The sequence below is a fragment of the Salmo salar genome, chromosome 21 (assembly GCF_965601325.2).
Source record: "Salmo salar chromosome 21, fSalSal1, whole genome shotgun sequence".
Taxonomy (NCBI): Eukaryota; Metazoa; Chordata; class Actinopteri; order Salmoniformes; family Salmonidae; genus Salmo; species Salmo salar.
In genome coordinates, this window is record NC_138311.1 from 49,450,934 (window position 1) to 49,595,112 (window position 144,179).

The 144,179-nt window shown below is 43.4% G+C and overlaps 2 protein-coding genes and 1 pseudogene across 3 annotated transcripts; all 3 read right to left on the reverse strand.

The window, feature by feature from the left end:
- Window positions 1-685: 685 nt before the first annotated feature.
- Window positions 686-5,516, reverse strand: LOC106582441 (L-dopachrome tautomerase). The gene is made up of 8 exons (XM_014165555.3): window positions 4,998-5,516; window positions 4,349-4,648; window positions 3,980-4,080; window positions 3,722-3,888; window positions 2,257-2,442; window positions 1,981-2,122; window positions 1,364-1,565; window positions 686-1,226 (listed from the first exon to the last, which is right to left on the reverse strand). Exons 1-8 carry the CDS (start codon window positions 5,314-5,316, stop codon window positions 1,054-1,056), a joined length of 1,590 nt encoding a protein of 529 aa, XP_014021030.3. The 5' UTR covers window positions 5,317-5,516; the 3' UTR covers window positions 686-1,053.
- Window positions 5,517-6,878: 1,362 nt separating this feature from the next.
- LOC106582423 (L-dopachrome tautomerase-like) lies at window positions 6,879-16,451 on the reverse strand (annotated as a pseudogene).
- Window positions 16,452-50,804: 34,353 nt separating this feature from the next.
- Window positions 50,805-53,902, reverse strand: LOC106582442 (transcription factor Sox-21-B). 2 transcript variants are annotated; one of them, XM_014165557.3, is made up of 2 exons: window positions 53,657-53,902; window positions 50,805-53,424 (listed from the first exon to the last, which is right to left on the reverse strand). In XM_014165557.3, the coding sequence occupies exon 2, from the start codon at window positions 53,400-53,402 to the stop codon at window positions 52,677-52,679; it is 726 nt and encodes a 241-aa protein (XP_014021032.1). In that variant the 5' UTR covers window positions 53,403-53,424; window positions 53,657-53,902; the 3' UTR covers window positions 50,805-52,676. The 2 variants fall into 2 exon arrangements, with proteins under 2 accessions (XP_014021032.1, XP_014021031.1); XM_014165556.3 differs by having other exon boundaries at window positions 53,632-53,890.
- Window positions 53,903-144,179: the final 90,277 nt, after the last annotated feature.

The following is a 144,179-nucleotide window of genomic DNA, read 5'->3' on the forward strand; positions in this document are numbered from 1 at the left end:
ATCTGTACACAATTCCTGGAAGCTGAAAATGTCACCGTTCTTCCATGGCCTGCATACTCAGACTTGTCACCCATTGAGCATGTTTGGGATGCTCAGGATTGACATGTACGACAGTGTGTTCCAGTTCCTACCAATATCCAGAAACTTCGCACAGCCATTGAAGAGGAGTGGGCCAACATTCCACAGGCCACAATCAACAGCCTGATCAACTCTATGTGAAGGAGACGTGTCGTGCTGCATGAGGCAAATGGTGGTCACACCAGATACTGACTGGTTTGCTGCTCCACATACCTACCTTTTTTAAGGTATCTGTGACCAACAGATGCATATCTGTATTCCCAGTCATGTGTAATGCATAGATTTTGGCCTAATGCATTTATTTAAATTGAGTGAGTTACTTTATATGAACTGTAACTCAGTAAAATCTTTTAAGTTGTTACATGTAGCATTTATGTAGCATTTATGGCTTAGACTTTTAAGGGTGAAAAAAAGTGATTTTGAGAGCGAAAACCTGAAAAAAATGGGAACAGAGAACTGTAAAAACAAAACCTTTAATTTATTTTTCTAGATAATGTGGACTATTTACTTAATTTGTCTGTTTTAATAAAATATATAATTTGAAGAACAAACATTGTGGCAATTCATATCTTGCGGCAAAACTATAAATAAGACTTTAATCTCAAGAGAATGTTAAAAAAAGGTTTAATGTTCTCTGACATAGACAGACAATATCCAAAACAACTAACAATACAATGAATTCATACATTTTCAGCAATACAAATTGTAAAGTCTTTCTACACAATACCACAAATCATTTTTCCAACTTGGAGGTAAACTCTATAAAGTATTCAATCATTTCACTGTGTATTTCAGATGGAGTCAAGTCATTAGAATGTACCAAAATAGAGCTCTTTCTGGAAAAAAAAATGTAGTCCAGGGGAGCAAGCACCGCCGGACCCCCCTGGCTTGGGGACGCCTGGTTGGCTACGTTTTCTAGTTGGCTGCCTACTCTATGTAGCTGTGCAAAACACTGCCAAAATGTACCTACAGTCTCTAGGCTTCCTCTGTGTACTTTTTGTTGGTGAACTCTGCTTTGATAAGGGGTTCAAAGCTGTGTTTCCTACACTGTTGCAAGTAGAGCACCAGGACAAGTAGAAGAACCAGGGCACCCAGGAAAACACCACCTAGACTGGAGCCCAGCACAAACACGATTCCACCGTCTGTAGCTGAGGAAGGGATAGAAGAAGATAATTAATGCAACAAGATATTTATCAAAGTGTTCTTATTTCATTGACCTGCATTTAAAACAAGCGGCAGTTGATGACGATTATTTAATTGCAAAGTTATCTGTGAAATCACCAACCATCGAGTTCAATGGCATAAGAATATCCCAGTTGATCAGAAGCCACGTAAATCTCCTCGTTGGTCACAGGAGGGAAGAATGGCACCATGTTATAATGTCTGTTGTGACCAATGGGAGCCATCTCATCTGGGAAGCTGGAGTTTGTTGGAACAGACTTCCTCATCCACTCATCAAAAATGGCGTCAGTGAAAGCATGGATCACCTATAGAGAGAGAGATAGTTATGTAACTGTAAAACATTGTTGCATCGTCTGCACAGAAATCTGACCAACTACCAATTCTTTACATTATCTCACATGACAGTCAAATACATGGACTCATAGGCAACCACACCATAACTCTACCTACATGTATATATTACCTCAATTACATCGACTAACCGGTGTCCCCACACATTGACTCTGTACCGGTACCCCCTGTATATAGCCTCGATATTGTTATTTTACTGCTGCTCTTTAATTATTTGTTAGTTTTATTTCTTATTTTTCTTGAGGTATTTTTCTTAACTGTATTGTTGGTTAAGGGCTTGTAATTAAGCATTTCACTGTAAAGTCTACACCTGTTGTATTCGGCGCATGTGACAAATACAATTTCATTTGATTTGAACTAGATAATTACCAGAAAGATGGGGTCATTGGCTGCAGAGTGAGACCGAGCGCTGGTTCCACTGAGGAAGGAGTGGACCAGGTTGTGCAGGTTGTTCACTGTGGAGTCAAGCTCTGCCTCGCCATCTGGCTTGTCATAGCCTTCAAGAGCATTCCTGTATAGAAGACAAAGTATATTTGGAAGTCAGAAACAATGCAATTTAGAGAGTTCATTCGACTTGACTTCATTGAATAACAGCCTGTAGGTGAATGTGTAAGGTCCCAGGTCAATGTGAACAGTTTCGGTTGCCTGAAGCTGAAGGTAGAGTTAGTATAGTAGGGAGCGTTGTCAAAGTCTCTGAGGTTTAGACAGCTTCTGACATCATTCATGGTCGGCAGACTCATGTTGGTTCTCGCGCCTCCCATCTGACCTCTCCTTATATGTCCCTCACTGGTCCCATTACACAGAGTGACCAGGCGGTTATATTCATCCAAGCTGGGGAGGGGAAAAGATTCAAGCAACATTTAAGGACAATGAGTCTGGTACAAAATACATGATGAACATGTACCCAGTAGTATAACAACCAGCATAGTGCACAAAGCATAAACAGCACAGATATATTATATACACTACCGTTCAACAGTTTGGGCTCACTTAGAAATGTCCTTGTTTTTGAAAGAAAATAACATTTTTTGTCCATTAAAATAACATCAAATTGATCAGAAATACAGTGTAGACATTGTTAATGTTGTTAATGCCTTCTTTAGGCTAGTTGAGTATCTGGAGCATCAGCATTTGTGGGTTTGATTACAGGCTCAAAATGGCCAGAAACAAAGGACTTTCTTCTGAAATTCGTCAGACAATACTTGTTCTGAAAAATGAAGGCTATTCCATGCGAGAAATTGCCAAGAACCTGAAAACGTTGAGACTGGTGTTTTGCGGGTACTATTTAATGAAGCTGAAAGTTGAGGACTTGTGAGGTGTCTGTTTCTCAAAATAGACACTCTAATGTACTTGTCCTCTTGCTCAGTTGTGCACCAGGGCCTCCCACTCCTCTTTCTATTCTGCTTAGAGACAGTTTGCGCTGTTCTGTGAAGGGAGTTGTATACAGCGTTGTATGAGATCTTCAGTTTCTTGGCAATTTTTCACCTGGAATAGTCATCATTTCTCAGAACAAGAATAGACTGACGAGTTTCAGAAGGTCTTTGTTTCTGGCCATTTTGAGCCTGTAATCGAATCCACAAATTCTCCAGATACTCAACTAGTCTAAAGAAGGACAGTTTTATTGCTTCTTTAATCAGTACAACAGTTTTCAGCTGTGCTAACATAATTGCAAAAGGGTTTTCTAATGATCAATTAGCCTTTTAAAATGCTAAACTTGGATTAGCTAACACAACGTGCCATTGGAACACAAGAGTGATGGTTGCTGATAATGGGCCTCTGTATGCCTATGTAGATATTCCATAAAAAATCTGCCGTTTCCAGCTACAATAGTCATTTACAACATTAACAATGTCTACACTGTATTTCTGATCAATTTTATGTTATTTTAATGGACAGAATTTGCTTTTCTTTGAAAAACAAGGACATTTCTAAGTGACCCCAAACTTTTGAACGGTAGTGTGCATACAGGGCTGGTTTCCTAGACATGAATTACGCCTGATTTAAAAAGCACTTTCAATGGAAATCCTTCAGGAAACATGCATTTTATTCCAGGACTAGGCTTAATCTGTTTCCTACAATGTTTTAAACACATTTCTGTCCAACAGCGCACCTGTCACACACCACCCCCCAATGGGAGAACCTGGACTGGTTACTGATGAGGGAGGAGTCATCTGGGTTGTGCCCCCCCAGGAGATCGTCTGTACAGACGTCACACTCAGTCTGCCCTGTGGCGAAGTTCCAGTATGGAACAGCAAAGTTCTCATTGCCAGTCAGTCTCTGCAGCAGAGAGGATCGTTTTGCTTTTATTTTCATCAATGTTTGAAGCTATTTTGTTCTTCATGTCCTCAGCATTCAAATCCACTCTTACCTGCAGGTCTCTCTCCAGACTAAGGAGGTGGTATCTGTGCCAGGTGACGAACGCTGGTCCTTTGTGGGAGAAGTCAATGGCCTTGAAGGGACGACCTGGACCTACAGAAGAAACAAATAAGGTGGTTTATGAGCAACTTTTGAATGTTCTCTTCTGCTAGATTTCCAGTACATAGAGAGTCATATAACTCAGAACAAGTAAGTAAGTAACGTAGCAAGTGAGTCATTTATAACATTTGTCTTTCATTTTCATTCATTTTCAACCAAAAAGAAATTAGTTTGAAGGTTGAATATAATTTCATAATTTGTTGATATTATTTATTGAATCTATAAGCTTATGACTTCAGAAAACAATAAATTGGTGTTTTACCTAAAAGTGTGTCTCTGACAGAGTAGTAGTGCTGCCATGCAAAGAAGTCATAAATGGAGATGTTGGAGAACTGGGGCTGGGTTCCATTTGGCCCCAACAGGGCCAGCCAGTGCTGTGTGGCAATGACATAGTCTGGGTGGGTGGTGTTCTTGGCCAGGTCCAACACATCCAGGAACTCCCGGAGCTCAGCTGGAGTCAGAGAGTGGATGTTCTTCCTCACCACTGGGGATTTATGCACGTCACAGTTTGGTCCTGTCCAGCCAAACTTACACTGGCCACAGTCAAAGCCACCAAAGTTACCTAGACACAGGGATGGAATATAAACAAAATATAAACCAAACCAAGTCAAGACTATGGGAATGGCCAAGAAATTTGGTTTCTGTAAATTAATCTTATTGGAATACATTTTAGAAACTAATACATTAATATGATACATTGATTTGATGATATGTTATTGTCAAATACCTGCAGTTCAGCCACCAATTTTAGGTTAACTAAATGGTCTCAAAGTTCACCCAACAGTCTTGAAATATTTTACATACGTCTTCCTAATAATCATAATTTAACAATGACTAAACATATTTTATGAAATTTTAAACACTGATTTGCTATTAACACTTAAATGTAACACTATTAACATGTTACTTACCTGAGCACCTGCATGTCTGATTGAAGAATTTGGTCGGCCACCTTTCTCGATCATCAACATTTCTCAACTTATATGGTCCACCCCAGGGTTTGGTACTGACTCTGATGTCGGAGCAGTTTCCTCGTCCAGATAAAAGTCCACACACGTTAGCAGGATCAGACCCGAGGGCAGAGCAGCACTGCTTTGAGACGATCCCTTCCACCGTGCTACACACTCGAGGAAACTGAGCCTCTGTAGAATCAGGCCATGTCACATAACAGACCAACCCTAGAACAAGAGCCCTCATTGTCTTCAACACCTCTGGTCCTCTTCTGTCCATGTCTGTCCACTAACAAATCAGTTTGTATACCAGTTCACATCAATGCTTAATTAGTTAATTCCTCCAAAAGCGCATGGAATTAAATATGTAATGCTCCAAAGTTGTGTATTCAACATTTGGCTACAGTCATAAATGTTAACTAAGAGCCAGCCTGAGAGTAGACTGTGTTCCAGTCGGTCTCATCAACTTTAACAAAGCCTCCAATTCATGTGCTCTCTTTAAGTCTGGGCAGAACGGATTAAGGTCTCGTGGTAATCACCTGACAACTATGAGCTTGGCTCCTACCAGAGAAATGCCTCAGGCCAAAATGCATGGGGTTGTCGGTTAGACCATCAGTTATCTACAGGTCAATTTTTACATTCTAGTCATTTAGCAGACACTCTTATCTAGAGCAACTAGGATTAAGTGCCTTGCTCAAGGGCACATCAACATATTTTTCACCTAGTCAACTTGGGATTTGAACCAGTGACCTTTCGATGACTGGTAAAACGCTCTTAACCCCTAGGCTACCTGCCGCCCATCTAATATGAAGTTTACAACGTTAGACCCATGAATAATATTTTTTGGAAGTATTTGAGAGTAATTTCTCATTTATGAGGTTGTTTTTGCCAGAAATGAAATCCACAGTAGACTGATTGATAGTACATTTGCATAATTACAGATAGGATTTTTGGTTTCTTGTTGGCTTCCCTCTATCACATGACATATCATACATATAATCCTAAATCATTTAAATCATGATAGCCTAATCATATCGTGTGTCTATACTGGATTACTACTAATCATATCGTGTGTCTATACTGTATTACTATAATTTTTCTCATACTCCACTGAGAAAAAGTCATCAACTGATTGTTGAATTCCTCTGAGAAACAAGCATTCTTTGTTCTGTGGGAGGAGCACCAAACACATCAATGAAGACATATGATTTTTGGTACGTCAGTGCAGAAATAGCTGATATGCTTGTGTCATTAGCTAGACTTTCCCTACCCCCTGTTACCTATGATCTGGCAAGTGACTGTTGAATGGTGAGTGAAAAGTTACATTGCCAATCACACCATAGCTACACACATAAGGGAATGAGATTTTTTTTTAAATCTAAAACTGAATTAAAAATAAATATCCTAAATCGAAAAATTACATATAATTCAATGTAAGCTAGTAGAAACAATGTGCTGGTATTGTAACACCTTTAATTATTGTCATAAAGAAATATACTATAATATACTATAGAATGAAAGGATGTCGAATTCACTTTTATTCTCAAACAGACTACATTTTTGTCCGAAATCATTCATGGAACAGGCACTGAAAATAACAGGCACTAGCTTTAGTAATGATTCAGTATGTATTCATTATTCTGTATAGGTTCATGCCTAAGTTATTATTATTAGCTGAATAGACATAATGACTGTGCTCAAACATTCTACCCTCAGGAATCTATGTTGAAGAAATAGGTACTTTCCTGAGTTATGTTTCAATTGATCTTCTCAGTTGGACCATTTATTACAATAACATGAAAATTGCATAGAGGCATAATCAGATAAACTGTAGGCTTACTGTTAGTTCCTGTTAGGCTTTAGTTCAAGAGTTGTCTGTGTACTTTCCATTGTATTGAAGTAAGGGTTCAAAGCCATGCTGTCTTCGCTGGTGCAGCATGTTGGTCCTCCTATTTGACCTTCCCTTATACATCCCTCACTGGTTCCATTACACAGAGTGACCAGGCGGTTATAGTCATCCATGCTGGGAGAAAAGACATGGTGGTTAATTATAATAAAAAATAACAGTAATTTGATTTGTGGATGCTGATTGGCTGAAATAGCATTTCCTCTGTGTGTATATCAGACAATATACCACGGTATGAAAAATACAAAATTACTGTTCTATTTATCTTGGTAACCAGTTTATAATAGCAATAAGGGACCTCAGGAGTTTGTGGTATATAGCCCATTAATCTCAGAACTAAAGTCTTGCGTAATTGGTCAGATGCTTTATTCGGAACCGGAATGAAGAGCTCCACTCTCTCTTTGCAAGTTAAGGGCAAGTCTATGGGCCAAATGTCCCCTCCCTTTCCAAAATTCTAAAGATGCTAACACCTGAGATATCGGGATTTTTCCAATGCACTGGAACTAATGCTGTTCGTTATCTCACACATCCTGTTGTATCATGACATATCTATGGTATCATTTATGTTTACATAGTCTGTCCACGAGAAATTAATTAAGCAAGAAGGCCTGAGGGTGTGTGGTATATTGGCCAATATACTACGGCTAAAGGCTGTTCTTAAGCATGACGCAATGCGATAATACAGCCTGGATACAGATGTGGTATATTGTCCATGTAACACGAACTACTGAGGTGCCTTATAGCTATTATAAACTAGTTACCGACATAAATAGAACAGTAAACAACTATTTTTGCATCATTCCGTGGTACAGTATATTGTCTGATAGACACACGGATGAAATGCTTTTTCAGTCAATCAGCATCCAGGACCTAAACTACCCAGTTTATAACAGGAAATATACCACAGCTAAGGGCTGTTCTGATGCATCACGTGGCGTAAGCATCGGCCTCTGGGGCCAAAAGTTGCATGTTCGAATCCAGCGATATAGTTTTTTGAGATTTTAGTTTTAAGCCTATCCCAAGCCTTAACCCTTACCTTAACCATTTTGAGTTAATGCCTTACCTTAAGATTATTGAGTTAATTACTAAACTTAACCCTAAACTAAAAATTTGGAGTTAATGGCTAAATTTAACCTTAAACACCAGGAAATTTGACATTTGAGAAAAATTGGATGAACATCTAATTCTAACATGAGACTGTTACACACGCTTGTTACACACACACACACACACACACACACACACACACACACACACACACACACACACACACACACACACACACACACACACACACACACACACACACACACGGTAAGGCAGAGTCAAAGAAACTAACTTTCATCAACACACCCACACACCATAATAGGAAAGTTACTGTAGATTAAGAAACAATCACAATCAAATACAAATTTTTAACCCTTCTCCTACAATTTCGTAAATCAAATTATTCTATTTAAAAAAATATAGAAAAAAATTTTTGTAAATGTTTTGTATTTTAATTTAATGATTTTTTAAATTTATTTATTTTGATTAAAAAAAAATATATAATTATTTATAGATTTTTTTGTGCCCCTTTTACTCCCCAATTTTGTGGTATCCAATTGATAGTTAGTCTTTTCCCATCGCTGCAACTCCCGTACGGACTCGGGAGAGGAGAAGGTCGAGAGCCGTGCGTCCTTCGAAACATAACCCAGCCAAGCTGCACTGCTTCTTGACACAACGCCTGCTTAACCCGGAAGCCAGCCGCACCAATGTGTCAGCGTAAACACCGTAACCTGGCGACCATGTCAGCGTGCATTGCACCCGGCCTGCCACAGGAGTCGCTAGTGCACGATGGGATAAGAACATCCCTGCCGGCCAAACCCTCCCCTAACCCGGTCAACGCTGGGCCAATTGTGTGCTGCCCCATGGGTCTCCTGGTTGCGGCTGGCTGAGACAGAGCCTTGTCTCGAACCAGGATCTCTAGTGGCACAGTTAGCATTGCAGTGCCTTAGACCACTGTGCCATTCCGGAGGCCCTGGAAATCGAATTAATGTAATAAATAAATCCCCATCAAAATCCATCTGTATAAGCTAGAGATACTTGTGTATATATAGTGTATGTGAACACCCCTTCAAATTAGTGGATTTGGCTATTTCAGCCACACCCGTTGCTGACAGGTGTATAAAATCGAGCACACACCATGCAATCTCCATAGACAAACATTGGCAGTAGAATGGCCTTACGGAAGAGCTCAGTGGCACTGTCATTTTTTTTTTGTCTGTCCTCAGTTGCAACACTCACTACTGAGTTTCAACCTGCCTCCGGAAGCAATGTCAGCACAGAACTGTTTGTCTGTTTTCGCATCTGAGGTGAACGGTAGCGCTAGAGCGGTGTTTGTCAGAACATGAGACATCCTGAAAATTGGCCTTTTCACAAAAAAAACTTTGAAAGCATCTGAACAGTTTGGCCTACAAAGCTATTATGCACAGGAGGCTGCTGAGCGGAGGACGGCTCATAATAATGGCTGGAATGGAGTGAATGGAATGGTATCAAACATATGAAAACCATGTGTTTGATGTGTTCGATACCATTTCATATTTTCCGTTCCAGCCATTACTATGAGCACGTCCTCCCCGTTTAAGGTGCCACCAGACCCCTCTGTGGAAAGATGAGACTCTACACAGGACTGATCTGAAGTCGGTACAGACTCTTCTGCCAACTTCTGTCTGTAGCGTCCGAACAGTTTTGGGCTACACACCTCTGTGGAATGGTGTCTCTCACGAACACATACTGTATATGTCCGTACTGTATATGTCAGTACAAGTAAGATGGTGCCGACAGACATGGCAGCTCTACTTCTAGCTCCTAAGCAACTTTTCCTTCTTTTTTTTGTGTGTTACTTCTTACATTATTAGCCCAGAATGTTTTTTTTTTGTTATTACAAAGTAAAGAACTTTTGGATATGTATTTTTTATTTTATTTCACCTTTATTTAACCAGGTAGGCCAGTTGAGAACAAGTTCTGATTTGCAACTGCGACCTGGCCAAGATAAAGCATAGCAATTTGACACATACAACAACACAGACTTACACATGGAATAAACAAAACATACAGTCAATAATACAGTAGAACAAAAGAAAACAAAAAGTCTATATACAGTGAGTGCAAATGAGGTAAGATAAGGGAGGTAAGGCAATAAATAGGCCATGGTGGCGAAGTAATTACAATATAGCAATTAAACACTGGAATGGTAGATGTGCAGAAGATGAATGCGCAAGTAGAGATACTGGGGTGCAAAGGAGCAAGATAAATAAATAAATACAGTATGGGGATGAGATAGGTAGATAGCCCATCTGTAAACAGCCCATCTATGTACAGGTGCAGTGATCTGTGAGCTGCTCTGACAGCTGGTGCTTAAAGCTAGTGAGGGAGATATGAGTCTCCAGCTTCAGAGATTTTTGCAGTTCGTTCCAGTCATTGGCAGCAGAGAACTGGAAGGAAAGACGACCAAAGGAGGAATTGGTTTTGGGGGTGACCAGTGAGATATACCTGCTGGAGCACGTGTTACGAGTGGGTGCTGCTATGGTGACCAGTGAGCTGAGATAAGGCGGGGCTTTACCTAGCAGCGACTTGTAGATAACCTGTAGCAAGTGGGTTTGGCGACGAGTATGACGCGATGGCCAGCCAACGAGAGCGTACAGGTCGCAGTGGTAGGTAGTGTATGGGGCTTTGGTGACAAAACGGATGGCACTGTGATAGACTGCATCCAATTTGTTGAGTAGAGTGTTGGAGGCTATTTTATAGATGACATCACCGAAGTCAAGGATCGGTAGTATGGTCAGTTTTACGAGGGTATGTTTGGCAGCATGAGTGAAGGATGCTTTGTTGCGCTATAGGAATCCGATTCTAGATTTAATTTTGGATTGGAGATGCTTAATCTAAGCCTGGAAGGAGAGTTTACAGTCTAACCAGACACCTAGGTATTTGTAGTTGTCCACGTATTCTAAGTCAGAGCCGTCCAGAGTAGTGATGCTGGACGGGCGAGCAGGTGCGGGCAGTCATCGATTGAATAGCATGCATTTAGTTTTACTTGCATTTAAGAGCAGTTGGAGGCCACGGAAGGAGAGATGTATGGCATTGAAGCTCGTCTGGAGGTTAGTTAACACTGTGTCCAAAGAAGGGCCAGCAGTATACAGAATGGTGTCGTCTGCGTAGAAGTGGATCAGAGAATCACCAGCAGCAAGAGCGACATCATTGATGTATACAGAGAAAAGAGTCGGCCCGAGAGTTGAACCCTGTGGCACCCCCATAGAGACTGACAGAGGTCCGGACAACAGGCCCTCCGATTTGACACACTGAACTCTATCAGATAAGTAGTTGGTAAACCAGGCGAGGCAATCATTTGAGAAACCAAGGATGTCGAGTCTGCCAATAAGAATGTGGTGATTGACAGAGTCGAAAGCCTTGGCCAGGTCGATGAATACGGCTGCACAGTAATGTCTCTTATCGATGGCGGTTATGATGTCGTTTAGGACCTTGAGCGTGGCTGAGGTGCACCCATGACCAGCTCGGAAACCAGATTGCATAGCAGAGAAGGTACGGTGGGATTCGAAATGGTCGGTGATCTGTTTGTTAACTTGGCTTTCGAAGACCTTAGAAAGACAGGGTAGGATAGATATAGGACTGTAGCAGTTTGGATCTAGAGTGTCACCCCCTTTGAAGAGGGGGATGACCGTGGCAGCTTTCCAATCTTTGGGAATCTCAGACGATACGAAAGAGAGGTTGAACAGGCTAGTATTAGAGGTTGCAACAATTTCGGCAGATAGTTTTAGAAAGAGAGGGTCCAGATTGTCTAGCCCGGCTTATTTGTAGGGGTCCAGATTTTGCAGCTCTTTCAGAACATCAGCTATCTGGATTTGGGTGAAGGAGAAATGGTGGGGGCTTTGGCGGGTTGCTGGGGAGGGTGCCGTGCAGTTGACTGGGGTAGGGGTAGCCAGGTGGGAAGCATGGCCAGCCGTAGAGAAATGCTTATTGAAATTCTCAATTGTAGTGGATTTATCAGTGGTAACAGTGTTTCCTAGCCTCAGAGCAGTGGGCAGCTGGGAGGAGGTGCTCTTATTCTCCATGGACTTTACAGTGTCCCAGAACTTTTTTGAGTTAGTACTACAGGATGCAAATTTATGTTTGAAAAAGCTAGCCTTAGCTTTCCTAACTGCCTGTGTATATTTGTTCCTAACTTCCCTGAAAAGTTGCATATCATGGGGGCTATTCGATGCTAATGCAGAACTCCACAGGATGTTTTTGTGCTGGTCAAGGTCAGTCAGGTCTGGAGTGAACCAGGGACTATATCTATTCCTAGTTTTTTTTTAAATTGAATGGGGCATGCTTATTTAAGATGGTGAGGAAGGCACTTTTAAAGAATAGCCAGGCATCATCTACTGATGGGATGAGGTCAATAGCGACGGTAACTCACCAGCATTAAGACTAGGAATACGACTTTCCCAAATGTAATCCTTTGAACATTACTCGCTAATGTTCAGTCTCTGGACAATAAAGTAGACAAGCTCAGGGCGAGGATCTCCTTCCAGAGAGACATCAGGGACTGTAACATACTCTGTTTCACAGAATCATGGCTCTCTCGGGATACACTGTCCCCGTCCATACAGCCAGCTGGGTTCTCAGTACATCGCATAGACAGGAATAAAGAACTCTCCGGGAAGAAGGGTGGTGGTTTACGTTATATGATTAACTAGTCATGGTGTGATTGTGGTAACATACAGAAACTCAAGTCCTTTTGTTCACCCCCCCTAGAATACCTCCCAATCAAATGCCGACCGTATTACCTCACAAGAGAATGACTGTTATAGTCACAGCTGTGTATATTCCCCCTCAAGCCGATACCACTATGGCCCTCAAGGAACTTTTACATTTTTTTTACCTTTATTTAACTAGGCAAGTCAGTTAAGAACAAACTCTTATTTTCAATGACAGCCTAGGAACAGTGGGTTAAGTGCCTTGTTCAGGGGCAGAACGACAGATTGTTACCTTGTCAGCTCAGGGATTCAACCTTGCAACCTTTCGGTTAATAGTCCAATGCTCTAACCACTAGGCTACCTACACTTGACTTTATGCAAACTGGAAACCAGATATCCTGAGGCCGCATTTATTGTAGCTGGGGATTTTAACAAAGCAAATTAGAGAAAAATGCTACCGAAGTTCTATCAACACATTGACTGTAGTACTCACTCTGATAAAACACTCAACCACTGCTACTCCCCCATTTGAAATGCCTACAAGGCCCTCCCTCGCCCTCCCTTCGACAAATCAGAGCACGACTCCATTTTGCTCCATCCTTTCTATAGGCAGAAAATCAAACAGGAAGTACCCTTGCAAAGGTCTATTCAACACTGGTCTGACCAATCGGAATCCATTCTTCAAGATTGTTTTGATCACGCGGAGTGGGATATGTTCCGGGTAGCTTCTGAGAACAACATTGACTTATACACGGACACGGTGACTGAGTTCATCAGGAAGTGTACAGGGGATGTTGTTCCCACTGTGACTATTAAAACCCACCCAAACCAGAAACCGTGGATAGATGGCAGCGTTCGTGCAAAACTGAAGCGCAAACCACCACATTTAACCATGGCAAGGTGACTGGGAATATGGTTGAATACAAACAGTGTAGTTATTCCCTCCGTAAGGCAATCAAACAGTCAGTATAGAGACAAAGTGGAGTCACAATTCAACGGCTCAGACACGAGACGTATGTGGCAAGGTCTACAGACAATCACAGATTACAAAGGGAAAACCAGCCACGTCGCGGACACTGACGTCTTGCTCCCGGACAAGCTAAACACCTTCTTCGCCCGCTTTGAGGATAACACGGTGCCACCGATGCGGCCCTCTCCTAAGGACTTTGGACTCTCGTCCTCTGTGGCCGACCAGAGTAAGACATTTAAGCGTGGCTTCCGGACCAGACGGCATCCCTAGCCGCGTCATCAGAGCATGCGTAGACCAGCTGGCTGTAGTGTTTACGGTCATATTCAATCTCTCCCGATCCCAGTCTGCTGTCCCCACTCAAGATGTCCACCATTGTTCCTGTACCCAAGAAAGCTAACGTAACTGAACTAAATGTCTATCGCCCCATAGCACTCACTTCTGTCATCATGAAATGCTTTGAAAGGCTAGTTAAGGATCATATAAACTCTACCTTACCTGACACCTTCGACCCACTTCAATTTACTTACCGCCCCAATAGATCCACAGATGATGGCATCGCACTGCACACTGCCCTATCCCATTTGGACAAGAGTAATACTTACAGTAAGAATGCTGCTCTAAACAAGCATTTCCCTACACCCGCAATAACATCTGCTAAAAATGTCTGTGACAAATAACATTTGATTTGATTGTGCTTTTGATTTGTTTTGCTCTAGGACACCCACAAGCCTCACAACACTTGTCTGATGGTCCCCTGTTACCCGTTTAAAGAAAATGAATAGAAGTATATATGGAGATAGTTTAGTGCCTACAAAAGGGGTTAAATACATTTACAAAAATGTGTTTCCTGATCTTTCTTATATCTCTCAGATAAACTGTAGGACAAACACTTCAGAACAAACTTCCTTAACGTTTTTGGAAGGATTATCTGTTGTTCCATATAGTGAATCTGTTATTCAATGCATTTCTATGGGCTAATAGCAGTAATGCCAAATTCAGCGTTTCATCAAATATTTTTTTTTACATATTTTTTTGATACCTTAACGGGTCTTAAAATTCAAAATCAAATAGCTAAATGATCCTTGGTATGACCATCTTAAAACAATTCCTTATGTTAGCTTAGACTCTAGAGCAGCATTTCCCAAACTCGGTCCTGGGGACACCCAGGGATGCACGTAGATATTTATTTTTTGCCCTAACACTGAACACCATATTCATATAATCTAATCTTGATTATTTGAATCAGTTGTGTAGTTCTGGGGCAAAAAAACTAAACGTTGCACCCCTTGGGGTCCCGAGCACCGAGTTTTGGGAAATCCTGCTCAAGAGTCTACGCTAACATAAGGAATTGTTTTAAGATGGTCATACCAAGGATCATTTAGCTATTTGATTTTGAATTTTAAGACCCATTAAGGTATCAAAAAAGATGCAAAAAAAATATTTGATGAAACGCTGAATTTGGCATTACTGGGTTAAGAAACAGTACCCATCAAAATACACATTTATTTATGTAATCAGCTTAGCTGCATGCATTCAATATTGTGACACAAATTGCTCCAGACCTGTCACACACCACCCCCCAATTGGAGAACCTGGACTGGTTACTGATGAGGGAGGAGTCATCTGGGTTGTGCCCCCCAGGAGAGCATCTGTACAGACGTCACACTCAGTCTGCCCTGTGGCGAAATTCCGGAATGGAACAGCAAAGTTCTCATTGCCAGTCAGTCTCTGCAGAGGACAAATTATTCAGATTCAAATACACGCATTCAAGGAAGCTGACATTTTCCCAAGTACATATTCATATTGTGTAAGACAAATACAACAATTAATTTACCTTTACACTCTTACCTGCAGGTCTCTCTCCAGACTGAGTATGTGGTATCTGTGCCAAGTTATGAAGGCAGGTCCTTTACGGGAGAATCAATGTGCTTGAATGGACATCCAGATGAAACATTCTAGTCTTAGAAGTGAAATCATATCCATAGAAGTTAAATTGTTCAACATTGTACACATGTAAATTATTATCTTTATAATATATTGTTTGTGTTTGCTTGTTTGTTTTTGTGTAATGGATCACATTCCCCAAGGAGTGTCTCTGACAGAGTAGTAGTGCTGCCATGTAAAGAAGTCTTAGATGGAGATGTTGGAGAACTGGGGCTGGGTTCCATTGGGCCCCAACAGGGCCAGCCAGTGCTGTGTGACAATGACTCTGGGTGGGTGGTGTTCTTGGCCCGGTCCAACACATCCAGGAACTCCTGGAGCTCAGCTGGAGTCAGAGTGGATGTTCTTCCTCACCACAGTTTGGTCCTGTCCAGCCAAACTTACACTGGCCACAGTCAACGCCACTAAAGTTACCTAGACACAGGGATAAAATATAGATCATAGTTTATAGCTATACTGCAAAACATACTAATACACTTTTTACATTGAATTTTAACTTGAAGTTAGACATTTCTTGCGTGGGTAAGAAATTTTATAAAATGCAGATATCTTAGAAGTGTACAGTTTAACATTTTCAACATTATAATTTCATTAGTTACTGAAGCACCTGCAAGTTTGATTAAAACATGTAGTTGGCCACCTTTCACGGTCATCTCGGTTTCTCATTCGAATTGGTCCACCCCAGGGTTTGGTGTCCTCATCCAGATAAAAGTCCACACACGTTAGCAGGATCAGACCCGAGGGCAGGGCAGCACTGCTTTGAGACGATCCCTTCCACCGTGCTACACACTCGGATACTGAGCCTCTGTAGAATCAGGCCATGTCACATAACAGACCAACCCTAGCACAAGAGCCCTCATTGTCTTTTTCACACTGCTGTAATCTTCTACTTTCACCCTAAAAAATGTATTTGTACACCAGTTCCCAGCAATGATGTGGTCAATAAGTTCCAATAAGACACAGAGATGGAACTAATTCGATTTTATGGTCTTCGTCTTTCCCATTTTCCAGAAAATAAAACTTCAAGGTTCACTTTGGAATTTCCAATCCATTCCGCATGATGACAGATAGCATTGACAGTGGGCTGCAGGCCTACAAGAAATTAAACCGCTCTTTCCAGGAATAATTATCCAACTAAGATTTCTGTGGACAAGCGATACAAATACCCAGACAGTGTCTTTTAAGAGCCCAGATAACAATGTTGTCAGTATGTATGCACAATGCTCGCCCTCAAATAAAGATCACGTGGTAGCAGATGAGATGCACAGTAAGAGATAAATTTAAAAGTATTGGCCCTCCAAGACAATTTGCGATTTTTTTCTCAAATCATTAATTTGATACCCATTCTCATCCACAGAGATACCCCAGTAGCGAGCTATATTACACCATTCACACCACGCTCAACTCTACCACTGCTTTCTAAAACTGCCCTCTGGCAGTAGGTATAAACTTCAACCTCAACTTTGGTGCCTTTACTGCAAAAAGGCATAGTTCAGTAGGAATTTCATCATAAACAATTTGAACATTTGAAATAACTTTTATCATCCGAGTCTACCTTTCTCTGTTTACTGTTATCTGGTCTTCACTGTTTAACATATAGAACTGTACATGTACATATCTGAGGAAGGGTTTGTTTGTTTTTACAATTGACATCATCCAATGGATGACTAACCTTTAATGTACTGTACTCTACAACGGTATGGTACGAGTCACACTGGAATCCTCTCATAGATCCCTAAGGAGCTCTTTTGAAATCATGTGTTCAACTGAATGTTTCCCAAACCACCATGAGTATGCACTTTTTAACAAAACAACTTTAGACTGTGTGCATATGTTTCTCATTATGTATCTTTTCATACAGAATACACATTATATCCTGTTTAGAAATGCATTACCAATTTCCTTACATCTAGAAGTACAGTTTCAAGATATATCTCTCCACAAACAATCACATTTTCTTGGCCCAAAAAATAAATAAATCCTGCTGGTTTAACATTCCTTTCAATAGATCTTCGGAGCACTTTGAATTAATTACGTTATATCTTTCACTGAAGCTTTTGCATGTCGTGAAATGGGAACTTTGTGTCACATAGACCCCCGAAGCCTCCATTGGAACACATGGGGGTGCTAGAGAGCCATCTTTGAGGCAGAATCAGCTCCCTGAAACACTATGGCGGCAAGTGTTCTTGAAAATAGTATTTGTGGGTATGTACAGCGGTATAAGTGAATTCTTATGTGCCGCTTGTCACTGTAGTCCAGCACTCCATTGTTACAAGGTAATATGATACCATTTTGTCCTGCGATAGCTTTAGAAAGTAGCAGTATATGCAGGTAAATGGGTTCTATTCAAACTTAAAATGTATACGTTGTTTTCCTGAGATTTGGCACCTACCGAGACCTAAACTGTCCCTGATGTCCTGAAGTTACACAAAATTCTAAGAAAACACAGGAAATATTCAGAAAGTGTTTTTAGGACCTATTATGAGCACAAGAATGATGATGATTCCTAGAAATGGATTGATCAGTTCTTGAAAATCATGCCTTGTGTCTTTCATTAGTTTTTTTTGTGGCAGAAATGTAGCAGAAGGAGGTGCAATTGAAACATTATCTGCCATATGAAAAGGAAGATTCCATAAGCATTTGGATAGAGAAAACCCAGTATGGCCCTTATATTGGTCTCCCTCTGCTTTCGCTCTTGTTTTTGGATACATATACTCTATTCTATCAAAAAGTATGCTTCTATTGTGTATATGTAAATCCCCTCTAAAATTGTAGATAAGGAAGTATGGGTTTTATCCTTTCCATTTGTTCAACCTAATTCCCAGTATTAATTTAATATTACCCTTTGATTTTGCACTGAGTGATTGGACATTGTATGAGAACAATTTGAGCGCTGTTGATTTTTCGAGTTGCCATTTGCACCGGCGTGGAATATGCATGCAGTGTATTGTCGTCTTTTGTTTGGGAGACAATGTTGCCCGGTTGTGTCGAGAGTCCTCTGTATCAGCCCCAATGGAAGTGGCACTATTCTAAAATGGAAAGTTCCAAATGAAAGGCCAGCGTTGCGTGAAGGGAAAGTGCTGCTCAACCTTTGAAGTGCTGCAAATTGACATTCTCCTTTAATAATATTTCAAAAGACATCACAGGAGGTAATGTGTTTAATTTGTAAAATGATCTACTCATTACCATGTTGATGGCAAAATGCACCCATTTCCTTAATGGCTATGCGAATATTATGTCCAGTGTGTTGTGCTCTGCACACATTTGAAGGAATATAATGTGTTGGTTGGGAGAAAGAGGGTCTTTTCTAATGGTAATGGAGAGCACGGTTTCATTCACTGAAAACAGAGCTCAGTTGTCTGAAAACGGGAAGAACTGATTGGAGGAGCAGCTGAATCACCTGATTTAAACCAGTACTCTGAACAGAGAGGAAGAAGCGAGACGAGAGATAACTGTGGCCAAAATCTGTCTTCTCCAGCAGATGGCGCTCTTCATTTTTTTTCTTTCACCAAGAGAGGAGTTTTTGTATGGAGGTCAATGTGAGAGTGTCGAATTTGGTTGACAAAATATTTAAGGGCTTATTTGCTACATCTGGCTTATTTGATCGAATAGAAGTTTCGTAGTGATAAGATTGTTACAAGAGTACTGATATAAGAAGGACACGTGACAATCTGGCATCTTTGAAAAAAACAACAACTTTATATCAGAGTTGTGCCTGGTCATCACAAGTTACCACAATCACAAAGGCATAAACCTCGCCTATTTCTACAATTTATTTCTGAATATTTGATTTTAAACCTAATCCTTACCTTCACCACACTGCTAACCGTATGCCTCCATAACCTTACATTAAGACCAAAAAGCACATTTTTGTTTTCATACATTTTCACAATTTAGACAGTTTTGACTTTGTGGCTATAGTAATTAGTGGAAACTTAGGCAATGATTTTTTCATTGGCAAGATTAGAAAACTTAGCCATGACATGCCAGCAACAAACTCTGACACTACACATCCAAGTATATCTGACCAACTTATGAAAGACAAGCATTGTAATATTGAATTCCGTAAAGTGAGTGTGGAAGAGGTGAAAAAAATATTGTTGTCTATCAACAATGATAAGCCACTGTGTTCTGACAATTTGGATGAGAGATTACTGAGGATAATAGTGGATGATATTGCCACCCCTATTGCCACCCCAAAAGTCATTCCGCTACCTAAGAATAGTAAAGCCCCCTTTACTGGCTCAAATAGCAGACCAATCAGCCTGTTACCAACTCTTAGTAAACTTTTTGAACAACATTGTATTTGACCATATACAATTCTATTTTACAGTAAAAAATTTGACAACAAACTTTCAGCATGCTTATAGGGAAGGACATTCAACAAGCACTTACACACATGACTGATGATTGGCTGAGAGAAATTGATAGAAATATTGTGGGGGCTGTTTTGTTAGACTTCAGTGCGGCTTTTGACATTATCGATCATAGTCTGCTGCTGGAAGAACATATGTGTTATGGCTTTACACCCCCTGCTATATTTTGTGGATAAGATTTACTTGTCAAACAGAACACAGAGGGTGTTATTTAATGGAAGCCTCAAACATAATACAGGTAGAATCAGGAATTCCCCAGGGCAGCTGTCTAGGCCCCTTACTATTTTCAATTTTTACTAATGACATGCCACTGGCTTTGAGTAATGCCAGTGTGTCTACAGTGAGGGAAAAAAGTATTTGATCCCCTGCTGATTTTGTAGGTTTGCCCACTGACAAAGAAATGACCAGTCTATAATATTAATGGTAGGTTTATTTGAACAGTGAGAGACAGAATAACAACAAAAAAATCCAGAAAAACGCATGTCAAAAATGTTATAAATTGATTTGCATTTTAATGAGGGAAATAAGTATTTGACCCCCTCTCAATCAGAAAGATTTCTGGCTCCCAGGTGTCTTTTATACAGGTAACGAGCTGAGATTAGGAGCACACTCTTAAACTTCTTATGGCTGGAATCCCGTTAGCGGGATCGATATGACAACAGCCAGTGAAAGTGCAGGGCGCCAAATTCAAAACAACAAAAATCTCATAATTAAAATTCCTCAAACATACAAGTATTATACACCATTTTAAAGTTTTACTTCTTGTTAATCCAGCCACAGTGTCTGATTTCAAAAAGGCTTTACGGTGAAAGCAAACCATATGATTATGTTAGGTCAGCGCCTATACACAAAACAACACAGCCATTTTCCAGCCAAAGAGAGGAGTCACAAAAAGCAGAAATAGAGATAAAATGAATCACTAACCTTTGATGATCTTCATCAGATGACACTCATAGGACTTCATGTTACACAATACATGTATGTTTTGTTCGATAAAGTTCATATTTATATCCAAAAATCTCAGTTTACATTGGCGCGTTATGTTCAGTAATGTTTTGCCTCTAAAACATCCGGTGATTTTGCAGAGAGCCACATCAATTTACAGAAATACTCATCATAAATGTTGATGAAAATACAAGTGTTATGCATGGAACTTTAGATAAACTTCTCCTTAATGCAACCGCTGTGTCAGATTTCAAAAAAGCTTTACCGAAAAAGCACACCATGCAATAATCTGAGTACGGCGCTCAGACACAAAACATGCCATACAACATATCCGCCATGTTGGAGTCAACAATAGTCAGAAATAGCATTATAAATATTCACTTACCTTTGATGATCTTAATCAGAATGCACTCCCAGGAATCCCAGTTCAACAATAAATGTTTGTTTTGTTCGATAAAGTCCATCCTTTATGTCCAAATACCTCCTTTTTGTTCGTGCCTTCAGTTCACAAATCCAAATTCACGACGCGCAGGTCAGACAAAAACTTTTTAAAAATCCATTACAATTCGTAGAAACATGTCAAACGATGTATAGAACCAATCTTTAGGATGTTTTTATCATAAATCTGCAATAAAGTTTCAACCGGAGAAATCCTTTGTCTTCGGAAATGCAATAGAACTGAGCTACCTCTCACGTGAGCGCGCATGGCTGAGGCTCATGCCCTACTGGCAGTCCTCTCACTCAATGAGCTGTTATTCTCCCCCACTTCACAGTAGAAGCCTCAAACAAGGTTCTAAAGACTGTTGACATCTAGTGGAAGCCTTAGGAAGTGCAAATGACTATAGTTTGGATAGGCAATCACTTGAAAAACTACAAACCACTTCCTGTTTGGATTTTTTCTCAGGTTTTTGCCTGCCATATGAGTTCTGTTATACTCACAGACATCATTCAAACAGTTTAAGAAACTTCAGAGTGTTTTCTATCCAAATCTACTAATAATATGCATATCCTAGCTACTGGGCCTGAGTAGCAGGCCTGTGCATGCGGCTGGCACAGGTGGCGCCAGACTGGTAACACGCACCTCAGGGTGAGTGCGGGGAGCAGGAACAGGACACCCCGGACTGTGCAGGCGCACTGGAGGCCTGATGATTGGGGCTGGCACAGGTGGCGCCAGACTGGTAACACGCACTTCAGGGTGAGTGTGAGGAGCCGGGACAGGATATACTGGACCGTGGAGGCGCACCGGAGGTCTGAAGCGTATGGCTGGCACAACCCGTCCTGGCTGGATGCTCAGTGCGGGGCGCTGGCACAGGACGAACTGGGCTGTGAAGACGTACTGACGACACAGTGCTAGAGTTGGCGCAGGATATCTTGGACCGAGGAGGCGTACTGGAGACCAGGAGCGCTGAGTCGGCACACTCCGTCCTGGCTGAATGCCCACTCTAGCACGGCAAATGCGGGGCGCAGGCACAGATCGCACCGGGCTATGAATGCGCACTGGTGATATAGTGCTCATCACAGCATAACTCGATGCCTGACTGGTCACATGCTCCCTACGGTAAGCACGGGGAGTTGGCTCAGGTCTACAACCTGACTCCGTCAATCTCCCCGTGTGCCCCCCCCAAATTTTTGGGGGGAGCTGTCTCTCGGGCTTCCGTCGTTGCCGTGCTAGTTCCTCGTATTGTCGCCGTTCCTCTCTCGCTATCTCCGCCTGCTTCCATGGCAGGGTCTTGCCCCCTGCCATTACCTCCTCCCAGGTCCAGGATATCCTCCACTCTCTTCTCTCCCGAGCCCAGGATCCCTGCTCCTCCTGGGCACGCTGCTTGGTCCTTTGGTGGTGGGAGATTCTGTCACGTCGTTTGTCGGAAGGAGCGGACCAAAGTGCAGCGTGTGTATCGTTCCACATATTTTTTTGAACTGTGAAACTATGCAAGATACACAAATAAACTAAAGAACAAAAACAACAAACAGTGACGAAGAGGTGCAACATACACTAACTCAAAAACAATCTCCCACAAACCCAGGTGGGAAAAACAACTACTTAAGTATGATCTCCAATTAGAGACAACGATGACCAGCTGCCTCTAATTGGAGATCATCCCAAAAAAAGCCCAACATAGAAATACAAAAACTAGAACATAACAACATAGAAAATCTAAACTAGAAAAATAACCTATCACGCCCTGATCTACTCTACCATAGAAAATAACAGCTGTCTATGGTCAGGACGTGACAAAGGCAGGTCTTACAAGCCCTAGTTTTTTCGCACCTGGACTACTGTTCAGTCGTGTGGTCAGGTGCCACAAAAAGGGACTTGCAATTAGCTCAGAACAGGGCAGCATGGCTGGGCCTTGGATGTACACAGAGAGCTAATATTATTAATATGCATGTCAATCTCTCCTGGCTCAAAGTGGAGGAGAGATTGACTTCACTACTTGTATGCACGAGCTGTCTGTTACAACTAATGGCGCACAGCTCGGACACCCATGCATACCCCACAAGACATGCCACAAGAGGTCTCTTGACAGTTCCCAAGTCCAAAACAGACTATGGGAGGCGCACAGTACTACATAGAGCCATGACTACATGGAACTCTATTCCACATCAGGTAACTGATGCAAGCAGTAAAATTATATTTAAAAAACAGATAAAAATACAACATATAGAACAGTGGGGACTGTTAAGCAACACAAACATAGGCACAGACACATGCATACACACACACTATAACATACACATTATACACATACACGTACACATGGATTTTGTACTGTAGATAAGTGGTAATGGTGGAGTAGGGCCTGAGGGCGCACAGTGTGTTGTGAATGTATTGTAATGTCTAAAATGTTTTTAAAACATGTATAAACTGCCTTAATATTGCTGGACCCCAGGGAGAGCTGCTGCCTTGGAAGCAGTTAATGGGGATCAATAATAAATACAGCACCTACAGTCTATATGGAGGAGCAGCTGTGTCCTTTGATTTGAACCAGCCCTCTAATGGGCTGGTTGCAGTACGTCTAATTGACTTCAGGGGGCAGTATTGTGTTTCTGGTCTTTGTTCAGAGGCATGATCGACCAAGCCACCTAAGTTGCCTTCATGATGCTTTCCTAAACACACCATGAAATAACCTGGGTATGGAAAGCTTTGTACTTGAACTGACACATTTTTCAAATTCCAACCATGCCAGGCAATGACTTACTGTATATTGCCTATACATTGAACTGGGTGGCGTAGCCTATAGATATAGGGGCCCAATATAACGTCTTAATCCTTAAATGTGATATTTCTTTTTTTTGTTCTTTTTTTTTGCAAGAAATTCTAAAAACCTGTTTTTGCTTTGTCATGATGGGGTATAGTGTGTAGATTAATGAGAGAAAAAAATATTGAATCAATTTTAGAATAAGGACGTAAGGTAAAAAAAAAATTGAATAAGGGAAGGGGTCTGAATACTTTCTGAATGCTCTGTATATGGGAACTACAGTAGCATACATGCTCATTACATGCATTCAAAGGGCCTAATTAGTAATCAGCCCCTTTGTACTGTTAGAGATGGAAATTAGAAATACAAAAAGACTTTGGGCACTTTTCAATCAGAATACATTAAAGTTGCATTATAGAGGGATAAAAAGATTGTTGAGTGGTTAAAGTGCTTGGCTGTTAATGCTCTTCTCACAAGCCTTGTCAAAAGCCTGTAACGCATGATCCTCTTTAAGTAAGCATTTAACCTCTGTTCCTCTGTACCAGGTCTCAGGATCTTCCAAGCGCAGACAGAATTGTTCAACAATTACAGTATAACAAGGGAATAAAATATGGTATATTGTTTTGGAATTGACTGCTGAAAACAAAATGACTATTTTTCACTATGCCAAAATCGGAATATTGGCTAGACCATTCAGTGATTCTTTCTCCGGTGCTTCCCGCCCACCTGCTTCCCGCAGCTTACTGATTCCCATTTGAGCATAATGCAGGCATTAGAGGAGGCACAAGGCGGCCCTGATAAGTTACAAAGCGCTCCAGGGGTAAACCTCGTAAGAAGAGGTTTTGGAGTTATTTACAGTTATTTAAAAATGCATGGCTGGGGGAAGAGATTGGTTTTGCAGTTGATGCTTTGTACATAAAGCGAACACTACACATGTGGAGGGTGTTTAAGCTGTAAATGACCAGATGACAGTGTATGCTAATCGACTGATCACATGACCCGGGTGGAGACTATGACACAACAAAGGACAACCAGCCTACTGTCGGATGTTACCTACAAGACACAGGAGGCTGCTCAGGGGAGAACGGCTCATAATAATGGCCGGAACGGAGCAAATGGAATGGCATCAAACACCTGCAAACTATGTGTTTGATGTATTTGTTACCATTCCACTTATTGCACTCCACGAGCCCGTTCTCCCCAATTAAGGTGCCACCAACCTCCTGTGCTACAAGAAACACAGGCTCTGCTTTTAAAATAGAGGGGAAATAAGAGACTAAAATGATCATTTATTTTAAACATTTACATTTGAAATGAATAATTCTTTAAGTTGTGTGGAATTTTCTCTACAAATATATGTTTTTAATTGTGCAATTCATATAATAAAATATTTGCCCCAAAATGCAAAACCTTAACAAAGGAGGTTAAAAGCAATGGATTTCCATCTCACCATAATAGCTTTCTGTACAGCTGTTCAATTTGAAATGCATTTAATTGCCAATCGAAAAGAAGAGAAAGCCAACAATGCGAAGGCTGCAGCATTCTCTCAGCAACAATGCGAAGGCTCTAAAGCATTCTCTCAGCAACAATGTGAAACTGAAGCATTCTCTCAGCTGCACAGAGTGAGAGTATTCAAATGTAAGGGGCCAGATGATGAATGAGAAGAACCATGCTCTGCATACCCTTCTCTGTCCCCCTTTCACTCCTAGGCAAATCCAAGGCCTCTTCCTTACCCAGAGGGGCAGGCTTTCCTCTCTCAGATCAAACTTCCCCATCGCAACACTGTAGAATAAACACAGCCGTCTGACAGCCTGGCTATATTTGACATGTATCTAGGCACTATTGAATGTTTCACTTTGCTAGCATTGAAACTGTTATAGAGTACATCTGTTATTGCACTTGATAGTATTTTTTGTGACACTATTCATGCCAATGCGTAAGACCATGTTGCTGCAGTGTGGTCTGTTCAGTGGATGCCTTGAGATGGATCATCATGCTGCTGTACGGCCAGTCCTTACCAATCTGAGCCAGACCATCTCTCCTCTCTGTCTCAACATTGAGGGGGGGACTACTGGGATCTCCCGGGGCACAAAGCGGTCCATGCCTGTGTCTTTGTGGGGCTAAGCTCATTGTGTCTGCCGTAGGTTTACTGGAGGTAGCAGGGGGACAAGTGGAGGGAAGATGTTGCACCTTTCAAAAAGTTTCCACTACAGCTGGGAATTCAATTTTTTCCTCAACGGGGATTTATACATATTTAAACAAGCCCAAATGCTGATAGGAATGTGGTATAACAAATATTTGAATTGCAGAGGTAAACTATGTGTAAATGACATAATGTAATAGACTTGTAGTGCAAATCACACCATTTATCTTTCATTTTGCTTTCCCCTCCCCCATCCTCTTTCCTCTGGCTTAAAGGTGTATCAGAGATATGCATTTAAGCATATTCAGAACACGGGGCGTGAAATTAAATGTGTGGCAGAGTGAGAAAAATATACAGCAGCTGGAGATGCCTTAAAAATAGTCCTTTATGCAGATAGAGAGGAGTGAAATAATTTGCAATGGGATGACCCTCTCTCTCTCTCTCTCTCTCTCTCCAAGCATTTCTCCCCTCACTGTTCTTCCCTTATCTTGCACTGTATCTTCATTTTTTTCATTGAACTCGCCAGTTTGCTGCTAAGCAGCCTTGTAGATAAGGCAAAGTGGTACCAGGAGAGGACAGAAGGAGCTCAGTGGGCACATATCTATTGTACTTTCACCCAAGGCAATGGGCAGAATTGAACGGATTCCTTCCAACATATGTTTTTGCCAGATAAGTAAACAGTGTGTGTCGGAAATGAAAAAAAAAAAAAAATGGAGAAAAAAAAAAAGCATTTGCAATTTAATGACATTACAGCTCCCAGCTTAGCCCGCCGTGCTGCGAGGCGAAGAGCAGAGAAAGGCGAGAGCGGAAGAATGGAACCGGGTGTCATCAATGTTTTTTCTTCTTCTCTTTTCCCTTGAAGAAGCAGCACTGAATTCTCCTTATTCTTTTCGTAGCACGTCACTTCTCCATACCTTCCTGCTTTTTTCTCCTCTTTCCCATAGTTTCCTCTCTTTGTCAAAATGAAATGATCAATTATTTTGATTCAGAAAAAATGTCTTGCCACCAGACCCTCTCTTACATCAGATTTCTGGGGCTAGGAAAGATCCAGCCTGATTTGGAGACCTCCTGTCTGTCTGTCTCTCGCTTTATCTCTTCATGTCTGTTTCTGTCTGGCTTTGTTAAAGTACAGTGGCCAGCCAGCAGTCTCTGCACAATAAAACAGCAGTTTCTCTGTGTTGTCATAACTTTCACACTTAATAGCAGCACAGCAAGTGGGAAAGTAAGAGGAAAAAAATAACCTTAGCCTCTACGTTTCTGATGAACTAAAGATGGTAATCTGTAAAGACTCAGTGATTTCTTCTTTCTTTCTTATTATAGAAGGTTAATTGTGCAGGAAAGCAGATTATGAGAGTGGTAGGATGTACTCCTTGACCATGTGCTAATGTGATGACAAGTTTGGAGACCTTCTAAGTGAAAGGCATTGCATGCCAGGGCACTTTTTGGCACTGGCTTTAATCTGCCTTTGGTATGAACTCAGCAAACCGGTTTGTTTGAGTACGGATCAATCACTCGCTCATTATTTTTACAAGAAAGCTTTATATTCCAGACGCCTTACTGGTGTTGATCTCCCATTAACCATGCTATGTAAATGCACTGGCAATCCCTGTGTAAGGGATACGATGTCACCCCCGGGCCCAGGCTTGCAGAAGCACGTAACCGAGAAGAAGGTTCGCTGTCTTCGCTAAAACTTGAATTTCAGGTTTCTGCTTAAACCCCCTGCTCTGCCATTCTCCTTTAATGTATGTTTTGTTTAGTGATGTTCTGTTTGAAATGTCAGCCCTGGAGCTGTCCAGCAAGTCAGGATTCGATTTTCGATTTATTTATTAGCTGCTGAAGAAGCAGCAGCTACTCTTCCTAGGGTCCAGGCAAAACACAGAACATGACCTAATATAGAACATGACCTAATACAGAACATGACCTAATATAGAACATGACCTAATACAGAACATGACCTAATATAGAACATGACCTAATACAGAACATGACCTAATACACAACGTGACGTAACACAGACCATGACATAACACTGAACATGACATAACACAGAACATGACATAACACAGAATATGACATATTACAGAACATGACATAGCACAGAACATGACATAATACAGAACATGACACAACACTGAACATGACATAACACAGAACATGACATAACACAGAACACTGAAGGACAGGAACAGCAACACAAATCCAAACTAAGAACACCATGACTACTTGAAAAAGAAAAACGAATAAATTAAAAATACTAAGAATAATGTGTGTGTAGTGTGTGTGTATGCCTGTGTCTTTTCACAGTCTGCGTTGTTCATTGAGGTGTTTTATCTGCTTTAAAAAAAAACGATTTTATTGTTTGCCTGAGTTACCTGAGGTGGAAGAGAATTCCATGTAGTCAATGCTCCTCTATACAGTACTGTGCATCTCCCCGCGTCTGTTCTGGACTTGGAGACTGTGAACAGACCCTGATTGCGTGTCTTGTGGGCTATGTATGGGTTTTGATCTGTGTGTTAACTGGCTGAACAGACAATTCGGTACTTTCAGCACGCCAATATTTTTTCCAGGGTTGGCTAGTTTACTTTCTATATGTAATCCACTACATACCGGTCCAAAAATGTAATCAGTAATGTAACTTTTGGATTCCCCAAATTCAGTAACGTAATCTGATTACTTTCATTAACTTTTGAATTACTTTCCCTTAAGAGGCACTAGAAGAAGACAAAAAGGATCCATCAAGCACATTTGGTGTGTCATCACAATGGTCTCTGACTTGTGGACAGACTCTCATGGCAGAACAAACTACAACTTCCGCATTTTTTTCAATGCTGATTTGAATGTCACTGAGAAAACAGAAAAGTCTCATAATGTATTTTTTTTCTCTCGCAAACATCAGCTCTGAATTTACAAGTAATACAATAAGTAATCATCTGTTTTTTCAAAAGTATCTGTAATCTGATTACAATATTTTAGCTGGTAACAGAACAGATTACGTTTTTTTTTTACATCATCAGTTACTCCCCAACCCTGCTTGTTAAAGACCAGCAGTGATGCAGTCAATCTGTGCTCCACTCTTACCTGTTAGGGCTAGGGGGCAGTATTGACACGGCCGGATAAAAAACGTACCCGATTTAATCTGGTTACTACTCCTGCCCAGTAACTAGAATATGCATATAATTATTGGCTTTGGATAGAAAACACCCTAAAGTTTCTAAAACTGTTTGAATGGTGTCTGTGAGTATAACAGAACTCATATGGCAGGCAAAAACCTGAGAAGATTCCAAACAAAAAAAGCGCCCTCTCTGACAAGTTGTTGTTCATCTTGGCTCTTTTTATTGAAGACTGAGGATCTTTGCCGTAACGTGACACTCCGTTTCAGGCCAGCTGCAGCTTTTCTAGGTCATTTTTTCACAAGCACCTGACCATACAACTGGGCAATAGACAAGATGAGACAAAACCAGAGCTTGTCAGGACTAGTTTGGTTGCGTGTGATGTAAAAAAAAAAAAAAACTGCCCTAATCCAAGTGTTCATGTTACCTCTGTAATTGCTGCTGTCCTTCACTATATTTACTGTATGGTTCCAGGGGGCTGTGTGAGGAATAGGCCTTCACCTTATTTACTGTATGGTTCCAGGGGGCTGGGTGAGGAATAGGCCTTCACCTTATTTACTGTATGGTTCCAGGGGGCTGGGTGAGGAATAGGCCTTCACTATATTTACTGTATGGTTCCAGGAGGCTGGGTGAAGAATAGGCCTTCACCTTATTTACTGTATGGTTCCAGAGGGCTGGGTGAGGAATAGGCCTTCACCTTATTTACTGTATGGTTCCAGGGGGATTTTTGAGGAATAGGCCTTCACTATATTTACTGTATGGTTCCAGGGGGCTGTGAGGAATAGGCCTTCACCTTATTTACTGTATGGTTCCAGGGGGCTGGGTGAGGAATAGGCCTTCACTATATTTACTGTATGGTTCCAGAGGGCTGGGTAAGGAATAGGCCTTCACCTTATTTACTGTATGGTTCCAGGGGGCTGGGTGAGGAATAGGCCTTCACCTTATTTACTGTATGGTTCCAGGGGGCTGGGTGAGGAATAGGCCTTCACCTTATTTACTGTATGGTTCCAGGGGGCTGTGTGAGGAATAGGCCTTCACCTTATTTACTGTATGGTTCCAGAGGGCTGGGTAAGGAATAGGCCTTCACTATATTTACTGTATGGTTCCAGGGGGCTGGGTGAGGAATAGGCCTTCACCTTATTTACTGTATGGTTCCAGGGGGCTGGGTGAGGAATAGGCCTTCACTATATTTACTGTATGGTTCCAGGGGGCTGGGTGAGGAATAGGCCTTCACTATATTTACTGTATGGTTCCAGGGGGCTGTGTGAGGAATAGGCCTTCACCTTATTTACTGTATGGTTCCAGAGGGCTGGGTAAGGAATAGGCCTTCACTATATTTACTGTATGGTTCCAGGGGGCTGGGTGAGGAATAGGCCTTCACTATATTTACTATATGGTTCCAGGGGGCTGGGTGAAGAATAGGCCTTCACCTTATTTACTGTATGGTTCCAGAGGGCTGGGTAAGGAATAGGCCTTCACCTTATTTACTGTATGGTTCCAGGGGGCTGTGTGAGGAATAGGCCTTCACTATATTTACTGTATGGTTCCAGGGGGCTGTGAGGAATAGGCCTTCACCTTATTTACTGTATGGTTCCAGGGGGCTGGGTGAGGAATAGGCCTTCACCTTATTTACTGTATGGTTCCAGGGGGCTGTGAGGAATAGGCCTTCACCTTATTTACTGTATGGTTCCAGGGGGCTGTGAGGAATAGGCCTTCACTATATTTACTGTATGGTTCCAGGGGGCTGGGTGAAGAAGAGGTCAGATAGGGTTAGAGTTGAGTCATACAGATATGGGACTAAATAGAACATGAATGATTGGATCACTAAGTCAAAGGGTCGTCTTGATAACATAATGGGATGACTACTACCCATTTTGTAGGCTACGTTGTTCAGGGGGAAATGAAACTGCATGAAAAACTGATTGTGCTAAGAATCAATCTACCTGAAATACCCAAGCAGTCAAGATGAATTGTACATCAAATTAGAGAGACATATTCCAACATGTCTACATGCTGCACACCAACAAACAAACAAACATGTACAGTTGAAGCCGGATGTTTACATACACTTAGGTTGGAGTCACTAAAACTCATTTTTCAACCACTCCACAAATTTCTTGTTAACAAACTATACTTTTGGCAAGTCGGTTAGGACATCTACTTTGTGCATGACACAAGTAACTTTTCCAACAATTGTTTACAGACAGATTATTTCACTTATCATTCACTGTGTCACAATTCCAGTGGGTCAGAAGTTTACATACACTAAGTTGACTGTGCCTTTAAACAGCTTGGAAAATTCCAGAAAATGATGTCATGGCTTTAGAAGCTTCTGATAGGCTAATTGACATCATTTGAGTCAATTGGAGGTGTACCTGTGGATGTATTTCAAGGCCTACCTTCAAACTCAGTGCCTCTTTGCTTGACATCATGGGAAAATCAAAAGAAATCAGCCAAGACCTCAGAAAACAAATTGTAGACCTCCACAAGTCTGGTTCATCCTTGGGAACAATTTCCAAACGCCTGAAGGTACCACGTTCATCTGTACAAACAATAGTACGCAAGTATAGACATCATTGGACCAAGCAGCCGCCATACCGCTCAGGAAGGAGACACGTTCTGTCTCCTAGAGATGAACGTACTTTGGTGCGAAAAGTGCCAATCAATCCCAGAACAACAGCAAAGGACCTTGTGAAGATGCTGGAGGAAACAGGTACAAAAGTATCTATATCCAGAGTAAAACGAGTCCTATAGCGACATAACCCGAAAGGCCGCTCAGCAAGGAAGAAGCCACTGCTCCAAAACCGCCATAATTAGTACAATAGTTTTCAGCTGTGCTAACATAATTGCAAAAGGGTTTTCTAATGATCAATTAGCCTTTTAAAATGATAAACTTGGATTAGCCAACACAATGCGCCATTGGAACACAGGAGGGATGGTTGCTGATAATCGGCCTCTGTACGCCTATGTAGATATTCCATAAAAAATCTTCCGTTTCCAGCTACAATAGTCATTTACAACATTAACAATGTCTAAACTGTATTTCTGATCAATTTGATGTTATTTTAATAAACAGAAATTAGCTTTTCTTTGAAAAACAAGGACATGTCTAACTGACCCTAAACTTTTGAGCTCTAGTGTAGATAAATCTATGTCCATTAGTGCTTTGTGGCAACTGTGTCTTTGTACACCTTCCTTCCTTAATCTTGTCAGTAAAGTCTGGAGCTGGTTTGAACTCATTCAAGTTCCTTGTGTGTCTCCCATGACACTTTCCATGGATAGCATTCAGAAGAAAATGTTATGTTGCTGGTGAAGTCGTTCAACCCGTCTTGAAATAGCAATTCAAGAAACACTTTTCCACATGACCCATTTCAGATTATAACAAACAGCTATATTTCCTATTTGCTTGAACAACTTTGTGTACAGGCAGTTTCAGACCTTTTCCACCTAGGAAAGTTGAATGTGGCCTCAGACCATAGAAGCAGTTCTGCCACTCGGTAGGCTACCATTGGCCCAAATAACTATCCTTCATATTCATGTTACTATCGGTGTCACGTCCTGACCAATATTTAGGTATTATTTCTATTATATTTGGTCAGGACGTGGCAGAGGTATATTTGTTTTGTATTATGGGGTTTTGTGTGTGGTGTAGTGGGGTGTATTAGTTTGGTATAGGTTCTAGGTTTGTTTTTCTATGTGTAGTTTTGGGTGCTGGACTCTCAATTGGAGGCAGGTGTTTCTAGTTGCCTCTGATTGGGAGTCCCATAAGTAGGTGTGTGTTTGTTTGGTTTTCGTGGGTAGTTGTTTTTGCACTGCGTGTTGTGTGCCTGCAAAACTGTTCCTGTCGTGTATATTGTTTTCCAGTGGATGCGTTACTCCTTTTTTGAATTAAAACATGAGCATCCATATTCCCGCTGCAGTTTGGTCTATTCAACACGGCTCTTTTTGTACAGAACCACCCACCAAAGGACCAAGCAGCAGAAGAGGAGGAAGCCACAGGAGAAGAAAATGGAGGAATGGACCTGGCAGGACGAAAGAAAATTCTGGGCGGACAAGTTAAGGGAGCTAAGGGAACCCGAGAGGCAGCCCCAAGATTTTTTTTGGGGGGGGCACACGGGTAGTTTGGCCAGGCCAGGGAAGAGCCGTAAGCCAGCTACCCGTGACTACAGGGAGGTGCGTACGAGGTGGAGGGCGCCATGTTACGCTGAGGTGCGCACCATCTCGCCTATACGGACGCACAGCCCAGTTCGCCCAGTACCAGCGCCCCGCAGGTGCCAGGGCAAGGGGAGCATCGAGCCGGAAGGGGTGATGCCAACCCTGCACTCAAGACCGCCAGTGCGCCCTTTCGGTCCGGTGTTTCCCGCCAGACGCACTAGCATGGAGGTGCGTGTCTCCAGGCTGGCACGTCCTATACCAGCCCCACGCATCAGGAGTCTAGTGTGTCAACCCAGCCTCGCCAGTCAACAGTCACCAGAGCTGCCCGCCAGTCAACAGTCGTCAGTGCTGCCCGCCAGTCAACCATCACCAGAGCTGCCCGCCAGTCAACAGTCGTCAGAGCTGCCCGCCAGTCAACAGTCGTCAGAGCTGCCCGCCAGTCAACAGTCGTCAGAGCTGCCCGCCAGTCAACAGTCGTCAGAGCTGCCCGCCAGTCAACAGTCATCAGAGCTGCCCGCCAGTCAACAGTCGTCAGAGCTGCCCGCCAGTCAACAGTTGCCAGAGAGGTCAGACTGCCCTGAACTGCCGGAGTGGCCGGACTGCCCTGAACTGCCGGAGTGGCCGGACTGCCCTGAACTGCCGGAGTGGCCGGACTGCCCTGTTCTGCCGGAGTGGCCGGACTGCCCTGTTCTGCCAGAGTGGCCGGACTGCCCTGTTCTGCCAGAGTGGCCGGACTGCCCTGTTCTGCCAGAGTGGCCGGACTGCCCTGTTCTGCCAGAGTGGCCGGACTGCCCTGTTCTGCCAGAGTGGCCGGACTGCCCTGTTCTGCCAGAGTGGCCGGACTGCCCTGTTCTGCCAGAGTGGCCGGACTGCCCTGTTCTGCCAGAGTGGCCGGACTGCCCTGTTCTGCCAGAGTGGCCGGACTGCCCTGATCTGCCAGAGGTGCCCGCCTGCCCTGATCTGCCAGAGGTGCCCGCCTGCCCTGATCTGCCAGAGGTGCCCGCCTGCCCTGATCTGCCCGAGTGGTCCTCCTGCCCTCCGGTCCAGCCCGAGTGGCCCGCATGCCCTCCGGCCCAGCCCGAGTGGCCCGCATGCCTTCCGGCCCAGCCCGAGTGGCCCGCATGCCTTCCGGCCCAGCCCGAGTGGCCCGCATGCCTTCCGGCCCAGCCCGAGTGGTCCGCCTGCCCTGATCTGCCAGGGTGCCCGGCCTGTCAGAATCAGCCCGAGTGGCCCTCCTGCCCTCCGGCCCAGCCCGAGGGGCCCTCCTGCCCTCCGGCCCAGCCCCAGGGGCCCTCCTGCCCTCCGGCCCAGCCCGAGGGGCCCTCCTGCTCTCCGGCCCAGCCCGAGTGGCCCTCCTGTCCTCCGGCCCGGCCCGAGTGGCCCTCCTGTCCTCCGGCCCGGCCCGAGTGGCCCTCCTGTCCTCCGGCCCGGCCCGAGTGGCCCTCCTGTCCTCCGGCCCGGCCCGAGTGGCCCTCCTGTCCTCCGGCCCTGCCCGAGTGGCCCTCCTGTCCTCCGGCCCGGCCCGAGTGGCCCTCCTGCTCTCCGGCCCGGCCCGAGGGGCCCTCCTGCTCTCCGGCCCAGCCCGAGGGGCCCTCCTGCTCTCCGGCCCAGCCCGAGGGGCCCTCCTGCTCTCCGGCCCAGCCCGAGGGGCCCTCCTGCTCTCCGGCCCAGCCCGAGGGGCCCTCCTGTCCCCCGGCCCAGCCCGAGGGGCCCTCCTGTCCCCCGGCCCAGCCCGAGGGGCCCTCCTGTCCCCCGGCCCAGCCCGAGGGGCCCTCCTGTCCTCCGGCCCAGCCCGAGGGGTCCGTCTGCCTGGCGCAGCTATCGGCTCCACCGAAGTGGGCGACGCCGAGGGTGGAGCAGGGTCCACGTCCTGCACCGGAGCCACCTCCAGGATAGGTGGGTTGGGGAGGGAGGGTGTAGCACAGTGCCGTCGTTGACGGCAGCCACCCTCCCTTCCCTCCCTTATTGTTTAGGGGGTATTGCTTTTTGGTTTTGTTGGGGTAATGGAGATTTTTTGTGTTTTCTTTTAAGGTGCATTCCGGGGTCTGCACCTTTAGGGGGGGGTAATGTCACGTCCTGACCAATATTTAGGTATTATTTCTATTATATTTGGTCAGGACGTGGCAGAGGTATATTTGTTTTGTATTATGGGGTTTTGTGTGTGGTGTAGTGGGGTGTATTAGTTTGGTATAGGTTCTAGGTTTGTTTTTCTATGTGTAGTTTTGGGTGCTGGACTCTCAATTGGAGGCAGGTGTTTCTAGTTGCCTCTGATTGGGAGTCCCATAAGTAGGTGTGTGTTTGTTTGGTTTTCGTGGGTAGTTGTTTTTGCACTGCGTGTTGTGTGCCTGCAAAACTGTTCCTGTCGTGTATATTGTTTTCCAGTGGATGCGTTACTCCTTTTTTGAATTAAAACATGAGCATCCATATTCCCGCTGCAGTTTGGTCTATTCAACACGGCTCTTTTTGTGACAATCGGCAGCTTTACATAGGAGCTATTTCATACTCACTTTAAGGCCCCACCTGGGCAGAATGAGACCAAGTAGCTAAGTTATGTAAAAAAATCATTAACATTATTCAACACACTCTAACAAATGAAGGGCCTCTCACTGACTGAGGAGTGAACAAGAAATGTCCACAGGTCCTCTAACATGTCAAGCCTTGTGATGTTGTTGTTAGTCGAGTCATCACAATGAGACGAGGGCAGATGGACAGACCTCTGATTTGTCCCTCTCCCTCTCTTCCTTTTTCTCTCCTACTTTATTTCGCTCCTTCTCCCTTTTTTCGATCCCTCTCTCCTCCTGACTTGTGCTGAATCAATGAACATGTTACATCCAGGATGGTTTCAAAGCACCTCAAAACAAAGCCAAACACTAATGCTTTGTTCAAGAGTCGTTACGATTCTATAAAACTGTCACGAAAAGCAACAGACATTACCACAGTTGCTCTGTGCTTGATATGTTCACACAGTAATGTGAAGTCTGAGTGGACCATTCATAATAGATTAGCTATGAAGACCTTGCCATTCTTTTCCAATTAAGGTATGAAGTCATGCTCTCAATGAGGACAACATAACGGCGTGCTTCATCCACTGACCATGTTTAAAGATTGACAATGTGCATTTGCTGCTGAATATGACATGGGTCCCATAACAGTTATGATCATCAATGCACTATGGAAGCACAGACAGAACATACAGAGCTGTAACGTTGACACAGGGAGTCAGGAAGCAGATACCGTTAGTGAGTTTAATAATAATGACCGTAGACCGATACAAAACACGCTAAACGTCTGACAAGGAAACAGAGCCAATACTGCTTGAAGAGTGATGCTGGGGAGTGCCGGATAAAGGGGAAGTAATCAGGGTAGTGATGAAGTCCAGGTGTGCCTCATGATGAGCCACAGATGTGCGTAATGAGGATTGCCAGGTGTGTGTAAGGATTGGTTGCCAGGACCGGTGGTAAATAGACCGGCGACGTTGAGCGCCGGAGAGGGGGAGCGAGAGTAGAGCCTTCAGAAAGTATTCACACACCTTGACTTTTTCCACATTTTGTTTTGTTACAGCCTGAATTTGAAATTGATTAAATTGAGATTTTGTGTCACTGATCTACACACAATACTGCATCATGTCAAAGTGGAATTTTGTTTATAGAACATTTTAGAAATTCATAAATTTAAATCTGCAAATAATGTCTTGAGTCAATAAATATTCAACCTCTTTGTTGTGTCAAGCCAAAGGTTCAGGAGTAAAAATGTATTTAACCAATCACATAATAAGTTGCATGGACTGTTCAATAATGTTAAATAATAGTCATTAACATGATTTTTGAATGACTAACCCGTCTCTGTACCTCACACATCTGTAAGGTCCTTCAATCGAGTAGTGAATTTCAAGCGCAGATTCAACCACAAAGACCAGGGAGGTTTTTCAATGCCTCGCCAAGATGGGCACAGATTGGTAGATGTGTCAAAAAATAAAAAGCAGACAGTAAATGTCCCTTTGAGCATAGCGAAGTTATTAATTAGGCGTTGGATGGTGTAGCAATACACCCAGTCACTACAAAGATACAGGTGTCCTTCCTAACTCAGTTGCCGGAGAGGAAGGAAACCGCTCGGGGATTTCACCATGAGGCCAACGGTAATTTTAAAACAGTTAGAGTTTAATAGTTGTGACATGAGAAAACTGAGAATGGATCAACAACATTGTATTTACTTCACAATACTAACCTAAATGACAGAGGAATATATTCCAAAACATGTATTCTGTTTGCAACAAGGCACTTAAGTAATACTGCAAAAAATGTGGCAAGGAAATTAACTTTTTGTCCTGAATACAAAGCGTTATGTTTGGCACAAATCTAACACAACACATCACTGAGTACCACTCTTCATATTTTCAAGCATGCTGGTGGCTGCATCATGTTATGGGTATGCTTGTCATCTGCAAGAACTAGGGTGTTTCTTTAAGGACAAAATGAAACGAAATAGAGCTAGAGGAAAACCTGGTTCAGTCTGCTTTCCAATTGACACTGGGAGACAAATTCACCTTTCAACAGTACAATATCCTAAAACACAAAGCCAAATCTATGCTGGAGTTGCTTACCAAGACAACATTGAATCTTCCTGAGTGGACTAGTTACAGTTTTGACTTAAATCTGCTTGAAAATCTATGGCAAGACTTGAAAATGGCTGTCTAGCAATGATCAACAATCAACATGATGGAGCTTGAGGAATTTTAAAAGGAATAATGTGCAAATATTGTACAATCCAGGTGTGCAAAGCACTTAGAGCTACCCAAAAACACTCACAGCTGTAATCGCTGCCAAAGGTGCTTCTACAGAGTATTGACTCTGGGGTGTGAATATTTAAGTAAATTAGATACTCTATTTCTGTATTTCATTTTCAATAAATTTGGAAAAATGTCTGAAAACATGTTTTCACTTTGTCATTATGGGGTATTGTGTGTAAATGAGGGAGAGAAAAAATTATATTTAATCCATTTTGAATTGAGGCTGTAACACAACAAAATGTGGAATAAGTCAATGGGTACAAATACTTTCTGAAGGCACTGTACAAAGGTATCTGTATACAATTTTAAGTATTATAATAAATAAATAATGATAACCTCCATTTAGATTTTACTTTACATATTAGATATGTGACTAGTCTGTACTATCTACAGAGACAGCGTAAAGGCAGAAAACAGTTTAAAGTGTTTCTGTTACAGTAGACATGGGGTTGTTGTTGATGATGCCATGAGCGATTCAAGATAATAACAACATAAACAGCCATCAGGAAATCGGGATTAAATTCACCTTTTGCTTTTTAGAATCCAATCTTGACGGAAGCTCTTCTGCAGAGGAGCTATATAAACCAGGTGGTGCACCTCATTCCACTGATAAAGCCAACGTTGTCATCCACTAAAGTGGGGGCTGAGGATTCTAACATTTCAGTACATGGAGATTAGTAATGGAACAACGTATCATTTGGCAATGATCTATTTTGCTGCGGTTGTTAATTAAAGCAAGTATGCAGAATGTGTGTGCAAAGCCATGATATCACAATGCACCAAGTGAATCCCAAATCAAGCTTTGCATATTATAATCCTGTTCAAATGTGAATAAATAAAACCTATGCATTAATGTGGGCAAGATTTCATTTTAATAAGTGAAGGGAGAAATGGAGAAAAAAAATGGCATTACATCTCACTTCAACTTGTTGTGGAGAGTGTGGGAAGGAATCGTTCCTTCTCATTAAAGGTGCAATCAGGAGCCCCCCAGATCTCCAATGTAATAACCAGTGAAAATAATCTGTTTTATTGATAGGCACATGCAGCAGAGTGTGTGCCAACTGCCTGTGTCTTATAGGAGGATATAATTCTTTGTGACTGCTCCTCAGGGCATCAGCTCTTCAAGTTCATCGTTTCTCTTTCTGATAGATATAGTTTGCCCTAAAAACCTGAGATTTTAATATGAGAGCTAACAATCTCTGCCAGCGGACATTTGGAAATGGAACAAAAAATGTCATGTCAGTTGACAGAATATTTTTTAAAGCTGTACACCTTCCATCTTATTTTAATTTATTGATGGATTCAAAAAGTAATCCTACACACGCCAGACACTTTGTTTTTTTTAAAGGGGAGAGTGGATGCTCTTGGTGCACACTGAGCTCTATTAGAATGGAATATTTCAACAAAGTCTAACTTTGTCAATTGATTGACTGTGCCTCACAATAGGTTTGTGTCTACATAAATACATGTTTGGCTCCAGAGTGGTGCAGCGGTCTAAGGCACTGCATCTCAGTGCTAGAGGCATCAATACAGACCCTGGTTTGATTCCAGGCTGTATCACAACCGGCCGTGATTGGGAGTCCCTTAGGGCGGCGCACAATTGGCCCAGCGTTGTCTGGGTTTGGCCGAGGTAAGCCGTCATTGTAGATAAGAACTTGTTCTTAACTGACTTGCCTAGGTATATAAAAGTTATATCTTTTTTTTTTTTAAATGGCTCATGAGAGGGATCTTATTTCTTTTTTTAACACAACGTTTGTACTTATCGGTCATGTCTCCGTCAGTCAGATCATAGGTAATCTCATCACATCACAAGAAAATACGTCATATTTCATCATCATCTTTAATCCAATCCAAATCACACTGCTTATTTGACTATAGAGGTCTTAAGGTGAAAGACCACATAATGTAAAAAACTGACCTCTCCATAGATGTTTCTAAATTCTTTCTGTATATTACTGAACCATGTATAGATCTTGAACACATTAGAGTTATTATATTATACTTATCATGTTAGAGTTATCATTCAACTGGGTGGCAGGTATCACATATGTCAACATTCAACTGGGCGGCAGATAGCCTAGTGGTTAGAGAATCCCCGAGCTGACAAGGTGAGAATCTGTCATTCTGTCCCTGAACAATGTAGTTAACCCACTGTTCCTAGGCTGTCATTGTAAATAAGAATTTGTTCTTAACTGACTTGCCTAGTTAAATAAAGATAAATACAATTGGAGTTATTATACCTATCATATTAGAGTTATCATATTAGAGTTATCATATTATACTTATCATATTAGAGTTATCATATACTTATCGTATTATACTTATCATATTAGAGTTATCTTATTATACTTATCGTATTATACTTATCATATTAGAGTTATCTTATTATACTTATCGTATTATACTTATCATATTATACCTATCATATTAGAGTTATCATATACTTATCGTATTATACTTATCATATTAGAGTTAGCATATTATACTTATCGTATTATACTTATCTTAATAGATTTATCATATTAGAGTTATTTTACATTTGAATTGACAATTCCCAGTAATCCTAGACATTGACTAATGGATCAGTAATTCCTACAGTGAACCAGTACAGTGAGTAGTCACTTAGTAGGAGTCACATTGTGTCAGTGGGAGGCTGTCATACTGTACCATGGACCCAAGCACTAGGATTCGTCAACTTAAATGAGGCCAGGTACCACAGGCTGAAATGACATTTTTGTATCTACTTATAAATGTTGAGATGTTTTGGTAGTTTGGTCCTTTATTATGACTATTTTTAAAATGTAAACATGAAATTGTCAAAAACGTAATGTAAATGTATATTTTCTTTAGTTTGTCATACTAGTGTTATCAACATTTCATGCTTTTTAACTACTTTTAAATGGATATATATCCATTATTTAAAAGTTCAATACATTGAATCACATATAATTTTAAAGCCCATTTCATAGAGAATGTTACAAACTGGACTATATGTAGTAACTTACTTTGAAGAGATGGCGATTGGGTCAAAATAGGCATTTAGCAATTGGTAGTCTATATTCAATGTACTTGTCTTTAACTGCCATTTCCTGAAAGTCAGACTCTTCCCACACGTCATTTTTCTCAGCTTCAGAAGCATCTGCATTCACCAGTGTTTGTGTGGTTATGTTCTTCAGACTTGATATGTTGTAAAAATAAATCTTCTAGATAATGTTTGCTTTGAAAAATGTGCCAAAGATTCATTTTACTTACATATTTATCCATAATCGGGTCTGAATAAGTCCGGTCTTGGAGTGTCTTAGCAAAATTAAACCAAAACATTTAGGCTGTCTGCATCCAGTGTCCAGAAAAAGGAATTTGATATTTAATTAAATATCACCATTTGCATATTTTGTATAATATTTCAGACAAATGTAAATACATTTTTTGTTTGTTTGTGTGTCTACATTCAACTGGTAAACGTTGATTGTGATATGATTAAGAGAAGAAAATAAAAAAACTACTCGAGTGTGGTGCCTGAACTTAAATTACACAATTTAGAACAATGGTATTCAAAGTCTTGGTAAGGGGGGAATTGCAATGGGGTTGCCAAAAATGTAATTAAAATATATTTTTTTAATGGTGTCCCCCGAATATTCTGCTGAAAATAATGGGTTCCCCACTGAAAAAGTTTGAATACCACTGATCTAGAATCATCAAGCAGCTCTGCTCCACTGTTTCTGATGGAGAGATTGTCAGTGTAGTAATTTCTTCCAGACCATAGTGGGAGCTTTAGTGTTATACAGCCTATTACAGTAAGGACATGGGAGAATCTGTGCCTCACAAAGTGTTGTTTAAGAAGGGATACAAGTGCACAGTAATGACATGAAGACAATGGAATACAGATGTAGGATCTTAATTTGAACAAGTTTGTTACAGCAGGAAAATAATCCTGCAGCAATAGGAAATGTGAATTATGATGTGGATTATAATGAATGGACCTTTTTGTAACACTTTACTTGACACCCAGTGTCATAACATGTTATGACACGGTCATAACCATGTCATAATATGTCATATCAGCTGACATAACTTGTCATAAGCTGTGATGATATGGTCATATCACATATATTTACACCTGTTGTGACATATATGGTGTTATTTTATGGCTGGTTATGACATCTACATAAGAGTGTCAAAACCCCATTTTTTTCCCTGCCAAGAAGTTTCCTTTCGTTTGAAACTTTGTTTCTTAAATCCTTTGTTGTTGTCATAATGAATTCTTTACAGTCATGGCTTTAAGTCACATTTTAAACAACTTGTAGAAAATACACTTTATGACACTGTCATGAAGCATTATGATTGTCCTTTGTCAATTTCTTGTGTCACTTTCTTGGACTAAGAAAATACACTTCATGACACTGTCAAGAAACATTGTGACCATCAGAATCATACAAGCCAGATAGGCCTATCACATACATGCCCTTATATCAGTTATCAGTCGAAAAGAGAGTCCTGCCCCTAAAATCTGCTTCTGCATTCATCCCAGTCATCAGCAACAGAGCATTGATGGTAGGTGCATGTCTGACATCAATGTGTGCACAATTACAATGATAATTTAATATGGTCAATAAGAAAGAAAAAAAATATATATATATATATATATAACATAAACATATTGTTGACATGTAAGCTATGTTGTAATGGATTGTTTTGCCTTGTGGGGTAGGTTTTGTGGGTTTTGACACTCTTAAGTAGGTGTCATAACCAGCCATAAAATAACACAATATATGTCACAACAGGTCTAAATACATTTACATTTACATTTTAGTCATTTAGCAGACGCTCTTATCCAGAGCGACTTACAGTAGTGAATGCATACATTTCATACATATTTTTCCCGTACTGGTCCCCCGTGGGAATCGAACCCACAACCCTGGCGTTGCAAACACCATGCTCTACCAACTGAGCCACATAAATATATGTGTCACGACAGTGTTATTACCATATTATAGCAGGTTATGACAAGTTATGTCAGCTGTTATGACATATTATGACATGGTTATGACAGTGTCATAATGTACTATGACGCTGGGTGTCAAGCAAAGTGGTACCGACATAGTAGGGGATGATATATTTTCAATAAGTGCAAATTACAAACTTCAGAAGGCTTTTTAAACCTCAAATACACTACAAAATTTACAATTTACATTTCCTGCATTGCAGGAAAGTTCTCCTGCAACAGGGTGATCAAATTAAGATCCTACATCTTTAGACCTAGTATCTTACAGCTCTACCTGTCAACAGCTATGGCAAGTTGATTCATGTTCAAATCCTCTTACTCCTATGAGTAATTTGTACTTGATTTTGACAGTAGACATGCTATTAATACAGTTATTACTGCTAGATAAGGGGGCTAAATAAGGTCACACAGAGGGTTTCTTGGTAGTCTTAAACAAATATATTTGAAACAAAGTATACACCTCACACACATGGTCATGGACAAAAAAAAGACACCTCTACCATGTCAGATATAGAGTTGAAATGTATTCAACTTTGAGTTTGCATTGCAATGTTACACTTAATATACATCACAGAAGACTGAAATATAACAAAACCTTCTGACATAGAAACACTGGATTTTCAGCAGGTTTTTTGAAATATTTAACCTTTATTTAACTAGGCAAGTCAGTTGAGAAAAAATTCTTATTTACAATGACGGCCTACCCCGGCCAAACCCTCCCCTACCCCGGACGACGCTGGGCCAATTGTGCACTGCCCTATGGGACTCCCAATCACGGCCAGTTGTGATACAGCCTGCGATCAAACCAGGGCCTGTAGTAACGTCTCTAACACTGCGATGCAGTGCCTTAGACCACTGCGCCACTCGGGAACCAACAATAATGATGATTAATTATGAAAAATATTAACAACATTCCATCCATGAGGCCACTAGAAGAAGATTTTGTCATTTGACTCCAGGAAAGGGCTACTAAAGACACCATTTTGAATTATACTCTATCTGTGACATACCACAACTATTCGGAAAAGGCAATGAAAACTATTTAACCTTGATACTGTCAATAAAGTCAAGTTGTTCTCTAGAAATGGTTACGATATGACCTAGCAAGCTTTGTCTGGCAGGCCACAGAACACAAGAGAAGTGACCGCTGAGACAACTGATGCCACTTTATCTACTGTAGATCATAATTTCAATCCTTTTCGTGCAAAGATCACATGGAAATCCCAGTCCTCTCCCTCATAATATCTTGTGTAACTGCTTGACTTCATTGGATGAATTCTCGGCCTGGGGGGAAAACTATGAGTAATTTGATGACCATACAAACGCAGAACAAACCTTCCCTGAGTAATTGTGTATAGTTATGCCAAAAATATTTACAGATAATCTAAGATATCCTTCCTTAGTGACTCCGAAGCATAATGTTCTACAAACACAAGAACGAGGAAGTAGTTTCACCATTTCCTCCTGCAGCAATGTACCACAGTGAGAAATGTACCACAGTGACAGTGCAGACATAAGTCAAGTTGTTGGAATTTAACCCAGTTATCTGAGTAAAAAAATGTATTATGTTGTGGTGGCCTTCAATAATATGGATTTGTAAAAGTAATATTCGGTCAAAGACCAAATATACACTTCAAATATTTCAGAGATACCCGTGGATAATGTTAGTGGAAATGTGATAAATAACATGTTCTCCACCATGCTCTCACCTGGGCAAGAGGAGACACCTTCAGCTCACCCCCCTGTTCCTAATTTCAGAATGCCTCCCTGAGCCCCAGCAGGAGTCCATATACCCATTACATGATGTACTTTTAAACAAACTTGGACCTCCTGAAAGTGAAGCTAGACTTCAGAGGATGTGGCATGTTTATGGGAATGTACTGTAAAGATTTTCTCATTTCTTCTGGTCACCTTGGGCACAGTGACATGTATGCTTTGGAGCCTTTGATATGAGACATGGAGGTTTGGTAGGAAAGGTGCAAATGAAGATATTTTGGGGGCATTTTCCCCTCCTGTGAGCATAGAGAAGTAAGAAATGGAGCCGGTCCTTCTCTGGAGATTACAGGTAATATGGGCATAGCCTTCATAAACATTCTTGACGCAACCTGATGATGGAGAGATTGCTCCAGGAAAAGACATTTTCACACTTTGATTTGCCTGAAATGAGCTGGAGAAGTCAGCGATATCTTTGAGGTTCTTAACAGAGAAACCTGCCCTTTAGCATTAGATCTCTCTTTCTCCACCCATACTATATTGAACAAAAATATAAACGCAACATGTAAGGTGTTGGTCCCATGTTGCATGAGCTGAAATAAAAGATCCCAGAAATTTTCCATACACACAAAAAGCTTATTTCTTTCCAATTTTGTGCACACATTTGTTTACATCCCTGTTAGTGAGCATTTCTCCTTTGCCAAGATAATCAATCCACCTGACAGTTGTGGCAAATCAAGAAGCTGATTGAACAGCATGATCATTACACAGGTGCACCTTGTGCTGGGGACAATAAAAGGCTGCTCTAAAATGAACAGTTTTGTCACACACAATGCCACAGATCTCTCAAGTTTTGAGGGAGTGTGCAATTGGTATGCTGACTGCAGGAATGTTCCCCAAAGCTGTTGCCAGATAATTTATTGTTCATTCCTCTACCATAAACCATTTCCAACATCATTTTAGAGAATTTGGCAGTACATCCGACCGGCCTCACAACCGCAGAACATGTGTAACCACGCCAGCCCAGGACCTCCACATCTGGCTTCTTCACCTGCAGGATCATCTGAGACCAGCCACCCGGACAGCTGATGAAACTGAGGAGTATTTATTTCTGTAATAAAGCCATTTTTGTGAGAAAAACTCATTCTGATTGGCTGGGCCTGGCTTCCCAGTGGGTGGGCCCAGTCATGTGAAATCCATAGATTAAGGCCTGATTTCCTCATATGAACTGTTACTTAGTGAAATCGTTGAAATTGTTGCATGTTGCATTTATATTTTTGTTCAGTATAGAATATACAGATCTGTTCCAAAAATGCGTCCCAAGTATATAAATTCATGAAATAAAACACAACAAAGAGCTGATGATGGTTTATTAGTATTCATCTCTGAGAAAAATGCTAAATTTGATCCAACTAAGCCATTGAAGACAGGCTTTAATCCAAGCCCTTGTGGGGTAGCCTCGAGCAAATTAGGAATGTAGAACGTCTGTATATCTATCCGAGGTCAGCATAGAGTTGACCCAGTGCTACATATGCATGTTAATTTGCCTAATCTCTCCTCTACAAATGTCTTACAGGCACATAAAAAGGTTTATGAAAATCTGAGACAGCCAAGGCTTGAAATCATGAGAGAAACCTTTACGTTGCCTCTTGATCTACTGTAACGCAGATGCATTATTTATATATATTTTTTTAAATAATGTGAAACTAGAAAAAACATTTGCATATGTTGACAATGATGAGACTAAATATGATGTGTATGATATGGGCTGGAGGTAGCCTATCGGTTTAGAGAGTTGGGCTGTAACCGAAGAATCTCTGGTTCAAATCCCTGAGCTGACAAGGTGAAAAATCTGTGTGCCTTGAGCACATCCTGTAAAGCACTCTGCATAAGCGTGCCTGCTAAATGACATACAATTACATATATATATATATATATATATTCCCAAGATGATGTATAATGGGACTAATATAAGGGTTTAATGAATTCAGAACTAAATATTGAATAAACTATAATGAATGTAATCTGTGGGAAATCATAGTGCTTTACTGCATTGATCTTATGTGACCGCCCCTCATCTGGAGAGATGTAGTTATTTCAAATACACTGTGGAAATTACGTAAATACAACTCTTCTAGCACAAGGTGATTGTGTCATTCTGAGTAACGGTGGATAATTTTACTCCACAGGTTCACCATGCAAGATGGTGACAAAAACGTTGTCCCCTGCAACAATTCCAACAGCCATTAGTTAACCACTAGGCCCAAGACAATGGCAATAGCCAGCATACTAAAACTCATATAAATAAAAAAGGATATATTATGGCTGTATCACAGGCTGTATCACAACCGGCAGTGATTGGGAGACCCCTAGGGCTGCGCACAATTGGCCCAATGTCGTCCGGGTTTGCCCGGTGTAGGCCGTCATCGAAAATAAGAATTTGTTCTTCTCTGACTTGCCTAGTTAAATAAAGGTTAAAAGTAATTATTATTTTTAAATGGCTACTGTAGCAGTAACCCACATTAAGCATGCTGAATAACACACATGTAGTGTCCATTGAGTTGGTGTGTAATAATAACCACCTCATTGAAGGTGGAAAATATGTTTTTCTCTTACAGCAGGTACCCCAGTATCTTTGAAATGTCAGTGATCCCAGACATGTGTAATGGTCTGGGTGTAGCTGGTGCAGAGGAGTCAGGCGCAGGACAGCAGAGATGAGTAATAAAAGTAACTTTACTCAAAAATCACCAAATACATGAAGATATACCAAGCCCACACAAACGGACCGAAAAACATAAAACAAACACGCACAAAAACCATGGGGAAAACAGAGGGTTAAATAAAGAACATGTAATTGGGGAATTGAAACCAGGTGTGTAAAACAAAGACAAAACAAATGGAAAATGAAAAGTGGATCGGCGATGGCTAGAAGGCCGGTGACGTCGACCGCCGAACGCTGCCTGAACAAGGAGAGGGACCGACTTCGGCGGAAGTCGTGACAACATGCCTTTAACCAGCGAAAGCTAAAAGATGCAGGGCCTTTTTCCCAGCAACTAACAAGCTACAAAACACAAACTGTCATCCCCAACCCCAAGACAGGACCATAACCATACCATAACCATACTGTAACTTGCACTCAGCTCAGACACCCATCCATACCCCACAAGACATGCTATCAGAGGTCTCTTCACAGTCCCCAAGTCCAGAACAGACTATGGGAGGTGCACAGTACTACACAGAGCCATGACTACATGGAACTCTATTCCACATCAGGTAAGTGATCCAAACAGTAAAATCAAAAAAAAAAATCTGTTGTGAAATCTATGGTAATGTTTTTACAATTGTATAACTGCCTTAATTTTGCTGGACCCCCGGAAGAGTAGACGTTGCTTTGGCATGTACTAATGGGGATCCATAATAAATAAATAAAAAATACAAAACACAGGCACCTTACTCATTTCCATAAGTATATATGTATTAAGATGTTCCAAGACATGTCTGGGCATGTGTGGGTGAAAAGGTTTATTTCAATTACTAGTATAAATATTCAGTTCCATTTCAATTTCCCTTATCTACATGGAAGTGACCATCTGCCAATTATAGCAAGACAGAAAGGTTGCCGGCTGCTTGACCACTGTAGACTCCTGTTTACTTTGAGACAAAGATATATTTCTAATTTCTATCAGAATCATGCAATTTATTCACAGAAAGGTATTACAATATTTAATTTCAGACCTGAATAGAATTATATAAATAGATGAGATTCTGGGGAAAAGTGTAAAGACATGATCAACAGCGGACAAGCTGAGACAAACTGTTTCCTTCCATACTGACCCGTTGGCCATATTCACCCCAGCAGTGTCCCAGTGGAGCGGTGTCCCAGTGGAGCGGTGTCCCAGTGGAGGGGTGTCCCAGTGGAGCGGTGTCCCAGTGGAGGGGTGTCCCAGTGCAGCGGTGTCCCAGTGGAGCGGTGTCCCAGTGCAGCGGTGTCCCAGTGGAGCGGTGTCCCAGTGGAGCGGTGTCCCAGTGGAGCGGTGTCCCAGTGGAGGGGTGTCCCAGTGCAGCGGTGTCCCAGTGGAGGGGTGTCCCAGTGGAGCGGTGTCCCAGTGGAGGGGTGTCCCAGTGGAGCGGTGTCCCAGTGGAGGGGTGTCCCAGTGGAGCGGTGTCCCAGTGGAGGGGTGTCCCAGTGCAGCGGTGTCCCAGTGTCACCCTCCATTCCCCATGGGTTTAGTGATGAGGGATGGCCATCTCAAACCCTGCTCTAACTTCACGTTTCTACATCATGCCATTTCAAACAAATATGGTCAAACCTTGATTTATACTGTATACAATGTGTTTTTGGATTGTCACACAACATACATACCACTACAGCCATTCTGGATTCTACAAGTGTGAGTCTGATAAATGGCAGATGGTGTTTTGGGGGCCATGGTTTTGGCTAGGAGGCTAAACCAATCGGAGACATTTGAGATGTGATTGAGGGATTTGACAATGATCATCATTCAGTCTCCATGCATCCAGTTTAAATAAAAAAAATATGAAAATGAAATGATCATGAAATTCAATCTTGCTTACAAGCATGATTGTTGAAAAGGTTTTAGTCATTATCAATACTGACACTGACATGGCTGTATTTCTATGACCTGCCTATCTTGGAATCAACTCTGGAAAAAACTATTCTAAGAAAAAAGTTTTCTCCCAGTTATTTGCATAGTTGCATCTCCACCTTTCCCATTGAGGCCCCTTTTCTCCCAAGGAGAAAAAAAACCATAGGCTTATCTATTCAAAAGGCATTTAGTCCATTTCTTTTCCTTTGCCGGTAAACCTATTCACCAATTGTTAAGCCTTGTAGATTGCATTCTAATGCTAATCTAGCGTGTTAAATATATTTTAGTTCCTCCGTTCACCGTTTTGTCATTCAGTTTATCCAGTTTTGGCCACCCATTTTATTTATTTATGCGCCTACCTCTATTCATGTGCTCATGTATTTTTTATTGTGTTGTTTCACTGTCATGCAGTGTCAACTCACTCTATTCAATGTGGGCTACTTGAAGGGCTTGGAGGGACAAAGCGTGTACACATTGCAGTGCTATTCACTCCGGCCAGCTGGATCGGCTGAAAAAAACCTTGTGAAAAGAAATCCTCCACAATGGACACAGAAAAACTGCACAATGCTAACAGTTTTCCAAATACCACTGATTGCTTTCATCACAATGAAGGAAAGCAGACGCTTTTGCTGAGCTCCACTTCAACAAACAACACTCTCACAAAAACCTCCCAACCCACGTTTTGTTCCCAGACAAAACCTCCTCGACCGTCTAAACGCTCCCAGTGAAGAAACAGTTCTTTCAGGTTTCTCCCCCTTTCCTTAAAAGTAAAATGTAGAATACAAGGCCACATAAAGAGAGCGATTTTTTTCACTGAGATGGTAATGCGCGCTCTTTTATTAACCTGGCGACCTTCTCAGGCGTTTCGGTCAGCCAACTGTTGACTACCCTTTAACAATATCTGCTTTACTTCCTACCAAAAACGATCAAATAAGTGATACCTTCAAGAAAACAATAATCAAAATAAATATCCGTTCCGTTTTCGATTTTTTTTTTCTTCCCATAATAGCCTAGCGTACTCTACTGATGTGTATGTAGGCTATTCTCCAACAAGGCCAAACTGCTGGTTATAAAACACTGGTGTCAGAATGGACACCAAAAGATACAGAGAAAAGTCCCCCGTGAAGCGTTGACTTCGTTTGTTTTAAAATGTGCAGAAATAATTTTGAGAGGATAAATGTTGAATTTGATATTTATTTTATTTTATACTGAATGAAACAAGGTCACTTGTGCGTTATTTCCAGGGCTAAGCAGAAAGTTCCGTTGAAAGAAGTGATCGGGGTGTTACAATAGAGAATGCAGAATGGTGAAAGGGTTTAATTAACCGTGTCGGATGATAATTATCCCTGGACAGTCCAAATTAGTTTTGCATAATCGCTCTGATCCATATGAATTAACTTCTTAATGTAATCTAGGAGGGGTAGTTTGCTTAAATATCATGTCCAATGTATTACATGTCATAATATGAGCATAAATTCAGAGATATCACCAACACACACGCACACGCGCCCACACACACGAACATACACAAACCGTGCCATAGTGACGAATGTTGAAGAAAGTATATATAACAAAAATACATTAAATACAATGCAATTAGTTGTGTTTTGTAATTGGAAGCTGACACTTAATTCAGGCCTTGTTTTAAACCTCAAAGAGATTTCTGTTCTACAGGCTTAAAGAGCTCATTTTTACTGGGAGGGCTTAAAGAAACCCACTCAGTTTTATCTTCCTTCCAATTCACGATTAAAATTGTGATAAATCAGGTTTTGGCTCTTGATTACAATGGGTTGATTTAGATTTCCGAGTAATGCTATTCACAGCGCGAACAAAAACGGCCTTTGGAGGATACATTACACTCCACCTGGGCTGACCATGTCAGGGCAATTCAGATAAAAATCTTGTTAGCAATTCAACAAGAACTACAGCGCGATTCTTTCTGTTTGTCCGCAATAGCTTTATTATAACCCTTTGTTCAACAAATGAACATAATAGCATTTACGAGTTTAAAGTACATGTAAGTGGTGTTTAAATAAAACACAAAACATACAACTTCATTAAGAGTTAGTAAAAACGAGTGCTGCTCCTTATGCACATAAATGCGAAGGTCTCAAGAAACTGAAATAATAAATGACAATTTGGTGAATTGCCAATGTTGAAAGAAAGGATACCGATTATTGTCGAATTAAAAAAAAACGTTTAGGCTCGTCATACTTGGCAGTGTGATTCCTTTAAATAAATTACATCCCATAAGCATTTAATATTTCCTGTGCAAATGTTACAGGACAAGGTATGTCCACTGTTCAATCGACTGGGTCAGCATAATGATTCCCACTAAACAATAAATATTACAGACATCTATAAAACAGTGTTTGAAAACTTAAAATATCAACTGGATTTTGAGCCAAACCACCCAGTCAGTTCCAGATCACATCTGAAATACTAGCCAAATGGCAAATTAAATATTACCATCATTTAGGCTATCTGTACACATTTACAGGCTTATGTCGTTCTGATTGAAACAGGAAAGCAACATGGGCGTAGCCAGAAGCACAAGAAATTAGCAATCCTTCTTGACCAACAATATAAATCATATAAAAGCAAGTGATTATATTTCTTAAACAATATTTAATTATCAGATAAAATATATGAAGATAAGTATGACCAGTTCATGTTTATATCTGATTTGTTGTGTGATGCAGTAAACTGTATACTTGATAACAACCCAGTAAAGCCGGTGCTTTAGCAACAGACATGGTACCTTTCAAATGAGTATTCACATTGACAAGGGCCCTTTGCTCTCTGTAGTCCTGCCATCCTTTTGTTCTGGCCCTCCGGGATTTGACAGATGATGGCTGAATATTAGTTTCGAGAGTTCTCTAAATAAGCATTAGGCCCTACCTTAGATAAAGGCATTAATCAATATACATACACATGTGATATCTGAGACGACGAGCACTTTATCACATGTACAAGTTTGTGCATGCATAATAAACTCTTGCATGAATATTTTATCACATTTAAACTTCCCCTAAGTCCAATAGGCTATCATAATGCCGCTGCATATGCAGGGTAGTCAAGTTGAGGTTTGCCCATCCCGGGGAGTAGGATGTAGGCTAACGGTGGCTGGAGACCCGCAGAGGGCCAGCCCGTACAGTTACAGGGGATCATGTAGCCTGGGTTGCCCGGGGCTGGATGAGAGTGAGTGTGGGTGTGAGTTCCACCGACACTGCCAGTTCCAGAGAAAGCCGTGCCACCAGGGTAGCCCAGAGATGGGTAAGGAAACGAGGGCGAGGATAGCTCTGACATCTTCGCTCCGAGCTCAAAAAACGAATAGGGGTTCGTGGACATGGACGGGTTGAAAAATACTCTCGCTGCTGCGGCCGCCGCTGCCGCCTTGTCAGGGTTCCCTAATAGGTGCTCGGAAAGTGCTCCATGAGATAAACCGCTAACTTTAAGCGCGTCGTGCTCCCCAAGATTGTAGGGCACTGGGAAGGCAAACTTGTCTTTTTTCATCAGAGTCTTTGGCTTCCGCCTAGGTCTGTATTTATAGTCAGGGTGTTCCTTCATGTGCATGGCTCTCAGTCGTTTAGCTTCGTCAATGAATGGCCTTTTCTCCGACTCAGTGAGAAGTTTCCACTCTGCTCCCAATCTTTTGCTGATTTCGGAGTTGTGCATTTTTGGGTTCTCCTGAGCCATTTTTCTTCTCTGCGCTCTGGACCAAACCATGAATGCATTCATCGGTCGTTTTACGTGATCCATTGGTTTAGACATGTTGGTACAAAGTACTTATGGTCTGAAAAAGGAAATATCACAGACAATATGTCAAGTCTCTTTCTAGTATTTACTGACAGTAAAGCCTCAGGTTGCCAAACAACGCAAATCAAAGTTACATAGGTCTACATATATGATACAACTAAGTAATCTAATTAAAGTATATTTAGCAGAGAAACAATAATTGTGTGAGATAAAATGCTTAAAATAGCATATTTCATTAACGTACGTAAAATCTCAGTACTTCATCACACCGTTGTAAGATATCCGTTAGGAAAAGAGCGATGCGCTGCGTCCTGATGAGAAACTCTGTAAAAGTTAAGTTTTCTGATGCATGTTGTTGTCCGACGAGAAAAATCTATATTGCATAGAAGACAGAAGGCAATATGCCTAGCGAAGTTCTTATCTTGTTTTGCTACTATCGCCAGACTGTTAACCACCACTCAGCACTTGAATCCAGCGTTTACGCAAATGGTTGATAACTCCGGGCTGCCCCATGTGAAATAAGGTTTTCAGAGGCAGGTAGTGAAAGTGGTCCAGGAGCATGCGCAGTACATCTGACACACACTGACGGATTCGAAAGAAAACGCATCACTGTATATTTGGCTATATCCCCTCATTTCATGGCATATGTCCTTCATAGTGAAATGAATAGTGTAGTTCTTTATAGCATATTATCATATGGATCATCATTACTAACCTATTATTGTCACGATATATTATTACATTAGAATATATTAATAATATTATTAGTAAGACTACCTTTATTTAAATAAACATTTCATTTTAGTCTAGACATATTCAGGCGCTAAATAACGTAATGGGCTTGTAACCAAACTGTTCCTGAGAAGTCTAGGCTTATCTTAAGAGTACGTTGAAAATACACAGCAAGTTTAAGATCACTCAGAACACTGGGTTTCCGTAAATTAAATAAAATGATTCTTTTAAAACAATTGATTGCACATGCCGCCCAATGAAAGAGGTAATGAGCGATCAATAGGCTACTCGCTCTCTTTCTTTCTCTCTCTCTCTCTCTCTCTCTCTCTCTCTCTCTCTCTCTCTCTCTCTCTCTCTCTCTCTCTCCCTCTCTCCCTCTCTCCCTCTCTCCCTCTCTCAATTCATTTAAATGTTTCAATGTAAGTGCTTTATTGGCATGGGAAACATATGTTAACATTGCCAAAGCAAGTGAAGTAGATAATAAAAAAAGTGAAATTAACAATAAAAATTAACAGTAAACATTACACTCAATAAAGTTCCAAAATAATAAAGACATGTCAAATGTCATATTATGTGCAAATAGTTAAAAGTACAAAAAGAAAAATTAATACATTTAAATATGGGTTGTATTGCCAATGGTGTCTGCTTCTTTTTCCTCTCTCTCTCTCTCTCTCTCTCTCTCTCTCTCTCTCTCTCTCTCTCTCTCTCTCTCTCTCTCTCTCTCCTCTCTCTCTCTCTCTCTCTCTCTCTCTCTCTCTCTCTCTCTCTCTCTCTCTCTCTCTCTCTCTCTCTCTCTCTCTCTCTCTCTCTCACTCTCTCTCCCAACTACCCAATTCTATCTGAGTTGACCCTTGTATTTATTGTTGCACTCTCTCTACACACTCACAGGACTCTACACACTCACACGCACACACTGTCTCTCTACACACTCACAGGACTCTACACACTCACACACACTGTCTCTCTACACACTCACAGGACTCTACACACTCACACACACTGTCTCTCTACACACTCACTGGACTCTACACACTCACACACACTGTCTCTCTACACACTCACTGGACTCTACACACTCACACACACTGTCTCTACACACTCACAGGACTCTACACACTCACACACACTGTCTCTCTACACACTCACTGGACTCTACACACTCACACACACTGTCTCTCTACACACTCACACACACTGTCTCTCTACACACTCACACACACTGTCTCTCTACACACTCACAGGACTCTACACACTCACACACACTGTCTCTCTACACACTCACATGCCTCTACATACTCACACACACTGTCTCTCTACACACTCACATGACTCTACATACTCACACACTATGTCTCTCTACACACTCACATGACTCTACATACTCACACACTATGTCTCTCTACACACTCACATCACTCTACATACTCACACACACTGTCTCTCTACACACTCACTGGACTCTACACACTCACACACACTGTCTCTCTACACACTCACAGGACTCTACACACTCACACATACTGTCTCTCTACACACTCACATGACTCTACATACTCACACACACTGTCTCTCTACACGCTCACATGACTCTACACACTCTTACTTTTTGTGTTTTTGTTCTACCATATATTATTGTTAGTGCTACATTGATATTGACTACTGCATTGTTGTGTTTGGAATTGGCAATAAAGTAATTTCACTTGCGCATGTGACATTAAAGCTTGAACTGCACACTATTTTATTTCTAAATAACTATGGTCTTTACTTTTTATTTGATCTAAATATCCTACTGTTATAGGCTACTCTGCACTGGCTCTTACATCTACAGTATAATGTCATTAATCTCTTCCTGAGTGGCGCTGCCTGTTCCTTGCTCCATGGGTGGCACTGGTATTATAGAAATGGTACATGCCTAGACGCAAGATAGCTAAGTAAAGAATGTCTTCTTTAATTTTCTGATATTGTGAAAAGCAGTTTGTCATAAATACGCCTAAATATTGACGAGGGTAGAGTGTCTCTAATCGCGTTTGGTGAAATTAATTATTTTCCTGAATTTCCCCTTTCACTTTCACTTCAAAGGACTTTCCCAAGGGCGGAGAATCGACAACCGAAATTAGGTTGTCGAATATTCAACTAAGCAATTACAGTTATCTGAAAGACTCGTTGAGTAAATCGTCTGTTTAAGTGGTTTGTTCCCGCACCTTCTCGGTTGTGCATAATTATTAAAATGAAAAAGTAAAAAAAAAGGCTGCATCAAACAATTGACATGTCGATTTGTAGTCCCTGCATTTCATTTGATATAGTGTATGAATTAATGCCAAATTGAATTAAATATAAAGTCGGCTTTCATGAATGATTTGCATTTGTACTTGAGTCGGAATTTATGACAACTCAGCTGGTAAGACAGGTAGCCTACTGAACAGTGTCAATATTGAGTCTTCCTTCCTCCCGTAATTTCTATATTATTATTATTATTATTATTATTATTATTATTACATATTAGTATGAGTATTATGATGATTATTATTATTACATATTGGTATTATTATTATTATTATTATTAGTGCATACACATACTAGGTCTTGTCCTAAAATCGTAGCCTGTCCGTAATTTCAATCAGTTCTCATGAAAACTCTCATGTTCATGCCATCTCATCAGCCATTACAGTGTTGAAATAATCAGTAATACAGGATGAGGGTTTGATGGGATACGTTGAGATATAATGCGCTATACATCATGCAGGAAAAACAATGAATGAAGAAAACAAGTTATTTGATTGAATGACATTGGAACGTTGGATGAACTCAATAGGATGCGCTAATTAGAAGGGACATACAGCTCCATTGACTCCTGTAGTTGTCCGTCCTCTTGTTGGTGTGATATACTTTTCGCAATTTGATGAGCCTAAACGAGTAACGCTAATGTTGTTTCATTGTGGCCGGGAAACAGTGGCCTTGTCACTGAAACTGCTCCATTGTCTCAATTTGGAGGCAGTCTGATCGTCAGGAGATGATGCGAGTCAAAAGGACCGGCCGCTGATTGACTAGTGCAACTTGACGTTTTCAGAGAGACAAGCTGCAGCCTCAACTGAAAGTATTCGCGTCTCTCTCAACACTATGTTGTGCTCCTATTGTGGGGCTGTCATTACTTTAGATAACTTTCCAGCAGAGAACCACGCGAATCACTGTGAAGAGCATCTCCCTTTATGACACAAACACGCAAATAGCTATGAATGATATGAATAAGTTAAGGGAAAAGTTGTTATCATCTGTAGATAGTAAGTGTACAGTCCATTGAGTACAAAAATAGATGCTTTTCATCTTCTCATAATCGTGAACCTCATAAATGTTACTCCCCACTATTGCAATTTGTTGGATAAAAAAATAAAACACATTTAATTCTGTACTCAGCAGCATTTATACTGTGTATAATAACTGTTTCATAATAGCCTGTTGCTGAAGCATGACCAGCAGATTATAGTGTGCACGCTGAGATTGACTTTCCTGATGATAAAGCCTCGCTGATTAAACCCTCAATTCAATTAGTATTTCCACACCTGAACCTCACTCCTATTTGATTTGGCAATGATTCATTCACTGCCTTTTCTATTTACTGAAATAGTAACACAATTTCCCAGTTTGGCCAACACATGTAATTAAGATCTAATAAATTGATGTAAATTAGTGTTTTTTCAGCCCCTTTCTGTTGTGTTGTGTTTCCTTCTCCCGTGGGCTAAGGTTAGAGTGGGAATAAGATGGGCATAAGAATTACCTGGTGATAAAGCCTGGGTCCATCCTCTGAGACGGAGGGAGCAGAGCCCTCCCACTTCACAGCACACTGACTGGTGATAAGGCTGACACGAAAAAGATCATGCATTTGGAAGGCAGACAGCAAAACAAGCCCACAGGGGACATTTTTATGGAGAGATCTCACACGGTTCACTCCAAAGCCCTAGCCATCATGTAGTCTGAAATGGAAGCACAAGAGGTGAGATAATTTGCAGACATAGCTGCACAAGTTGGTTGTTTTACTTGCAGTAAAAATCCCTATATCTGGGGGGCTTGAACTGATGTGGTGGTCTTTTCTATGTGCTTGCCTGATCACAGCCCTGCCTTCTGTCTTCTGCCCTATTGTTTCATCCTCCTTCCTGACAACTAGACTGAACAGGTCTTCTATAGGATGAGATTAAGGACCAGACTAAACCAGGCCTTCTATGGGAAGAGATTCAGTACCAGACTGAACCAGGCCTTCTATAGGAAGAGATTAAGGACCAAATTGAACCATGCTTTCTAAAGGAAGAGATTAAGGACCAGATTGAACCATGCCTTCTGTAAAATGAGATTAAGGACCAGAATGAACTAGGCTTTATATAGGAAGAGATTAAGGACCAGACTGAACCAGGCCTTCTATAGGAAGAGGTTAAGGACCATATTTAACCAGGTGTCTATGGGAAGAGATTAAGGACATATAAATACTGTAACTCTTTGCCAAGTAGATCACTAGGAGGAGAGTGAAACCATTATTAAACCCCAAGTAGTCAGGTTCTTTAACCAGGTAGTCAGGTTCTTTAACCAGGTAGTCAAGTTCTTTAACCCATTTCAAACCATCCCTATTGTTCCAATTTGTATAGCCGCTTATCTTTGTGCCACATGCATGTGCACATCATGATTCGTTTATTTTAATTAAACAATTGTGTTTTGCATCGTTCAGATGGTTTTGAGATATTTTGAGATATTAAAGCGCATATGGCTGAAGAAAAACAGGCTCGATATTTTCTTCTCCATGAACACACGAGAGCTCAGTCAGCTTTCCTCACATAGGCAATTCTGTGGTTTAAGCATTGAGCAATACTGTGTATTGAGAATTACGGGACAATGACAAAAAACATCTATTAGAAATGATGATGAAATTCTTTACATTTGAAAATAAAAAATGACAGAGCAGTGAAAGCTGTTCAGTTTCAATTTAATCCAATTAAACATAGTGGATGTTCTCTGCATGATCTCCTGAGCCAGACGCTATTGAAAGAAGTACATTTTTCATCCATTGAATACCATTTGCTTCAGTTTCTTATCTTAATACATAGATAGAGCTAATGACTTGAACAGTTCAGTCGTGTGTAAAATCCAATTGATTACTATTTAAAGATGTTTGTTGTTGTATTGAGATTAGAAGTCATTTGGTCCCATGTCTTCTGTGTTTGTACAATGCCTGGTAGACGTTCCCAAGTGTCAAGATACATAATGACAGGTTCAGCAAATCAACAATAAGGTCTCCTGCATTACATGTAAACAGTCATATCAAGCTTGGAATAAATACATAATTGATGTGAGCAAAGTTAATATTTTGTCGTGGGTTTAAAAATGTAATGTGACCTGTTTTGCATGATGTGTTCTTAAAACATATTCAATAAGTGCCAAATTACTTCTCCAGTTGTGTAATTATTTGAATTATACAGTCTGTATTGCTCCCCATGGCAGACTTGAGTGTCTTTCTTCCACTGTGAATTACTTTTGTAAAGGAGCAACACATTTACTCCAACAAAACCTAAGTAGTATGAATTTAAAAACGATTTAATGAATTCAAATAATCCTCTCGTAAAGCGGAGCATTAACCAGAGAAGCAGTAAACAAAGTAGAAGTCAAGATGGTGAATTCTAGACAGCGTCTGTCGAGCAGCTCACCTGCCTCACTCAGCACGGGGGGGGGGGGGGGGGGGGGGGGGGGGTGCTTGTCAATTCAAGCCCTGAGGACCTGAGAACTGGCAGAAACAACACAAAATGGCTAAAGTTTGAAAGCACATTATGGGGCAAGACAGGGTTTTTTCCTATTTTGTTGCATTACATCCTGTAATTTAAATGGATTTTTATTTGGATTTCATGTAATGGACATACACAAAATAGTCCAAATTGATGAAGTGAAATGTAAAAAATAACTTGTTTAAATAAATAAAAAAGAAAAAAATGGTAAAGTGGTGCATGCATATGTATTCACCCCCTTTGCTATGAAGCCCCTAAATAAGATCTGGTGCAACCAATTACCTTCAAAAGTCCCATAATTAGTTAAATAAAATCTACCTGTGTGCAATCAAAGTGTCACATGATCTGTCACATTATCTCAGTATATATACACCTGTTCTGAAAGGCCCCAGAGTCTGCAACACCACTAAGCAAGGGGCACCATGAAGACCAATGAGCTCTCCAAACAGGTCAGGAACAAAGTTGTGGAGAAGTACAGATCGGGGGTGGGTTCTAAAAAAATATCCGAAACTTTGCACATCTCACAGAGCACCATTAAATCCATTATAAAAAATTGAGAGATTATGGCACCAAAATAAACCTGCCAAGAGAGGTCCACCCACCAAAACTCACAAGGAGGGCATTAATCAGAGAGGCAACAAAGAGACCTAAGATAACCCTGAAGGAATTCCAAAGCTCCACAGCAGAGATTGGAGTATCTGTCCATAGGACCATTTTAAGCCGTACACTCCACAGAGCTGGGCTTTACAGAAGAGTGGCCAGAAAAAAAGCCATTGCTTAAAAAAAAATAAGCAAACACGTTTTGTGTTTGCCAAAAGGCATGTGGGAGACTCCCCAAACATATGGAATTAGGTACTCTGGTCAGATATGACTAAAATTGAGCTTTTTGGCCATCAAGTAAAACGCTATGTCTGGCGCAAACCCAACACCTCTCATCACCCCGAGAACACCATCCCCACAGTGAAGCATGGTGGTGGCAGCATCATGCTGTGGGGATTGTTTTTCATCGGCAGGGACTGGGAAACTGGTCAGAATTGAAGGAATGATAGATGGTGCTAAATACAGGGAAATTCTTGAGGGAAGCCTGTTTGTCTTCCAGAGATTTGAGACTGGGACGGAGGTTCACCTTCCAGCAGGACAATGACCCTTAGCATACTGCTAAAGCAACACTCGAGTGGTTTAAGGTGAATTGTTTAAATGTCTTGGAATGGCCTAGTCAAAGCCAAGACCTCAATCCAATTGAGAATCTGTGGTATGAGTTAGCAGAACCCAGCAGAACCCAACCAACTTGAAGGAGCTGGAGCAGTTTTGCCTTGAAGAATGGGCAAAAATCCCAGTGGCTAGATGTGCCAAGCTTATAGAGACATACCCATACCCTTGTGTAAATATACTTCTGTAAATCTATTTTAATTCCAGGTTGTAAGGAATGCCAATTGGGGTGAATACTTTCGCAAGCCCCTGTAGGACAAGGAAATCACAAGGTTGATAAGACCTCCAAGTCTTGTCACGAGGTTGATAAGACCTCTGAGGTTGATAAGTCTTGTCAGTGCTTTACATATAATCATCCATTGAAGGATATCTCCACACCTTTAGGCAAAACCAAATAACAGCGGTGGCTAAATAGACTTCCTGAATCATTATAGAGCAACATTTAGCCTTTTGTCATAAAGTCAGATATCCCTGCAACCTTCCACAGGGCACAATTTTTTTGCTTAAAATAAAACATCCACATTTTCTCTCTCGCCACGTCCTGTGATTTAAATCCCTAAGACACTTGTGTCCCTGCAGGCATTGAGATCACTTTGCCATGATCCACTATTTCCCACCCTTTAGCGGGTGCATTAAAGCTGCCCCCTTTTCCTTATCGGGCCCAGGATCGTTGCACAGCACAAATAGAGAGTTGTAATTACCCATCCTGCCACCTGATACCACCAGCTTTATCACCAGGTCCTGCCAGCTCATCACAGGCACACAGGGAAGAAATTAGCTGCTTGTGGCACAGCCTGCCATACTGTAGGTAGACAGCGGCTGCTTGTGGCACAGCCCGCCATACTGTAGGTAGACAACTCATCTCTCAGATACATGTATAGTTCCAGTTGGGATCAGAGAGAAACTAACACAACAAGGCAATTTTTCATCCTCCCTCTCCCTTAGCCCCCACAAAGTCTGTTCTTTCTCAGTTCTCTTCCAGTCTCACGCCACTTTTCTGTGGAGGCAGAATTGAGTCCGTTTGGCACACAAAAAGTGATCCAATCCCCTTGAACCTGCAGAAGTGCACTGACATGCTATTTGGGCCTTCACATTGTACCTTCAGCGAACGAGAGTGAGTACCTTGTTCATCGGTGACACTGTATACAAGCTCAAAGGCAAGCAGAGTAGAGACTGCTGGCACTTCTGTGTAAATGTTGAAAGTGCATCTATCTTGTTCAACCTTTGAGTTTCATTAATACTTTTTGTTGACATCACTTTTGACCTGAAAATAGAGCCTTGAACAGCTGTATTCACATGTGTCACAACAGCACCTAAGTTAAAACCTAACTATTCTGAGTATAGATGTGTGGATGTGACTCAGGGTATTGGAACAAATTTGACTGACTGGCTGAAATCGGTCTTATAGAAACATTTGAAATTCTGTTTTTTACATTGGATAAAAGTAGAGACAGAGGTAGAAAATTGTATATCATACACTACAGTTGAGGAACAATGGGAAGTACTTCTGCTTTGAAAGTTGTTAAACTTGTAAACTCACTTTTGAGAAAATGGCCTTTGAACCCTCTTAAGCATTAGCCCCACCAAACTCTTTAAGGGTTGATCTGAGCATTCTGTACTAACAACAGCAGTCAAGCACCTAAGATAACTTGCTAGCTACTTCCAGACACAAATGAGAGAACAGCTCACTGAACATTACTCGCCCTAGCAGATCTGATTAGGCTGTTATTCAGAGCTTTGGTGACTGCAACTGTGCTGTCAGATTGTCCGTTCGTAAATTCAGAGCGTTTCGCTCCTGGAGCGTTCAGAGCCCACTATGGATGCTCTGGCCGATGAGTAGGGTTGGTCCGGACATTTTGACCTCACAACGGCAGTCAAGCACCTAAGCTAACTGACTAACATTAGCTAGCTTGCTAGCTACTTCCAGACACATATGAGAGAACACCCCACTCTGACCATTTTACTCACCCTAGCAGATCTGGTTAGCAGTTTTCATATTCTCCAGAGTGTTGGTGACTGTATCTGTGGTGCTGGCAACAATTGAATTACAATTTTTTGCCGACGTTTACTGACACCATATTCAACGCCATATTCAACGGGTGTTGAGCGTTCGTAAATTCATCAGTTATTCTGCGCTCTGGCAACCTCAGACACGAGTGCTCTGAAATCGGAGTAAATCGCCAGACTGAATTAACAAACGCACCCGAAATAATTACTTGCATAGTGGAGTCTTTTGTTAAGACAAGTAGCTAGCTAGCTAAACAATGAACCATAATCCAAAATCATGACATTACTACCCTGCATGAATATGCAGGTATTAACCAACCAGGTTCAATGTTAGCTAGCTACCCAAACAAATTGCTCTGAGATACGAATAATAAGATCATACACTTAACGTTAGCTAGCGAGCCAGCCAGCTAACATTAGCTAGCTAACAGTACACTTTAACTTGAAATGAAACCACGTTCTGTCAAAATTAGAAGCGTGTAATATCTGAAAACGTAGCTAGTTAGACTATATTACCCGTATACATCATGGATGGTACGCGTCTCCTGTCGGATGCCATGGTTGCCCTTAGTTTGAAGATGTAATCCGGAGACAGGTGTTTTCTCCATCTCCTTAGCTATCATACTCAAATTTCACTGATTTCAAAACTTGGTCCTCCAGAAAGTGGAGAGCAAAACTTATGCAGTTTTGCTACGCAATAAATAAAATAAAAAAGCCGTGTTAGACAGGATTACCTAGACATGCTGACCAGCTGAAATAGACAGTAGCGTGCTATATGGCCAATCCAAACTCATCTCTCGGTATGTCCAACCCACTCATTATTACAGCCAATAATGGCTAGTGGGAAGTTTGCTGTGTTTTTCTGTGGCTAAACCAACTAGGCTCATAATTTAACCATTTTATTCGTATTTACAAATGGCATACAAGTTTGTTATTAAGGCACATGAAAGTTGCATGTTCGAGAAGGCATTTTTGCCAAAAAACGCATTTTGATGAAAAAAAAAGTTTATGTTCAAACGTCTCTCCTGTGAAGTAGTAACCCGTGACATACGCTTAGTTTCCTGAAACGGGTCACAAGTGGGACCGTTACACAAATGTTAGACAACTGTACAAGCATGGATCACAAGCTAATGTAGGCTAATAACTTCAAGCTATTACTCAAAATATCCAGCACACAACATTTCAAGAGCTATTTTACAACATGTGTAAGGATAACTTGTAATGGATTTGCAAACATAAATACATAATTTATAATTATGTCCTGCCAGTGTCACTTGGCAAAAATTGAATGAAATGTGAACGAAAGTAAGAACAAAAACAGCTCATTTGTATGGTCACCTCCACTGTGTGTAAAACAATAACATCACAGAATTCTAGCAAGGTGACCATCTCCTTATTGTCATCCGCATGTCTATCAAGATGCACCAGATTGTCTTAAATAAAGACAATTTGCATTTATATGACAGACACAAACCCATATCTCTTCCCGGAATGAATTGCGGAGGTATTTCTGCTCTTCTCAATCAGTTATAACAATGAAAAAGCCTTTGCATGTTTGGCCATCAGTATGTCAAGGGAGCAACCATAGTAGCTGTGACCTCTAGCAAATGAAGAAATTGTGAGGATGCATTGGAACCTTGACTATGGTTCCCAGGGTCTGGATGCTTTCCAACAGAGCTGCCCTAACAGTGCTTGGAAAGGGAAATCAATCTTATTTGAGGAGAAAAAGTGATCATCATGATAATAACCATGTCATTGAGAGAGAAAAAAAGTCCCTCTTTTCAATAGAGTGAAATAAGAGTGTTCCTGCAGACGGCTCATTGTCGCAGGTGAATGTCACATCTCTCAAAATAAACCTCTTATAGCGATGGGCCTGACATGCTAAAGTGACAACACGTGTCCATTCCTGAGAAGACTGGGATGTTTTTTCTGGGTTATAACATGGAGGCCAACTTCATGGAGGCCAATTTCTTATATTAACTACCTGCTGCATTGTGTTTCTATTCCTGATGTATATACAGTACCAGTCAAACGTTTGGACACACATACTCATTCAGAGGTTTACATATATTTGTATTTCTACATTGTAGAATAATAGTGAAGACATCAAAACTATGAAATAATACATATGGAATCATGTAGTAACCAAAAGTGTTAAATTAAAATATATTTTATATTTGAGATTCTTCAAAGTAGCCACCCTTTGCCTTGGTGACTTTGGAAGTTTCTTCAAGTGCTCAGAGTAGACTACGTGAATCAGGCCATCATGGTCGAATTGCTGCAAAGAAACCACTACTAAAACAAACCAATAATAAGAAGAGAATCGCTTGGGCCTAGAAACACGAGCAATTGACATTAGACCGGTGGAAATCTGTCCTTTGGTCTGATGAGTCCAAATTTGATATTTTTGGTTCCAACAGCCGTGTCTTTGTGAGACGCAGAGTAGGTGAACGGATGATCTCCACATGTGTGGTTCCCACCGTGAAGCATGGAGGTGGAGGTGTGATGGTGCTTTGCTGGTGACACTGTCAGTGATTTATTTAGAGATCAAGGCACAATTAACCAGCATGGCTACCACAGTATTCTGCAGTAATACGCCATCCCATCTGGTTTGCGCTTAGTGGGACTATAATTTGTTTTTCACAGGATAATGACCCAACAATCAAATCAATCAAATGTATTTATAAAGCCCTTCTTACACCAGCTGATGTAACAAAGTGCTGTACAGAAACCCAGCCTAAAACCCCAAACAGCAGGCAATGCAGGTGTAGAAGCACGGTGCCTAGGAAAAACTCCCTAGAAAGGTCAGAACCTAGGAAGAAACCTAGAGAGGAACCAGGCTATGAGGGGTGGCCAGTCCTCTTCTGGTTCTGCCGGGTGGAGATTATAACAGAACATGGCCAAGATGTTCAAATGTTCATATATGACCAGCAGGGTCAAATAATAATAATCACAGTGGTTGTCATGGGTGCAACAGGTCAGCACCTCAGGAGTAAATGTCAGTTGGCTTTTCATAGCCGATTATTGAGAGTATCTCTACCGCTCCCGCTGTCTCTAGAGAGTTAAAAACAGCAGGTCTGGGACAGGTAGCACGTCCGGTGAACAGGTCAGGGTTCCATAGTCGCAGGCAGAACAGTTGAAAGAGAGAGAGAATTAGAGAGAGCATACTTAAATTCACACAGGACACAGGAGAAATACTCCAGATATAACAGACTGACCCTAGCCCCTCGACACATAAACTACAGCAGCATAAATACTGGAGGCTGAGACAGGAGGGGTTGCCCCAACACACCTCCAGGCTGTGTAAGGGCTATTTGACCAAGAATGAGAGTGATGGAATGCTGCATCAGATGACCTGGCCTCCACAATCACCCGACCTCAACCCAATTGAGATGGTTTGGGATGAGTTGGACTGCAGAGTGAAGGAAAAGCAGCCAACAAGTGCTCAGCATGGGAACTCCTTCAAGACTGTTGGAAAAGCATTCCAAGTGAAGCTGGTTGAGAGAATGCCAAGAGTGTGCAAAGCTGTCATCAGGTCAAAGGGTGGCTACTTTGAAGAATCTAAAATCTACAATATGTAGTAACACTTTTTTGGTTGCACTTTTTTGGTTACTACATGATTCCATATGTGGTATTTCATATTGTTGATGTCTCCACTATTATTCTACAATGTAGAAAATAGCAAAAATAAAGAAAAACCTTGATTGCGTAGGTGTGTCCAAACTTTTGACTGCTACTGTATGTGTGTGTGTGAGAGAGCATGCGTGTGTGTTTAAGCAGAGAATAGGGGGTTTGAATGACAGTTTGATCAATGGGAGGGCATGTGTCCAGTTACTACGTCCTATTTGAAGGGGCAGTGACAGCGGCTTTCTCAGGTGATCTCATAATTGATGGACACATCAGTGGAGAGGCTCCAGTCACACAGACCCCTCACATGTTGCTTATTCAGCCCGTTCTCCATGCATAGCACATGAGACACTTATGGGAATTATTGATCACATTTTGACAGAGTACACTCTCCTCTCCATAAGCTGTTACTGTAGGAGCTGTTACTGTGCACAGAGCAGCACACAATGCTGCAGTCTTATTAGTTCCTTCGGCAGAAGGGTTTATACTTCATAAACGGGTTATTTGAATCCTGGATCCTGGATGCTGATTGGTTGATAGCACCACAATTCCCGCATTCCACAGCTAATGTCTGTTAACAGTTCCATTAGATTTATCAATGTGCATCCACTGTCCCACAGCCCACCGTGCCATTCATGTGAATGTGATGAGACTGACAGTTTCTCTGATCCAGGCAAATTAATTTATCAGGGTCATTTTAATGGATATATCCAAAGAATGGCAATAGAAATTAAGGTAAAACAAACGAAAATGCACATGGTTTGCTGTCATTTAAGCAGCTTGATGTTTGTGTGCTAGCTTTTGTTGGCTAGCTAGCTAGCAAAGGACAAGTTATGTTAACACCCAGCCTGCACAGTGGATCTGGGCCGATTCCGGCTGAGAGTCGGGACACTCGGCTGAGAGTCAGACTCGGCCGACGTCATGTGGTCTGAGTCTGGGCTGCCTTTGGCAGCATTACTTATGGCTAGGATGCGGGGATTGAGCTCGGGCCGATTCCGGTGTGAGTTGTCTGGCCCAAATGTATTACTTGGGGCTTGGGCCGATTGGGGCTACTCTCTGGCAGATGATTATAGGGGCTGCTTTATAAAATTAACATATCATTATTTATTTATTTTTCCATATTTTCCTCATTGTTTCTGTGATCAAAAAATACAATTAACATTTAAATGAAATTCTTTAAGAGTCCTGTGTAGTATTTAAGTATTTTGATACTTTGTGCAAGGCAACTGATAAACATTAAAAACTTTGTGGATACAACCTCCCAAGTGGCACAGCGGTCTAAGACACTGCATCACAGTGCATACTGCATTGCTACAGATGCTGGTTCGAGACCTGTGCCGGCAACCCACAATTGACCATGCATTGTCCAAGTAAGGGGAGGGTTTGGCTGGCCAGGATGTCCTTGTCCCATCACACTGTGGCGGGCTAGGCGCTGACAAGTTCACAAGGTGTATGGTTTTCCTCTGACACCAAATGTTTTTTTTTGTGGATGGGTATAATTTGTATGTATAAAACGTATAATAGTAATATTTAAAATTACAAAATCGGCTAATTTTGTATACATTTATTTCAATTTGAATCGGGCCGCTTGTGGGGGGATTCTGGTAAGATGCCGGCAAAGTCGGCTGAATTCCGGTAGACGGAAACGGCCCGAAGTACTTGGGCCGATTCTGGGCGGTCATTCATTTTGATTCCGGGCCGAGTCCGACACCCGATTCTGGGCCGATTCAATCAGTTCCAGTCCCCCGGAAGAGGGCCACTTCTGGGCCGATTCCTCATTGCTAGCTGGGCATTAACCTAGCTATTCTCCATAACTAACTATTGATAAATTATTTATTCAATCATTATTTATTAAAGTGCTTGTGTCTCATCATCATTGAACCTCTGCTAGCTCGCTAGCTAAATGCCAAGGATTTGTTTAACCTAGCAACGTGAAATGAATAGAATGAACGACTGGGTCAAAACATGAGAACAGAATTAATTACCAGCGTGTTTGGTTAGCAACTTCGGAATTTCAGATCTAACTACTGGCTTTTGTCTGGACTATATCATCTGGTGGAAGGATGAAATACAACAAACTTAATCATTCAAATAACGTTTTGCTTGGCATCCGACTGCAAGGCGCTACATAGGGTAGTGCGTATGGCCCAGTACATCACTGGGGCTGAGCCCCCTGCCATCCAAGACCTCTATTCCAGGCGGTGTCAGGAAGGCCTTAAAAACTGTCAAGTACTCCAGCCACCCAAGTCATGTTCTCTCTGCTACCGCACAGCAAGTGGTACCGATGCACCAAGTCTGGAACCAACAAGACCCTTAACAACTTCTTCCCCCAAGTCATAAGACTGCTAAATAGTTAGTCAAATAGTCAACCAAATAAGCTAACCGGACTATCTGTATTGACCCTCATCACATATGCTGCTGCTACTATTTATCATCTGTCACTTTATTCCTAGTTATATTTACATATCTACTGTACCTCAATTATCTCGTACCCCTGCACACCAACTCGGTACTGGTATCCCGTATATTTAACCAACTTATAGTTACTCATTGTGTATTTATTATTACTTGTATTATTACGTGTTTTACTTTTCTATTATTTCTCTATTTTATTTCTCTCTGCCTTGTTGGGAATGGCCCATTAAGTAAGCATTTCACTGTTAGTCTACACCTGTTGTTTGCGAAGCATGTGACAAATAAATGTCACAGTATCCACAGAAGGTGGCGCCCCTCCCCGGTCGGGCGGTGCTCGGCGGTCGTCGTCGCCGGCCTACTAGCTGCCACCGATCTATGTTTCTGTGTCTTTTGGTTTTGTCTGTCTAGGTCTGCACCTGTTCCTTGTTTGTCATTAGTGGGGGGGTATTTAGTTTGTCCTTTTGGTTCGGGAATTCGTGCGAGATTATTTCATGTCGTGTGTGTGGCAGTTGGTATTTTGCGCTGCCTTTTCCCTACGCAGCGTACTTTGCATCATATATTGGGATTGCTGGGCTGCGCCCCGTGCGTTTTAGAATTTTGGAGTTGTTCTCCTATCGTGTGTTTTGCGCACCCTGCCTTGTGGCTACCTTATTTTATACAGTGTTTAACCTGTTGGGGCTAGGGGGCAGTATTTGCACGGCCGGATAAAAAATGTACCCGATTTAAACTTTTCACCGAAAAGCTATTTTAAAATCTGACACCGCGATTGCATAAAGGAGTTCTGTATCTATAATTCTTAAAATAATTGTTATGTATTTTGTGAACGTTAATTGTGAGTAATTTAGTAAATTCACCGGAAGTTTTCGGTGGGTATGCTAGTTCTGAAAATCACATGCTAATGTAAAAACCTGGTTTTTGATATAAATATGAACTTGATTGAACAAAACATGCATGTATTGTATAACATAATGTCCTAGGAGTGTCATCTGATGAAGATCATCAAAGGTTAGTGCTGCATTTAGCTGTGGTTTTGGTTTTTGTGACATATAGGCTTGCTTTGAAAATGGCTGTGGGATTATTTTTGGCAGGGTACTCTCCTGACATAATCTAATGTTTTGCTTTTGCTGTAAAGCCTTTTTGAAATTGGACAGTGTGGTTAGATTAACGAGAGTCTTGTCTTTAAAATGGTGTAAAATAGTCATATGTTTGAGAAATTGAAGTTATAGCATTTATGATGTATTTGTATTTCGCGCCACGTGATTCCACTGGCTACAAGCGTCCCACCTTGCCCAGGGAGGTTAATAAACATCTGTGATAACGGACCTCAGTCTCCTGTGCTTGACTCTGCCCCTTTCCTGCTGCCAAGGATATCGTTGACAGAATCCCGCACCAATACAGATGGAGTCAGCAGGAGCAGAAGCGCCGTCCATGGCTGAACAGGTGTCGCAACACGCCAGCCTCCTCCTCCGCCTGGGCTCGGCTATGGATCAGGTACTAGCCCGGTTGGAGAGCTGGGAGAGAGGTGCTTCCCCAGCCACATCAGCCCCGGTTCCCCATCCTACGCCCCTACCGGCACCCACTGAAGCAAGCTCAAGTGGGATCAGGATTACGCCTCCCGGGGACTTCGATGGGACGACCGTGGGGTGCAAGGGGTTTTTACTCCCTTTAGAACTGTACCTGGTGTCATGACGTTGGCCTCTTTTGGTACAGGGAGGACAGTTGACCCCCTCCCTTTTGCAAAACCACACCCTACCTTCCCCCCAATCCACCCTGTGTGTAAAGGGTCGTAAAAACTCTAAAATTCCAGGAGAGTCTCTGGCCACATGGCCCATAGAGAGACACAGGAAATTCTTCCAACTCATAGAATTGGAGAGCCAAGCGACATTTTGTGTTCTGGAGAAGGTATGGAAGATTGGTGAAGAATCCAGCTACGAACTGATCCGCTTGGTACAATTTTGTGATACTCAGAAGAGACAATATAGCCATATTACCATAAAACTGTTTATATAATAGCATCAGCTTGAGACTTGCAACTTAATGGTTGTATAGAATGTATTAATAAGGATAAAGCTTTTATAATTCACATGAGATGCTATTGTACTGATGTAATGTGATAAAATTGTATTTCTGTAACCAAATCTAACTCAGTCATAGGCACGCCCCGAGGGACCCATACAGGACCAGGCGTCATTTGACAAGCCTGTTCTATGGGCACTATAAAACACCCCCTGATTTACATTTCTTCAGACCAGGCCTACACTCCGTTGGCTAATAGGTTTTACCTTCCAATTCCTCTACTGAAAGTGAACCATACCACGTGGTTAACTTTTAGACTATCGATACTGACAGAATAAGAACAAGTCTTTGATATTAATTATTAGTCTGCAGCTAAGTAAATTATATCATTGAACGCGAAGACCAACGAAACAACCATTCGATGACGACATTAATGAATGTCGCTCTGAAAGATCCATTCTAACCGAGAGAGCTAGAGAGAGAGAGAGAACGCGGACAAAACTCCCCAACAGAACAGAACAGAACTCTCGAACAAGGATCACGACGACACATGAGCGTAAATATATATTGATTGCAATTGTTCCCGAATGAGTGAGCCTTCAATTGTCAATTGTTAATATTAATGAACTCTGTGTAACTTCTCAGTTGACCGTTTATGACCCATTGTTCAACAGGCCGACCTGCCTGTTTAGCCCACAAGGGCACATTCCTCTACCAATCCTTTGTGATGATAATTACTGTTTGTATGTTTTTCTGTTAATTACTTAGTGTAGTAAATAAATGATTTTAAGACAATTGATGTATGGATGATTTTAGTAAAGACTGGGTTCGTGCAGATACAACAATTTACGACGTTTGGAATGAGACTGGACTAGAGGTAAAATACACCATTTTAAACCAGAAGATAATCGGCCTATACTATAATACAATATAATATTATAGTACAGGAAAGTTATATTAGGAAAATTATAGCTTTGTAATCTGAATATTCTCCTTGGTGCCCCGATCTCCTAGTTAATTACAATTAAACGATTAATCAGTTTAATCGCGTGATAATAATTACAGGGAGCTAATTGATAAACATATCTTCAGTTGAATGGTACCCCAAAGACACGACATATTGGAGCCCCCGTGCGAGGAATCTAAGATAGAATTGGACTTTGCTGTGAAATTCTATATATCAATTGTGCAAACAGAATTGTACAAACAGCCTGCTATGTAAACAAAGTGATTGTGCATTTTCCATTGAGAGAAGCTATTTAGAGTAGCTCCGGTCTTATGTCGATAGCAGTGAGGGATAAATTCCAGATTTAGTCCGTTAGGCCAAACGGTACTATTTCTGTCGGTCAATATTAACTTCTAGAGTAAGGTTAGAAGTTAACTGTCCAGTAACCGAGCCGAATAATTTGCCTACCGCACTAAGACAGTGTGGGCAGACCGTATGCGTATTTGTAGTTAACATCTAGACGTTCCGCTAGCGGAACACCTGCTCCAATATCCAATGATAGGCGTGGCGCGAATTACAAATTTCTCAAAAATACAAAAACTTCAATTTTTCAAACATATGACTATTTCACAGCATTTTAAAGACAAGACTCTCCTTTATCTAACCACACTGTCCGATTTCAAAAAGGCTTTACAGCGAAAGCAAAACATTAGATTATGTCAGCAGAGTACCAAGCCAGAAATAATCAGACACCCACTTTTCAAGCTAGCATATAATGTCACAAAAAACAAAACCACAGCTAAATGCAGCACTAACCTTTGATGATCTTCATCAGATGACAACCCTAGGACATTATGTTATACAATGCATGCATGTTTTGTTCAATCAAGTTCATATTTATATCAAAAAACAGCTTTTTACATTAGCATGTGACGTTCAGAACTAGCATACCCCCCGCAAACATCCGGTGAATTTACTAAATTACTCACGATAAACGTTCACAAAAAACATAACAATTATTTTAAGAATTATAGATACAGAACTCCTCTATGCACTCGATATGTCCGATTTTAAAATAGCTTTTCGGTGAAAGCACATTTTGCAATATTCTCAGTAGATAGCCCAGCCATCACGGCTAGCCATTTAGACACCGACCAAGTTTAGCCCTGATCAAACTCCGATTTACTATTACAAAAGTTTCATTACCTTTGTTGTCTTCGTCAGAATGCACTCCCAGGACTGCTACTTCAATAACAAATGTTGGTTTGGTCCAAAATAATCCATCGTTATATCCGAATAGCGGCGTTTTGTTCGTGCGTTCCAGACACTATCCGAAATGGTAAAGAAGGGTCGCGCGCATGGCGCAATTCGTGACAAAAAAATTCTAAATATTCCATTACCGTACTTCGAAGCATGTCAACCGCTGTTTAAAATAAATTTTTATGCCATTTTTCTCGTAGAAAAGCGATAATATTCCGACCGGGAATCTCCTTTTCGGCAAACAGAGGAAAAAATCACAAAGACGGGGGCAGTCAGGTCACGCGCCTAAGCCCAGAGTACCTTGATCGGCCACTTGAGAAAGGCGATAATGTGTTTCAGCCTGGGGCTGGGATGACGACATTCAGGTTTTTCCCGGGCTCTGAGCGCCTATGGACGACGTAGGAAGTGTCACGTTAGAGCAGAGATCCTTAGTAAAAGATAGAGATGGCAAAGAAGTTCCAGAAATGGTCAGACAGGCCACTTCCTGTAAAGGAATCTCTCAGGTTTTGACCTGCCATTTGAGTTCTGTTATACTCACAGACACCATTCAAACAGTTTTAGAAACTTTAGGGTGTTTTCTATCCATATATAATAAGTATATGCATATTCTAGTTACTGGGTAGGATTAGTAACCAGATTAAATCGGGTACGTTTTTTATCCAGCCGTGAAAATACTGCCCCCTAGCCATAAGAGGTTAAGTACCGTGTCGCTCCGGTCAACATAAACGCCAGCAGAATATGCTGAATGGGGTTAAGGTGAGACGTCACTAGAAAACCCACCCTTTCCATAAGTGAAAGGATCCTATTTTGGTGCTTGGAAGGATACTCCTGAACCAAGTAGCAATAGCTTAGCATTACGGGTAAGCTAACAGAGAGGGAACATTTTACCCTCCACCGTAACACTTTTAAAATTTCTCCACTAACGCGACGGAAGTCCGACCTTTGTACTTCCGTTTAATTTCAGCATTCTGCACCCTGGTGGTGAAGAATTGCCAGTACATCTCTAGGGGAAATTCAAACGTGGAGCACGGTAACATATCCAGACAATCACAATTGACTGGATATGACGTCTCATTCAATTTAACTAACAAGTGAAATTGCCAGATTTACCTTTTCAAGTGGATCTTTCAAATAATATCCAAAATTGATTGGGCGTCTACAATGAGACATGATTAACTTTTTCCAAACTTAACTTAGATGAAGCAATACTCTCAGGTTAATTGAAAGTTAATTCCCAGATAGCCTATACGGGTTTGATTTATCATAAATAGATTAATCAGTAAAATCTGCTTCAGCAAGGCACAGTCAGTAAAACCCCTTTACTGATGTTCAGCCCCAGGGAGGAGCGTACCCTAGTGGTGAAGGGTCCCAACATTTGAACTACGGTTTACACTTATGATATCCAATCAATGGAGATTGTATGGATTATCGTCTCATTCAATTTATTTAGTTAAATTGTCGAACATACCTTTCTAGGTTCTTCCAATTAAATGAGACAACTTAAACTTTGCATATTAACCGGGATGAAGCAACCTCTCAGGTAATTCAAAGTTAATTCCCAGATAGCCTATACAGGTTTGATATATCATAAATAGATTAATCAGTAAAATCTGCTTTAGCAAAGCACATTCACCAAACCCATTACTGACGGGAGTGAATCCCATGTGGCTCAGCCCCAGGGAGGAGTGTACCCTAGTGGTGAAGGGTCCCAACATTTGAACTACGGTTTACACTTATGATATCCAATCAATGGAGATTGTATGGATTATCGTCTCATTCAATTTATTTAGTTAAATTGTCGAACATACCTTTCTAGGTTCTTCCAATTAAATGAGACAACTTAAACTTTGCATATTAACCTGGATGAAGCAACCTCTCAGGTAATTCAAGTTTAATACCCAGATAGCCTACCCAGGTAGGACTAATCATTGGCATTGATTAATTCAATTTGCTTTTGCAAATTCATTCACTTCCAACTTCCACAGTACTGTACAGTACTGATGGTTCATTAACGTCTATAAATAGATTAAAATCGTCTTTGCAGTTTTCCACATTCCAAAACCAAATTTTGGAAAATTAGAAAAAAAATGTTTTCGTTTCAAATGTTCTAATAATGTGCAAGCTATCAGAGGGGGTGGTTCCCACTCGCCGCTAATTAGTGAACCTCCACCCGTAAATGGATTGATCTCTGACCTCAGCAGCGATAACAACCCTAATTATGCCATTAGTGGAAAAGCAGACAACAATGTTTTCCAAAATCAACCATCGGGCGCAGGCCTCGTAAAGGTTCTCTCCAGTCTAGCTCTGATGTCTTGCCATCCGAGATTGCCATCTGTCCAATACCGCAGCGCACAGCTGAAGCACGAGCAGGTAAAGGTAGACATAAAGGGACAGGTGGAGAGAACCGGGAAACCAATGACAAATGCAGAAAAGGGAAAAATTCTGCTAGCTATGGAACTGCGTTCGAAAACTGAACAATTAAATGTAATTGCAAAAACGTATGACGATGAACAAGCACAAGCTCTTCAACAAAATCGTTTTCTACAGGAACAAAATCATATGCTACAGGAACAACTCGATTTAGCCAAAACTAAATACGATGAGGTCCACGCCAAACTAGATAAATCTGAAGAGTTATCTACAAACAGGAGCGCTCAACTTGACAACATGCATGCTGTTTTGTTGAATGTTACTCAAAATAACACGGTGCTCCTCAAAGCGCTGCAGACCAAAGACGATCAGTTAATGAATACAATGACAAAGTTGGATGATAAATCAGCAGAACTTATTGAAGTCGCTGACCAAATGAATGATGAGAGAACTCAGGTGATGAGGTTGGAAATATTGATTTCTAAGCAAGCAGAGGAAATCTCATCACTGAATCTCTCGCTCCGTACTCAAGACCTCTATCTGCAAACCATGACAGATATGTTTGAGACCGAAAGGAGCAGGTGTGACACTCACGTGTCCAAAAATAGGACTCTAAGCGCTCAAGTGGACTCTGCAATGCAGCAGAATTCCACCCTTAGGTACCATCTGGAGGAAATCCAGAATGGTCACGCTCTACAGTGCGACTTCCCATCCAAGCAACCGGAGCCCTGTACTCACAGGAGTGAAGACAATAAGTTTCAGACCTTGCCTCCCTCATGTGTCCCTCAGTCTTCTCCTCTTGGCCCTTCGGCACTGAGTAATATGGCGCCTCTTGGCCAACAACAACAAGGCTTGGCTTCTTCTCTTGGCCTTTCGGCCCCAATCTCTCCACAGGATGAAGCCAACCCTCTCCGCCCGCTTGGCGCGGAATACCTTGACAAACTCGTCAAGAATTTCCCCACCTTTGACCCCGTTCAGAGTCAGCCAAACGATACTGAGACGTTCCTAGCTGACATAGAGGACGCGTTGGGTGGCTACCCGAACGCTACGGGTTCTGACAGGGTTTACCTGTTGAAGCGAACGTCGAATAGACACGTGACGAGGTTCATTCATCTACAACAGCAACACGTGCTAAATGACTATGCTAAACTTGCCACAGCTTTGAAATTAGAATTCAGTGGTTCTGCGACTCGCAAACACGATAGCTCACTGGCTAACACCGTCAAACAAGCTCAGAACGAACACCCACAAGCTTTCTATCATAGGCTTCGTTCAGCTTACTTTGGCCTACTCACAGAAACAGGAATGGAAGAGCTGTTACCATTCAAACAAATGTTTCTGTTGAACATGTATCCCACCTTCATTATCTACTTGGGCCCTGCAGCCCACGTTGGCTTGCCTATCTTACAACTCAGAGAGCTTGCAAGCACAGCTTTTGAGGCATCAAAAGTTCACAACGCTAAGAGCCCTGACCACTCAGTTTTGAAGTTTAACCAGGAGCACTCACTCCAGTTAGAGGGTGCATTATCAGGTATTGGAGCGTCGAGAGATGACGCACAACAACAGTTTCTACCACGAATCCCTGATTCCAATAACCTCCGCGGTCTAAATAACCGAAAAATACGTAGCCATCAACATGACTACCGCTACAATCGACCCGTTCGCTACGTTCCTGCACCCAACCCACCAAAAGTGTCAGAGCACAAGGGTAACAAAGGGTTGAAGGACGATCAAAATGTAGACCAATGTTCTCCAGAAGTCCCACTACAGGAAGAACTTAAGCAAGAACAATTTGAGAAAAGGGTAAAAGATAAGTCACAAGGACTAGACGGGGAATTACCGGACACCAGGTCCGCAGGAATTAACACCCATAGCATGGGCGTTAAAGTTCAAATTTCTCCCGCTCTCATTCAAGACCCTATCCAGGGCCCGCTTGATCAAGAAACAAGCCCCCGGGCTCTGTCCATAGACTCTGATACAAAAGTTGCGAAGAAAAAGGTCAAACGCTTCGTTAAAGCCAAGCCCACTCAAAATCGGAAAAGTCAATCTGCTTCCATCTTGAACAGACATGGCACATCACGTCGTTGTGAACGACCACTCCACTTTGTGGGGAATATGTCCACTAACCACGAATCTAAACGGCCATACCTGGAAACAGTCCTGGAGGACTGCTTAGCTTGTCATGCACTAATTGATTCGGGTGCGACAATATCACTCATCTCTCAAACATTGTTTGATGATCTCAAAAGGGCTTTGAAGCCAACTAAACGTTGGTTAAAAGTGGAACGATGCGACACTAAACTTCGAGGGGTCACTCAGACTACCTCGCCTCTCACATTGAGAGTCATGCTGAAACTACACTTCCAGGACGTATCGCTCGTTCACCCTGTGTATGTTACCAGCCTCGAAACTGTAACCCTGCTACTTGGAGCAGACTTGATGGATCGGTTACTCCCATTGATGGATTGGAAAACCAACCAGGTATGGTCACAGGCCACAGTGCCTTCTCCACTGACCACACTGTCTTCCCCTAACGCTAGCTGCAACGCAGTCCTTCACGAGGGGTATCTGTCGAAAGCACCCCTTGGGAAAAAGACGTTTAGAAACCTCTTGGTACAGAATCCGATCCACGGAGATAGTACGATATCTCGACACATTCCATCAGCCAACCTGATTGACCATTCTTTTCATGATTTCGAGCCAGCTGTCTCTGTGAATAAGCAACTTCCCTCCTCCTTGCAGTCATGTAATACGGTAGTTGAGATGAACTTTTCTTTCCCTTTGGACACTTCCGCAAGCACTGCGGCCGTCCCAGCAAGAAAAACATTGATGCGCAGAGTATACTCTGCTTCCGATGATACACCTTCCGCTTTGTTGGGGAATGTCACCCCTTACAATGACACTAATGGCGTCAGTCCAGCAACTGACCCGATGACTCCCACTTGTGAAACACTTTGCGATATCACAGACCGATATCCTCGTCTCAGTTCGCAGGTAATGAAGAGGTTGCCACACGCGGACGTGGTGGTGACTGACATGCCTCGACAGCCACTGAGCGTTTTGAAGCACAAACACCAGGAGATTTGGTTGAAAGGTTACAGCCACTCTCATAAAAACGCGGCCGCTGACAACTCGTACATAGGGTCCGACCTTTTCATTTGCGCATCGGACACCAACACCACCCGCTGGTGGGGGGGTCCCGAGGCACAAAGGGGGGGAATAGTAGCCCAGACCCATGATGAGCCTCATTGAGTGTTGTCTACGGACAACACCGTACGAGGCCGCCAGAGCATAAATCAAATCTAGTTGTAAACTCTCCTATGAGAACAGTGAGGAGCAGACAGGCCCCTAGATGGGGATTATCTTAGAACACATCTAAGATAGTACTGAGGTGTACCACACTGGTCGTAAAGGAAGTCCAGTGGACTTGTCCACCTCCAAAACAAATGGCAACAATAATCATTCTTTGCCATGCGTAGGTTCAACTACAATACAACTAGTAAAATGCTCCAATCATGTGTTCCGGTAGATAATATTTCAGAATAAATTGGAAGGATAACTGGTCCCCTTGAGTACCAGTACCAATACTAGCAACAGTCAGTCCAGCTACAATCAGTAAGAAGGTTAGAGACTTAACCAATCAAATTATCATTGACAACAGCGACATAGGAGTCACTCAGAGTGCAACACGTGGAGGGGAATCTCCAGTGCACTCTTCCAATGGTTAACACACGTCACTAATAAATAGGACCCTCCATTCAGGAGGAAAATTATTAGAAGTCATGAACCATGATCACACCACGTATGACTGGTCCAATACTTAAAGAGTACTTCCGTCGTGAGGTTAGCTCCTCCGTGGACAACATAGCTATGAAATAGACTTCATACCTATCGCCACTACAAAAGTGGAAGAAACAGTGACTTGTAGAAAAACTACTACAGACTCCCTTGACACCAATTCTGACTGACCTCCAGGCATTGACCTGAAAATTGCCTGACTACGTCAGACTCATTCTGAACAAGTTGTAATCTGCCCGGATACTTGGTTTTCTTCCCTTGACATGAGCGCTTGTGTAAGCATAAACGCACATGCACAACGGAACATCCAATCAGGATTTATGCTAGGACCACTTAAGGGCCCAAGCAATATACCAGCCTTAGTAAAGTTGAATATTTACTTCTAGGCCTTTGACTCTACAGCACTCACCAGTTTTCTTCCCAGAAGTCTGTAGGTCATACCTGTAGACTGCCCAAAACTAGTGCATTACAGCTGTAGACTTATCATATAGTTATCAACTTAGGATAGTGCCTAAGCAACACACCAAGTAGGAAAACCCTAGATATTGCATTAGAGACAATGCCATGATAATCATTTTGCCAGAACATTGGACGTATATAGAATACAGTCCAATTAGATGATTTTTTTTGTGTGAGAACTATATTTTGTATATTTTTGTTTTGTTTATGCTTTCATTCCTTTTCGGTTCAGTTCCTTTGACACTTAGGAAGTGATAGAGCCATAAACAAAGTCCCCATACAACCATCACTTAGTGCCACAACGCCGCTCATTGGGGAATGAATGTAATTATATATATTTCATGAGTGTGTGTGCGTTGTTAACCTGTTAGGGCTAGGGGGCAGTATTTGCACGGCTGGATAATTTTTTTTTACCCGATTTAATCTGGTTACTAATCCTACCCAGTAACTAGAATATGCATATACTTATTATATATGGATAGAAAACACTCTAAAGTTTCTAAAACTGTTTGAATGGTGTCTGTGAGTATAACAGAACTCATTTGGCAGGCAAAACCCTGAGACATTTTCTGACAGGAAGTGGATACCTGATGTGTTGTATTACCTTTAAACCTATCCCATTGAAAAACACAGGGGCTGAGGAATATTTTGGCACTTCCTATTGCTTCCACTAGATGTCACCAGCCTTTACAAAGTGTTTTGAGTCTTCTGGAGGGAGATCTGACCGAACAAGAGCCATGGAACGATGATGGCCCATTATACACCTGGAGCGCGAGTTCATGTTGGGTACCCTCGTTCCAATACGTTATAAAAGAGTATGCATTCGTCCACCTTGAATATTATTCATGTTCTGGTTAAAAAAGGCCCTAATGATTTATGCTATACAACGTTTGACATGTTTGAACGAACGTAAATATATTTTTTCCCCTCGTTCATGAAGTGAAGTCCGGCGGGCTTAGATCATGTGTTAACAAGACGGAGATTTTTGGACATAAATGATGAGCTTTTTTGAACAAAACTACATTCGTTATGGACCTGTGATACCTGGAAGTGACATCTGATGAAGAGAATCAAAGGTAATGGATTATTTACATAGTATTTTCGATTTTAGATCTCCCCAACATAACGACTAGTCTGTATCGCAACGCGTATTTTTCTGGGCGCAGTGCTCAGATTATTGCAAAGTGTGATTTCCCAGTAAGGTTATTTTTAAATCTGGCAAGTTGATTGCGTTCAAGAGATGTAAATCTATAATTCTTTAAATGACAATATAATATTTTACCAATGTTTTCTAATTTTAATTATTTAATTTGTGATGCTGACTTGACTGCCGGTTATTGGAGGGAAACGATTTCCTCAACATCAATGCCATAGTAAAACGCTGTTTTTGGATATAAATATGAACTTGATAGAACTAAAAATGCATGCATTGTCTAACATAATGTCCTAGGAGTGTCATCTGATGGAGATTGTAAAAGGTTAGTGCATCATTTTAGCTGGTTTTATGGTTTTGGTGACCTTGTCTTTGAATTGACAAAACATTACACACAACTCTTGTAAATGTACTGTCCTAACATACTCTAAATTTATGCTTTCGCCGTAAAACCTTTTTGAAATCGTAAAACGTGGTTAGATTAAGGAGATGTTTATCTTTCAAAGGGTGTAAAATAGTTGTATGTTTGAAAAATTTGAATTTTGACATTTATTTGGATTCAAATTTGCCGCTCTTGAAATGCACCTGCTGTTGATGGAGTGCACCACGGGGGGGACGCCTGCGTCCCACCTAGCCCATAGAGGTTAAACAATTAATCAGTTTAATCGCGTGATAATAATTACAGGGAGCTAATTGATAAACATATCTTCAGTTGAATGGTACCCCAAAGACACGACACTGGCGACCGTCCGCCCCTCTCCCTCTGATGAAGAGAGGGTGAGCGTCCTCATCTCGTGTCTCACGGGTAGAGCCCTGGAATGGGCCAACGCAGTGTGGGATGGCCCAGACTCGGCTAGGGGCGACTACCCGGAGTTCGCCCGCCGTTTCCGGGTGGTATTCGATCATCCCCCGGAGGGCAAGGCGGCGGGTGAGCGATTATTTCACCTGAGACAGGAGACGAGGAGTGCTCAAGACTTTGCCTTGGAATTCCGGACTCTCGCCGCTGGATCAGGGTGAAATGAGCGGGCCCTGATTGATCACTACAGATGTAGTCTCTGAGAGGACGTCCGCCGGGAGCTGGATTGTCGGGACAACACCACCACCCTAGAGCAGCTTATAGATCTGTCCATCAGGCTGAACAACCTGATGGCTGCCCGGGGACGTTCCAGTTGGGGCCCGTTTGTTCCACCTCCCAGCCCTCCTGCTCCAGTGCCCATGGAGATAGGAGGGGCTGCTTCGAGGAGGACCGGGGGGGGGGCTCTCCTGCACCCACTGTGGGCGTAGAGGACACACTGCGGACCGATGCTGGAGAGGTCCACCCGGGAGTTCAGACGGCAGGCAGAGCACTACATCGACCCCCCAGGTGAGTCAGCACCAGCCACACCCAGAGCCCCCTGTCCACCACATGTACACCTCAGTTTGTTTTCCTGAGTTTTCCCGTCACTTCCAGTATAAGGCACTAGTCGATTCAGGCGCAGCTGGGAGTTTTATGGACCGTGGGGTAGCCAAGAAGTTAGGGATTCCCCTGGTTCAGCTGGACCACCCCTTCCCCGTGCACGCCCTAGATAGTCGACTGCTAGGGTCCGGCCATGTGGGGGAGGTCACAGTGCCACTGGTCATGGTGACGTGGGGGGGGCCATGAGGAGCGTATCAGCCTATTCCTCATTGACTCCCCGGTGTTTCCGGTGGTACTGGGAATCCCCTGGCTAGCCACTCACAACCCTCAGATTTCGTGGAGGCAGAGGGCTCTTAACCTCTTGGGGCTAGGTGGGACGCTAGCGTGCCACCCGTGGTGCACTCCATCAACAGCAGGTGCATTTCAAGAGCGGCAAATTTGAATCCAAATAAATGTCAAAATTCAAATTTTTCAAAAATACAACTATGTTACACCATTTGAAAGATAAACATCTCCTTAACCTGTTGGGTCTAGGGGGCAGCATTTGCACGTCTGGATAAAAAAAATGTACCCGATTTAATCTGGTTACTAATCCTACCCAGTAACTAGAATATGCATATACTTATTATATATGGATAGAAAACACTCTAAAGTTTCCAAAACTGTTTGAATGGTGTCTGTGAGTATAACAGAACTCATTTGGCAGGCAAAACCCTGAGACATTTTCTGACAGGAAGTGGATACCTGATGTGTTGTATTGAGTTTAAACCTATCCCATTGAAAAACACAGGGGTTTAGGAATATTTTGGCACTTCCTATTGCTTCCACTAGATGTCACCAGCCTTTACAAAGTGTTTTGAGTCTTCTGGAGGGAGATCTGACCGAACAAGAGCCATGGAACGGTGATGTCCCATTAGACACCTGGCGCGCTACTTCATGTTGGGTACCCTCGTTCCAATACGTTATAAAAGGCTATGCATTCGTCCACCTTGAATATTATTCATGTTCTGGTTAAAAAAGGCCCTAATGATTTATGCTATACAACGTTTGACATGTTTGAACGAACGGAAATATATTTTTTCCCCTCGTTCATGACGAGAAGTCCGGCTGGCTTACATCATGTGCTAACGAGACGGAGATTTTTGGACATAAATGATGAGCTTTTTTGAACAAAACTACATTCGTTATGGACCTGTGATACCTGGAAGTGACATCTGATGAAGAGAATCAAAGGTAATGGATTATTTACATAGTATTTTCGATTTTAGATCTCCCCAACATGACGTCTAGTCTGTATCGCAACGCGTATTTTTCTGGGCACAGTGCTCAGATTATTGCAAAGTGTGATTTCCCAGTAAGGTTATTTTTAAATCTGGCAAGTTGATTGCGTTCAAGAGATGTAAATCTATAATTCTTTAAATGACAATATAATATTTTACCAATGTTTTCTAATTTTAATTATTTAATTTGTGACGCTGACTTGACTGCCGGTTATTGGAGGGAAACGATTTCCTCAACATCAATGCCATAGTAAAACGCTGTTTTTGTATATAAATATGAACTTGATAGAACTAAAAATGCATGCATTGTCTAACATAATGTCCTAGGAGTGTCATCTGATGGAGATTGTAAAAGGTTAGTGCATCATTTTAGCTGGTTTTATGGTTTTGGTGACCCTGTCTTTGACTTGACAAAACATTACACACAACTCTTGTAAATGTACTGTCCTAACATACTCTAAATTTATGCTTTCGCCGTAAAACCTTTTTGAAATCGTAAAACGTGGTTAGATTAAGGAGATGTTTATCTTTCAAATGGTGTAACATAGTTGTATTTTTGAAAAATTTGAATTTTGACATTTATTTGGATTCAAATTTGCCGCTCTTGAAATGCACCTGCTGTTGATGGAGTGCACCACGGGTGGCACGCTAGCGTCCCACCTAGCCCCAAGAGGTTAATCTAACCACGTTTTACGATTTCAAAAAGGTTTTACGGCGAAAGCATAAATTTAGAGTATGTTAGGACAGTACATTTACAAGAGTTGTGTGTAATGTTTTGTCAAGTCAAAGACAGGGTCACCAAAACCATAAAACCAGCTAAAATGATGCACTAACCTTTTACAATCTCCATCAGATGACACTCCTAGGACATTATGTTAGACAATGCATGCATTTTTAGTTCTATCAAGTTCATATTTATATCCAAAAACAGCGTTTTACTATGGCATTGATGTTGAGGAAATCGTTTCCCTCCAATAACCGGCAGTCAAGTCAGCGTCACAAATTAAATAATTAAAATTAGAAAACATTGGTAAAATATTATATTGTCATTTAAAGAATTATAGATTTACATCTCTTGAACGCAATCAACTTGCCAGATTTAAAAATAACCTTACTGGGAAATCACACTTTGCAATAATCTGAGCACTGCGCCCAGAAAAATACGCGTTGCGATACAGACTAGACGTCATGTTGGGGAGATCTAAAATCGAAAATACTATGTAAATAATCCATTACCTTTGATTCTCTTCATCAGATGTCACTTCCAGGTATCACAGGTCCATAACGAATGTAGTTTTGTTCAAAAAAGCTCATCATTTATGTCCAAAAATCTCCGTCTCGTTAGCACATGATGTAAGCCAGCCGGACTTCTCGTCATGAACGAGGGGAAAAAATATATTTCCGTTCGTTCAAACATGTCAAACGTTGTATAGCATAAATCATTAGGGCCTTTTTTAACCAGAACATGAATAATATTCAAGGTGGACGAATGCATACTCTTTTATAACGTATTGGAACGAGGGTACCCAACATGAACTAGCGCGCCAGGTGTCTAATGGGCCATCATCGTTCCATGGCTCTTGTTCGGTCAGATCTCCCTCCAGAAGACTCAAAACACTTTGTAAAGGCTGGTGACATCTAGTGGAAGCAATAGGAAGTGCCAAAATATTCCTAAACCCCTGTGTTTTTCAATGGGATAGGTTTAAAGTCAATACAACACATCAGGTATCCACTTCCTGTCAGAAAATGTCTCAGGGTTTTGCCTGCCAAATGAGTTCTGTTATACTCACAGACACCATTCAAACAGTTTTGGAAACTTTAGAGTGTTTTCTATCCATATATAATAAGTATATGCATATTCTAGTTACTGGGTAGGATTAGTAACCAGATTAAATCGGGTACATTTTTTTTATCCAGACGTGCAAATGCTGCCCCCTAGACCCAACAGGTTAAGGGGTGGTCGAGGGAGTGCTCAGGTAGGTGTATAGGAGTTTCCATCGGTACGACCACGGTGGAAAGTCCAGACCAAGTCTCCACCGTGCACATTCCCTCAGAATATGCCGATTTGGCTATCGCCTTCAGTAAAACGAAGGCGACTCAATTACCCCCTCATCGACGAGGGGATTGTGCGATAAACCTCCAGGCTGATGTGGCCCTTCCTAGGAGTCACGTGTATCCTCTGTCTCAGGAGGAGACAGCGGCTATGGAGACATACGTCACTGAGTCCTTGAGATAGGGATACATTCGGCCATCCAAGTCACCCGTCTCCTCGAGCTTCTTTTTTGTGAAGAAGAAGGAGGGAGGTCTGCGCCCGTGCATTGACTATAGAGGTCTAAATTCTATCACGGTGGGTTTCAGTTACCCACTACCTCTCATCGCTACGGCAGTGGAGTCATTTCACGGGGCGCGCTTCTTCACAAAACTAGATCTCAGGAGCGCGTATAACCTGGTGCGTATCCGAGACGGAGACGAGTGGAAAACCGCATTTAGTACCACATCTGGCTATTAAACCCGGGGGACAGAGTCTGGCTCTCGACCCGGAACCTGCCCCTCCGCCTGCCGTACCGGAAGCTGGGTCCGCGATTTGTGGGGCCGTTCAAAGTCCTGAGGAGAATAAACGAGGTGTGTTGTAGGTTACAACTTCCTTCATATTACCGTATTAACCCCTCGTTTCATGTGTCTCTCCTCAGGCCGGTGGTAGCTGGTCCGCTGCAGGACGCTGAGGTGCGGGAGGTCCCTCCGCCCCCCCTGGACATCCAGGGGGCCCTGGCGTACACAGTCCGGGCCATCCTGGACTCCCGACGTCGGGTAGGGGACCTGCAGTACCTCGTGGACTGAGAGGGGTACGGCCCGGAGGAGAGGTGCTGGGTTCCGGTGGGGGACATCCTGGTTCCAGCCCTGCTGCAGGAATTTCACCGCCTCCATCCGGATCGACCTGCACCTCGCTCTCCGGGTCATCCCCAAGGCCGGCGTCGGCATCATATATTGGAAATTGCCGGGCTGCGCCCCGTGCGTTTTAAAATGTTGGAGTTGTTCTCCTATTGTGTGTTTGCGCACCCTGCCTTGTGGCTACCTTATTTTATACAGTGTTTAAAACCTGTTAGGGACAGACGTTCCGCTAGCGGAACGCCTCACCAATATCCAATGGTATAGCGTGGCACGAAATACAAACACCTCATAAATGCTCTAACTTCAATTTCTCAAACATCTGAGTATTTTACACCATTTTAACCTGTTAGGGCTAGGGGGCAGTATTGACACGGCCGGATAAAAAACGTACCCGATTTAATCTGGTTACTACTCCTGCTCAGTAACTAGAATATGCATATAATTATTAGCTTTGGATAGAAAACACCCTAAAGTTTCTAAAACTGTTTCAATGGTGTCTGTGAGTATAACAGAACTCAAATGGCAGGCCAAAACCGGAGAAGATTCTATGCAGGAAGTGGCCTGTCTGAGAAGTTGTGTTTCATCTTGGCTCTTTTTATTGAAGACTGAGGATCTTTCCTCTAACGTGACACTTCCTACGGCTCCCATAGGCTCCCAGAGCCCGGGAAAAAGCTGAACGATATCGAGGCAGCCTCTGGCTGAAACACATTATCGCTTTTGGCAAGTGGCCGATCAGAGTACTATGGGCTTAGGCGCGTGCCCAAGTCGACCGAATGCTTTATTTTCTTTCGTCTGTTTACCTAAACGCAGATTCCCGGTCGGAATATTATCTATTTTTTATGAGAAAAATGGCATAAAAATGGATTTTAAACAGCGGTTGACATGCATCGAAGTACGGTAATGGAATATTTAGACATTTTTTGTCACGAATTGCGCCATGCTCGTCACCCTTATTTACCCTTTCGGATAGTGCCTTGAACGCACGAACAAAACGCCGCTGTTTGGATATAACTATGGATTATTTTGAACCAAACCAACATTTGTTATTGAAGTAGACGTCCTGGGAATGCATTCTGAAGAAGACAGCAAAGGTAATCAAACTTTTGTAATAGTAAATCTGACTTTGGTCAGGGCTAAACTTGGTGGGTGTCTAAATAGCTAGTCGTGATGGCTGGGCTATCTACTGAGAATATTGCAAAATGTGCTTTCACCGAAAAGCTATTTTAAAATCGGACACCTCGATTGCACAAAGGAGTTCTGTATCTATAATTCTTAAAATAATTGTTATGTTTTTTGTGAACGTTTATCGTGAGTAATTTAGTAAATTCACCGGAGGTTTGCGGGGGGGTATGCTAGTTCTGAACGTCACATGCTAATGTAAAAAGCTGGTTTTTGATATAAATATGAACTTGATTGAACAAAACATGCATGTATTGTATAACATAATGTCCTAGGTGTGTCATCTGATGAAGATCATCAAAGGTTAGTGCTGCATTTAGCTGTCTTCTGGGTTTTTGTGACATTATATGCTAGCTTGAAAAATGGGTGTCTGATTATTTCTGGCTGGGTACTCTGCTGACATAATCTAATGTTTTGCTTTCGTTGTAAAGCCTTTTTGAAATCGGACAGTGTGGTTAGATTAACGAGAGTCATGTCTTTAAAATGCTGTAAAATAGTCATATGTTTGAGAAATTGAAGTAATAGCATTTCTAAGGTATTTGAATATCGTGCCACGGGATTACACTGGCTGTTGCGTAGGTGGGACGATTTCGTCCCGCCTAGCCCAGAGAGGTTTTAAAATGGTGTAAAATAGTCATATGTTTGAAAAATTGAAGTTTTTGCATTTTTGAGGTTTTTGAATAATGCGCCACGGGATTACACTGGCTGTTACGTAGGTGGGACGATTTGGTGCCACCTACCCTAGAGAGGTTAAAGACAAGACTCTCCTTTATCTAACCACATTGTCCGATTTCAAAAAGGCTTTACAGCGAAAGCAAAACATTAGATTATGTCAGGAGAGTAACCTGCCAAAAATAAATCACACAGCCATTTTTAAAGCAAGCATATATGTCACAAAAACCAAAACCACAGCTAAATGCAGCACTAACCTTTGATGATCTTCATCAGATGACCCTCCTAGGACATTATGTTATACAATACATGCATGTTTTGTTCAATCAAGTTCATATTTATATCAAAAACCAGCTTTTTACATTAGCATGTGATGTTCAGAACTAGCATACCCACCGCAAACTTCCGGTGAATTTACTAAATTACTCATGATAAACGCTGACAAAAAACAACAATTATTTTAAGAATTATAGATACAGAACTCCTTTATGCAATCGCGGTGTCAGATTTTAAAATAGCTTTTCGGTGAAAGCACATTTTGCAATATTCTGAGTACATAGCCCGGCCATCATGGCTAGCTAATTTGACACCCACCAAGTTTGGCCCTCACCAAACTCAGATTTACTATAAGAAAAACTGGTTTACCTTTGCTGTTCTTCATCAGAATGAACTCCCTGGACTTCTACTTCAACAACAAATATTGTTTTGGTTCGAAATAATCCATAGCTTTATCCAAATAGCTCCGTTTTGTTCGTGCGTTCATGTCAGTGGGCGCATTTCGTGACAAAAAAATGCAAAATATTCCATTACCGTACTTCGAAGCATGTCAAATGCTGTTCAACCCCTGTGCGGACAGGACGGACATCCAGCAAAAAATCATATCGCCATTAGCATAACAAAATGTAATAATTTTTTTTTTCAATTTTTTTTTCAAATTATATCGTTTTATAGATACACCTCTCCTGAATCGACCCATGTTGTCCGATTTCAAAAAGGCTTTACATCAAAAGCAAAACATTAGATTATGTTAGAGGAGTATATCGTAAAAGTAGCCACATAGCCATTTTCCGACCAACCACATGCATCACAAATAACCAAAAAACAGCTAAATGCAGCACTAACCTTTGACAATCTTCATCAGATGACACAGCTAGGACATCATGTTACACAATACATGCATTCTTTTGTTCGATAAAGTTCATATTTATATATAAAAACAGCATTTTACATCGGTGCGTAACGTTGACTAACTATTTTCCCTCAAATGCATCCGATGAAACAGCGCTACAATTTACTAAATTACTATTCGAAAACATTTTTAAAATGTAATATTGGCATTCTAAGATTTATAGATGAATATCTCTTGAAAGCACCTGTAATGCCAGATTTAAAAATAACTTTACTGGGTAATCATACTTTGCGATGAAAGGGGATGCGATACTCTGAAAAATAGGCTAACGTTAAAGGTCAGCGCCATCTTGGAACAATCGCATATCACATCTAGTCTTGTATACTATTGTCAATAATCCCTTACCTTTGGTTGTCTTCATCAGAAAGCACTTCCAGGAATCCCAGGTCCACAACAAATGTATTTTCGTTTGAAAAAATTACTCCTCTATGTTCCAAGAGCTTGTTCTTGTTAGCGCGTCTGAAGGCTGATCCAAATGCTCCGTCGGCCGCGGGACAGCTATTTCGAGAAAATGCATTTTTTTTCGATTTAGGTTCGTTCAAACATGTCAAACGTTGTATAACATAAATCTTCAGGGCCTTTTTCAACAAGAGAGCCAATAAGATTCAAGGAGGATGATTGCATTGTCTTTCAAAACGTTTCGAAAGGGGAGGGAAGCCAGGGCCGCCGGCGTCATAATGGTGATGGCCCTCCTCATGTGACCAATTTCAACAGCGTCTCATTCATTCAGTTTTAACAGTAGGAGACTCAAACCACTTTGTAAAGACTGGGGACATCTAGTGGAAGCAATAGGAAGTGCTCAATGAACCATAGCTCACGGTGTGATTAATAGGCAACGTGATGAAGTTGAGTTCGCAATTCAGAATTCCACTTCCTGTTTCGATCTGTCTCGGGGTTTTGACTGCCATATGAGTTCTGTTATACTCACAGACACCATTCAAACAGTTTTAGAAACTTTAGGGTATTTTCTATCCACAAGTATTAATTATATGCATATCCTAGCTTCTGAGTTTGAGTAGTAGGCCGTTTAAAATGGGCACACATTTTTTTCAAAATGCGCTATCCTAGGCGACCGTCAAGAGGTTAAAATCAATTTTTATGCTATTTTTCTTGTAAAATAGCGATAATATTTCAACTGGGCGACGTTATATTCATTCATAGACTGAAAGAAAAACATGGCGTCGTCTCGTGCACGCGCACTCCATTGTCATTGTTCCCTGCCTGACCACACAAAAACTCCTGCTTTTTTTCGCCCAGAGACTGCAGAGACGTCATTCCGCTTTCTGGCGCCTTCTGAGAGCCAATTGAAGCCTTAGAAAATGTCACGTTACAGCAGAAATGCTGTATTTTTGATAGAGATGCCAATGAAGGAGAACAAATTGTCAGACAGGGCACTTCCTGTATGGAATCTTCTCAGGTTTTGGCCTGCCATATGAGTTCTGTCATACTCACAGACACCATTCAAACAGTTTTATAAACTTTAGAGTGTTTTCTATCCAAATCTACTAATTATATGCATATTCTAGTTTCTGGGCAGGAGTAGTAACCAGATTAAATCGGGTACGTTTTTTTATCCGGCCATGAAAATACTGCCCCTTATCCCAAACAGGTTAATAAACATCTGTGATAACGGACTTCAGTCTCCTGTGCTTGACTCTGCCCCTTTCCTGCTACCAAGGATATCGTTGACAATAAAAATGGATTTGAGTTGATGTTGCAGTTTTTGTTGCTGTTTTTTTTTTAATCTCCAATGTGCCATGCATATGAATGTGAGCCAAGCAAATTCATTTATCAGGATCATTATAGTAGATATATCCAAAGAAATGCAATACAGAAACGCAGGTAAAACAAACTAAAATGCACATAGTTTGCTGTCATTTCAGCTGTTTGATGTGATTGTGTGTAGTTGGCTAGCTAGGTAGCAAAGGAGAAGCAACATTAGCCTAGCTATCCTCTATAACTAACGTTGTCTTATTGACTTGAAAGTAAGCTGGGTTTTGCCTATTTATGCATTATTCATAAAATCATTATTTTATTAATTCTTCTTGCCTATTTACTGTATACATTATTTATTCAATCATTATTTATTGACGTTCTTGTCTCTCGTCATCATTTAACCTCTGCTTGCTAGTTAGCTACTACTATATCTACATGCCAATGATTTGTTTAGCATAGCAACGTGGAATGAATACAATGAACGACTGGGTCAAAACATCCCTAAAGAATGAACGACCAGACTGTTTGGTTAGCAACTTCAGAACCTCAGAATGAACAACTGGCTTTTGCCCTGTCTATATAGTCTGTTGAAAGGATGAAATAAAACAAATGTACTCATTAAGATAACGTTTTTAATGAAAGCATGTTGATAATCTCAGCTTCACCTCGGGCCTAAGAACAGCCCTTAGTCGGGAGTTGTCACACGATAATCTCTGTGTTCTCATGCCTTATTGCTTAAGCCTTCTACGGCAGGCAGTCTGTATTTGGGCTTTAAGATAATGTTTGCTTAATGAGTTAAATAATCTGTTTATTTGTGTTTATCTATGGAGCCTGAGAGGGAGGAGTAGTGATGCAGAGGAACAGGGGCATTTACAAATCAAAGACTTCAAAGCACTAATCGGTTGCGTCAGGATTAAAGTGGGGTCATTATGAACGCTCCTTTTGGTTTCCAAAGTCGATACCCATGCAGAGCAACATCTCAACCGGCTGGCTACACCGAAGGGTTAGGGTTACCTGCACCCTCACACAGCACATTGAATGATCCTTTGGGAGGTTAATCGGCTAAATACGCAAGTGACAGCAACATCCATAAAGCTTAGCTTCCCTACAGCCCCACAGAGCTGTTATAAGGCATCTGACACCCCAGAGTGTCTGTCTTAGCGATCCAAATTAAGCTCTGCCGAGGTTCAAGTCAAATCAATAAGGAGATCCATAAATTGTCCCAAGTGATAATTACTACAAGGAACAGTAATTACAAAAAGCATTCATTTACTGCTTAGATTTTGTGCCAGTGGAGGATTTCATGTGTTCCTGATTCATCTGCAGGCAGACAGTGTGAGAATAAAGTTTCTCTTTGGTTCTGTGAAGGAACAGTAGGCACACACAGGCTCAGGGTCGAAGCAGATTTGGGTTCGCCCCGGGATCGTGAGTAGGTTTGTGAACCCCTGTGTAGTCCACTCCAGGGTTCTTACATTGATCAGTCACTTACTATATAGGGACGACAAAGGTTTCTCATAATACACACTTTGTTGCTCCCGACAATGTGTCCCTGGCATTTGCATCATAAAACAAAAAAGTCCATGGGTCTATTTGGGTCTAAAACCTTGATGTGATCAGCTTCACTAAAGGCACAAAGGGCTCCCATCTAAATGCCATATTGCTTTAGCTGAAAGACAACCTGTATACATTTAGGTATTTTTCTTCCCAGCCACTTTGAGGCATGGCACAAACGTTGTACAGGCATTCTAGTCTAAGCCGCAGGTTGCTGCTAGTCTGCCCCTTGCTGTGCACTGCCAAATGCGAGGAATGGTCTTTTATCAGAATGGAGCCAATCTGGGCTAATGTGTCTGATAGAAAGACTCCCAGGGAGCTTTAGTCCTTCATTCTTTGACCATTCTTTCCACTTTTTTTTACTCTCCTTTACTTGGGATAATTGCAGTTTAATTGAGTGACAAGAAATGAAAACTGTGTCTACATTATCTAGCATGATCTCTTTGTCCTCCAGCCTACCATCAATGATAAGCCCATTTATCAGAGCAGGGAGGCTGATGCCTGGTCAGCAACGGGGAAGCTTGGAGTACCAGTTAGCAGAATGAAGTGAGAAGGGGGCTGTGAACTCTGGGAAGGGGGCTGACAGCTAAGAGAATTGCTCTTTGCATCTTATCGTAAATGCACATTAATCTTCAAGATTCATAGCTTTTCAGCTTCCAAATCAATAATAAAATACTGCAATAATATGCTTGAGAAAGATTTCACCCCAAAAACGAATGATGTAAAAATTGTGTATTTTTCATTTTCAGCCCACAGACTGAATTTGACAGCAATAATGTGTATCTTTCTCAAGTGACAGCAAAAGCTTGTACTCAACTCTAAATCTTGAAATATTTTCCAAGTTCTACAAAACTGGTGATACATCACATCACCTTTATTCAAGGGTGTCATGCATGAATATCTAAGCATACCTCTTGTGCTGTTGTCACGTCCTGACCAGTAAAGGGGTTATTTGTTATTATAGTTTGGTCAGGACGTGGCAGGGGGTATTTGTTTTATATGGTTCGGGGTGTGTGTGTATGTAGAGGGGTGTTTGGTTTATGTATTCCGGGGTTTTTGTCATTGTTCTATGTTAGTGTATTCTATGTTCTGTCTAGTCATTTCTATTTCTACGTTTAGGTAATTGAGGTTGGGTCCTTCAATTGGAGGCAGCTGTCTATCGTTGCCTCTGATTGAAGGTCCTATAAATAGGAATATGTTTGTCATGGGATTTGTGGGATGTTGTTCTTTGCATAGCTGTGTGTTGCCTGCAAGACTGTTTGTCGTCCGTTTATCATTTTCTTGTTTTGTTTATTAAGTGTTCACATTAAAAGTTAAATATGACCACTCAACCCGCTGTGCCTTGGTCCATCCATTACGACGACCGTTACAGAACCTCCCACCAAACACGGACCAAGCAGCGGGCCCAGGAGGAGGAAGGATCCTGGCCAGGGAGAAAAGGGAGTGGAGGACATCGTGAACATGGGAGGAGATAATGGCAGGGGACAAGACCCTGCCATGGAGACAGGTGGAGACAGCAAGAGAGGAACAGCAAAGGTGGAACGAAGACCGGGACTGTTACAGGGGTACACGGTTGGCATTTAAGCCTGAGAGGCAGCCCTAATAATATTTTTGGGGTGGGCACACGGGTAGTTTGACGGGGCAGGATTAAGCCGCAAGCCAACTCCCCGTGCTTATTGGAGGCAGCCTATTACTGGTCAGGTCCCGTGCGTTGGAGTGATGCGCACGGCGTCGAGGCCAAGCATTTACAGGCCAGTGTGCGCGGTGCCAGCGCCCCGCATTTGCCAGGGGGAAGCGGGCATCCAGCCAGTAAGGGTGGAGCCAGTACTGTGCTCGAGACCGCCAGTGCGCCTTCACGGTCCAGTGTATCCTGTTCCCGCTCCTCGAACTAGCCGTGAGGTGCGTGTCTCCAGTCTGGCAAATCCGAAGCCAGCACCACGCACCAGGCTTCCAGTGCGACAGCTCAGTCCAGTACGTCCTGTTCCTGCTCCTCGCACTAGCCCTGGGGTGCGTGTCTCCAGTCTGGTACCTCCATTACCAGCACCACGCACCAGGCTCCAGTGCGTCAGCCCAGTCCAGCTCGTCCTGTCCCTGCTCCTTGTACTAGCCCTGTGGTGCGTGTCCTTTGTCTGGCGTGTCCTAAGCCAGCCCCACGCACCAGGTCTTCTGGCAACAGTGCCTCGTCCAGAACTTCCGGCAACAGTGCCTCGTCCAGAACTTCCGGCAACAGTGCCTCGTCCAGAGTGTCCGGCAACAGTGCCTCGTCCAGAGCCTCCGGCGACAGTGCCCCGTAGAGAGACGGCCCACTGTCCGGAACCAAGAGAGACGGCCCACTGTCCGGAACCAAGAGAGTCGTCCTACAGTCCGGAGCTCTCAGAGTCGTCCTACAGTCCGGAGCTCTCAGAGTCGTCCTACAGTCCGGAGCTCCCAGAGTCCAGTCCAGGGTCTACAGTGACAGGCTTCAGGCCGAGGTATTCAGTGGGGGTGGACTGGTCAGGTAGGGGACTAATGCCTGAGCCACCTCCACTGTAGGAGGTTTGGGGAGGGGGGGTGTAGCACGGGAGCCGTCGCTGACGGCAGCCACCCTCCCTTCCCTCCCTTTAGTTTAAGGGGTTTATTTTTGTAAGATTTGTTTTGTTAGGTGCATCCGGGGTATGCACATTTTGGGGGGGGGGGGGGGGGGGTACTGTCACGTCCTGACCAGTAAAGGGGTTATTTGTTATTATAGTTTGGTCAGGACGTGGCAGGGGGTATTTGTTTTATATGGTTCGGGGTGTGTGTGTATGTAGAGGGGTGTTTGGTTTATGTATTCCGGGGTTTTTGTCATTGTTCTATGTTAGTGTATTTCTATGTTTAGGTAATTGGGGTTGGGGCCTTCAATTGGAGGCAGCTGTCTATCGTTGCCTCTGATTGAAGGTCCTATAAATAGGAATATGTTTGTCATGGGATTTGTGGGAGGTTGTTCTTTGCATAGCTGTGTGTTGCCTGTAAGACTGTTTGTCGTCCGTTTATCGTTTTCTTGACTGGTGGTCCTTTAAAAAAATAAAATAATATGAAATGTGCTTCTCTACATCTCTGCTAAAATCTGGGTAAAATATTGAAAGGAGTCTTATTCAGTACATTTAGTTATTGCTTTCTTTTCTAAAAACTACTAACGTTGCCAGCAGGTATGCCAGCTAAAATAGTTAGTTAGGTAAGCTAGCTTGATAACCTGAAATGGCTTCTTGGTAGCTAGATATGAGGTTGGGAACCTGTCTCGTCTAGCTAAATGCCAACTCCATAAAGTGGCTAGTAATAAATATTACAGAGAAAAAACAAACAAAAACACACAACAACAAAAATATATAAACATTTTACAGGACAAATCTTTGTGGGCACGTGCCCCTGTGCCCCCTATGAGTATGACCCTTCTGCCTATATTCTACTTCCAACTAAATCTGTCTGTGAGTACAGAGAGACCTACTGGTATTGTGGTTTGGTTACTATATGCTCTTGACCCAGTTTCAATTAATTGGTGGAGAGTATTCCTCCATTTATCACTCGTCTTGCATTCTAGGTTAGGTTATAAACATTGAGTCATTCTCAGGACAGCACTAGCCTACCTCTCCTTTTGTCAGAGCTGTACACAACTTTAAAAGCCCCTTTCAGGTGGCATGAATGCACTTCATTATACCCTCAAGGATCTATCTGGAAAAGTGAAAGTTGTTTAGAAAAGAAAATGAGAACAAAAATGAAAGCTTTCAGATTCCATGATGAACATCACCCTCTATTCTATTTGTCTATTTAACTAGGCAAGTCAGTTAAGAACATATTCTTATTTTCAATGATGGCCTAGGAACAGCGTCACGTGTTCAGGGGCAGAACGACAGATTTTTACCTTGTCAGCTCGGCGATTTGATCTAGCAACCTTTTGGTTACTGGCCCAATGCTCTAACCACTAGGTTACCTAACACCCCAATAATGCCGCCACAATAATGCTACATTGTTTTGCTGTCTTTCAGCGCCTTTTCTAAAATGCGCCTTGCAACACGGCAAGGGGAATAAATTCTTAAGAAATTATGGAGAGACACTGTTGCATGGCATTATGGGTGAAGATCCAGGTAAAGCTGCTTCTTTAATACTTCTTTAGGCAGGTGAAAGAAAAGAGATCTTGCCAGGGCACTAGACACTGTATCTATTCAGACTCTAGTGCACAGTGGAAATGTTTAAGATGGCCTGATCATTGGGTAGAAAGAGGAAGGCTTTGTGTGGCTCTGAAGCATTGACATCTGCTGTACTATGTCATTGCTGGAGTGCTTTCTGTTCAGAATGCAGTGGTAGAGAGTCCTCTAAGCACCATACATATGAAGGTTACAGGAGATATTGTTTGCTTTGTGTGTGTTTGTGTGGTTTTGTGTGTGTGTGTGTGTGTGTGTGTGTGTGTGAGTATTGAAGAGGGACTTCATGTTCGAAGACCACAGGCTTTAGGCAATGTAACATCCTATGTGGAAACAGTTGCTGAAATCATAATTTATATTTTCTCTTTTACTTTGTATTTGTGTCAGTTTTGAATGACTCATATCATTAATAAGGTCTAGAGTTGTTGAGATGGCAGACATGAACACAGCTACCAACAGAATGTGGCCATGAAGAGACTTTTTCAGTGGCTTCTATGGGCCAGTTTTCAGTAGACTCCATGGGCCAGTTTTCTGTAGACTCTATGGGCCAGTTTTGAGTAGGCTCTATGGGCCAGTTTTGAGTAGGCTCTATGGGCCAGTTTTCAGTAGACCCTATGGGCCAGTTTTCAGTAGACTCTATGGGCCAGTTTTCAGTAGACTCTATGGGCCAGTTTTCAGTAGACTGGGCCAGTTTTCAGTAGACTTTGTGGGCAAGTTTTCTGTAGACTTTCTATAGGCCAAATGTGATGAAATGGAATTCATTTATTTAGGATCCAGAGTTTTTCCTAATCATGTCACGTGGTCTGGAAGAACTCCTGTCCCAATGGGATCCATATAAAGAAGGTTTGAATGTTTCAGACTGGAAATGGCCTCTAAGTGTGCTTTTGTTTGGCCCAGGGAGTGTTCTTAGATCAAATGTTAGTTAGTGAGAGGTTAGTTAGTCTCAGCAGCATTGAGAGGTGAAAGGGACCAGCGTCCTGTTGACTCAGCCAGTCCCAGTGTGTCATTCTCTCACACATAGACTGGGTGGCCAGCCTGCTCCACTCTGCAGCCCACTATATCCTGCCTCCTCCACTCTACAGTCCACTATATCCTGCCTGCTCTACTCTGCAGCCCACTATATCCTGCCTGCTCTACTCTGCAGTCCACTATATCCTGCCTGCTCCACTCTACAGTCCACTATATCCTGCCTGCTCCACTCTACAGTCCACTATATCCTGCCTGCTCTACTCTGCAGCCCACTATATCCTGCCTGCTCTACTCTGCAGTCCACTATATCCTGCATGCTCCACTCTGCAGTCCACTATATCCTGCCTGCTCTACTCTGCAGTCCACTATATCCTGCCTGCTCCACTCTGCAGTCCACTATATCCTGCCTGCTCCACTCTGCAGTCCACTATATCCTGCCTGCTCCACTCTGCAGTCCACTATATCCTGCCTGCTCCACTCTACAGTCCACTATATCCTGCCTGCTCCACTCTACAGTCCACTATATTCTGCCTGCTCCACTGCAGTCCACTATATCCTGCCTGCTTCACTCTGCAGTCCACTATATCCTGCCTGCTCTACTCTGCAGTCCACTATATCTTGCCTGCTCCACTCTGCAGTTCACTATATCCTGCCTGCTCCACTCTACAGTCCACTATATCCTTCCTGCTCCACTCTACAGTCCACTATATCCTGCCTGCTCCACTGCAGTCCACTATATCCTGCCTGCTCCACTCTGCAGTCCACTATATCCTGCCTGCTCTACTCTGCAGTCCACTATATCCTGCCTGCTCCACTCTGCAGTCCACTATATCCTGCCTGCTCCACTCTGCAGTCCACTATATCCTGCCTGCTCCACTCTGCAGTCCACTATATCCTGCATGCTCTACTCTACAGTCCACTATATCCTGCCTGCTGCACTCTGCAGTCCACTATATCCTGCCTGCTCTACTCTGCAGTCCACTATATCCTGCCTGCTCCACTCTGCAGTCCACTATATCCTGCCTGCTCCACTCTGCAGTCCACTATATCCTGTCTGCTCCACTCTACAGTCCACTATATCCTCCCTGCTGCACTCTGCAGTCCACTATATCCTGCCTGCTCTACTCTGTAGTCCACTATATCCTGCCTGCTCCACTCTGCAGTCCACTATATCCTGTCTGCTCCACTCTACAGTCCACTATATCCTGCCTGCTCTACTCTGCAGCCCACTATATCCTGCCTGCTCTACTCTGTAGTCCACTATATCCTGCCTGCTCCACTCTGCAGTCCACTATATCCTGTCTGCTCCACTCTACAGTCCACTATATCCTGCCTGCAGTGGCGGTTGGTGCCATTTAAGATGAGGGAAGTTTTTTTTTTTTTTTAAGTATGAACATGGCCTTATTTCTAATGCAGCATATTGGATGGAGGTCAATGTAACTTGATACTCAAATTTTCCCTGTACCCATCATGAGGTTGCTACAACCTAGCCTATGAATTAATGTTTACAACGTAGGTGCACAGGTCGAGAGAAATTTGAGTAATCAAGGTGACAGACAGTGACACATTCAATACCGCCTTGGCTGCATCTAGCTGATTTAGGGTGTAGTCATTAGTCCAACAGTTGCAAACGAGAGTTTCTATTGGACAAATTCAGTTAGGTTTATCCCCGTTTCGTTCCTTTTACTTCAGTTTAAGAAGCATTTTTCAACAGAATCGCCGCAATGAAGACACCCCTGATCACACGCAAACACAGTTCACTTTCACAGCAGCCACATACAAACAGCTCATTGTATATATAATTCCTTCTCGCATCTATCTATGCACACTCCTCCGCTCACCTTTTCCCTTCACTTGTGGACTTCAGTGCAGAACAAATCAGCTGTCAGGAGAAAATACCTTTCCAAGCCAAACCTTCATATCATGACTACTAACTGCTACAGACAGCCTACATTGTTGTCACATCATCGTCAACATAGCTACTAAAACTAAGGCATTAGTAAACCTGCTACAATCATGCAGAACAGTGTAGTCAGCGTCAATCAATTTAGCCGTTACACCGGCGGGCCCTGGTGGCAATAAATAAATTAATAAAGTAAAAAGCGTATCTTGACTTGGAAGAGTTCCAGTGTTGAATAGCCATAGCCAGCTAGCTAACATAGCATCCCTCTTTGATTGAGCCGGGTGTTTGAGTAGGCTAAACTAGCTAGCTGCATTTGACACTAGCTAAGTACTTGAAAACATATATATATATATATATATATATATATATATATATATATATATATATATATATACTACTCTTGCTTTTCCTTAATTTTGGAAGAAATTAATTTGTTCAAAACTGTTCAACAATTGTATAGTTTTATGTAAAAAGGAGAACGTTTTTAATGTTTCACAATTTTTATTTGTGTGTGTATGTGTGTGTGGTCCTCGCCTTCCACCTCTGAGGAGCCTCCACTGCCTCCCTGCTCCAGTCTGTAGCCTACTATATCCACCAACCATTACATAGAGATGATGATGAAGTGGGAATAGTTTATCTCCAAACCACCAATATGACCAAAAGAAATAGGCCTATAGCTCTTTAAATGTGCATGTATATCAATACACATATAGCACTAGATGTTGTTTATACTGAATGTCCTGAAGATTCATTTACTTATGTTTATCTGTACACAGTGTGTCCATAAAAAATGAATAAATGGTATGATCAGAGAGAGTGAGGCTGCTCCCAGGACCCGGGCAGTGCTGCAGGGATATTGCTGCGGCGAGGTGACCGACCGGCTGCCACATTCAGTCACTGTTAATCATTTATACCATGGCCAGCCGTATACCATTACTAAAGGGGGATTGCTTCAGTCTGGCCAGTGCAGGGAGCAGTTTAATCACTGTGCAAATAAGGTTTGATCACTGTCCAGCATAATCTACTCCAGGCACTGCGTTTACAGCCCTAAATCACGGAGCATGTAGGCTGCAGGTGCTTTCTCACAGACAGCCCTCCCCTGGGGGCCGTAGACTGGGGAATAAACAGCAAATAAATGGAAGTGTTGGGGAAAGGGATGAGCTGATTAACTAGCTGCAGCGCAGATTCTCATTATTCCCTGCCTCCATCAGACCTACCCAGGTCCTGAATCTTTAGCCCTGCCTCCATCAGACCCACCCAGGTCCTGAATCTTTAGCCCTGCCTCCATCAGACCCACCCAGGTCCTGAATCTTTAGCCCTGCCTTTCTCTCTCTCATTGGGTGCTGTTGGAGCTGGCCTACTCCAGCCATACCAGTACGTGTGCTGAAGCTACTGGCCTAATAGAAACTGTGCAGTGTTGGGGATTACTGAACTATGTCGTTGAACTAGTCATTTTATTACATTTTGCTGAAGATTGGTGGAAGTCGAACTAAATTAAAATCTTGGTAGTGTTTTCAGTAGTTAATTACTTTTTTTCCCCATGAAGCGTTGTAGCTAAATACTGGAACAAAAATAAAAGAAAATGAGAAAAGTAGGGAAGAATTTTATTTCTTTTTCAGCATCAAACCCTCTTAATTCTCACTTGAAACATAATTGTTGTATTAACAGTTTCTACCCATTGCATACACACTGAAAGTGAATGCTTAGACAAAAGCATCAAAACCTACACTTTTGTAACCATGCCTTTAAACAAAGGCATCAAAAGTACAAACACATTTTCTGCTTTGCAATTTGCAACACACTTTGCACTTTATTTGCACTTTGTTTGCAATTCCGCAACACACTTGCAAAACACTACACACTGTTTCTTACATTAGACACTTCGCTCAAGAATGAAATCTCTTGCAATCATTGGGAAAACACTTCTATTCAAAATGCAAAACATACCTGAAATTGGCAACACCCACACACACACATGAAAACACTTATACAGTAATTGAACACCAATTAGTCTGAGCCTTAGCATTACAAATTGACCTCAGGTAAGCTCACCTCTTTTGTGTGAACTTTGCAAACATGGAGGCAATGAGAGCAAGAGGAAGAGGAGTAGGAGGAGGATGAGAACAAAGAAGGGGACCAGGCAATAGACGGAGACATATTTCCGACGACATTAGGGCCACTTTGGTGGACCATGTCATAAATCATGGCCAGACGATGAGGGAGGCTGGGCAGAGAGTCCAGCCCAACCTGAGTCGCTACACGGTATTATCCAAAATACAGACATTTAGACTGGAGAACAGGTATGTCTTCAACTTTCTACACTAGACTGTACCTATATAATTGTTGCACATCATTCTGCATCACAGTACAATACAATGTAGTCCTACAATATTAGGTCTATGCTCCTCAGTGAACCAAAAAATAGGTATAGTGCTGTGAAGAAGACGTAATACAGTTTTGATATTACTATGTACAGTATGTAAAAGATAATGACAAACAATGACATCATATTCTTGCATTTTCTACAGATTTAACTGCCAGACGACCTCCTGAGGATGGACGGCAACGTCTGTTCACCCATTAACAGGAACTAGCCATTGTCAATCTACAGTGCCTTGCAAAAGTATTCACCCCCTTGGCGTTTTTCCTATTTTGTTTCATTACAACCTGTAATTTAAATGGATTTTTATTGGGATTTCATGTAATGGACATACACAAAATAGTCCAAATTGGTGAAGTGAAATGAAAAAAATAACTTGTTTCAAAAAAGTATATATATAAAAAAAATGGAAAAGTGGTGAATGCATATGTATTCACCCCCTTTGCTGAAGCCCCTAAATAAGATCTGGTCCAATCAATTACCTTCAAAAGTCACATAATTAGTTAAAGTCCACCTGTGTGCATTATAAGTGTCACATGATCTCAGTACCTGTTCTGAAAGGCCCCAGAGTCTGCAACACCACTAAGCAAGGGGCACCACCAAGCAAGTGGCACCAAGGAGCTCTCCAAACAGGTCAGGTACAAAGTTGTGGAGAAGTGCAGATCAGGGATGGGTTATAAAAAATATCAGAAACTTTGAACATCCCACAGAGCACCATTAAATCCATTATTAAAAAATGAAAAGAATATGGCACCACAACAAACCTGCCAAGAGAGGGCCGCCCACCAAAACTCACGGACCATGCAAGGAGGGCATTAATCAGACAGGCAACAAAGAGACCAAAGATACCCCTGAAGAAGCTGCAAAGCTCCTCAGCAGAGATTAGAGTATCTGTCCATTGGATCACTTTAAGTCGTACACTCCACAGAGCTGGGTTTTACGGAAGAGTGGCCAGAAAATATCCATTGCTTAAAGAAAAAAAAAGCAAACAGGCCAAAAGGCATGTGGGAGACTCCCCAAACATATGGAAAAAGGTACTCTGGTCAGATGAGACTAAAATGTTGCTTTTTGGCCATCAAGTAAAATGCTATGTCTGGCGCAAACCCAACACCTCTCATCACCCCGAGAACACCATCCCCACAGTGAAGCATGGTGGTGGCAGCATCATGCTGTGGGGATTGTTTTTCATTGGCAGGGACTTTGAAACTGGTCAGAGTTGAAGGAATAATGGATGGCGCTAAATACAGGGAAATTCTTGAGGGAAACCTGTCTTCCAGAGATTTGAGACTGGCTCGGAGGTTCACCTTCCAGCAGGACAATGACCCTAAGCACACTGCTAAAGTAACACTCGAGTGGTTTAAGGGGAAACGTTTACATGTCTTGGAATGGCCTAGTCAAAGCCCAGACCTCAATCCATTTGAGAATCTGTGGTATGACTTAAAGATTGCTGTACACCAGCGGAACCCATCCAACTTGAAGGAGCTGGAGCAGTTTTGCCTTGAAGAATGGGCAAAAATCCCAGTGGTTAGATGTGCCAAGCTTCTTCACACAATCCCGTGTGAAGATATTTGTAAATATGTCTTGGGAGACATACCCCAAGAGACTTGAGACATACCCCAAGAGACATACCCCAAGAGACTTGAATCTGTAATTGCTGCATAAAGTGGCTCTACAAAGTATTGACTTGGGTAGGCGGCGGTGAATAGTTATGCACGCTCAAGTTTTCGGTTATTTTGTCTTATTTCTTGATGGTTTCGCAATAAAACATATTTTGCATCTTCAAAGTGGGGGGCATGTAGTGCAAATCAAATGATACAACCCCCCCAAAAAGTATATTTTAATTCCAACAAAATAGGAAAAATGCCAAAGGGTGAATACTTTCGCAAGCCACTGTGTGTGTGTGTGTGTGTGTGTGTGTGTGTGTGTGTGTGTGTGTGTGTGTGTGTGTGTGTGTGTGTGTGTGTGTGTGTGTGTGTGTGTGTGTGTGTGTGTGTGTGTGTGTGTGTGTGTGTGCTGTAACTGAGCCCCATGAGGTCTCTTGGGAAAGTACTAATGTGTCAGTTCCATGGCTCATTTCTTTCAGTTACACTGGCTGGTCCGGGAGAGCCTAACAGACAGCTCCATATGTAGGCTACACATTCATCACACTCAGGGGCTATTCATATAGCTACACTTCATACAGCCTTCACTGGAGATGACAAATGGGTGCACTTACCATCTGTAAACATTAGTTGAATAGTTATGTTTGTCTCAGGATTAATATTCTATAATTTAGGTCATGTTTTGTCAGAGGCATTTCAGATAGCAGTCACATGTAATCATATGATAACAGCCAAATGCGTCATCATTTACCACTATCAGATATTCTGATAAAAGTCCTCTCCACATGTTATCACACAACAACAACATGTATTTCCAAATAGAATATCCAGCCAACTTAGACATTGGATCGAACAAATAATACCCATTGTAAAACACTCTAGAACAGCACAAAGCTGTGAGCTGTAAGTGTGGGCATATTTCATTAATGTGATAATTCAAAGTGCAAAACTTACATTAGCAACATAGAAATTATAAACTGATAAATAGCAACAGCATTTAAATTCTACCTTATTTTGCCACTTCAATAGTGTTATCTGTGCTCCAGAGAAATAGAGAGCATATGTAAAATGTTGATTTAGCACATCACCTGAATGTAAAGCATCTTCCGTTATAACATACAACACTTTCACTGAGCTGTTGTGTTTTCCATTGTACTTTCTCCCTGTGGTTTCAAAGCAAATTAATTAACGTGATACAGAACAAGGTAGAATGCAAATGTTGGAGGCCTCATTTTAGGCCTGCGTATCCTTTTATCCCCTTTTTATTGGACCAAATTATTTAATTGGGTCTCTCTGATTGTGCTCAGACACAGAAAGGAACCCAGGCCATTGTGAGCATCCCCACAAGCCACAATGCAGTATCAAATTAAATTCCCATCAAAACGGCTGGCTGCCACAGAGGCCACAGCGGCCCGGGAGATTAATGAAGATCTGCGTTAAGGCAAAGCGCTGGTCTGAGATGGGAGATTTCTCCAAAATAAAAGGGCCCTTCACCAAGAACAAAGGGGCCCTGAAAAGCAATGGGATTTTCCGGGAGGGTGAAATAAATCAAAACGAATAGAAATCAGTTAGGGAGGGAAGGTAAACTGTCTGAAATAAAATACATTTCTTTGTCCGTCGTTTGATTTAATGTTCTAAATCAACAAGTTGAAACGTATCATATGGTAGCCTGATATTTTTGATATATGGCACATATTTGTTTTGGGCCAAGAGCTGGCTGTCAGACTAGAAGTGAGACAATTAAGATAAAAGGTTTATCCAAAAATGTCTAACAAGATAACAGGTTATTTAAAAATGTTTTAATTAGAGTTAAGAAATACAATTAGGAACTATAGCTCTGCAGAAACATGTTCCCACATGTGAAGACAAATAAACAAATAGGCATTCATCTGTTTCTGTTAGTTGTCTTACATTTGTGAAGGTATTATGAGGAACTAATATGAAACATGACGTGCTGCACAGGAGAGCACACAAAAATATAAATGCAATATGCAACAATTTCACAGATTTTACTGAGTTACAGTTCATATAAGGATATCAGTCAATTGAAATACATTTATTAGGCCCTAATCTATGGATTTCACATGACAGGGAATATAGATATGCATCTGTTGGTCACAGATACCTTAAAAAAAAATGCAGGGGGATCATGTGGATCAGAAAAGCAGTCAGTATCTGGTGTGACCACCATTTACCTCATGCAGCGCAACACATCTCATTCGCATTGAGTTGATCAGGCTGTTGATTGTGGCCTGTGGAATGTTGTCTTAATCCTCTTCAATGGCTGTGCGAAGTTGCAGGATATTGCAGTGAAACACGCTGTCATACACGTCGATCCAGAGAATCCAAAACAGGCTCAATGGGTGACATGGCTGGTGAGTATGCAGGCAATGGAATAACTTGGATATTTTCAGCTTCCAGGAATTGTGTACAGATCCCTGCGACATGGGGCCGTGTGCTATCATGCTGAAAAATGAGGTGATGGCGGCGGATGAATGGCATGACAATGGGCCTCAGGATCTCCTCATGGTATCTCTGTGCATTCAAATTGCCATCAATAAATGCAATTGTCTTCATTGTCCGTAGTTTATGCCTGCCCATGCCATAACCCCACCGCCACTATGGGGCACTCTGCTCACAAAGTTGACATTAGCAAACCGCTCACCCACATGACACCGTACACGTGGTCTGCAGTCGTGAGGCCGGTTGGACGTACTGCCAAATTCTCTAAAATGACATTGGAGGTGGCTTATGGTAGAGAAATTAACATTCAATTCACTGGTAACAGCTCTGATGGACATTCCTGCAGTCAACATGCCAAATTTTAGGCAAGTCAGTTAAGAACAAATTCTTATTTTCAATGATTGCCTTTTACCTTGTCGGCTTAGGGATTCAATCTTGCAACCTTTCGGTTAATAGTCCAACGCTCTAACCACTAGCCTACCTGCCACCCCAAATGCACACTCGCTCAAAACTTGAGACATCTGTGGCATTGTGTTGTGTGACAAAACTGCCCATTTTAGAGTGCTATTTCACTGTCCCCAGCACAAGGTGCTCCTGTGTAATGGCCATGCTTTTTAAATCAGCTTCTTGATATGATACACCTGTCAGGTGGGTGGATTATTTTGGCAAAGTAGAAATGCTCATTAACAGGGATGTAAACATATTTGTGCACAACATTCGAGAGAAATACGCTTTTTCTCCATAAGGAAAATGTATTGGATGTTTTATTTCAGCACACGAAACATGGGATCAACACTTTATATGTTGCGTTTATATTTTTGTTCAGTGTATACATATTAGGAACTCAGTCAGGGGTCTCAATTTACTGTTGAGACTAAGAATAGTAGAATACACAAGGTGCGAGTACAACATTTGGTTATGAATCAGTCGTCTTTCTCACTGACAGTCAATCAATTAGCCATGCCAGCTAACACGTTTTAGATTGGTAAGTTAGTCTAGCCAGTTATCTAAACTTGCAGTAATCATTGCCGGATACTGACTGGGGGGCCCTGACCTCCAGGGGGCCACCATTGATTTTGTTAGTCACTCACTCAGATATCATTAACGTGGCATAAGTCATGGCAAAATGTGTAGAACTGCATGAAATTAGCTTAAAAACTGCACAAATGTATCTCCATCCCATTGCAAAATTGTTAGAATTAAAGGAAATGTGCTTCAATACTGCTAAAACATATCTCTGCCACATAGAAAAATGAGTAGAATTGCAGGACATTTTTCTAAATTGCAACATTTTCTCTCTGCCCCCTTGGCAAAATGTTTAGAACTGCAGAAAACTTGCTTTAAAATGGCAAAATGTATTTTTGTCCGATGACAAAATGAGTAGAATTGCATGTCATTTGTTATAAAATTGCTACATTTTTTCTCCGCCACATGGCAAAATGTGTAGAACTGCCGAAAATTCACTTTAAAACGTAATCAAGAAGGGTGGCACAAAATAATTTGCCTGCCAGGTAGGGGGGACCCCCCAAACCAAATCTAGCTCATGTACCCCAAAAGGCAATAGCCAGCCCTGTTCTTTATTATAACAGAATCATCTGCAGGGAAACATACATCAATTGGATTCAAAGGTGTGTGAATTGATTTCTATTCTTGATTGTTTTGTGATTTGTTTTGTATAACAGTGATTAGAAGACTTGTTCTCTGAAAACTGTTAGTGTTGAAAGGTGGTCTCTGCCAACCACAGCTAGATAAACAATATTTGTTTGGTTTGATACCTTTCAATCTCTATGTTGCTTTGCTCATGTTGTGAGCGATCAACACTTTCTGACAGAAGATTTAACACCGAAGCATCTTTAGATGGAGTCCTTTTAATTCTAAAGTAGTGTATGACATTTTGGGTTTTAAATTCATAATTCTCAACCCTATAAGTATCCTTTCACAACAAGTATTCCCACAATTATTTTGTTTTTTTCTTCAGGGTTTGACCTTGATTTCAGGTGAATTATGATAATCGTTCATTGTAAATGCAGGGTATAAATGTCTCTGGCTTCTTCAGTTCTGAAAAAGAGTTAAACTGAGATCACAAAGCAATATTCCATTCCAAACTTTTGGGGCGGATGCCACCCAAACAGTGTATTCCACTCTTTCACATTCTCAGCATGGTGTGTCCCGGCCCTCCATACATACCTCATAGATGCTATTTGCTGGAGCAGAACATTCCAGCTGCCACCTGAACATCTCAGTATTTTTTGAGAAATTTCAAGCTTGTATCTTCTTGATAAATAATTTGCAATAGTATAATGTATCAGACTAGAACATATTTGCAGGGAGCCATGGAGGTTAAAGTGCCAATCTCACCTTTTTAATTTTTTTCGCCCTGAAGACAGTGATTTCCATATATAGAGTGACCAGGGTTTGTGTTGAGCATGAGCAATCGGGATGAAGTGGGCTGTGACACATATTGCTGTCAGAGATTGGAAATGAGGCCTTCTAACCTGTAGGCAGCCTCACTGGACCAATCAGCTTTGTGCATTGCAAATGCATTATCTGCCACAAAAAAATTATTGTGACTGTGAAGTTTTTATCTGAGTCGTTGAAAAACTTTACTCTTTAATGCAGTTTTGTAGAAATGCATTCTTATCCCTCCTGGAAGACATGTATCTACTTGAAACCTGCAAAATGGTTGCCACAGGGAAAGATTTATTTTAATAGACCACAACAGGTTCAGTATGGGACACATTCTGATTTTGGTAAGAGATAGATACCCTGCCGTATATTCATGGGAAATTGTTTAACTTCAAGCAGGAGGAGAGAAAAGACAAATTTACAATAGTATTTTAACTTTCATCTGAAATTATTATTTTCACTCTCAAAATTGTTTTTTTAGAATTTTGAGGCAGGTGCTTTTCAAAGTGAATATCAATCTGCGAAAGGAGACATCATCGAATATGAATATCAACCACCCAGGATAAATACGTATAATATAGGTCTATTACTGTTGCTGCCTTTATCAATAAAATAAAAATATGTTTGTATTTTTACTATAACTCAGAAACATTTCATACAAACAGCTGATGAGAAATACATTTATAGTATCTAGACACACAATCCAAATGATTACATCCACATTCTGGTGTGAGGATTTATATGAATCCCATCCTGAAGAAAGAATACACAGTGTTCCGTGGGAAGCAAACAATCCATGGAATCTCCCTTTCAGATTTGGCTACATTGTGTGTGGGGACTTTCTCTTAGGCCTATAGCTTGGGGTCCTTTTCTTGTGGGGTCCCTGTGATACTTGGGCAGGGCCTCTCTGGGACACAATGCAGGAGGAGTGAGACAGAGCAGGGTCTAGAGACTACTCTTAACCCCGCTCTCAGGAAGCACAGACAATAAATCAATACACTGTCCCTCTCCGGCAGGGGCCAAATGTAAACAAATTGAAAAGAATCCTGAACAAAACAGATTGGTGACTGAAACCCACAGACTCAATAGGAAGACTCCTACAATTGGAATGCCTTTATGGTGCTTCCCTTACACTTTGCACCCTGAATCGTGCCACTCACACCAACATAGCAGTTCATTGCTAATCTTTTTTTGTTGTTGCGTCAAACTTAAAATGTAGACTTCAAACCAGCAGGTATGATGCCACACACTCAGTATTTAAAGTAGTTGAATTGTGCAACTAATTTCAGATGTGTTATTTGATAAACAGACGCGCTACAATGACATATGATCCAAGGAGCAGTGTAGAGGTTGTAGATTCTCAGTCTACTGCTGCTTTCCAAATCCTCTTCAGATGAGCCACAGCATCCTCCTAACAGCATCATCCTACACTGTACAGAGCCCAAAGGCACAGGCGGAGAGCTCTCAGCGTGTCAGTGCTGCACGCCACAAGTTCAATTAATGGATCTATAAAACCTTCTTTTTTTTTTTTTTTAAAAGAGAATCTGTCGTAGCTCTTCATCAAAGCACTTCATATTTCAATGAGTTGGAATGGTGGTAGCACATTTGGCAGAACTAATGCTATATAAATCTCAAGTAATAAGCAGGCCCTGGGGGACATCATCTAAATGAGGATTTTACAGAAATTTGAACCTGCCTGCAATTTGATTCCAGCCTTAAGTGCATTTGTTTAACAGGTGCTTGAGATGCAAGTGTTTCCCCTCCAAAGTGTTGCTATGTTTCCTTCATTAATTTCTGAATTTGAGTGTGGGCAGGGGACTGTGAAGAGAAAGGGGAGTTTACAAACACTAACCAAAGGTTCAGAGGGGGCTGATTCTTACATTCACCATATCTACTTTTTGCTTAATTTGCAAACTAATGATTTAAACCCCCACAATCTGTTTGGGGTCAGCTCTTGTGTATTTTGGATACGCTTGGCTATTAGCATCACTGAAAGCTTCAGATGTGTCAAGGCTGCTCCTCCTCCAGTGGTAGTCACCTACTTTAATTTCCCTGAAGGCCTCAAAGGGGGATGGATTCAACTAAAATCACAAGCTGTTTTGTTGGCAATCCTTTGTGGCCTATAATGAATCTAATGAATATAAAAAGAGAGGGGGGAGGGAGGGGGGAGAGGGATGGAGGGGGAGAGAGGGATAGAGGGGGAGAGAGGGAGAGAGGGGGGAGAGAGTGATGGAGGGGAGAGAGAGGGATAGAGGGGGAAGAGAGGGATAGAGGTGGGAGAGAGGGATGGAGGCGAATACATTTTGACCACGCTGTGTTGCTTTTACTCAACGATTTTTGATCCTCAACAATGGGACAAGGGCGAGTGTTTTTAGACCCTTAATTTTCCTTTGTGTTTCATCTTCATCCCTTTCATAGCACCACATTCAAAGTCTTCAATTGGAGAATAACTGCTGACTCCACCGTCCCTCGGACAAAAGGGAGGCTTCAAGATGAATCCCTAACTGTCATTAAGCCAGCGGAGCAAAAAGGGAGAAAATAAAACAACAGTCAAGTCAAAAGTAGTATTTGCCAGGAGTTCCTAATCAGAGACCTGAGACACTGGGCCCTTCTTGTCTAACACCACACAGTACCATGTTGCCAGTTCTCCAGCCACCTTTTAAACCTGCACTACATTTACTCAGCCACTTCTGTGAGAACTTGTAGCAGGAGTTTGGCACATTAATTAAAGTGGTACATCTGATAGGAGTGTGACTGTGTGCAGGTGGCGGTTTAGTGGAGTCGTGGTGTAGCTGTCAGAGGAGAGCACTGATTTCACAGGCCCCTCAGGTGAAAGGATCTAATCAACAGGTCCATTGTTCACGTCTCAAACCTGAATTCAGGTCAGGTTTTAAACTCAAAGGAAAAGAGAAACTTAAAAAAAAACTCTCCTAAACACATTTGTGTCAATTCTACAAAAAACACATACAAGACTAGAACACACCAATAAACATATGTATGAGAATGTGCATGTGTCATAACCCTAAACATAGGTTGTCTGATACTAGATACATTTTGAACTTTGAGGGTTATCCCTTGTGGACGGATATGCACATCGACAGGGTTGATGATTTAAGAACAGTTGTGTGACGCTGGTTGTTGTGAGTATGTTTCCCAGGCCCTATAAAAATTTATATTCGTAAGCATGCAGTGATAATACTCCACTCAGCAGCTGCCTCTGTGCATTGGAAATTTCCATTATGCATCTATAGTGCCACATATTTTCCCACTTTTAAAGTTTGCAAGCATGAGGCATATTTAATACTATGACACAAGGTTCCTTTCACGTTTCACTTGCCATCTTTAAAAAAAAAACGTCTATATACCTAGTTCGACTTTAATGGGTATCTAATTTGAGTTATCAGCTTACAGGGCAGTAAGTAATCATTTGCATGAGTGCCCTAAGCAAATATGCTTCCATAAGAAGCTCATAGAATAGACTCTGGAATGGATTATACTTCATATTGGCTATGCCCTGATGATCAATGCTTTTAGAAATTGGGAGACCAGATTGTTTGGTCTGTTGGCAAAATCTTTAAGTAGAAATTGAGGCATTTCCCACAAAACCCTCTGTACTTTTAGATGTTAATGATAAGGTCCTTTACCACCATGCAAGTCTTCGTTCCTACCAGAGGCTGATGGACCCGATAGACCCGTTTCCTCCATAATGGCAGTACCAGGTAAAGTACACCAAACTGAACACACAGACTGTATAATATGGATTTGTACTTGAATTATTCCATCGTCTCTGTGCACTTGATTTTATTTGATTTATTAGGATCCCCATTAGCCGACGCCAATGGCAACAGCTAGTCTTACTGTGGTCTGACATATAAGGAAAAAGACAACACAGACAAAATACTTTACAATTTACATTCATTACTCTGTGGCAATTAAACCACAATGCAGTACATGCTGTCACTTTTAGCCTCTTCCTCTCTTCTGTGGCCCTGTTATGTTCACACTTGTGTGTATTCCTATGCAAGTGTGTAGCTAGTCTATTTTACAACCTGTATCTCTGAGTGTTAAAGTATTCCGCTCACAGCCATCTTTTTTTCATTATCCCCATAGAAACCATTGCGGTCTGACCAACGATAACAAGCCTGAACAGACACAAGGTCAGAGTGATTACTTGAATCTGTCGGCTTTACGCACGAGGGGCTAACGCTACTGATAACCTTCTGCCTCTCACAACACTACTACTACTGATACTCCTTAAGACACAGAGAAAGCCGCATGGTACCGTTTGATTATCTGAAACCACTTTGCCTCTGACAGCCCTGATAGTCTACCCGGTACACTTTACCGTATGGAGGAAAGCGTTTCCTTTCGATTATTGTAAAGGCTTACTGTTATAGATTACTGTAAAGGATCAAGTCAGGTGTAGTTTCACCTTTTCAGAACCTCTTTCAAAAAGCTTTCACAATGGTAAAACACAACAGATATTGACAGATATGTTCTCTCTATACAAGTTACTCTGTACTGTGTAAGTGGTGACGGAAACCCATAGACGTATGACTTGCTGATAAAAGAGCCAGACATTGTGAGGAAAGTGAATTACTTCCAATTTTGGTTACATTTTATCAGACACTTACAAGTGCCATGCTCTACCAACTGAGCCACACAGGAATTGACACTTAAAGTAAAGCCATTACTTTATAAGGAGTAAGAACATCTCCAGCATAAATGTAACAATACAAGTCTTGATATATTCACCTTATAATCCCCTGCCCACCTGACCTAGTTCCTGATCAAACGTGATTGTTTTCTTCCCTCTGGCCCATTCAAAAACAAGCAAAACTTTGGTAAATATGAATTACATTTGTCAAAACTATTCAATAACGTGCACAGAATGTGAACAATATGTTCATTTTATGAGGAAAATTATTGAAAAATTGTAAATGTTTATTTTCAAGTAGCCTAGTATAAGCACACGGACGCAAACGTTCGTTAGCATTAGCATTCTCATAGAAAATGAATGGCGGTGTTAGCTTGTTTAGCATATTAGACTGTATGTAATGGTGTCAAAATGTTTTATGTTGATAACATTAGGATATTTGCAATCTGTTGTGCCACAAAGCTAACTAGCTAACACCACCAGTTATTCTCTATGGGAATTCTAATGCTAATGAGCATTGGATTCCGAGTGCTCATACTACTTGAAAACAAACGTTTACATTTTCTCTATATTTTCCTCAACATTTAACGAAAAAAGTTTGTGCATGCTATTTAACAGTTTTGACAAATATAATTCATATTTAGCTACGTTTTGTTTGTTTGTGAATGAACCGGAAGGAGCAAAACAATAGCAACAAATTGGATGTGCCCTTGTTGCCAGGTGTCATAAGGTAAATAGGCCTTGATAGAACATAACACGAAGTTCCGTTGTGTGGGGTAAATAGAGACACATCTCAGAAGAGGTTGGCATTTTACTGGGTTACATCAGGCTTGTGTGTCTTCTGGTTAGACAGCTAATTGTCATTGCAGGGTGGTGGGAGCGCCACCGTAGGAGGCTGATCTTAGGAATATGTCAGAATTATATATCAGATGTAAATAACAACAGACAGGTTAAAATAAGTATGTGAGAAATCCTATGAAAAGAGATAACGTAACAAAACAACACAGTTTAAAACAGTAATGAATTGACAAACGGAAGTCGTTTAAGCAACTGTAGAGAAACACAAAACAGCCCAGTTAGTATCCTCAGTCCCACTTTATCAGGCATCTAGACTATTGTCCGTGGGGAGTTCACTTTAAGACTGACTGTTTACTGGCTGAAAGGCTAGGGATGCATCTGAAGCCTCACAGGCAAGATAATGTATCCCAGGCAACAAAAGCAGACGAATCACTGCGCATTAAGACTGACCGTACAAAAGACAACAATGGCTTGCATAAACACTATTTAGAACCCTCCACATGGCATTGAAGAGATGGGCGTTGACTCAGTATTGCAGCAAAGCCGGCACATTGTGCGGAGGAGAAAAGAGGTCTGATGAACAGGAAGCCTTATTTGAGAGAGCTGACAGTAACCATACAACAACGCCATTGTGGGCCTGCCACCAAGCCTGTGGGTCTCTACATCAGGACAAATTATGAGAGAGTCACCCCAGAAGACACACCGTGCCGTTGGGCTGACGTAAATGAAGGCCAACAATAACAGGGGACACAAGATGTCTGCACCTTTACCCAATGCTGCGCGTTAACATTCACAGAACGTCACCACTCTCATGACCCTGGATTAAAGCCCCCCTGGACAGATGGAACTTTAAAGTAAATTATTATTTTTTTTTACCAGGAAATCCTTTCATTTTAAAAGCAAGTTAAAATACATTTCACACTTTTAAAGTCAATTCAAGTTTAACAGGGAAAACTTGTACTCTGTGACACATATACACACATGGGGCCATGTACACATGGACAGAAATACTTGAACACACACACACACACACACACACACACACACACACACACACACACACACACACACACACACACACACACACACACACACACACACACACACACACACACACACACACACACACACACCACACACACACACACACACACACACACACATACACACACCAATGGCCCCTTCCTCAAGCTCCATCAATCTTCTGACAAAGAGATGACATCACCAATAAGCATTCCCTCCTTAAGCTTTAAGCAATAAGTAACCTTATTTACTGATGAGATAAGCCCTCCCTATTGTCTAGCCCTCCACTTTGCTCTTTTATCTCGCAGCTGAGGAATCAAACAGCATTTTGCTTAGGTGACGGAGCATGCACAGGATTCAGAGCTAAAGCATACAAAGGATTTCCTATCTGGTGGCCTTTCACACTGCCACAGGCTTAGCCAGTTGAAAACAGCAGGACCAGGTTGAGATCACTGCCTCACTAAGCCAGTTGGTTTTTCCAAAGTATCTCCCTGTTTTTTTACAAGGGACTTACTCTACATGTGATATTTGAAATGTAACAGAGCATTAATAGATGCTTGTCATTTTATGTGCTTAGCTTGGAGAGAAAAAATATGATACTAATACTATATTTTTATGTTTGTCAAATTAAGTCAGTATTATGATCTCTCATGTTGAGCAGAAGGTATATTTAAAAATCATGCATTCCTGGACTTTCACAATTATGTGTTATTGATTACATGCAATTGTGATGACTAATCTTCATTTGACAGTTAGGCTCTGTCTGAAGACAGTTTAGGGTAATGGGACATATAGCAGCCAAGAGAGCTTACCTTGCACTCCAGACAAGTACATATGCCACAGCTATATACTTAGAGGTGTAACTAGTATCCAGTTCCTAGTAAGTCAGCTAAGGGTGGGGACAAAACTGCTGAGAGCATGATATGCCCAATAGAATGGAAAGGGATGGCATTGTGGCATTAACCATTTATTTGGCTAATAAATAAAGTCAGAATATGTGTTAATGCCAAATATTTTTCAATATTGTCAACCTTTTGGATTCTATTTCCTTATATACAAGACTAATACAAATAATCTGATTCAAAGTGTGGAGAGAAGACAAACCATTTTCTTTTTGATTGCAGAGGAAATAAAGGGAAAGTTAAGTCACATAGCTCTCCCATTTTTTTTGTTCCACTTGAGTTTAACTTTTCAGGGAAAACAAACACATTTGTTGTAATAAATTAAGACTTACAAGACAAAAAAAATGAAGATATTTTTTTAACAAGATATAATGCCCCTTTATATCACATTTCAACCAGTGTCAGAGCTAGTCTCTTAAAAGGTGATATTTCTTGTTTGTTTTTGGAGCGGTATATAGACAGTCATGTCAGGCCTTGGGAACTTGTCAGATATTCAGTTTGCCGGTGCTTTACAAAAGCTGAGCACACAGTCTCAGGGGAATCACTCAAGACTCCCAATCTCTCCCCCATGTCACCAGACAAGAACAAAGCCCCCATAGTCATTTCTCCTAATTTCACTGCAGCCTGTCGAAATCCTGTTTTTATTTTCTCCCTCTCTTCAACAAGTACTTTATGCTGGGATCAGTCAGGTCTGAGCCGCCAACAAAAACCTGCGGCTCTCGCTACGTCGTCTTTCAGCACAAAGTTTGACACAACACAACTCCCTACCATTCACTTCCCTACACCATGCAATTTGTTTCCATTTGTCAAACAGCATTATCCTCCACAAAAGAAAATGCTGGCACAATAAAAAGTAAAAAAAAAACAACAACATTGTCCCATCAATCAAAAAGGGCCACGTGACTAGCTCTTCATTAGCCCTAACAGAATAACCGTTCACAATATGCAGTACTTTCTCTCGTTATGGATACTTATCGTTGCATTATGTGTTCACTCAATTGATAATGAAACACCTTTTTTTACAGAACAGAATGCTTATACACACACCTCTTAAGAATCAGCAGCACCATGTCACATGTCTCTTAAAATGCAGACAGGCTAACTGACACAGTCTGAATACAACCATCATTTCATTCGTTGCCTCCCCATTGTGCTGATTAATTTTTTATTTTATTTCTTCATTCATTGTGTGGCCGTGGTTGGCTGGGTTTCTCTTTATGTTACTTAGACGGCTATTTATTGGAGCTCCATCAGCACTATGTTGACAGCATCGCTATTTTCCCACCTATTCAGATATGTCTTAAAGAGGCCCTATTATGAGAAACGTGGAAGGTATCAGGTTAATAATACTTATTGTGCCAACTTTTTTATTGCCATTCTCGCTGCAGGCCTTATCGAGGGGCGAGCAGAGAGGATAGATGCCGACTGTGATTGTAGATTGTGCCCTGAGTATTCCTATTGTGGCGTGCACTGCAGTCCCAGATAGGTTGCGAATGCTGTCAACGCTGTGTCAGGTGTATTAGCACTTCGCAGAACCAGGCTGCTCCAGCTGCTGTGTGCCTCAGCCCTCCCTCAACCCTCCCATGGCCCTGGCCACCAGCCTGACACCCGACACAAAGTAATCACAGATCACAGCATTTAATCATTGAAACAAGCACTCCAGAGGATCCCCGTGTCAATATCCTACTCTCTCATTATCTGTTCGGATTGCACATCCACACTGTCAGATAAACAGAGTGGAAAATTAAGATTAAAAATATGGTAATTTCATTTCAGGCAGCCGGCTCCTCTCACTGGCCCATTATGCTATTGATTACCTCTCAATTCAATTTCTCTTTCAATATAAACTTTAATCTATTTGCAACCCAACAATTCAACTCCCCCGGGGCTATTTGAGAGTAAGTAACCATTTAATATGACGCAGGCTGAAATTTCACTGGCGTTAATGAGTTGTGTAAATCAGGCAGCTTGGAAAGCACCTAATGGCCTGCAGTTCACGACCCACATCTCAGCCACTTTCTATAGCCTACTTAACCAAAGCTAAATACCGGCATTTAGACATAACAGTTTACTGACACCCCTCTCCAAATGTGTTATGATTACCGTTTGTTCTCAGTATGAGGAGAGTAGTGATAGAATCCATTCAAACCTAGAGTCAAATTCCACAGCTGATGAGAAATTCTATTATAAACACGCAGCAGCATGATGATCAGGGGAAAAACATGTTAATAGTACACAAACTTGATTTCTTCAAAAGCATTCATGCCTTTCACATCATTTTATAGCCTCTGAGTGGCCATCTACTATTCCTGCTAGCACATAATCCATCTACTTTTGATCTGCTTTTCATTCAATAGCTTTATCCAAAAAAAGAGGTAGCGATACAGTCCTACTCCTATCTGGTTTGATAAGACAATCAATGAATACAGTGCAATTACAAAGGAGTGATGGAGTCCCTTAGGGCGGCGCACAATTAGCCCAGCGTTGTCCGGGTTAGGGTTTGGCTGGGTTAGACCGTCATTGTAAAATAAGAATTTGTTCTTAAATGACTTGCCTAGCTAAATAAAGGTTAAAAAAATATATAAATATATTCTGATCAAAGCACAATGAATGATGAAAACAATGAGACAGGTGTATCCTCTCTGGCATTACTTGTCTTTAAACACAAGTACACACGAGGCTGTAGGTAGCCTAGCGGTTAAGAGCGTTGAGCCATTAACCGAAAGCTTGCTGGTTTGAATCTTTGAGACGATTAGATGAAATATCTGCCGATGTGCCCTTGAGCAAGGCACTTAACCCTAATTGCTCTGGATAAGAGCGCCTGCTAAATTATGTAAAATGAGTAAAACATTAATTTGACTTAAAACTATTCAGACTCAAGGCCTATGTGGGCCAACCACATGTGGCACATACGATGTCTTGAACAAGGAATTGTGAAATCAAGAGCTGGGTAATATTTGGTCTGGAACAGTGCGTGAGGCATCCTTGGTCCTGTATGGCTCAGTTGGAAGAGCATGGCACTTGAAATTACAGGATTGTGGGTTTGATTCCCGGAGCCAACCACACGTTACAATGCATGCACGCATGACTGTAAGTCGCTTTGGATAAAAGCTTCTGCTAAATGGCATACAGTATATTATCCTCATGTTGTGGACAGCACAGTACATGGGTCAAAAGTCATACAATGGTGTCCGCTCTGTCACAGGAACATCTCAAAGACGACACAGCTCCCCTCACACGGATTCAGGTCCGTCAGTCAGTTAGTCACATTGGAATGTGTTTTGTTCATATGTACCTGAAAGGGTATCAGGAAAGCAGTGTCACAAATAGACACAAGCTACAGTAGAATCTGAGGGGGAATCTGTGAATGGCTGATTTAGGATGTGTCTCAGGCTGAAATGAGGAGTTTGTCTCCCACAGGAGCATGAGAGCATGCAAAGTGGTTATTTTGGTCTCGTAAGAACTGTGAAATTCTTCTGAAATAATCACAACAACAATGTAGACTTCAACACACTGGTTTCTAATCAACTCTATGCTGTTTAACGTGACTGTTCTGCACGGATACAAGATCTAAATGAAGATCCTGCTTACGTCAACCACTTTCAAAATGAACTTGATACATACAAACACTCATTCAACATGACTATATAAATGTTGTTGTATTCTACAGAGAGTCAAAGGTGTCCTTTAATCTAGTTCCAGCCGGCATAAAGAGGCTATGACAAGCCAAGTATTTTGGTAACACAAATGCATAAGGAGAGGGGAAAACAGGTGAAAACGTTAGCCACAGTATCAGATATACTCCCAGGGATTCTCATTCAGCTCTGACAAAGGAGCGAGAGCTTGGTATCAGATGATTTAATGTATTTAAAACTTGACTGACAACTATAGAAAGTTCACACTCGGTTTGTGAGACGTCTCAGTACTTAAGAAGCGGTGCTAGTGAACGGTTCTGGGAGTTGGAGTAATCTGATCTGGAGAGAGCAGTCCACAATAAAGAAAGGAGACATAAGGGCCTGAACAATGTCTCTACCAATCCGCCACAGTGCAGGGGAAGACGATACCAAATAATATGACAGTGTGCTAAGTCTTTGAAATCAGCATTTTACCTATTTCAGTTTGTGGCTGGGGACTGTTGGAAAAGCATTCCAGGTGAAGCTGGTTGAGAGAATGCCAAGAGTGTGCAAAGCTGTCATCAAGGCAAAGGGTGGCTATTTTGAAGATTCTAAAATCAAAAATATTTTTTGATTTGTTTAACACTTTTTTGGTTACTACATGATTCCATATGCATTATTTCATAGTTTGATGTCTTCACTATTATTCTACTATGTAGAAAATAGTAAATATAAAGAAAAACTCTGCCTCTGCTGCAGAGGATAAGTTCATTAGAATTACCAGCCTCAGAAATTGCAGCCCAAATAAATGCTAAACAGAGTTCAAGTAACAGACACATCTCAACATCAACTGTTCAGGGGAGACTGCATGAATCAGGCCTTCATGGTCGAATTGCTGCAAAGAAACCACTACTAAAGGACAGCAATAATAAGAAGAGACTTGCTTGGGCCAAGAAACAGAAATCTGTCCTTTGTTCTGATGAATCCAAATGCTAGATTTTTGGTTCCAACCGCCGTGTCTTTGTGAGATGCAAAGTAGGTGAGCGGATGATCTCTGCATGTGTGGTTCCCACCATGAAGCATGGAGGATGAGGTGTGATGGTGTGGAGGTGCTTTGCTGGTGACACTGTTGGTGATTTATTTTGAATTCAAGGCACACTTAACCAGCATGGCTACCACAGCATTCTGCAGAGATACGCTATCCCATCTGGTTTGCGCTTAGTGGGACTATCATTTGTTTTTCAACAGGATAATGACCCAACACACCTCCAGGCTGGGTATGGGCTACTTGACCAATAAGGAGAGTGATGGAGTGCTGCATCAGATGACCTGGCCTCCACAGTCTCCCAACCTCAACCTGATTAGGCCCTAAAAATTGTGAAAGACTCCAGCCACCCTAGTCATAGACTGTTCTCTCTTCTACCGCACGGCAAGCTGTACCAGAACGCCAAGTCCAAGAGGCTTCTAAATAGCTTCTACCCCCAAGCCATAAGACTCCTGAACATCTAATCAAATGGCTATCCAGACTATTTGCATTGCCCCCCCTCTTTTACGCCACTGCTACTCTCTGTTATTATCTATGCATAGTCACTTTAATAATTCTACCTACATGTACATATTACCTTAATTACTTCGACTAACCGGTGTCCTCGCACATTGACTCTGTACCGGTACTCCCTGTATATAGTCTCGCTATTGTTATTTTACTGCTGCTCTTTAACTACTTCTTACTTTTATTTCTTATTCATATTTTTTAAACAGGATTATTGGTTAGGGGCTTGTAAAGTAAGCATTTCACTGTAAGGTCTACACCTGTTGTATTCGGCGAATGTGACTAATATCATTTGATTTGATTTGAATTGAGATGGTTTGGGATGAGTTGGACTGCAGAGTGAAGGAAAAGCAGCCAACAAGGGCTCAGCATATGTGGGAACTCCTTCAAGACTGTTGGAAAAGCATGTCAGGTGAAGCTGGTTGAGAGAATGCCAAGAGTGTGCAAAGCTGTCATCAAGGCAAAGGGTGGCAGTTGTAAATGGGAACTTGTTCTCAACTAGCCTACCTGGTTAAATGAAGGTGAAATATATATATATATATTTTGAAGAATTTAAAAGATAAAATATATTTTGATTTGCTTAATCCGTTTTTGGTTACTACATGATTCCATATGTATTATATCATAGTTTTGATGTCTTCACTATTATTCTTCAATGTAGAAAATAGTAAAAATATAGAAAAACCCTTGAATGAGTTGGTGTGTCTAAACTTTTGACTGGTACTGTACATCTGAAACGAATATCAAAGGAAATATATATATATATTTAAGGACTTGCTCTATTACTGTAATCACCATAGAAAGTTGATCCCAAATTGAGACAGTGAAAACCCAATATTTCCCAATAGATATAAAGCAAAGAAAGCTGCTTTTCTAGAATGGTCTCTGAAATGATTTGAAAATTTTATTTTGGGAAATAGAATACACAAACGATTCATTTGATAATATCAGAGTCATGTAAAATTACAAAAAGGCACGTTTTATCATGAAATAAACTTATGGTTTAGAATATAGAAATACATCTAGATATACAGTATATGTTGACACACTTTGAATAAAAATATTAATAGAGCTCGCTTGACATTTTCAGACACGCTGTTGTCGGTATGACTGACTGTGTTGTTTTGGGAAAAGAATGGAGGCCAGTTGTTGAGTCTGTTGTAAGCATTAGTGTGACTGTAAATGTGTGCACTTGGAGTTCTGATTGAGTTACGACAAAAGAGGAGGGCCTGGTTGGTTGGGTTGTTTACCTGTTTGGCTGTATGGAGCAGGGAGGCTGCCTCCTGGTTGGCTGTGTGGAGCAGGGAGGCTGCCTCCTGGTTGGCTGTGTGGAGCAGGGAGGCTGCCTCCTGGTTGGCTGTGTGGAGCAGGGAGGCTGCCTCCTGGTTGGTTGGGTTAGTTACCTGGTTGGCTGTGTGGAGCAGGGAGGCTGCCTCATGGTTGGCTGTGTGGAGCAGGGAGGCTGCCTCCTGGTTGGTTGGGTTAGTTACCTGGTTGGCTGTGTGGAGCAGGGAGGCTGCCTCATGGTTGGCTGTGTGGAGCAGGGAGGCTGACCCCTGGTTGGCTATGTGGAGCAGGGAGGCGGCCTCCTGGTTGGCTGTGTGGAGCAGGGAGGCTGCCTCCTGGTTGGCTGGGTTGGTTACCTGTTTGGCTGTGTGGAGCAGGGAGGCTGCCTCCTGGTTGGCTGTGTGGAGCAGGGAGGCTGCCTCCTGGTTGGCTGGGTTGGTTACCTGTTTGGCTGTGTGGAGCAGGGAGGCTGCCTCCTGGTTGGCTGTGTGGAGCAGGGAGGCTACCTCCTGGTTGGCTGTGTGGAGCAGGGAGGCTGCCTCCTGGTTGGTTGGGTTGGTTACCTGTTTGGATGTGTGGAGCAGGGAGGCTGCCTCCTGGATGGTTGGATTGGTTACCTGTTTGGCTGTATGGAGCAGGGAGGCTGCCTCCTGGTTGGCTGGGTTGGTTACCTGTTTGGATGTGTGGAGCAGGGAGGCTGCCTCCTGGTTGGCTGTGTGGAGCAGGGACGCTGCCTTCTGATTGGTTGGGTTGGTTACCTGGTTGGCTGTATGGAGCAGGGAGCCTGCCTCCTGGTTGGCTGTGTGGAGCAGGGAGGCTGCCTCCTGGTTGGCTGTGTGGAGCAGGGACGCTGCCTCCTGGTTGGCTGGGTTGGTTACCTGTTTTGCTGTATGGAGCAGGGAGCCTGCCTCCTGGTTTGCTGTGTGGAGCAGGGAGGCTGCCTCCTGGTTGGCTGGGTTGGTTACCTGTTTGGCTGTATGGAGCAGGGAGCCTGCCTCCTGGTTGGCTGTGTGGAGCAGGGAGGCTGCCTCCTGGTTGGCTGGGTTGGTTACCTGTTTGGCTGTGTGGAGCAGGGAGGCTGCCTCCTGGTTGGCTGGGTTGGATACCTGTTTGGCTGTGTGGAGCAGGGAGGCTGCCTCCTGGTTGGCTGTGTGGAGCAGGGAGGCTGCCTCCTGGTTGGCTGTGTGGAGCAGGGAGGCTGCCTCCTGGTTGGCTGTGTGGAGCAGGGAGGCTGCTTCCTGGTTGGCTGTGTGGAGCAGGGAGGCTGCCTCCTGGTTGGTTGGGTTGGTTACCTGTTTGGATGTGTGGAGCAGGGAGGCTGCCTCCTGGTTGGCTGTGTGGAGCAGGGACGCTGCCTTCTGGTTGGTTGGGTTGGTTACGTGGTTGGCTGTATGGAGCAGGGAGCCTGCCTCCTGGTTGGCTGTGTGGAGCAGGGAGGCTGCCTCCTGGTTGGCTGTGTGGAGCACGGACGCTGCCTCCTGGTTGGCTGGGTTGGTTACCTGTTTGGCTGTATGGAGCAGGGAGCCTGCCTCCTGGTTGGCTGTGTGGAGCAGGGAGGCTGCCTCCTGGTTGGCTGGGTTGGTTACCTGTTTGGCTGTGTGGAGCAGGGAGGCTGCCTCCTGGTTGGCTGTGTGGAGCAGGGAGGCTGCCTCCTGGTTGGCTGTGTGGAGCAGGGAGGCTGCTTCCTGGATGGTTGGATTGGTTACCTGTTTGGCTGTATGGAGCAGGGAGGCTGCCTCCTGGTTGGTTGGATTGGTTACCTGTTTGGATGTGTGGAGCAGGGAGGCTGCCTCCTGGATGGTTGGATTGGTTACCTGTTTGGCTGTATGGAGCAGGGAGCCTGCCTCCTGGTTGGCTGTTTGGAGCAGGGAGGTTGCCTCCTGGTTGGCTGTGTGGAGCAGGGAGGCTGCCTCCTGGTTGGCTGGGTTGGTTACCTGTTTGGCTGTGTGGAGCAGGGAGGCTGCCTCCTTGTTGGCTGGGTTGGTTACCTGTTTGGCTGTGTGGAGCAGGGAGGCTACCTCCTGGTTGGCTGTGTAGAGCAGGGAGGCAGCCTCCTGGTTGGCTGTGTGGAGCAGGGAGGCTGCCTCCTGGTTGGCTGTGTGGAGCAGGGAGGCTGCCTCCTGGTTGGTTGGATTGGTTACCTGTTTGGCTCTGTGGAGCAGGGAGGCTGCCTCCTGGTTGGCTGTGTGGAGCAGGGAGGCTGCCTCCTGGTTGGTTGGATTGGTTACCTGTTTGGATGTGTGGAGCAGGGAGGCTGCCTCCTGGTTGGCTGTGTGGAGCAGGGAGGCTGCCTCCTGGTTTGCTGTGTGGAGCAGGGATGCTGCCTCCTGGTTGGTTGGGTTGGTTACCTGTTTGGCTGTGTGGAGCAGGGAGGCTGCCTCCTGGATGGTTGGATTGGTTACCTGTTTGGCTGTATGGAGCAGGGAGGCTGCCTCCTGGTTGGCTGTGTGGAGCAGGGAGGCTGCCTCCTGGTTTGCTGTGTGGAGCAGGGAGGCTGCCTCCTGGTTGGTTGGATTGGTTACCTGTTTGGATGTGTGGAGCAGGGAGGCTGCCTCCTGGTTGGCTGTGTGGAGCAGGGAGGCTGCCTCCTGGTTGGCTGGGTTGGTTACCTGTTTGGCTGTGTTGAGCAGGGAGGCTGCCTCCTGGATGGTTGGATTGGTTACCTGTTTGGCTGTATGGAGCAGGGAGCCTGCCTCCTGGTTGGCTGTGTGGAGCAGGGAGGCTGCCTCCTGGTTGGCTGGGTTGGTTACCTGTTTGGCTGTGTGGAGCAGGGAGGCTGCCTCCTGGTTGGCTGTGTTGGTTACCTGTTTGGCTGTGTGGAGCAGGGAGGCTGCCTCCTGGTTGGCTGTGTGGAGCAGGGAGGCTGCCTCCTGGTTGGCTGTGTGGAGCAGGGAGGCTGCCTCCTGGTTGGCTGTGTGGAGCAGGGAGGCTGCCTCCTGGTTGGCTGTGTGGAGCAGGGAGGCTGCCTCCTGGTTGGCTGTGTGGAGCAGGGAGGCTGCCTCCTGGTTGGTTGGGTTGGTTACCTGTTTGGCTGTATGGAGCAGGGAGCCTGCTCATGGTTGGCTGTATGGAGCAGGGAGGCTGCCTCCTGGTTGGCTGTGTGGAGCAGGTAGGCTGCCTCCTGGATGGTTGGATTGGTTACCTGTTTGGCTGTATGGAGCAGGGAGGCTGCCTCCTGGTTGGCTGTGTGGAGCAGGGAGGCTGCCTTCTGGTTGTTTGGATTGGTTACCTGTTTGGATGTGTGGAGCAGGGAGTCTGACTCCTGGATGGTTGGATTGGTTACCTGTTTGGCTGTATGGAGCAGGGAGGCTGCCTCCTGGATGGTTGGATTGGTTACCTGTTTGGCTGTATGGAGCAGGGAGCCTGCCTCCTGGTTGGCTGTGTGGAGCAGGGAGGCTGCCTCCTGGTTGGCTGTGTTGAGCAGGGAGGCTGCCTCCTGGATGGTTGGATTGGTTACCTGTTTGGCTGTATGGAGCAGGGAGCCTGCCTCCTGGTTGGCTGTGTGGAGCAGGGAGGCTGCCTCCTGGTTGGCTGGGTTGGTTACCTGTTTGGCTGTGTGGAGCAGGGAGGCTGCCTCCTGGTTGGCTGTGTTGGTTACCTGTTTGGCTGTGTGGAGCAGGGAGGCTGCCTCCTGGTTGGCTGTGTGGAGCAGGGAGGCTGCCTCCTGGTTGGCTGTGTGGAGCAGGGAGGCTGCCTCCTGGTTGGCTGTGTGGAGCAGGGAGGCTGCCTTCTGGTTGGCTGTGTGGAGCAGGGAGGCTGCCTCCTGGTTGGTTGGGTTGGTTACCTATTTGGCTGTGTGGAGCAGGGAGGCTGCCTCCTGGTTGGCTGTGTGGAGCAGGGAGGCTGCCTCCTGGTTGGTTGGGTTGGTTACCTGTTTGGCTGTATGGAGCAGGGAGGCTGCCTCCTGGTTGGCTGTGTGGAGCAGGGAGGCTGCCTCCTGGTTGGTTGGGTTGGTTACCTGTTTGGCTGTGTGGAGCAGGGAGCCTGCTCATGGTTGGCTGTATGGAGCAGGGAGGCTGCCTCCTGTTTGGCTGTATGGAGCAGGGAGGCTGCCTCCTGGTTGTTTGGATTGGTTACCTGTTTGGATGTGTGGAGCAGGGAGGCTGCCTCCTGGATGGTTGGATTGGTTACCTGTTTGGATGTGTGGAGCAGGGAGTCTGACTCCTGGATGGTTGGATTGGTTACCTGTTTGGCTGTATGGAGCAGGGAGGCTGCCTCCTGGATGGTTGGATTGGTTACCTGTTTGGATGTGTGGAGCAGGGAGGCTGCCTCCTGGTTGGCTGTGTGGAGCAGGGAGGCTGCCTCCTGGTTGGCTGTGTGGAGCAGGGATAATGCCTCCTGGTTGGTTGGGTTGGTTACCTGTTTGGCTGTGTGGAGCAGGGAGGCTGCCTCCTGGATGGTTGGATTGGTTACCTGTTTGGCTGTATGGAGCAGGGAGGCTGCGTCCTGGTTGGCTGTGTGGAGCAGGGAGGCTGCCTCCTGGTTGGCTGTGTGGAGCAGGGAGGCTGCCTCCTGGTTGGTTGGATTGGTTACCTGTTTGGATGTGTGGAGCAGGGAGGCTGCCTCCTGGTTGGCTGTGTGGAGCAGGGAGGCTGCCTCCTGGTTGGCTGTGTGGAGCAGGGAGGCTGCCATCTGGTTGGCTGGGTTGGTTACCTGTTTGGATGTGTGGAGCAGGGAGGCTGACTCATGGTTGGCTGTGTGGAGCAGGGAGGCTGCCTCCTGGTTGGTTGGGTTGGTTACCAGGTTGGCTGTATGGAGCAGGGAGACTGCCTCCTGGTTGGCTGTGTGGAGCAGGGAGGCTGCCTCCTGGTTGGCTGGGTTGGTTACCTGTTTGGCTGCATGGAGCAGGGAGGCTGCCTCCTTGTTGGCTGTGTGGAGCAGGGAGCCGGCCTCCTGGTTGGCTGTGTGGAGCAGGGAGGCTGCCTCCTGGTTGGCTGTGTGGAGCAGGGAGGCTGCCTCCTGGTTGCCTGGGTTGGTTACCTGTTTGGCTGTGTGGAGCAGGGAGGCTGCCTTCTGGTTGGCTGTGTGGAGCAGGGATGCTGCCTCCAGGATGACTGTGTGGAGCAGGGAGGCTGCCTTCTGGTTGGTTGGGTTAGTTACCTGTTTGGCTGTGTGGAGCAGGGAGGCTGCCTCCTGGTTGGCTGTGTGGAGCAGGGACGCTGCCTCCTGGTTGGCTGTGTGGAGCAGGGAGGCTGCCTCCTGGATGGCTGTTTGGAGTATGGAGGCTGCCTCCTGGTTGGCTGGGTTGGTTACCTGTTTGGATGTGTGGAGCAGGGAGGCTGCCTCCTGGATGGTTGGATTGGTTACCTGGTTGGCTGTATGGAGCAAGGAGGCTGCCTCCTGGTTGGCTGTGTGGAGCAGGGAGGCTGCCTCCTGGTTGGCTGTGTGGAGCAGGGAGGCTGCCTCCTGGATGGCTGTTTGGAGTAGGGAGGCTGCCTCCTGGTTGGCTGTGTGGAGCAGGGAGGCTGCCTCCTGGTTGGCTGTGTGGAGCTGTGAGGCTGCCTTCTGGTTGGCTGGGTTGGTTACCTGTTTGGATGTGTCGAGCAGGGAGGCTGACTCATGGTTGGCTGTGTGGAGCAGGGAGGCTGCCTCCTGGTTGGTTGGGTTGGTTACCTGGTTGGCTGTATGGAGCAGGGAGCCTGCCTCCTGGTTGGCTGTGTGGAGCAGGGAGGCTGCCTCCAGGTTGGCTGGGTTGGTTACCTGTTTGGCTGCATGGAGCAGGGAGCCTGCCTCCTGGTTGGCTGTGTGGAGCAGGGAGCCGGCCTCCTGGATGGTTGGATTGGTTACCTCTTTGGCTGTATGGAGCAGGGAGGCTGCCTCCTGGTTGGTTGGGTTGGTTACCTGTTTGGCTGTGTGGAGCAAGGAGGCTGCCTCCTGGTTGGCTGTATGGAGCAAGGAGGCTGCCTCCTGGTTGGCTGTGTGGCGCAGGGAGGCTGCCTCCTGGATGGCTGTTTGGAGTAGGGAGGCTGCCTCCTGGTTGGCTGGGTTGGTTACCTGTTTGGCTGTGTGGAGCAGGGAGGCTGCCTCCTGGTTGGCTGTGTGGAGCAGGTAGGCTGCGGCCTGGATGGTTGGGATGGTTACCTGTTTGGCTTAATGGAGCAGGGAGGCTGCCTCCTGGTTGGCTGGATTGGTTACCTGTTTGGCTGTGGGGAGCAGGGAGGCTGCCTCCTGGTTGGCTGTGTGGAGCATGTAGGCTGCCTCCTGGTTGGCTGTGTGGAGCAGGTAGGCTGCGGCCTGGTTGGTTGGGTTGGTTACCTGTTTGGCTTAATGGAGCAGGGAGGCTGCCTCCTGGTTGGCTGTGTGGAGCAGGGAGGCTGCCTCCTGGTTGGCTGTGTGGAGCAGGGAGGCTGCCTCCTGGTTGGTTGGATTGGTTACCTGTTTGGCTGTGTGGAGCAGGGAGGCTGCCTCCTGGCTGGCTGTATGGAGCAGGGAGGCTGCCTCCTGGTTGGCTGTGTGGAGCAGGGAGGCTGCCTCCTGGTTGGCTGTGTGGAGCAGGGAGGCTGCCTCCTGGTTGGCTGGGTTGGTTACCTGTTTGGATGTGTGGAGCAGGGAGGCTTCCTCCTGGTTGGTTGGGTTGGTTACCTGGTTGGCTGTATGGAGCAAGGAGGCTGCCTCCTGGTTGGCTGTGTGGAGCAGGGAGGCTGCCTCCTGGTTGGCTGGGTTGGTTACCTGTTTGGATGTGTGGAGCAGGGAGGCTGCCTCCTGGTTGGTTGGATTGGTTACCTGTTTGGCTGTATGGAGCAGGGAGGCTGCCTCCTGGATGGGTGGATTGGTTACCTGTTTGGCTGTATGGAGCAGGGAGCCTGCCTCCTGGTTGGCTGTGTGGAGCAGGGAGGCTGCCTCCTGTTTGGCTGTGTGGAGCAGGGAGGCTGCCTCCTGGTTGGCTGTGTGGAGCAGGGAGGCTGCCTCCTGGATGGCTGGGTTGGTTACCTGTTTGGATGTGTGGAGCAGGGAGGCTGCCTCCTGGTTGGTTGGATTGGTTACCTGTTTGGCTGTGTGGAGCAGGGAGGCTGCCTCCTGGTTGGCTGTGTGGAGCAGGTAGGCTGCATCCTGGTTGGCTGTGTGGAGCAGGTAGGCTGCGGCCTGGTTGGTTGGGTTGGTTACCTGTTTGGCTGTGTGGAGCAGGGAGGCTGCCTCCTGGTTGGCTGTGTGGAGCAGGTAGGCTGCGGCCTGGTTGGTTGGGTTGGTTACCTGTTTGGCTGTATGGAGCAGGGAGGCTGCCTCCTGGTTGGCTGTGTGGAGCAGGGAGGCTGCCTCCTGGTTGGCTGTGTGGAGCAGGGAGGCTGCCTCCTGGATGGTTGGATTGGTTACCTGTTTAGCTGTATGGAGCAGGGAGGCTGCCTCCTGGATGGTTGGATTGGTTACCTGTTTGGCTGCATGGAGCAGGGAGCCTGCCTCCTGGTTGGCTGTGTGGAGCAGGGAGGCTGCCTCCTGGTTGGCTGTGTGGAGCAGGGAGGCTGCCTCCTGGTTGGCTGTGTGGAGCAGGGAGGCTGCCTCCTGGTTGGCTGTATGGAGCAGGGAGCCTGCCTCCTGGTTGGCTGTATGGAGCAGGGAGCCTGCCTCCTGGTTGGCTGTGTGGAGCAGGGAGGATGCCTCCTGGTTGGCTGTGTGGAGCAGGGAGGCTGCCTCCTGGTTGGCTGGGTTGGTTACCTGTTTGGCTGTGTGGAGCAGGGAGGCTGCCTCCTGGTTGGCTGGGTTGGTTACCTGTTTGGCTGTGTGGAGCAGGGAGGCTGCCTCCTGGTTGGCTGGGTTGGTTACCTGTTTGGCTGTGTGAAGCAGGGAGGCTGCCTCCTGGTTGGCTGTGTGGAGCAGGGAGGCTGCCTCCTGGTTGGCTGTGTGGAGCAGGGAGGCTGCCTCCTGGTTGGTTGGATTGGTTACCTGTTTGGATGTGTGGAGCAGGGAGGCTGCCTCCTGGTTGGCTGTGTGGAGCAGGGAGGCTGCCTCCTGGTTGGTTGGGTTGGTTACCTGTTTGGCTGTGTGGAGCAGGGAGGCTGCCTCCTGGATGGCTGTGTGGAGCAGGGATGCTGTCTCCTGGATGCCTGTGTGGAGCAGGGAGGCTGCCTCCTGGTGGGTTGGGTTGGTTACCTGGTTGGCTGTATGGAGCAAGGAGGCTGCCTCCTGGTTGGCTTTGTGGAGCAGGGAGGCTGCCTCCTGGTTGACTGTGTGGAGCAGGGAGGCTGCCTCCTGGATGGCTGTATGGAGTAGGGAGGCTGCCTCCTGGTTGGCTGGGTTGGTTACCTGTTTGGATGTGTGGAGCAGGGAGGCTGCCTCCTGGATGGCTGTGTGGAGCAGGGAGGCTGCCTCTTGGATGGTTGGATTGGTTACCTGTTTGGCTGTATGGAGCAGGGAGGCTGCCTCCTGGGTGTTTGGATTGGTTACCTGTTTGGCTGTATGGAGCAGGGAGCCTGCCTCCTGGTTGGCTGTGTGGAGCAGGGAGGCTGCCTCCTGGTTGGCTGTGTGGAGCAGGGAGGCTGCGTCCTGGTTGGCTGGGTTGGTTACCTGTTTGGATGTGTGGAGCAGGGAGGCTGCCTCCTGGTTGGTTGGATTGGTTACCTGTTTGGCTGTGTGGAGCAGGGAGGCTGCCTCCTGGTTGGCTGTGTGGAGCAGGTAGGCTGCCTCCTGGTTGGCTGTGTGGAGCAGGTAGGCTGCGGCCTGGTTGGTTGGGTTGGTTACCTGTTTGGCTGTATGGAGCAGGGAGGCTGCCTCCTGGTTGGCTGTTTGGAGCAGGGAGGCTGCCTCCTGGTTGGCTATGTGGAGCAGGGAGGCTGCCTCCTGGTTGGTTGGATTGGTTACCTGTTTGGATGTGTGGAGCAGGGAGGCTGCCTCCTGGATGGTTGGATTGGTTACCTGTTTGGCTGTATGGAGCAGGGAGGCTGCCTCCTGGATGGTTGGATTGGTTACCTGTTTGGCTGTATGGAGCAGGGAGCCTGCCTCCTGGTTGGCTGTGTGGAGCAGGGAGGCTGTCTCCTGGTTGGCTGTTTAGAGCAGGGAGGCTGCCTCCTGGTTGGCTGTGTGGAGCAGGGAGGCTGCCTCCTGGTTGGCTGGGTTGGTTACCTGTTTGGCTGTGTGGAGCAGGGAGGCTGCCTCCTGGTTGGCTGTGTGGAGCAGGTAGGCTGCCTCCTGGTTGGCTGTGTGGAGCAGGGAGGCTGCCTCCTGGTTGGTTGGATTGGTTACCTGTTTGGATGTGTGGAGCAGGGAGGCTGCCTCCTGGTTGGCTGTGTGGAGCAGGGAGGCTGCCTCCTGGTTGGCTGGGTTGGTTACCTGTTTGGATGTGTGGAGCAGGGAGGCTGCCTCCTGGTTGGCTGTGTGGAGCACGGAGGCTGCCTCCTGGTTGGCTGTATGGAGCAGGGAGGCTGCCTCCTGGTTGGCTGTATGGAGCAGGGAGCCTGCCTCCTGGTTGGCTGTATGGAGCAGGGAGGCTGCCTCCTGGTTGGCTGGGTTGGTTACCTGTTTGGTTGTATGGAGCAGGGAGCCTGCCTCCTGGTTGGCTGTATGGAGCAGGGAGCCTGCCTCCTGGTTGGCTGTGTGGAGCAGGGAGGCTGCCTCCTGGTTGTCTGTGTGGAGCAGGGAGGCTGCCTCCTGGTTGGCTGGGTTGGTTACCTGTTTGGCTGTGTGGAGCAGGGAGGCTGCCTCCTGGTTGGCTGTGTGGAGCAGGGAGGCTGCCTCCTGGCTGGCTGTGTGGAGCAGGGAGGCTGCCTCCTGGTTGGTTGGGTTGGTTACCTGTTTGGATGTGTGGAGCAGGGAGGCTGCCTCCTGGTTGGCTGTGTGGAGCAGGGAGGCTGCCTCCTGGCTGGCTGTGTGGAGCAGGGAGGCTGCCTCCTGGTTGGTTGGGTTGGTTACCTGTTTGGCTGTGTGGAGCAGGGAGGCTGCCTCCTGGATGGCTGTGTGGAGCAGGGATGCTGCCTCCTGGATGGCTGTGTGGATGCAGGGAGGCCGCCTCCTGGTTGGCTGGGTTGGTAACCTGTTTGGATGTGTGGAGCAGGGAGGCTGCCTCCTGGTGGGTTGGGTTGGTTACCTGGTTGGATGTATGGAGCAAGGAGGCTGCCTCCTGGTTGGCTGTGTGGAGCAGGGAGGCTGCCTCCTGGTTGGCTGTGTGGATCAGGGATGCTGCCTCCTGGATGGCTGTGTGGAGTAGGGAGGCTGCCTCCTGGTTGGCTGGGTTGGTTACCTGTTTGGATGTGTGGAGCAGGGAGGCTGCCTCCTGGATGGTTGGATTGGTTACCTGTTTGGCTGTATGGAGCAGGGAGGCTGCCTCCTGAATGGTTGGATTGGTTACCTGTTTGGCTGTATGGAGCAGGGAGCCTGCCTCCTGGTTGGCTGTGTGGAGCAGGGAGGCTGCCTCCTGGTTGGCTGTGTGGAGCAGGGAGGCTGCCTCCTGGTTGGCTGTGTGGAGCAGGTAGGCTGTGGCCTGGTTGGTTGGGTTGGTTACCTGTTTGGCTGTATGGAGCAGGGAGGCTGCCTCCTGGTTGGCTGTGTGGAGCAGGGAGGCTGCCTCCTGGTTGGCTGTGTGGAGCAGGGAGGCTGCCTCCTGGTTGGTTGGATTGGTTACCTTTTTGGCTGTGTGGAGCAGGGAGGCTGCCTCCTGGATGGTTGGATTGGTTACCTGTTTGGCTGTATGGAGCAGGGAGGCTGCCTCCTGGATGGTTGGATTGGTTACCTGTTTGGCTGTATGGAGCAGGGAGCCTGCCTCCTGGTTGGCTGTGTGGAGGAGGGAGGCTGTCTCCTGGTTGGCTGTGTGGAGCAGGGAGGCTGCCTCCTGGTTGGCTGTATGGAGCAGGGAGGCTGCCTCCTGGTTGGTTGTGTGGAGCAGGGAGGCTGCCTCCTGGTTGGCTGTGTGGAGCAGGGAGGCTGCCTCCTGGTTGGTTGGATTGGTTACCTGTTTGGATGTGTGGAGCAGGGAGGCTGCCTCCTGGTTGGCTGTGTGGAGCAGGGAGGCTGCCTCCTGGTTGGTTGGGTTGGTTACCTGTTTGGCTGTGTGGAGCAGGGAGGCTGCCTCCTGGTTGGCTGTGTGGAGCAGGGAGGCTGCCTCCTGGTTGGTTGGATTGGTTACATGTTTGGATGTGTGGAGCAGGGAGGCTGCCTCCTGGTTGGCTGTGTGGAGCAGGGAGGCTGCCTCCTGGTTGGCTGTGTGGAGTAGGGAGGCTGCCTCCTGGTTGGTTGGGTTGGTTACCTGTTTGGCTGTGTGGAGCAGGGAGGCTGCCTCCTGGTTGGCTGTTTGGAGCAGGGAGGCTGCCTCCTGGTTGGTTGGATTGGTTACCTGTTTGGCTGTATGGAGCTGTGAGGCTGCCTCCTGGATGGTTGGATTGGTTACCTGTTTGGCTGTATGGAGCAGGGAGCCTGCCTCCTGGTTGGCTGTGTGGAGCAGGGAGGCTGCCTCCTGGTTGGCTGTGTGGAGCAGGGAGGCTGCGTCCTGGTTGGCTGGGTTGGTTACCTGTTTGGATGTGTGGAGCAGGGAGGCTGCCTCCTGGTTGGTTGGATTGGTTACCTGTTTGGCTGTGTGGAGCAGGGAGGCTGCCTCCTGTTTGGCTGTGTGGAGCAGGTAGGCTGCCTCCTGGTTGGCTGTGTGGAGCAGGTAGGCTGCGGCCTGGTTGGTTGGGTTGGTTACCTGTTTGGCTGTATGGAGCAGGGAGGCTGCCTCCTGGTTGGCTGTGTGGAGCAGGCAGGCTGCCTCCTGGATGGTTGGATTGGTTACCTGTTTGGATGTGTGGAGCATGGAGGCTGCCTCCTGGTTGGTTGTGTGGAGCAGGGAGGCTGCCTCCTGGTTGGCTGTGTGGAGCAGGTAGGCTGCGGCCTGGTTGACTGGGTGGACCAGGGAGGCTGACTTTGCCTTGCCTGTTCCTTCCTGGTTCTAATGCAAAGCGTAGGGCTCATCAAAGTCCTGGATCCTCCCAGCATCTAGAACCTGCAATCAGACACAGGGGAGAGTAATAGGGCGAGGGCCACACAGCCTGTATACTTTCCTGCTTAAAAACAAACATTTCAGCTGTTTCACTGGTGAGTGATCCACACAGACAATAGAGGGTGAGTGGGAAACAGTAGTTCTCTACTGTCTCAGAACCATCCATTTCATGTGACTCACGCCAACAACAAACACCAGGGTTTGTTGCTGCCTGACAGGGCTGTGAACATTCCCTATTGGTGCTGTAAAAGTGTGTCAAACAGAAGATCAGGCCTAAGCATTGTTATCCATGCATTTATCCATGCACGCATTTCAGCACCGCAAGGGTGGTCCTCAACTGTGTCAAAGGCAACAATCGCACCTTCAGCACACTTAAGAAAATTACCATAATGTGTCTGCCATCACAACGTAAACCAGGTAAAGAGTAGCTCCTTTTCTAGGAGGTCCATAAAGGCCTAGCATTACATTCTGACTACCTTTAAACAAGGTACAATAGACAATGCCCACTCTATAACATCTTAAAACTCATTAAGGAACAGTAACACATAGTATTATAGAACTAGTGTCATCAACAACAGAACACTATCTCTGCCTTAGCTACTATAGCTTCATAGAATACATGCAGGCCCCCTACTCAAGAATTACTCTCTCATTCATCAGGGGTGCAGCTTAATCATTTGGATGAGGCAATTCAGGTGTGTCTCAAGTCTGTTCTACCAAACAGCGTGACAATTTGTGGGGTGTTTAACATGGGGACTGTTGTGGAAATGTCCCTGCTGTGTGGCATTTAGCTTTTCTCTTCGCCCTTGTCAATGGCCAGCCAGCCAATGTCCTGGCAGACAGGAAACAAATGCTGCACAAACGGCACTAATTGGCACTTCTGCAGGCAGTGGGCTAGAAGAGGCCAAAGTGGCACAGGGCCCATGGGCTGGCCTGGGTACCTCTCTTCCCGCCTGTCCTCACTGAGAGGGGTCTGGCCTGGGTAACTCTCTTCCCGCCTGTCTTCACTGAGAGGGGGCTTGCCTGGGTAACTCTCTTCCCGCCTGTCCTCACTGAGAGGGGGCTGGCCTGGGTACCTCTCTTCCCATCTGGCCTCACTGCAAGGGGGCTGGCCTGGGTACCTCTCTTCCCACCTGGCCTCACTAAGAGGGGGCTGGCCTGGGTACCTCTCTTCCCACCTGGCCTCACTAAGAGGGGGCTGGCCTGGGTACCTCTCTTCCTACCTGGCCTCACTAAGAGGGGGCTGGCCTGGGTACCTCTCTTCCCACCTGGCCTCACTAAGAGGGGGCTGGCCTGGGTACCTCTCTTCCTACCTGGCCTCACTAAGAGGGGGCTGGCATGGGTACCTCTCTTCCTACCTGGCCTCACTAAGAGGGGGTATGACAAAGGAGTAATGGTCCGGCTGTCACGTAAAACCTCTGTTAGCTACCTGGGATGCATCCTTGATTGGAAGCTTGGGAGGTGTGAGCATGACCACTAAAGTGCTAGGGAAGGATAATGCCAGGACTACATTTTTGGAGAGAAAGTCCAAGCTGCTTGATAAGGACTCCTTGAGAGTGCTAGCCACTGCCCTCATTCAATGCCATTTTGACTACACTAGTACTTCCTGGTTTTGGGGCTTTTATAAGCTTATGAAGGGGAAGCTCCAGATAGCCCAGAATAAGATGATCAGGGTAGTTTTGAAGGTGAGTCCACATACTCACATAGGCAGTAGCTCCTTTCAGGAACTCAACTGCCTACCTGTTGAGGCTAGGGTGTCCCAGATTAGACTGGGTTTGGTTGACAGGAGTATTTATGGTTCTGCGCCCAGATATCTAAATGAATACTTTCCCCATGTTAGGGATGCACACAATCACAGCACAAGATCAGGTGTTGCTAATCTGTGTTTATACAGGTTCAGGAGTAATGCTGGGAAAGGTAATGTCTTACAGCGGCATTCGAAAGTATTCATCCCCTGGGCATTTTTCCTATTTTGTTTCCTCACAACTTGGAATTAAAATAGATTTTTTTGGGGGGGGGGGGGTTGTATCATTTGATTTACACAAGATGCCTACCAAGTTGAATACGCAAAATATTTGTTATTGTGAAACAAAGAAGAAATCGTTTTTGTGCATAACTATTCACCCCTCAAAGGTCAATACTTTGTAGAGCCACCTTTTGCAGCAGTTACAGCTGCAAGTCTCTTGTGGTATGTCTCTATAAGCTTGGCACATCTAGCCACTGGGATTATTTCCCATTCTTCAAGGCAAAACTGCTTTGACTAGGCCATTCCAGGACATTTAAATGTTTCCCCTTAAACCACTCGAGTGTTGCTGTAGCAGTGTGCTTAGGGTCATTGTCCTGCTGGAAGGTCAACCTCCATCCCAGTCTCAAATCTCTGGAAGACTGAAACAGGTTTCCCTCAAGAATTTCCCTGTATTTAGCGTCATCCATTACTCCTTCAATTCTGACCAGTTTCCCAGTCCCTGCCGATTAATAACATCCCCACAGCATGATGCTGCCACCACCATGTTTCACTGTGGGGATGGTGTTCTCAGGGTAATGAGAGGTGTTGTACCAGACATAGCGTTTTCCTTGATGGCCAAAAAGCTACATTTTTGTCTCATCTGACCAGAGTACCTTCTTCCATATGTTTGGGGAGTTTCCCACATGCCTTTTGGCGAACACCAAACATGTTTGCTTTTTTTTTGTAATCAATGGCCACTCTTCTGTAAAGCCCAGCTCTTTGGAGTGTACGGCTTAAAGTGGTCCTATGGACAGATTCTCCAATCTCCGCTATGGAGCTTTGCAGCTCCTTCATGGTCATATTTGGTCTCTTTGTTGCCTCTCTGATTAATGCCCTCCTTGCCTAGTCTGTGAGTTTTGGTGGGCGGCCCTCTCTTGTCAGGTTTGTTGTGGTGCCATATTCTTTCCATTTTTTAATTATGGATTTAATGGTGCTCTGTGGGATGTTCAAAGTTCCTGATATTGTTTTATAACCCATCCCTGATCTGTACTTCTCCACAACTTTGTCCCTGACCTGTTTGGAGAGCTCTTTGGTCTTCATGGTGCCACTTGCTTGGTTGTGCCCCTTGCTTAGTTGTGTTGCAGACTCTGGGGCCTTTCAGAACAGGTGTATATAAACTGAGATCATGTGACAGATCATGTGACACTTAGATTGCACACAGGTGGACTTTATTTAACTAATTATGTGACTTCTGAAGGTAATTGGTTGCACCATATCTTATTTAGGGACTTCATAGCAAAGGGGGTGAATGCACACACCACTTTTGCATGCACCACTTTTTCGTTTTTTTCCCTTTTCACTTCACCAATTTGGACTATTTTGTGTATGTCCATTACATGAAATCCAAATAAAAATCAATTTAAAATACAGGTTGTACTGCAACAAAATAGGAGAAATACCAAGGGGGATGAATACTTTTGCAAGGCACTGCATATACTTGAGCCTCAGAATGGAATGAGTTGCCTCTGCCCATAAAAACAATGTCCTCTCTGGGCAGCTTAAAGATAAGTAAAAAACTGTTTGATGGCTGCTGTGCCTCTACGATATAACTGCAATGATAAGATAGATGTTCTTCTTTGTTTTTATGTTTTATTATCTCGCTGTCATACTGTGTTCAACCATGTTGGATCTTACCTAGCCATCTTTTTTTAAGAGGACCACAATGGAAATAAGTCCCAGACTTTATTGTGTGTTATCTTCGATGATTTTTCTCATGTGCATGCATGGGTTTTTCAAGTTTTATGTGAGCTTGTTTTTTAAAATGGTCAAATTAATAAACTTAACATTTACAGCTAAACTCTGTGTAGTAATTTGCTTAAATGGCCGATTGTAAAGTCTGACCCTGAGCTATTCTTTGACATCGTATTTTACAGTAGGAAGAAGAAATGTGTGTAAGCTATTTAATATCAAGTGTATCTACAGTACTGTCAATGACTCAGTGAAGATGAAGAAGGGCTATGACTTTGCCTAAGAAGATGTGCAGACGCATTGCAAGCCTCACCGAGATCCGGTCACAGTCAATGTTGATGGTGTTGAGTCGATGGGCGATGGTGAGCACAGTACACTCTCTGAACGTCTCCTTGATGGTCTGCTGGTTGAGGCAGTAAGTTCTACAGGAGCAGGGAAAGATAATATCTCAGCATCCACAAAGAAACAATACTCTCTTCCATTACCCCTGGGCAGGGATTTTACTTCACACATCAAAACAATGGTTAATCCTTAGCCAGGTATGTGCAGCTGTACTGACGTTCACAGGATAGAGTTACACTGTCACAGAGTACCAGAGGCCATAGCTTTATGCACAAAGGTTTTAGTTTGATCTTTTTGTTCATTATGTTTTTGTCAAATGAACGGAAAATGGAATGTATGGGAAGGACTTATGTTACAACACAAGTTACAACACGACTCACAACATTCTAGTGACAACTAGCAGAAACATGAGGGTCAAACCCGGGGTCCATGTTAGCAGTGATCTAACCTGGGTACCACATTAGCTGTGTTCTAACCTGGGGTTTATGTTAAGAGTGTTCTAACCTGGGATCCATGTTAGCAGTGTTATAACCTGGGGTTTAAGTTTGCAGTGTTCTAACCTGGGGTTAACCTGTTAGGGCTAGGGGGCAGTATTGACACGGCCGGATAAAAAACGTACCCGAATTAATCTGGTTACTACTCCTGCCCAGTAACTAGAATATGCATATAATTATTTGGCTTTGGATAGAAAACACCCTAAAGTTTCTAAAACGGTTTGAATGGTGTCTGTGAGTATAACATAACTCATATGGCAGGCAAAAACCTGAGAAGATTTCATGCAGGAAGTGGCCTGTCTGACAAGGTGTCGTTCTTCTTGCCTCTGTTTATTGAAGACTGAGGATCTCTGCTATAACGTGACACTTCTTACGGCTCCCATAGGCTCTCAGAAGGTGGCAAAAAGCTGAATCGTGGCTTTGCAGGCTCTGGCAGAAAAAAAGGAGCGCGTTTGGGTAGTGGCTGGTTACAGTACTGTGAGACTCAGGCGCGTGCCCGCGTCGACCGAATGCTTTGTTTTCTTTCCTCTGTTTACCTAAATGCAGATTCCCGGTCGGAATATTATCGCTTTTTTACGAGAAAAATGGCATAAAAATGGATCTTAAACAGCGGTTGACATGCTTCGAAGTACGGTAATGGAATATTTAGACATTTTTTGTCACGAATTGCGCCATGCTCGTGACTCTTATTTACACTTCGGATAGTGTCTTGAACGCACGAACAAAACGCCGCTATTTGGATATAATGATGGATTATTTTGGACCAAACCAACATTTGTTATTGAAGTAGCAGTCCTGGGAGTGCATTCTGACGAAGAACATCAAAGGTAATCAAACTTTTGTAATAGTAAATCTGACTTTGGTCAGGGCTAAACTTGGTGGGTGTCTAAATAGCTAGCCGTGATGGCTGGGCTATCTACTGAGAATATTGCAAAATGTGCTTTCACCGAAAAGCTATTTTAAAATCGGACACCTCGATTGCACAAAGGAGTTTTGTATCTATAATTCTTAAAATAATTGTTATGTTTTTTGTGAACATTTATCGTGAGTAATTTAGTAAATTCACCGGAGGTTTGCGGGGGGTATGCTAGTTCTGAACGTCACATGCTAATGTAAAAAGCTGGTTTTTGATATAAATATGAACTTGATTGAACAAAACATGCATGTATTTTATAACATAATGTCCTAGGTGTGTCATCTGATGAAGATCATCAAAGGTGAGTGCTGCATTTAGCTGTCTTCTGGGTTTATGTGACATTATATGCTAGCTTGAAAAATGGGTGTCTGATTATTTCTGGCTGGGTACTCTGCTGACATAATCTAATGTTTTGCTTTCGTTGTAAAGCCTTTTTGAAATCGGACAGTGTGGTTAGATTAACGAGAGTCTTGTCTTTAAAATGCTGTAAAATAGTCATATGTTTGAGAAATTGAAGTAATAGCATTTCTAAGGTATTTGAATAACGCGCCACAGGATTCAACTGGCTGTTGAGTAGGTGGGACGAATTCGTCCTCCTAGCCCAGAGAGGTTAATGTTAGCAGTGTTCTAACCGGGGGTCCATGTTAGCAGTGTTCTAACATGGGGTTCAAATTATCAGTCTATAACCTGTTGTGCAGGTTAAGAAGTGTTCTAACCTGGGGTTCATGTTAACAGTGTTCTAACCTGGGGTTCATGTTAGCAGTGTTCTAACCTGTGGTTCATGTTAACAGTGTTCTAAACTAGGGTTCATGTTGTCATGACGTTGCCCTCTTTGGACACAACGATCACCATTCCTCTCTCTCTCTCCTACACTCAGGCTGCTGTGGTCAGAGAGGTCGTAAATTCCTGGAAGAGATCCTCTCCTCATGGCCAGACAGTATAGAGTTTCATAGAGAGAAGAAAGGAATTTCTTCCACCTCACAAACTGGAGAACCGAACGATATTCATGTTCTGGAGAAGGTATAAAAGATCGGTGAAGAACCCAGCTACGAACTGGTCCGTTTGGTACAATTTTGTGAAACTCATGAGAGACAATACAGCCACATTACCATAACCATGTTTATAGAAGAGTCTTAGTTATGAGGCTTACATCTAATGGTTGTATAAAATGAATGAGTAAAGATGAAACTATTTGTGAAATGATGTAATTTGATTTTAGACTGTTTAACCTGTTAGGGCTAGGGGGCAGTATTGACACGGCTGGATAAAAAACATACCCGATTTAATCTGGTTACCACTCCTACCCAGTAACTAGAATATGCATATACTTATTACATATGGATAGAAAACACCCTAAAGTTTCTAAAACTGTTTGAATGGTGTCTGTGAGTATAACAGAACTCAAATGGCAGGTCAAAACCTGAGAGATTCCTTTACAGGAAGTGGCCTGTCTGACCATTTCTTGAACTTCTTTTCCATCTCTATCTTTTACTAAGGATCTCTGCTCTAACGTGACACTTCCTACGTCGTCCATAGGCGCTCAGAGCCCGGGAAAAAACAGAATGTCGTCATCCCAGCCCCAGGCTGAAACACATTATCGCCTTTCTCAAGTGGCTGATCAAGGGACTCTGGGCTTAGGCGCGTGACCCGACCCCCCCCGCCTTTGTGATTTTTTCCTCTGTTTGCCGAAAAGGAGATTCCCTGTCGGAATATTATCGCTTTTCTACGAGAAAAATGGCGTAAAAATTGATTTTAAACAGCGGTTGACATGCTTCGAAGTACGGTAATGTAATATTTAGAATTTTTTTGTCACGAATTGTGCCATGCGCACGACCCTTCTTTACCATTTCGGATAGTGTCTGGAACGCACGAACAAAACGCCGCTATTCGGATATAACGATGGATTATTTTGGACCAAACCAACATTTGTTATTGAAGTAGCAGTCCTGGGAGTGCATTCTGACGAAGACAACAAAAGGTAATCAAACTTTTATAATAGTAAATATGATTATGGTGAGTGCTAAACTTGCCGGGTGTCTAAATAGCTAGCCCGTGATGCCTGGGCTATGTACTTAGAATATTGCAAAATGTGCTTTCACCAAAAAGCTATTTTAAAATCTGACATATCGAGTGCATAGAGGAGGTCTGTATCTATAATTCTTAAAATAATTGTTATGCTTTTTGTGAACATTTATCGTGAGTAATTTAGTAAAATGTTAGCGAATTCCCCGGAAGTTTGCGGGGGGTATGCTAGTTCTGAACGTCACATGCTAATGTAAAAAGCTGGTTTTTGATATAAATATGAACTTGATTGAACAAAACATGCATGTATTGTATAACATAATGTCCTAGGGTTGTCATCTGATGAAGATCATCAAAGGTGAGTGCTGCATTTAGCTGTCTTCTGGGTTTTGGTGACATTATATGCTAGCTTGAAAAATGGGTGTCTGATTATTTCTGGCTTGGTACTCTGCTGACATAATCTAATGTTTTGCTTTCGTTGTAAAGCCTTTTTGAAATCGGACAGTGTGGTTAGATTAACGAGAGTCTTGTCTTTAAATAGCTGTAAAATAGTCATATGTTTGAGAAATTGAAGTAATAGGATTTTTAAGGTTTTGAAAATCGCGCCACAGGCTTCAAGTGGCTGTTACGTAGGTGGGACGAATTCGTGCCGCCTAGCCCATAGAGGTTAACGAAGGAAACTCCAATTCCCTTTGGAGTTTAACTAAATCAGAGGACCGCCCATGAGCACAGTTATGGTCTGGCGTCATGGGACAGGCCCTTTTCTGCTCTTCCGAATAAAACCCCCACCCGGGTTTTCTATCACCAGACTGAGCTTACCTCAATTACGAGAGGACTAAGGGTTGAGACGAGACCAGCCTACCTCGATTTCCACGAGAGAGCTAAGGTTTGAGACCAGACCATAAAACCTGAGTATAAGCTAAGGTTGTAATGGTTGTTGAAACTCTAAGACTATCAATACCGACAGAATAAGAACAAATCTTTGATACTAATTACTAGTCTGCAGCTAGGAATTCGGTATCATTGAACGCGAAGACCGAAAACCGCCGAAACATCTATTCTATAACGACATTGCTAAATGTCACTCTGAACTATTCATTCTAACAGAGAGAGAGTGAGAGAGAGTGAGAGAGAGAGAGAGAGAGAGAGAGAGAGAGAGAGAGGAGAGAGAGAGAGAGAGAGAGAGAGAGAGAGAGACTCTCCAACAGCGATCCCGATGACACACTGAGCGTAAATATGTATATTGATTGCAATTATTCCCAAATTACTTAGTTAGTAAATAAATGATTTAAGACTATTGATGACTCATAGTGAAGACGGTTCATGCAGATAACCAACAATTTATGACGTTTGGAATGAGACCAACGTGAGGTAAAGAATAATTAATTAATTTGAAGACTAATTGATCAGATATTAAAATATCCGAAAGTTATATTAGGAAAATTATAACTTTGTAATCTGAACATTTTCCTTGGTGCCCCGACTTCCTAGTTAATTACAGTTACATGATTAATCAGTTTAATCGTGTAATAATAATTACTGAGTTATTTGATATATAAGTCTTCAGTTTTAATGATGCCAAAGACACAACATTTATGATGCCCCCGTGCGAGGAATCTAAGATAGAATTGGACTTTGCTGTGGAATTCTATATGTCAGTTGTGCAAACAGAATTGTACAAACAGACTGCTTTCTATACAAATTGGTTGAGTGTGTATTCGGTGCTTGAGCCGAAGTATTCTGTCCGCCTACCGCACTAAGCCAGTGTGGCATAGGCATATCTGTATTTATGTACCGTGTCACTCCGGTCAACATAACGCTAGCAAAGTATGCCTAATGGGTTAATGTGAGACGTCACTAGTAAACCCACCCTTTTCATGGTGAAGGGGACCCTATTTTGTGCTTGGAAATGAGATTGCTGAACAAAGTAGGATTAGCTTGCACGAGATGCTAAGCTAACAAAATGGAAACATTATTTCAAATCAAATCAAATAAAATGTATTTATATAGCCCTTCGTACATCAGCTGATATCTCAAAGTGCTGTACAGAAACCCAGCCTAAAACCCCAAACAGCAAGCAATGCATGTGA

What these genes read in the sequence shown, in the direction of transcription:
- LOC106582441 (XM_014165555.3), bottom strand. Translation starts at nt 5,316, where the DNA reads ATGGACAGAAGAGGACCAGAGGTGTTGAAGACAATGAGGGCTCTTGTT. An exon ending in TCAGACATGCAGGTGCTCAG is followed by an intron (nt 4,649 to 4,997) that starts GTAAGTAACATG and finishes CCCTGTGTCTAG; the next exon opens with GTAACTTTGGTGGCTTTGAC. An exon ending in CCAATGACCCCATCTTTCTG is followed by an intron (nt 1,566 to 1,980) that starts GTAATTATCTAG and finishes CTCTCTCTATAG; the next exon opens with GTGATCCATGCTTTCACTGA.
- LOC106582442 (XM_014165557.3), bottom strand. Translation starts at nt 53,402, where the DNA reads ATGTCTAAACCAATGGATCACGTAAAACGACCGATGAATGCATTCATG.